A 144,179-nucleotide genomic window follows, 5' to 3' on the forward strand; every position below is an offset into this window, starting at 1 on the left:
AGGATTTTAGTCTAAGATGCAGACTATTTCCACTTACCCTCCACTAGTCTTTTGAGGCAGTAGGTAACTTGGTGAGAGACAAGTTCTTCACAGGTTTCATGCTTTGTGCATCACCCTAATAGGAAATATGGCCTGCCTTGTATGAATTTTTGGTCCTGGCTAATTCATCATTGGGTCCCTAAGACTGATATGAATAAGCAGCCCACTAAGAGGCTTTTTGAGTGTATAGTCAAAGCAACTCTAGATCTGGAAACACAGAAACCTGACATGGGATAAGATGGTGTCATAGCCGCTCACCCATTTTACTCGCCTAACTCAGTTTACATACTGAGAGGCCCTTGAACAAAATAGACTCAAATGGACCTGTATTAATTATGCTGGAGAAAGGAAAACATCCAGGCCTTTCAGGATTGTTGGCCTGGATCTGTATAATCTCTAATTTCTGGGGATCCGGAATCCCAATATACAACATTAGTTAGAATGGAAATTTACCAGAGTCAGAGGAGAAATGTAATTTAAACCTGGAATTTAAAAAAAAATGGTAACAGTAGAAGCTAATTTGAATGCAGGGAACCAACTAGCTTCCTGTACTATTTGTAGAAGTATATAGTTTTCTCACTTTCACATTTAAAAAATTGACAATGTGTATTAAATGCCTTTTAAAAAGTTTGTACCTTCTGAGCATTTAATTACGCTGGCTACAGTAGTGACTTAAAATCATAAGCTATAATAAAGTTTTGACTTGCATATATATTACTAAATCCAAAATCACTTGGAAATAGCATAAATGGTTAATGACCCAATGATAGTACATATATAAAACATCCTGTGATTCTAAAAGATAAATATAAAATATTTTAAAGTATATTATTCATTAAGTGGAAAAGTAGAGTATAAAATTATTTATGAATTTGGACCACAACAATATAAAAATATAAAAAACAGTGTTCAAAATTTTGGCAGTAGTTATCTTTAGTGTAACTATTAATAAATTATATATTATTAAAGGTAATAGCTTTTCCTTGTTTCCCTCTTTTTATACTTTGTAGAATTTCTGATTTATTTTTAAAAGTTTGAATTAAAATTTATTTCTAATGAGTAAAGAATCTTAGCAAGATATAAGATGATTCTAATGTATTTTATTAATACAAACACTTAAAATATGAAATAAGCCATATATTTTGATTAGCCAAATATGTTATTATATTCTGCAAATTTGTGATAATGTGTTGATTCACAGTAATCAATGCTTCAAGATTTCATAGCTGAATATAAGAGTCTACAGTTTTTCCCAGAGATGACAATGGTACCTAAAATATTTACAGACAGAAACATGAGTTTTGATGGCAATCACAAGAGGCATATACTCTGCACTTACTCATGTGGAAGTATACTATTAAAATAAAAGTCCATTGATGAAAATTCAGTGAAGCTGTTAAGAAGTAGTCATCTGAATGGTCATATAAATTGGTTTGATTGTTTTGGAAAACAACTTGATCATATACAACAAGAACTATAAAAATGTACTTCTGGACTTTGCTTCCAGTCCTGAGGAAGTAACAGAATTCTGACTTCTCACCATGAAAATACTAAAACACTGGAAAAATATGTGGAACAACTATTTGGGACAATAAGCAGGGAGTGCAGAACTAAGATTTCTGGAAAAACATATAAATTAAATGAGCTCTACGATCATCCTAGATTTCTGTGTAGAGGAAATTTTCAAATTCCACTTCAGGGGAGAGAAAAGCAAAGTCCAGTGATCCCTCTGAATTTAGAAGACTGAGACTGGGATTCAGGAATGTAAGCCAGCAGGAGGAAATGGTAGAACAGAGTATCTAGAAAAATGGGGAAAAAAGACTTTTAGGAATATGAAAGTGGGTCCCCTTGAGTCTTTGTCTGAAAACTAATCTGTATACAAATTGGGTGAAATTTAGCAAGGCAAAACAAAGAATAAAATCTGAAAAATGAATAATTACTAGGAATCTAGGAGCCAAAGAATTCCCAGAGATCACCCAAGGGAATCATGTGGCTCCCAAGTAGCCAGAGTGGAAATACAGGACCTTAGGTAGAGATTCAAGACAAATCTAAATTAGCTATAGAGAGAAAAGGTTACTGTAGATTTATCTTCAGAATGCTTTAAAACAAGCTTAGAAATAATCAAATTAATCTGCAAGCATGTTAATGTTAAGCCAGAACAAAGATCTTACTCTTTAAAGAAATACAATGAAATCTAGTACCCTTTAATAAAATTCACAATATCTAGCATCCAATTAAATATTACTCTACATGCCAAAAGCAGAAAAATAATGGTCAAATAAGGGGTAAAGTCAATTACTAGAAAAAAAAACTCAGAAAAGATTGAGATGATGGAATTAAAAGAAAAAAAAAACTTTAGGGGTACCTAGATGGCTCAGTTGGTTAAGCGCCCAACTCTTGATCTCTGCTCAGGTCATGATCTCATGGTTCATGAGTTCGAACCCCCACATCACACTCTGTGCTGACAGTGCAGAGCCTGCTTGGGATTCTCTCTCTCCCTCTATCTCTCTACCATTCCCCAACTTAATCTCTCTCTCAAAATAAACTTTTAAAAAATTAAAAATACCTTCTAAAAAAAACTTTAAAAGCTCTATGATAAACATGCCCAGTATCTCCAAGGATTAAGGCAAATAATGAGGAATGAGATGTGGAACATAAAAAAGCACCATATGGAAATTCTAGGAAAGAAAAACACAATATCTGAAATGAAAATTTTGCTAGATGCTATTAAGAGACAAATAGAACCTACAGAAGAAATGACTTGTAAACTTGAAGATACAGCAAGAAAAACAATGAAATAAACCATAAAGGGAAAATAGACTGAAAAAGTGCATAAGAGTTTAGTGATCCCTGAGATAACACCAAATAATCTAACCTATGTGTTAGGAGTCTGAGGAAGGGAAGGGGATATAGGATATTTGAAGGATTAGTGACTGAAAAATTTCCAAGTTTCATTAAAATAATAAGCATATAGATTATATAGATTCAAGAAGCTCAGTGAACCCAAAGCAGAATAAGGACAAAGAAAATCACAAGGGCTATCATAATCAAAGTGCTTTTAAAACACATTTTTAAAAAATATTTTTTATTTTTTATTTTTTTAATGTTTATTTGAGAGAAAAGGGGGGGTGGTGCAAAGAGAAATGGACACAGGCTCTGAAGCAGGCTCTGTGCTGATAGCCAAGAGCCCAATGTAGGGCTCAAACCCAGGAAACATGAGATCATGACCTGAGCCAAAGCTAAACTGACAAACCACCAGGCGCCCCTAAAAATATTTTTTAAAAATTATTTAAACTAGCCAGGAGAAAGACACATCACATACAATGGAGCACATATAAGAATTATAGCCATTGCCTTGGCAGAAACTGTACAATAAATAATTTGATGGAACAACATCCTTAAAATGACAAAGAAATAAGCTGTCATCCTAGAGTTCTAATTCCATCAAAATATGTTTTAGAAGTAAAGGTGAATGAATACTTTTTCAGAAAAATAAAGGCAAGAGGTTTCATCACCATCATATCTGTACTACAAAAAAAAAGATTAGAGAAACTTTTTCAAGCAGAAAGAAAATAAAACCAGGTGTATGTTGGTATCTGGGATTTACACAAAAGAATGATGACCTTGCAAGAATGTAAATAAGTATGAAAGGGGTGACATTGGTTAGCAGATCTCTAGAATTTATAATAACTGCACAATTGAGACTTTACACCTGTTGATTAGCAACTCCACATTTCCCCCACTCTCCACATTCCCTGGCTACTCTCTGATTTTATGAGTTCGATTCTTTTACATACCTAATGTAAGTGGAATCATGCCATATTTGTCCTTTTGTGATTGGCTTCTTTAGCTTAGGGTTATTCCTCAAGGTCCATCCACATTATTTATATGTCAGGGTACTGCAGAAGTTCCTTCTATATTTTGGATATTAATACCTTATCTGATATATGTCTTGCAAATACTCCAATCAAACAAGATGCTTTTTTTATCTGTTAATTTTTTCCTTTGTTGTACAGCTTTTTAGTTTGATATACATAGTCCCACTTGTCTCTTTTGCGTTTTCTTACCTCTGCTTTTGGTTTAATGTCCAAGAAAACAATGCCAAGAACAACATTATGAAGGTTTTTCCCTATTTTTTCTCCCGGGAATTTTACAAGTTTCAAGTCTTATGATTAAGTCTTTAATCCATTTTGAGTTATTTGTGTATAGAATAAAATAAGAGTTCAATTTCATTCTTCTGTATATGGATATACAGTTTTCCCAGCATCATTTGTTGAAGAAACTATCTTTTCCCCATTGTGTATTCTTGGCATACTGTGGTAGATCCACTGATTATACACACGTGAATTGATTTCTATGCTCTATACTTTTCCATTGGTCTATATATGTGTCTCTATGCCATTAATATATTGTTATAATTACTGTATCTTTGTAATATATTTTGAATTCAGAAAGTATGATACCTCCAGCTTTGTTCTTTTTCAAAATCATTTTGGCTATCTGGAGCCTTTCATGGTTGCATATAAATTTTAATTTTGTTTGTTCTATTTCTGTAAAAAATGCCAATGTGATTTTGATAGTGGTTGCATTGATTCTGTAGATCACTTTGGTTAGTGTGTACATTTTAAAAATATTAAGTCTTCCAATTCATGAACAGAGGACGTCTTTCCATTTATTTGTATCTTCTTTAATTTGTTTATCAGTGTTTTGTAGTTTTCAGTGTATTTTACCTCCTTAATTTTATTTATCAGTATTTTATTATTTTTGATGCTTTTGTAAATTTGATTGTTTTCCTAATTTCTTTTCCAAATAATTCATTATTAGTGTATAGAAACACAACTGATTTTTATATATTGATTTTTATCCTGTAACTTTACAGAATTCATTTATTTCTTCCAACAGTTTTTTATAAACTCTTTAGAGTTTTCTATTCCTGTGATCTAAAAGCAGGATTAATTTGTTTCTTCCTTTCCAATTTGGATGAACGTTATCTCTTTTTCTTGCACAATTGCTCACGCTAGAACTTCCAGTATTATGTTGAATAAAAGTAATGAGAATGGGCATCCTTGCCTTGTTCCTGATCTTTGCCACTGAGTATGATAGCTGTGGACTTTTAATTTTTTTTAACGTTTATTTATTTTTGAGACAGAGAGAGACAGAGCATGAACGGGGGAGGGGCAGAGAGAGAGGGAGACACAGAATCAGAAGCAGGCTCCAGGCTCTGAGCCATCAGCCCAGAGCCCAAGAGTGGCTCGAACTCATGGACCGCGAGATCGTCGTGACCTGAGCTGAAGTCGGACGCTTAACCCACTGAGCCACCCAGGCGCCCCAGCTATGAACTTTCAAACATGGCATTCTTTACATGGAGGAAATTTTCTTCTATTCCTAGTTTTACCTTGAAAGGATGATGAGTTTTGTCAAATGCTTTTTTGGTATCTACTGAGATGACCATGTGATTTTTATCCTCTGTTCTATTAATATATATCACATTAATTGATTTTCCTATGTTGAACCATATATACCTCCCAGATAAACCTCATTTGCTCTTGGCGTATAATCCTTCTAATGGTACTGAATTTGGTTTGCTAGCTTTTTTGTGTGTTTGTGGTTTGTGTTTGTTTGTTTGTTTTTTGGTGGTTTTTGTTTGGTTTTTAGGATTTTGGCATCTTTATTCATCAAGGATATTGGTCTGTAGTTTTCTTGTGGTGTTTCTGTTGGCCTTTGCTATCAGTGTTATGCTGGGCTCATAAAATGAGTTAAGAAGTGTTCCCTCTTATTTTTTTATAAACATTTAAAAAGGATTGGCATTAAGTCCTTCCTTAAATGTTTGATAGAATTAACAAGTGAATCTACCAGATCGGTCCTGAGCTTTTCTTTGTTAGGATGTTTTAATTACTGGCACAATTTCTTTATTATTTGTAGGTCTATTCAGTCTTTTTGTTTCTCCAGTATCCAATATGTGGTAGGTTGTATGTTTCTAGAAATTTATGAAATGTTTTCTAGTATATCCAGTTTGTTGGTATATACTTGTTCATAATAGTCATTTATAATCCTTTATATCTCTGTGGCAATAGTTGTGATGTCTCCTCTTTTCATTTTTTGATTTATTTATTTAAGTTTTCTTTTTTTTTTTTAATCTCACTGAAGGTTGGTCTATTCTGTTTATCCTTTCAAAAAACAAACTCTGGTATCATTGATTTTTCTATTATTCTCTATTTTGTTTCTGTTTCAATCTTTATTATTTTCTTATTTCCTTTTATCTGCCAAATTTGGGCTTAGTTTATTATTTTTCTTATTCTTTTTGGTGTAAAGTTAGGTTATTTATGTAAGATCTTTTTTTATTCATTTTTAACATTGGCATTTGTTGCTACAAACTTCCCTGTTGGTACTATATTTGCTGCATGCTATTCATTTTTTTATGTTGTATGTTCAGTTTCATTTGCCTCAAAATGTTTTTTAAAATTTTGTTTTTGACTTGTTCTTTGACTTAATTTCTACATATTTCTGAATTTTCCAAATTTTCTCCTCCTGTTATCAATCTCAAATTTAATTTCTTTGTGATTAGAAAAGATACTTGCTATGATTTCAATCTTCTTAAATATGTTAAAACTTGTTTTGTAACCTAAAACGTGATTTATCCTGGATAATGTTCACTGTGCACTTCAAAACAATGTGTATTCCGGTACTATTGGGTGAAATGCTTTGTACATCTGTTAGGTCTATTTTCTTAAATCGTGTTGTTCAAGTCCACTGTTTCCTGGTTGATTTTCCATATGGTTGTTCTATCCATTATTCAAAGTGAGATGTTGAAGAGTCCTACTATTATGGTCTGTTTTAGTCTATTGTGGTCTCTCCCTTCCAGTTCTGTCAATGTTTGCATTATATATTTAGGTGTTCTGATGTCAGATGCATGTAGATTTACAATTGCTTTATCTTCTTGTTGCATTAACCCTTTTATTATTATAGAATATTCTTCTTTGTCTCTTGTTTTTAACTTTACATATATTTCATCTGCTATAAGTATAGCTACTCCTGCTCTCTTTTGGTTGCCCTTTGCATGGAATATCTTCTTTTACCTCTTCACTCAGTCTGCATGTGTCTATAAATCTAAAGTGAATTTCTTTCAGACAGCAATAGTTGGATCTTGTTTTGTTATACCAATTTAGCCACTCTGTCCTTTAATTGGGGAGTTTAATCTATTTACACTTAAAGTAATTATTGATAGAAGAGGATTTACTATTGCTATTTTGTCAACTGTTTACTGTGTGCCTTGTAATTATTGTTTCCCTTATTCTCTTGATGTCTTTACTTCATTGATTTTGTTTAATTTTTGGTATTGATATGCTTTAATTACTTTTTTCTTTTGTGTAATTTCCATAAATATTTTCTTTGTAGACACAGTAAGGATTGTATAAAATACCTTATAGTTTGAATAGACAATTTTAAGCTAACTTCTTAACTTCAGTTGCATACACTCTACATTTTTACTACTCCGCCTCCTACATACACACTTTATGTTATTGATGTCACAGTTTACACCATGCATCCACTAACATTTTTAGCTATATTTATTTTAATACTTTTATTTTTTTGACTTTCATACTAGAATTGAAAGTGATTTACTAATAACCATTACAATAATATATTATTCTGCATTTGTCTATATATTTACCTTTATCAATGAGTTTTATACTTTCTTCTGCTATTATGGGCTATATAGCATCCTTTCATTTCAACTTGAAGAACTCCCTTTAACATTTCTTGTGAAGCAGTTCTAGCGATAATGACCTCCATCAGTTTTTGTCTGGGAAAGCCTTTACTTCTCCCCCCACCCCCCCTTTTTTTTAAAGAGAACACAGGTGGGGAGAGGAGCTGAGTGGGGAACAGAGAGAGAATCTGAAGCAGGCTCCACATTCAGCATGGAGCCTAAGATGGGGCTCAATCCACAACCCTGGGTTCATGACCTGAGCTGAAACCAAGAGTCAGACACTTGACCAACTATGCCACCCAGGTGCCCCCTCCTTCATTTTTGAAGGGAAGTTTTGCCCAGATTTAATATTATTAACTGGTATTTTTTTTTCCTTTCAACAGTTTGAATATATCATTAAACTTCCTTCTGGCCTTCAAGGCTTCTGCTGAAAATTCCACTACTGCATTATGGGGCTCAGTTGTGTGTGGTAAGTTGCTTTTTTCATGTTGCTTTCAAAATTCTGTTTTTGATTTTTAAAATTTCAATTATAACGTGTTTCCATGTGGATTTCTTTGGATTCATGATAGCCATGGGCTTCCTGAATCTGAATGAATGTCCTTTTCCTTCCCCAGATCTGAGAAATTATCAGCCCTTATTTCTTTGAATATGCTTTCTGGTCCCTTCCCTCTGTCTCCTTTGACTCTGCCACACTGTTATATTGGTCAGATTGATGGTGTCCTAGAAGTACCATTAGCTTTCTTCAATCTTTTTCATTCTATTTCCTTTTTGCTCCTCTAATCAAATAATTTCTAATGATCTGTGTTCAAGTTCACTGGTCTTTTCTTATGCTTGATCTTGTCTGTTTTTGAACCTCTTTAGTGAATTTGTACAGTTAAAATTTTCAGCTTCATGATTTCTCTTTTATACTTTAAAAAATATTTCTATGCCTTTATCAAAATTTTTACTTGGCTCATGCATTATTCTCTTGATCTTGGTGAGCACCTTTATGATGGTTATTTTGAATTCTCTGTCAGGTCAATCACATAATTGTCTTTCATTAGGATCAGTTTCTGGACATTTGTCTTGTTCCTTTGTTTGGAAGATATTTCCCTGTTTCTTCATTTTTCTTGACTCTTTGTTGGTATCTGTGTATTAGACATAGCAGTCACTTTTCCCAGTCTTCACAGACTGGCCTCCTACAGGAGAAAAACCACCAATCAGCTTGGCCAGAGGTTCTGGGAATGTCTTTAATCATAATGGCAGTCCAACTTATTTTCTTTGTTGTTAAATGCCCCAAGTGTCTCAAGTAAGCTAGGTCCCATTAGCTCTTCAAGATGAGGAAGACTGAATCTAATTCCTCAAGCAACTCAGGAAAACTGGATCATTAAATGCTTGATCCAATTCTATCCTTCATCCCAGGGAGAAACTGGGATATGGTGGGGGGTTTTTGTTTTTGTTTGTTTGTTTATCTGTTTGATTTTTTTACCTATTTGTTCTGTAGTGACCTAGAGGGAGGGGCTATGGTGAATAAGTTCATGATAGATGAAAGTGCTGTATCTGCTCTTAGTGGCCCCCAGGAGACTAGGCTATGCTAGGTTTTGTCAGGTCTCCCAGACCAGCTAGAAAAAAGGGAAATATTCTGGGTATCCCCTGGAAAAGTTGAATCATTAGACACATGGTCCAATTCTTTCCCTCCCAAGGGAACAACTGGGAGCTGGGGTTTTCTGTTTGTTCACTGTCTACTGAGCCAGCGGGAGGGATTCCAGCCCAAATGGAATTCTCCCTAGCCCCAGACAGCTAGATTATGCCAGGTCTCATTAACACTCCACAGTTGGTTAGACAGAAGCCAGTCCTCTGAGTATCTCCCAGAAAAGCTGAAGCATTGAACATGCAATCTCCCTTTTCCCCTCCACAGGGTAAGGCTGAGAGCTAAGGGGTTTCATCCTGGTCATATGGTCCTTGGAATAGAGCTGATGACAAAAGGGTCTTGAATTTCTCTACCAGTTCTGATATGGGCAGATTTACACTCACCAAGGTGTAGGAACCTCTCCCTGGGTTTCTTACAAAGGAAATTTGTCCACAGATTGTTAAATTGATATGTTATTGGAGTAAAGGAGGGGTGAGGATTTCCTGTACCGCCATCTTGCTAATATCACCTCACAGATTTTTATAAGTAGTATTTCCATTTTAATTCAATTAAAAAATTGAAATTAAAATTATGTAATTTCTATTTCATTTTTCCTTGAACCTTAAGTTTCTTAAAAGTACATGTTGTGATTTGTATTTATATAAGGATTTTCTAGTTATCTTTTGTTACTGATTTCCAACTTAATTCCTTTGTAGTTTCAGAATATTAACCCTTTGAAATTTATTGAAACTGGCTTTATGGAATAGCATATAATTAATTTTGATAAATATCCCATATGTATTTGAAAGTAATGTGTATTCTGAAGTTGTTGGGTATAATAATCCACGTATGTCGGTTCGTATTTTTATTTTTTTAATGTTTTTTAGAATTTTTTAAATGTTTATTATTTTTGAGAGAGAGAGTCAGAGCACAAGTTGGGGAGGGGCAGGAGAGAGGGAGACACAGGAACAGCAGACTCCAGGCCCTGAGCTGTCAGCACAGAGTCTGATGCAGGGCTCTAACCCACAACTATGAGATCATGACCTGAGCTGAAGTGGGAAGCTTAACTGACTGAGTCACCCAGTTGCCCCTGTCCGTTCATGTTTTTAAAAACTATGTTGTTAACAGAACAGATGAACATAAAGGAAGGGAAGCAAAAAGAATAGAAAAACAGGGAGGGGGACAAAACATAAGAGACTCTTAAATATGGAGAACAAACAGAGGGTTACTGGAGGGGGTGTGGGATGGGGGATGGGTTAATTGGGTAAGGGGCATTAGGGAACCTACTCCTGAAATCATTGTTGCACTATTTGCTAACTAATTTGGATGTAAATTAAAAAATAAAATTAATTAAAAAAATAATGTTGTTAAATCTTCTTTAGCCATAATGTGTTTTTTTTGTCTGTTTGTTTGTTTGTTTTGTTTTTGCTTTTTTGTTGTTTTGGTCAACATGTTCTGTTATTGGTAGAGGCACACCAAAATCTCACATAATTGTGAATTTGTCAATATTGCCTTTCATTCTCTGAACTTTGTTTTATAAAAAAAAAATAGGCTAAGCTGTTGCTACATATAAATTTAGACTAATTAATCTTCTTGGTATATTAAACTTTTCTTATGAAGTGTCTCCATTAGTCGTATGTTATTCTTATAAGTTTATTTATCTAATAATTGCATAGTTTCACCAACTTTCTCTTATTTGGTGATTGCATGATATATTTTCTCCATAATTTAAATTTCAACATTTATGTGTTATATTTTAGATGTGCCTTCTGTAAGTAGTCTATAATTGTGTTTCTTTTGTTTTGAATTTTAATCTAATATATAGACATTTTTATTGGATAATATAGCTATGCTATATTTAATGTAATTATTCTTACATTTGGGATCAATCTACCATATTACCATTTTCTTTGTATTTCTTCTACCTACTCACTCACTCTCCTTTTCTTCTTTTGAATTGATAATTTGATACAGCATTTTTATTATTTAATTTACCTTGGAGCTTGTAATGCACATTCTTTACTAATCAAAGACTAAGGTAAATAAATTGTTTTATTTCTTTCCAACTGAAATAAGGGCATTAGAATACTCCTCTTTACCCACTCCAGGCATATACATTTTTATCATGAGTTTTAACTCTATGTGCTTAAAATCTTGAAAGACATTATTATTATTGCTTTATATCATTAAAATTCATTTATACTTACATAGTTACATTTTTTTTCTTGCCATTCTTTCCTATTTCTCTGAGCTTCCTTTGGAGCCTCTTCTACCTAAAGAATACTCACTAATATTTCATTTACTATAGGTTTATTGGTGACAATGTCTCCATCATTTTTGGTTTGTCATTTTTACCCATCTTGCTATCTAATAGGTTTAATATAAGGGAAATGCCTGTATTTTATTGTATGAATTTTGATAGTATTATAAATGTATCTCTGCCCAATATACATAAATCCAAAAAACAACGGATATGATAGATTGTGAGTTGTCTAGCTCAAAAGTGTTTAATTCTTAATCATGTAAGACTATGTAAGTTTAAAAGAAAAGAATTGGCCATGGAATAATAAGCCAGTAGTAGAGGATTATGAAGTAATCATCATTTTCAAGATGCTATAAATACTATCTGGAAATTAATGATGTAATGTGTCAAGGTTTTTAGGCCCAGTACAGAATTCAACAATATCCGGCTAGTCTAGTTGAGCAACGATTTATCTCCATGCTTATGGATAAAAATTGGACTTCTCACTAAACAGTGTGCCAACCAAAATTTGGTTTCTGAGTACTGTGCGAGATACTCTTGGAAAATAATAGAATAGCAAGAGTCCACAATAGCTCTTTAGTATAAAATTAGAAGTCACCACTCCAAGCCTTCTAAGTCAAAGACAAATGTTAATGAGCATAATGTTGAGGCCAGACTGCAAGCCCGGCCTGACCTCATCAGTATAAATTGACTAAAACAAACATTATGAATATACCAATTCATAATTTGACATATTTTCTGTCTTTCATTTATACCTTACACCTTATTGCTGAAAAAGTATGGCATTTATGTACTTGGTATTTTATATCATTCACATATTTTTATGAAAAACATGAACCACCATTGCTCTGGGACTCTTGAAATCTCCTTGGCCATTCTTTATGTTGAATGAAGTATATGAAGCATAGAAACATCGTATCATTGAGAGTTATACGTAAAATTAGTCAAACCAAACATTTTTTTGCTAAATGCTCAAACTCACTTCCTTGCATTAAAGCTGTTTTCCTTTAATATATCAATGGCATAAAGAGTATCCATAATAGCACTGTAAAAAGGAGAAAAATGAAAACTAAAGAAAAGATTAAGGTTAAGTGTACCCAGAAAAATGTTACCTGAAGTTTGAAGTTAGAAATAAATGTTTACTGTGACCTGACAAGATTGGAACATTTATCTGGGGAAGAATCATGTGAATAAACTGTGCACAATGAACAGAGTGAAGAATTTGCCTGACATAACTATTCAGCAGAGGGTATCCACAGTGGCAGAGGCTCTTAACCAGGTATAAAACATGACCCATCCTTTACATAGATGTCAACTCTGTCCCCATCCATCCTAAAGTTTATGTTGCCCATTGCAGCAGGCATGGATGCTGGGCATGGTGCCAACAATATGAACTTCTCACAAAGGCTGATCTAGCACTTCTGGAATACCACAGCAATAAAGGCCAATGCCAGTTAAGTCCTTGATAGAACAGACTGACAGCATTGTTGGGGGCCAGGAGGGCAGTTTGGCCACCCAGTGGCCACTTGAATTGGATTTCTTTCAGATAGTCGTTGGCATTTTGTCCTAAGCATTTTACATGCATATATACACTCCTTGATTTCACTGTATCTATTATTGCAATCCATGACTTCAGCTCTCTCTAGACCTCAATGTCATTATTCTCTCTTTTTGCACCTTCAGGACTAGGGTTGGTAATGGCTTCTGATTGCTACCTGTCCTTTGCTGTTTTGCCATTCTTTATTGGTTCCTTTAACCTTCACAAAGCTTTTTAACTAGCTCCTATATTCCATTCTGTCTGGTTAGTTTGCTTATTGTTTCTCACTAAAGCTCTGACCAGTAATACTTGAGGTCATGAATGTACTTGTTCAGGTAGAAAATGTACCATAACATGAGAAGTAAACTGGGGAAAAATCCAGGGAACAGGAAAAACATACATTCATACATGGATGGGGAAAAATCAGATTGGTAGAAGGAAAAAGGAGGATAGACCAAAATATAACAATTTCACAACGAAGATAGTGACATTGATACAGTCAAGATAAAGAACAAGAGGAGGAGTTAAGATTGTGGAGTAGAATGGGGCTCCTGAGTTTGTCTCATCTCTGAAACGCTAGATCAACAGCAAACCATTTTGAACAAGGAGTTTGATCTGAAGATTAATGCAACAGTCTGCATAGTTTGAGCCAGAGAACTTGACAGGTACACAGTGTGGAGAGGTGAATTGGAGGAGAGAAAAACTGCAGAACCACGGAGCATAGGGAGCCCTTTATGCTGAGAGATGACACAGAAAGAGAAAGGGGGAGAGGGCGCATCAGGATTGCACAAGAAAAGCACTCTCCCCAAAAGTAGCTGGAGAGAAAGTGAGAGAGGAAGAGTGAAAATACTTGCAGGGAACTTGACAAGAAATCTGTTCCTCAAAACCATTGATGTGGAGGAAAGAGAGGGTTTCAAAATTACCAGGATCCTATAAACATTGGAGTGCAGAGTCTAAAGGTTGGGAGCTCAGTGCCTGGGAGTGCTCCGGTGAGGAAGTAGGACTAATCCCCAGGAGCAGGCAGAACAGTCTAAGGGGTTCATGTGCCACGTGGAGAGAAGTGGTTACCCTGATTGGAGTGCATTTGGTAGAGGCCATATGGCCAGCCCATGGGCAAAAGTCCCAGAGGACCCCAGAGAGAGGCAACATTTACTGAAATTGGAACAAAGAGGCCAGAGTGCAGCAAAATATAGCACCAGCTGTGTGGTGTGATATACCATAAACTCTGAGCCTCTGTTGTTGTGTGAGTGCATGAATGTTTACTGGGACAAGCTGGCACCCAGCCATTGCTTAGGGAGACCCTCCCCCAGAAAATTAGCATGGATCCAAGCTGTGGAGGTCTCTGATGTGTGGGATTTTGAAACACAGCTCTAACTGATGTAAAATTCTGGAGGGAGGCACCACCTGGCAGGCAGATAGCTGGGTCATGGACAGGGTAGAGGTGGAGAGAATGGAGACCTGAGATAAAGGAGGGATGCTTGATCATAGGTCAGTGAGGGCATAAAGTTCCTTCATGAGAGACTAGGAGCTGGGTGAAGCTATGTTCACCCTAGTGTGTACATACATGGATCTACCCCAGTAGACTACACAGTGCCACCAAGTGGGAACAGAGCTATTACACCAAGCACCACCCACCTGCACCCTGCAAGAACATCTCCCAGAAAACCAGCACAAATACCTTCCACCTGCCTTTTAGTCTATAGACTATAGTGTGCTCAAAGTTTCAATTCTAGGGAAAACTTGATGTAACTTCATTCGGGTTTCATTCTGTTTGCTGGTTTATTTGTTTGTTTTCTTCACTCCTGTTTTTGTTTATGTTATCTTTTTTTCTTCTTTTATTTTTCTTGGATACAGAAAGCAAAATCTTTTTTATTTTTTTATTTCTTTTTATTTTTTCTTTATTTGATTATACTTTATTATTAAAAATTGTTTAATATTTTTTAGCTTTTTTTCCTTTCTCTTTTTCTCTATTGTGTTAAGCTTCTCTCAACAAGCAGATTGAAAAATACCTGCGATGTAGCATCCTTTATTTGATTTTTTGTTTTTTTGTTAATTTTTAACTTTTTATTTTATGAATTTTTTCTTCCTCCAAAATGACAAGATGGAGGAATTCACCCCAAAAGGAAGAACAGGAAGAAATGATGGCCAGAGATTTAATAAACACAAATATAAGTAAGATATATGAACTAGAACTTAAAACTACGATTATAGGGGCACCCGGGTGTCTCAGTCAGTTGGGTGTCCAACTTCGGCTCAGGTCATGATCTCCCAGTCTCTGAATTTGGGCCCCACATCGGGCTCTGTGTGGACAGCTCAGAGCCTGGAGCCTGCTTCGGATTCTGTGTCTCCCTCTCTCTCTACCCCTGCCCTGCTCACACTCTGTCTCTTTTTTTCTCTGAAAAATGAATAAACCTTAAAAAATTTTTTAAATAAATAAAATAAAACCACGATTATGAGAACACTAGGTGGGGTTGAAAAAAGCATAGAAAACACTAGAGAATTGCTTCCTATGGAGATAAAAGAACTAAAATCTAGTCAGGCCGAAATTAAAAATGCTATGACTAAGATACAATCTCGAATGGATGCCAGAAGGCAAGCATGGACAAAGTAGAGCGGTGAATTAGTGATATGGATGATAAAATTATGGCAAATAATGAAGCAGAATAAAAGTGGGAAACAAAGGCAAAAGATCACAATACAAGACTTAGAGAACTCAATGTCTTATTAAAAAGGAATAACGTCTGAATCCTAGGAGTCCCAGAAATTGAAGAGAGGAAAAAAGGGCAGGTTTATGTGAGCTAATTATAACAGAAAATGTTCCTAATCTGGGAAAGGACACAGACATCAAAATCCAAGAAGCACAGAGAACTCTCATTAGATTCAATAAAAACTGACCATCACCAAGACATATCATAGCCAAATTCAGAAAATACACAGAAAAGGAAAGAATTATAAAAAGAGCAAGGGATAAAAGTCCTTAACCAGGGCTCCTGTGTGGCTCCATCAGTTAAGTGTCTGACTTCGGCTCAGGTCATGATCTCAGAGTTCATGAGCCCCAAGCCCCTTGTCAGGCTCTGTGCTGACAGCTCAGAGCCTGGAGCCTGCTTCAGATTCTGTGTTTCCTTCTCTCTCTGCCCTTCCCTGCTCACACTCTGTCTCTCTCTCTCTCTCTCTCTCTCATGGGAAAAAAAAAAACATTAAACATTTTTTAAAAATTAAAAAAAAAATGTCCTTAACCTACAAAGGAAGACAGATCGAGTTCGCAGCAGATCTCTCCACAGAAACTTGGCAGGCCAGAAAGGAGTGGCAGGCTATATTCAACATACTGAATTGGAAAAATATGCAGCCAAGAATTCTTTATCCAGCAGGGCTGTCATTCAAAATAGAAGGAGAGATAGATCTACAGGCAAACAAAAATGAAGAAGTTCATGACCCCTAATCTAGCCCTGCAATAAATTTTAAGGGGGGCCGTTTGAGTGGAGAAGAAAACAAAACAAATCAAAACAAATCAGACCAAAAGCAACAAAGACTAGAAAGGACTAGAGAACACCACCAGGAACACCAGCTCTACAGGCAACACAGTTGCACTAAATTGATATCTTTCAATAATCACTCTAAATGTAAATGGAGTAAATGCTTCAATCAAAAGACATAGGGTATCAGAATGGATAAAAAAACAAAACCCATCTGTATACTGCCTACAAGAGATTCATTTTAGACCTACAGACACTTGCAGATTAAAAGTAAGGGATGTAGAACCATCTATCATACTAATCTCAAAAGAAAGCTGGAGTACCCACACTTATATCAGACAAACTCGATTTTAAAACAAAAACTATAACAAGAGATGAAGAAAGGCATTATATCATAATTAAGGGTCTATCCACCAAGAAGATCTAACAATTGTAAATATTTATGACCTCAACTTTGTAGAACCCAAATATATAAATCAATTAATCACAAACATAAAGAAACTCATTGGTAATAATATCATAATAGTAGGGGACTTTAACATCACACTTAGAGCAATGAACAGATCATCTTAGCAGAAAATCAACAAGGAAACAATGTCTTTGAATGACACACTGACCAGATGGACTTAACAGATATATGCAGAACATTCCATCCTAAAGCAGCAGAATATACATTCTTCCTGAGTACACATGGAATATTCTCCAGAATAGATCACATACTGGGTCACAAATCAGCCCTCAAAAGGTGCAAAAAGATTAATATCATACTATGCATATATTCGGACCACAACACTATGAAACAAATAGCAAATAAAGCCCAAAAACAGCAGAACAAGGGAAATAATAAAGATTAGAGCAGAAATCAATGATATAAAAAAATGGTAGAACAGGTCAACAAAACCAGGATCTGGTTCTTTGAGAGAATTAAAAAATTGATAAATCCCTAGCCAGATTGACCAAAAAGAAAATGGAAAGGACCTAGATAATTACAATTGCGACTGAAAGAAGAGAGTTCACAATCAACACCACAGAAATACACACAATAATAAGAAAATGTGAGCAATTATATGCCAGCTAATTGTGCAATCTGGAGGAGATGAACAAATTCCTAGAAATATATAAACTACCAAAACTGAAACAGGAAAAAATAAATTTGGACACACTCATAAAAAGTAAAGAAATTGAATGAGTAATCAAAAATCTCCCAACAAACAAGAGTCCAGGGCCAGATGGCTTTCCAGGAGAATTCTACCAAACATTTAAAGAAGAGTTAGCACCTATTCTTTTGAAGCTGTTCCAAAAAATAGAAATGGAAGGAAACCTTCCAACTCATTCTATGAGGCCAGCATTACATTGATTCCAAAACTAGACAAAGACCCCACTAAAAAGGAGAACTACAGACCAATTTCTCTGATGAACGTGGATGCAAATTGTCAACAAGATACTATCAAACTGTATCCAACAATACATTAAAAGAATTATTCACCATGATCAAGTGGGACTTATTCCTGAGCTACAGGGATGGCTCAATATCCATTAATCAATCAATGTGCTACATCACATTAACAAAAGAAAGAATAAGAACCACATGATCCTCTCAAAAGATGCAGAAAAAGCATTTGACAAAATACAGAATCCTTTCTTGATAAAAACTCTCTGGAAAGTAGGGATAAAAGGAGCATACCTCAAGATCATAAAGACCATATACAAAAGACCCACCACGAATATCAACCTCAGTGGGGAAAAACTGAGAGCTTTACCCCTAAGGTCAGGAACATGATAGGGATGTCCACTCTCACCACTGTTGTTCAACACTGTTAGAAGTCCTAGTCTCAGCAATCAGAAGACAAAGAGAAACAAAAGCATCCAAATCACAAGGAAGAAGTCAGACTTTCACTCTTCACAGATGACATGATACTCTACATGGAAAACTCAGAAGGCTCCACCAAAAACAGCTAAAACTGACCCATGAATTCAGCAGAGTCACAGGATATAAAATCAATATTCAGAATAAATAATGAAGCAATAATGAAGCATCAGAGAAATCAAGGAATCTATCCCATTTATAATTACACCAAAAACCATAAAATATGTAGGAATAAACCTAACCAAAGAGGTAAAAGATCTGTACACTGAAAACTATAGAAAGTTTATAAGAAGAAGACACAAAAGAATGGAAAAACATTACTTGCTCATGGATAAGAGGAACAAATATTGTTAACATGTTGATACTCCCCAAAGTAATCTGCATATATAATGCAACACCTATCAAAATAATACCAGCATTCTTCCCAGAGCTAGAACAAACAATTCTAAAATTTGTATGGAACCAGAAAAGTCAAAGCAATCCTGAAAAAGAAAACCAAAGCTAGAGGCATCACAATTCTGGACTTCAAGCTGTATTGCAAAGCTGTAATCATCAAAACAGTATGGTACTGGCACAAAAACAGACACATAGATCAATGGAACAGAATAGGGAACCCAGAAATGGACCCATAAATGTATGGCCAACCAATCTTTGACAAAGCAGGAAAGAATATCTAACATAAAAAAGACAGTCTCTTGAGTTAATGGTGTTGGTAAAACTGGACAGCGACATGCTGAAGAATGGACCTGGACCACTTTCTTATACCATACATATAAATAAAGAAAATAGATGAAAGACGTGAATGTAAGACAGGAAGTCAGCAAAATCCTAGAGGAGAAAACAGGAAGCAACCTCTTTGATCTTGGCTGCAGCAATTTCTTATTAGACATGTCTCCAGAGGCAAGAGAAACAAAAGCAAAAATGAACTATTGGGACCTCATCAAGATATAAAGCTTCTGCGCAGTGATGGACACAATCAATAAAACTAAAAGACAACCAATAGAATGGGAAAAGATATTAGCAGATGACTTATTAGATAAAGGGTTAGTATCCAAAATCTATAAAGGACTTATCAAACTCAATACCCCAAAAAATAATCCAGTGAAGAAATGGGAAGAAGACACAAACATACAATTTTCCAAAGAATACATTGAGGTGGCTAACAGACATATCAAAACATGCTCAACATCACTCATCATCAGGGAAATACAAATCAAAATCACATTGATATACCACCTCACACTGGTCAGAGTGGCTAAAATTAACAACTCAAGAAAAAACAGATTTTGGTGAGGAGGCAGAGAAAGGAGAACACTTTTGCACTGCTGGTGACAATGCAAACTGATCAGCCACTCTGGAAAACAGTATGGAGATTTCTCAAAAAATTAAAAATAGAGCTACCTTATGACCCAGCAATTGCACTACTAAGTATTTATCCAAAGGATCCCAAAATGCTGATTCGAAGGGGTACATGCACCCCAATAATTATAGCAGCACTACCAACAATAGCCAAATTATGGGGAGAGTCCAAATGTCCATCGACTGACAAATGGATAAAGAAGATGTTGTATGCATACAATGGAATATTACTCAGTGATCAAAAAGAATGAAATCTTGCCACTTGCAGGAACATGAATGGAACTAGAATTTATTATGATAAATGAAATACATCAGTCAGAGAAAGATAAACATCATATTATTTCATTTATATGTGGATTTTAAGAAATAAAAGAGATGAACATAGGGGGAGGGAAAGAAAAATAAGATAAAAAGAGAGAGGGAGGCAAACCATAAGAGACTCTTAAATACACAGAACAAACTGAAAGTTGCTGGAGGGGTGTTGGGTGGGGGGGATGGGCTAAATGGGTGATGAGCATTAAGGAGGGCACTTGTTGGGATGAGCACTGGTGTTATATGTAAGTGATGAATAACTAAATTCTATTCCTTAAACCATTAATACACTATATGTTGACTAACTTGGATTTAAACAAAATTTTTAAAAAAGAACAATTTCATTATCACAAAGATACCTCCTATTGTCCTTTTGTAAATACAAACACTTATTTTCCACCCCCACGCCTCCTTAATTAATGATAACCACTATTTTCTATTTTTAGAAATTTGCCATTTTAAGAAGGTTATGTAAATGGAAAAATATAGCACATATAACCTTTATTATAAATATAAACCTTTCAGGATTAGATTTTATCACTCATGTAATTTTCTCAAGATTTATCCAAGTTGTTTTATGTAGAAATAGATTGCTAGTTTTTATTGTTCAGTAATATTCCAACAATTATAATTGTTGTTTAATTGTTTATCAATTCACCTTTGAAGGATATCTTAATTGATTCTGGTTTGGTGATAATAGAAATAAGGCTTCTATGAACACAGATTTTTATGTGAACATGAATTTTTATTTTTCTGGAATTAATGCCTAAGATTGTATTATGGTTCTGGGTTATTTGTAGCAGGATTTTTAGTGTCTTAAGAAGCTGCCAAACTCTTTCAAAATTGCTCTACCATTTTACATTCCAACCAAGAATGTATGAATAATTAAGCTTCATTACATCCTTGTCAGTAATTTGTGTTATTACTATTTTGTATTTTAGCCATTTTGATATATTTAATGATAATCTCACTGCAGTTTTAACTTGAGCTTCCTTAATGGCTAATAATGTTTAATATCTTTTCATGTACTTATTTGCTATCTGTATACCTGTTTCAGTGAAATGTTTGTCAATGCCTTTGCCCATTCTAATTGGGTGATTGTTTTTTACTGTTGAGTTTAGAGTGTTCTTTATATATTCTAGATATTAGTCCTTAATTAGATTAGTTGTTTGGAAATATTTTTCTCTCAGTCTGTAGCTTGTTTTTGTTTTGTTTTGTTTTATTTCATTTCATTTTTTAAGATTCTTCAAAGGGTTGGGGTGCCTGGGTGGTTCAGTTGGTTAAGTGTCTGAGTTTGACTCAGGTCATGATCTTGCAGTTTGTGAGTTTGAGCCCCATGTGGGGCTCTGTGCTGATAGCTCAGAGCCTGAAGCCCACTTCAGATTATGTGTCCTCCCTCCCTTTCTGCCCTCCCCCTCTTGTGCTGTGTGTCTCTCTTTCTCTCTCAAAAATAAATAAACGTTAATTTTTTTTAAAAAAAAGGTCTTTCATGGAGTAAAGTCTCTAAATGTTAATGATGGATAACATATAAGTTTTCCATTTTATAGATTGTGCTTTTGGTGTCAAGTCTGGGATCTCTTTGTCCAGCCCTAGATATTAAAGATTATCTATTTTTCTTTTAAAGTTTTATAATTTTACATTTCACATTTAAGTCCATGATATATTTTCAATTAATTTTTGTAAAAGGTGTGAGGTGTAGGTTAAGTTTCTTTCTTTCTTTCTTTCTTTTTTTTTTTTTGTCTTCTTTTCTCTTTTTGCATAGGGTGTCCAATTGCTCCAGTACCATTTGTTGAAAGTCCTTCCCACATTGAATTGCTCTTGTACTTGTGTCAAAAATCAGTGGGCTGAACTTGGATGGATCTATTTTGGGGATTTTTTTTATGTCCCATTTCTCCATGTCTGTCTCTCTACCAGTACCACATATTATTGATTACTGTAGATAGATAGGTCTTAAAATTGAATAGATTGATTCCTTTCAATCTTTTCTTCTTGTTTTAGTTATTCTAGTTCCTTTGTTTTTTTTTCATACAATATTAGGGTAATCTCTTTTATATTTACAATAAGTCTTGCTTGCATTTTGATAGAAATAATGTTAAGCTATACATCATTTTGAGGAAATTTGACATCTTTACTGTGTTTAAAACCTACTCTGTGAAAAACATTCTGGAAGGTCCTGTAAGCCTGCATAATCATTTATAAGTGACTTTATTTTCATCAGAAGTTGAACGCAGAGTCTAATCAAGGCAATGACACACCCAAATAAAAAGATAGAAAACAAGATAGGAGTTAATTAGTAACATGCCAGAATATTTCAAGAGGGCAAGGTGAGTTCCAGGTACTTGACACAGAAAATTAAGAGTCTCTGAAATTCAGCTCATTCCTCTTTGGTTTCACCGACTTCTCTTTTTCCATGAATATACCAGATTTTTCTCTACTTAGGGTATTTGCATTTGTCATTCCCTAAAAAACTCTCCTCCCAGTCTCTGTGTGGCTGTTTTTCTTGAATTTAGTTAATTCAAATGTCCCTTCTGCAGTGAGGTTCTCCCTGATTATAAAATCTAAGTGACCCTACCAGTCACCATACATGAACATATTTTATTTCTTTTATAGCACTTTCACTATCTCTTTTTAATAGTAGCACTATGTCCACTGTCACCCAAAATTACTCAGTAGACCATGATTCTTTGAGAGCAGGGGTCTTGTTGGTCTTGTTGGTCTTGTTCACTATGGTATCCTCTCTGTCTAGCACCGGGCCTTACATAGAGTGGTGTGTCATTTTTTTGTTGAATGAAATAAGTAGGTACTCTTTGTCTAGGCAGAAAAGACATAAGGCAATTCGAAGAGACTATATGGCTAAGTCAAATACTGGGTGGTGAAAATAATGTTTTGAGCGCCCATGATCAAGCAGTATAAGGAGGAAAAGGGATTTGTAGTGGGAACTTTATTCCCGGTTGTGGAGGGCTTTCAAACTCTAGACTGGTGATTTGACTTTCTCCTGAGGGTGATGGGGATGCTTTTAATAAGGTTAATATAACAATATGCTCTACTTTAAAAATTAAGAGGGAACAATACAACAAATTGGGCTAAGAACTGGGAGCTCACATAGAAGCACAACATCAGTTGGCAATAATAATTGTGATAATACTGGTGTGAGGTAAGAAGACCCAGAAGGTGGTGGTATCAGCCATCATGGAAAGAAGACTCACCTTAGAGAAAACTTGAAAAGTTTAGTTTTTTTCAGCTGGGCTTGCTTAACAGTCTCATCAGTTAAGAACCACGGTACTGATGAATTTGAGAGATAATTTGCTAACTCTTCAGGTCATCTTTTCTTTCATTTGTGTTTGCAAATATGTTCCTCTTGTCTCGAGATATTTTCACATGTAAAATGATTCTCCCTGACTGTTAATAAACCTGGTTCTTTCCGGTTTCATTGTATACAAAGTCATTTTCATGTTAGTAGGATTGTTTTTCCATTTTAGAACTGGCGAGAGTGTTTGTTGAATTGATCTCGAAAAGGCAATTTTTTCGAAATTGAAACAAATCATGTGAACTTTATTTACTTCTAAGCACTCCACTGTGTCCTATTGAGAATATTTTGTACAGTTTGTCCTTATTCTATTTTAGTACATCATTTGACTGAAAATGGGAAATAATGCTCACTGAGGTCCCTGATCTTCTGTCCCAGGAGGTTTTGTGGCTCATTGTTCATTTTGCTCAATTTGTGCCCCTGCAGTTGTCTATGGCAGTCTTACAATGTAGGGTCAGCTTAGGATAGCAACAAAAGACTTTTCTTATAAAGACCTGCTCCTATAGCTCTTCTGTTTTACTCACGCCCCAAACACAAATTCCAAAACCATCTACCGGCATTAGGATTTCTAGGCCAGAGTCTTTTTTGCTGCGAATAATTGCCATGATTTTCAAGGACTGTTCTGTATTCTTTTCAGTCAGTTCTTAAACCTGGCAGAACCCTGCTCTTTGATACTGACTACCAAGAAGCAGTTGCTGTAGGAAAACCAAATAGTCCTGACATCTCTACTTACCAGGTTTCACTTACAGTTCATTTCAGAGTGTGACAATTAGAAGGAACAAGGAAGGGCTTTATTTTGTTTTTCCAAACTCATTTCAAGGAACACTACACACAGCCTGCCTACAGGGTTGTTTGGTTAAAGAAAATGTTTCCACTCCTATTACAGTTGCATTGTAATGGAAAATTGCTCCGGGTGCCAAGCCAACCAAGAATGTTAACATCACCAGAGAAGACCCCTGCACTTGACTACTGTACGTTTTTACTTACTTCCAATATTTCAGCCACAAGTTATAAAATGTAGCAGGCCTCTGGAAGTAGAGCTGAAGCAGTCAAGATCAATTTATCCCCACTCTGTGTTGATAGGCAACAAGATGCTTTCTGAAATGTAAGGTAAATAGTTTCACATGGGGATGAAGCAAGGCAATCCTTTAAGAATTTGGCTCCCTGGCCTCAGATTCACACCTTTGCTCCGAGATTTGCTCTTGAGAGTATTTGTGATGCTTATTAAAGTTGACTTGGAAGGTTAAAAAGACCAACAGAGACACTGTCGCTTCTAGGGCTGTTTTGGCATCTCTTACTGGAGTCTCCTATAAGCTAGTATTAGAGATATAATTACTTGTACATATTGCTAGCCAAATTACAGTGTACCTCTCATTCACTTCCACACTGGAGAAAATTGAAAACTTCTGGCAAGGAAATTATTATATAAGAATTTGTGTGGTACAAACTAATCCAAGAAATGAATGATTCATCTTCAGTGTGCATGAAAGACACCATATTAGTAGTCTAATACAAAAGTAACAGAAATGATCTTGTACCTATATGTGGCTTTATCCAGATATATCAGCCCCTGGGATCATACATATGAATTCATAGGGATAATGTAATTATAAAACATTCATTATGGTTTTATTGTATGAAAGTGTAGAAATTACCTCCATAGTCAAAGTTTAAGGTAACCCCCCCCCCCATTCAAATAAAAAGGTTTGGCTTCTCCTTTTAGAGGGATTTACAGTACTCATCAGCGGTATAGTTCACATTAGCATCCAGTGACATTGCTTTGTCTGTATATATTTCTAGCTGTCAACAGAATGTCCTGAGGCAATTGCATCCTGATTCTATAGCTATCTTCTATTCTTTTATAATACACAAGGGTCTAATTTTCCATCAGCAAAGCATGAAATCATGTAAGAATGCCACATAACCGGCATGTGCAAACAAGTAGCACTTTTTCTACACATAAAAATGCTTCATAAAATAACAGATAAATTAAATCTTCTTGTTCAAGTAAGGAGCTTGGAAATCAAGACCTTTTCTACAAAATTAGAATTTTCTGTACAGAGCTGACAGTGTCATGTAATTCAACTAAATTTGTTCACCACCTTACATGTTAATATGTGTGACCATATCATTTTTCTTTGATTTACAGTGGAACTGTTTTATATCAGGAACGTTTTATGGTTACAGATAACAGGCATGTTAACTTCATTAAGATCGGTATTTAGCAATTATCAAATTAACAGAGTGATGACTGGAGGATATGACTTGTATCCAGCTATATTAGCTTTAACACTCATTCAGCACTGTGTAGTAAAAGGACATAGGAACCAAGTGTTCTTCTTTATTTATTCATATTTTGGGTACAGTGGGACAGGCAGTCAAAGTAAACATGAATCCTCAAAAATGACATTATAAAATATACTAAACGATGCATTCAGGATTCCTCTTCCCTCTCTGGAACGTATCTAAGTTTGACAAACTGTTTGAAATTATCAATTCAATGATGCCCTTAAAAGGGCTAGCTTTGGCGTATATTTAAAATACATTCAAGACATATGTCTCTTCTGCTGTAAGAACTACAGAAAGCTCGGTTTCACATCAGCGAGATGACTGAATCTGCTTAAATTATCATTCTCTATATGCATCTCATATTTCTACAACTTCAGGGTATTTTTAAACACTTTCTACATAATGTACAATTTACTTAGCACGTGGCATTCATATGTCTAGCTGTAAAATAACTTGTTGTAATTTAAGCAAACATGTTTTAAATAAAAGGTAGCTAAGGCTTCTAATCTCTGATGTATTGAGTGCATGAAAGCTTCCATTAAAACGGATTTCCCAGGCAGCCGAAGACTGTAAAGGTTCCCCTTAAGAAATATATTAATCCATGGTTTACCCTTGTGTGTTTCAACAAAATTCTAATAAATTAGCCACTGACCAGTGTCACCAATGACATGATGCTATTGACAAATTAGACTGTAAACAGAGGGCAGAAAAGAAAATTGTATCTACTTTTTCCTCCAAAACCCTTTTTGCTCACTTACGAGTTTCAAACATTAACAATCAGTGAATAGCGATGTTTCAAATGCTCTAAAAAAATAGATTTAGTGAGTTGTAATTGACGTGGAATATACCTATGTACTTAAAGGGCACAATTTGATAAATCTTGACATATGTGTACTTTGGTGAGATTATTTTCACAGTCAAGGTGATAAACATATTCATTACCCCCAAAGTTCCCTGGTGCCCCTTTGTAACTCCTCTCTGCTATCCCTTCCTGCAGCATCAGTGTGTTCTCAGGTGTCTGAGTACCAGAATGTTTCCCAAGTGTGCCTCTAAGATGGCATAAATAAAATGCTTTGTATAAACATTCGCTTTCTGTTGCTGTAAGTTAGTTTGCATTTTTTAAGAATTTTATATAAATCGAATCATACACTATATACTTTTTTGGCTGGCTTCTTTTTGCATATTTTTGAGATTTATTCATGTTATAGCATATATCACCAGTTTATTCTTTTTATTGCTGTGTAGTGTTCTATTTTATGGACAGGCCACAGTTTGTTTATCTCCTCATCTGTTGTTGGACGTTGGGTTGTTTCCAGTTTAGGGCTGCTAAACAAAACTGCTCTGCAAGTTTTGTATAGACATATGCTTTCATTTTCCTTGTGTAATTGCCTAAACATGGAGTAGCTGAATCATAGAGTAGGTGTGTGTTTAACTTGTAAAGAAACTGCCAAGATATTTTCCAAAGTTGTTAAAACATTTTATGTTCCTGCTAGAAGTGCATGAGATTTAATTCCTCTACTTCCTGACCAATACTTGGTACGGTCATCTTTTTAATTTTAGATATTCTCATAGTGGTATAGTGGTACCCCAGTGTGATTTTAATGTGCATTTTCCTAATGGCTACGCTGAACATTTTTTTTTATCTGCTTATTTGTTATCCATGTATCTCTTTGATGAAACATCTGTTTGAATCTTTTGTCCATTTTTTAATGGATCATTTTCTTAATTCTGAGTTTGAAGAGTTCTTTATATATTTTGGATACAAGTATTTTTATCAGTGTTGTGCCTTGTTAACATTTTGTCTCGGTTTGTGGTAATGAAGACAACTTTGGTCCAAAAGAGTCATGGATGTGACTTGGAAATGCTTTTGAGGATTAGTTCTTGGCAGGATACTAAACTCAACTTTCCTTTCAACGGTCATTCTAATTAGGCCAACAGGCACTTTCTGCTACCTTCATATCCTGGAAAGAGTCTTGAAATGGCAGATACTTTTTTCTTCACCTTTAATAAAGATGGTCAGCATCATACTTAGATCCATTTAAAAAACGGGCAAAAGATTCAAACAGATGTTTCATCAAAAAGATATATGGGTAACAAATAAACAGATAAAAAATGTTCAACATAGTCATTAGGGAAATGCACATTAAAATCACACTGGGGTACCACTATACCACCATAAGAATACTTAAAATTAAAACAATGATCATACCAAGGAGTCATAAGACTCTTTATTTTATTTTCCCACCAAATTTTACCTTTCTATTAAAAGCTTCAGTGTCATTGTAATTTGTTATTACCACATATGTGTCTACACTAGACTTGTGTTTTTCAGGCGGTGCCCTGATTTTTCTAACAAAACTGTGAATCTCCAGGATCCAACCTGCCACTAGCAGGTGCTCAACACGTTTGTAGTGAAAGAATTAAAAGGATCTCTTCTTGTCTTGCCAGTGCACGTGGCAGAAATCTGACACTTTCAACTTCCTATTTGTCCCTCCAAGCAGCAGCTAAGTGGCATCAGTCCTAGCCACTGAGTAGTAACCCAAGAAGAAAGTAGTTGTCTAAAGTCCAGAAGTGGCTGTTACTGTGATCCTCATCAATAAAGAAAATTCATGTCCAACTCTTAAAGAAGTACTGAATCAGAATATAAAGTGCTGTAAAATCTTTTGTACCCTGAATACCAGAATTGGGCTCATCTAAGGAAGAGGAAACAATGACATTTTTGTCCTGTGTTGAAAAGCAAGTTTCTGAAGATTGCGAACATTCTCTTCCATAAAGTCTAGGAATTCTGGCTATTATCTTCACCAGTAGCCAGATTTTCCACAGCCTTTGCTTTTAATTTTTTTTAGTTTTTACTATAGGATTTGTTCCATCAAATGGGCACCAACACAAATGCCTGGTGGCCTTTTTTTTTTTTAACCAAAGAAGGATGATATGAGTTGACTACTACATAGGTACCACTGCACCTGCAGTGTCCATTCTGTGGGTCGCAAATCCTCTTGAGTAGGGAGGAGTTGTGAAATGATTACAATGGATACAATGAGCCGAAGGTCTCCCAAACATGACCCACAGATAGCATAATAAAATAATTGTGGATGTATTCATGTTCTGTTATACACTATATCCCTCAGATATATGTAAATGCTGTTGTAATGATAAAATAAAGTTAGAAGTATCATTGAAATTGAAAGCCACTTTTTGTCACCATGTTTTTTAAACAATGCAAATGGAAGACACAACTACTATCTAATGTAAACCCTTGATTTTTTCCCTCTAAAAGAAAGCTTTGTCCTGAAAGTAGTTGATGATCATGCATGGACATATTAAAAAGCCCATTGTTGTCTTTATCAAATGTAAAGTTGTCTCCAGATTTTAGATAATGACAAATAGCAGTGTAGTAAAGGCACCTTTGATTGGAAAAAAATACATACTGAGCATTGTTAATGGAGCTCTGGCTAATCTGGTATAAACATCATGAGATATAGACCTTTTATCTCTAGGAAAAGAATATGGCGTTTAAAGAAATAGATTAGGGGAAAAGATTAGGCATTTTAAAGAGCTAATAATTGATTCATCAATTGATGAAATAATCAATATACTGGTCAAAAATGTTAATTTAGAAAACATTATAAACCTGGGACACCAAAAATAAAACCTTGGACATCTGCCATTGAGCTTCTCATCATTTATTACTGCCCTACTTTTTCCATACGTGGAGAAAAGTGTCAATGAAAAATATACTCAGGAATTATTGTAAAACCTTGGATTTTAAAGATATCAAGAATTTTAAGTTATTCTAAAAAGGGCAGAACATTTCATGAATAGGACAAAACTGAAACCCTTGAAGATATCCAAGAAAATTTCCTTCAAGTTAGATGAAGAAAATAATTAATAAACCCCTAAGATAAAAATAAAAGCCTAAACTATGGTGGCAACTATGCAAGCATAGTGGGGAAAAAAATCAAAGCCTTGTACTGGCTTTGAAATTTAGGCTTCTCTGGTAAGTAAGACCCAATTTCAAAAGAAGACACCCTGAAAATGTTTATAGTACATAAAGGCAACATTTCAGCAGGGTAAGTCGTGTCCATCTTACTATGTTTTCCATGAAATTCCATTAGTCAGGAAAGGTAAATCCACAATTTTTTTTTCAAAGCAGATTACTCCTATGAAGAGATTACTTCAGCTTGGATAGCAGGGGAAGTGGAATGAGAAAAAGGAAGAAATTGAAAAGGATAGTGAAGCAGGAAGAAAAGCATGAGCTCAAATTCAAATTTGTTAAAAAGGGCCTAAAATAAATGACTCTTTCTCTCTCTAATTTTGGGTCTTTGTGTTCTAGCACTTTCATGAATCCAAACTTGTTCTTCATGTTGGAGAACCATAGAACAAGAGATGCCCTATTTACAGCCTAACGGAGGAGGGGGGTCATCGAAGACACTAGATGAGCACAGCCTGATGGGAACCAAGTATTATATCATCAGCTACACTCCATCATTTCATTTAGACAAAGCAGAATAAAGGGATCAGTCCATTCTGAGGGCCCTTTGGACTCTTCCCCCAGTGCAATACTCACTGACCTGGTAAAGGAATCAAGGAGATTGTGACCACAGAAAAGCCATCTGCCCACTGACTGTCCAAGAGAGAAGGTTCCATCCAGGAGAGGATGGCTGTAGCATCATCCTAAGAAATCCTCAAATCCATGTGTACCCCAAGGTCATTCTGTAGCTGAATTAGTAAAACCACAACTTCAATCCTTGAAAAAGGGCACACAGCCTCAGAAAAATCAGTTGTTATTTACTTCATTAATTCATCCACACACATTGATGGAGAGCCTATTATATCACAAACCCTGTGCAGGCTCTGGGAACAAAAAGATGAATTGGACACAATTCCTGTCACTGGGATTCCCCAGATACATAAATTCTGTTGCTTGTGACTAAAGAAGAGTGATCTAATGATTGCTTTAAATAAAAGTAATCCAACCTGAAACTAATATAGCACTGTATGTTAACTATACTGGAACTAAAAGAATAAAATAAATAAATAAAGTAATCCAACAGCCCTTAGAAGCTTGCTCTTGGGAACGGAGACAAATCTTTCTTCTTGGCTTGTTATTTTTGCTTTCAGACAACCTCTTATTCCACAGAATTGTTGCTTTACAGAGGCATGATTTGAACTGCAGACCACCAAGTTCTTGTCACATGAACTTTGTTACATGAAAGCCTACTGACACACTGCTAAATATTAGCCTGTTCTTCTCCCTCCAGATAGGGTATCACTGGCAAATGAGAACCAATTTTACTTTCAAAAACTTCAATATAAGAAATTCCAAAATGACCCTGAGTAAACGTCTCTAATTCTAACCTAGACAGGAAATTTCTGGCAACCCTCATCTCATGTTTCAGTTAAGCCTTCTTCCTTCTGACCATATGGCCTTCAAATAGTAAATCATTCTCCATAATTTATTGTGTACTTAAAAACAATATTATTGTGGCTGCATAAAGTGGAGTATTTATTGTGCCCCATGCCAAATGCGATGATAACTAGCATCTCTCTACAATACTGAATAACCTGAGATTATCTCGGAATTCAAGTGTATTCCTTTACCAGTTGAGTATTTCAATTTCAGAGAAAGGGGATTTAGCCTTTTCATAATGAAAAAAAAAAAGAAGGAAAGAAAATAGAACTGAGCATTTCAAATGCCTAGGTAGCTTCCATAATTTCTAGAAGACATTTTTCAAAATTCTGTGTATAATGTTAGGATTAGCGAACAGAAATTTAATACTTTGTATTTGTGAATTTGATGTTAACTGTAATAAAAAAAATGGTTCAGTTTCACCCTACAGGTTCAAAAAGAATATTACAAAATGAGTTTGTTTCCTTTTTTACACCACTTGATAAATTTGCAGAAAGTATCAAAACAAACCCCCAGTCCTAAAGTTCAAAGAATTGACTCTAAAAACAATTCATGTGACTTAAAAATACATTGTTTCAAATAACTTGGGGTAGGGGTGATTCTGGTAAAAAAAAAAACCCTCACATTTATTATGTGAATTGTTATTTTTGAAAACCAAAAGTACTGTTATAAGTACAAATAATTCCCAGGAAAACTGTTTGCTCATATAAGTATCTTTTTAAAGTAACCTTAATGATTGCCTTGCAAAGTTGATTGTTATCGTCATTCCCAAGGAGTCTGACATTTTATCAATATCACAGCATTTTCAAGGAACATAGGAAATAGCAGCATGCCACTTCCAAGGATCTTTATTAAGCAGAGAATCAAACTGACAATTACATCAACAACGTAAGCAAGTGCTTGTATCTGATTCGGTCTGGTCAAACTGTTCTGAGTGTTTATAAACTGTAGATTCAGAACAGATGTATGCATATCTTCATAATTTACCATTTTAGAGATGTGATGCTCTTTCCCTTGTAACATTCTAAAATCTCATGACAAGGTTTTTATTATATGCAAATTAGTAGCATTTGATTAGGTCCTGAGGCAGCTTCACCTGGGTGTTCAGAGGAATAGCAATGGGAAGTGAGGAAGAATATTTCATCACTGAAGTGTGTTTTCCCTTGGGGGACACCACCATTTGATTTTGACATTTATTTGTCCTGTGCTATAAAGGACAAAACTACAATTACACTTTTTTTCTCTACTGTGCAGTGGGCACGGTGTCAGAAAAAATTAAATCAAAGATAGTATGTTTGCACACAAAACAAGCTCTAAAACCAAACTTATTGAACAAACCTCCAGTTACAATCATAGCGCATTAAAAAAACACTGGTGGACTAATGCACAATGCTGCGTGTGTACAGAAAACATCTGTGCGAACTCAACCCAAAGAAATAGATGGCATCAATTGCAGAACATTGTCTTGGCTCTTACAGTATAAAAACTATGGATTCAGTACTTGCTTACTGAGTTCCTGTTTGCCTTATTCGATTTTTAGAATCCTGAAACAAAGGTGTTGTCTGAAAGTTAATTTGGTTGCTATGTCAGTGAATAATGTCGGCCAAAATAAGTTTTGTTTCATTTTACATGGTTTGTAATTGATTTTAAATTTGAATTCTGTAGCACTTGGCTTTCCTCAGTCTTAAAATAATTTGTAACCACATGAATAGTTGCACTCACCTTTTCCACAGTCAGACTTGATCATATTGAAAGTTTTTGAAAATATATTTCCTTTGCCCATTGATCAAAATACAAATGCCTTTGCAAATGACTATTCTTCACAAGAAATACAAGGAAAATGGGTCACCTGGCTGGCTCAGTCGGTAGGGCATGCAACTCTTGATCTCAGGGTTGTGAATTCGAACACTACATTGGGCGTAGAAATTCCACAAAAATAAAATGTTTAAAAAAAAGAAAGAAATACATGAAAAGAAGCTGAGGATAGCCAATGACTATTGTAACTTATTCCTAAGGATGGAGTTAGTACTCATTCCCTCATTATTCTTATGTCTAGCAACTATAAACAATTCAGTAGAGTCAACAAATTAAAACTTCCCTGAGATGTTCTACATTTCATTTCTTCCCAAATCCATGTTTCTCTCTAATATGTCTCTTTAACCAAAGAAAATAGTTAGAAAGCATATTGTTCTTCAGACAGACAAGTAAAACTAAAATTACCCAGACCCCCCAAAATAATTAGAATCGATGCATTTCTATGAATTTCAAGAAATATTACCTTTTTCCTTCATGCTTTATATATCTGCATTGTGTGTTTTTCTAAACATCATAAATCCAAATATAAATAATTAGTATGTATCTGGCCCATGAAAAGATGGCTGTGATGCCCAGAGTGTCAAAAAGAAGACTGGAGCAGTAGTAAGTGCTAATAGTAAAAAGATGAGATAAAAATCCTCTCTAATTAAGGCAATCTTAAGTCATGAATGATGTAGCTATTATGAATTATTAAGGATGGTCCCAGTAATTTAACCAAAAATAATCCTCTTACTATATTCCCAAAAGCCAAGTATTCAAATAATTTAAAGCTTTGAAATCTTCCCTTTACTTTGAAGGGAAACAAAATTAAATTACCTTTTTAAAAGGCCAAATGTTGAACCATAAACTCCTTTTTTTTTATCCTGAAAAGGATCCCTTGTTTAGTTTTAATTGGAAATATTTGTAACAAAATTTAAAATCATTAATATGATTAAAAGGAACATTTTAGGTAATGAATTAAACAGGAAGCCAGGCAAGTCTTTATTTTTTATTTGATTTTCCCACTCCCGTGGAGTAAGCCACTCTGTCATGCATTTCCTAGAATGGTTCTGAAGAGGGAAAGCCAAAAAGTAGGAATTAAAGGATACCTGGTCCAGATATTTACCAATTAATTTCTAGATGGATGATCAAAGATTTTTTAGATTAACTCCTGAAGTCCAAGTACAGTTCTCACACAACTGCTGTCCCACAAAAGAGCCGGCCCTCTCTTTACTAAGGAAGCTTTGTGTTTTTGTTGTTGTTTTTAGGACCACGTGGTTCATCTTACTTCTCGATAGGCTTAATGCATTTGGAAATTGACTTCAGCTAATGAGGCAGAAGAGTAAGTGGCCAGCGAGTCAGCAGTGCTCTATGGGATTACGAATATGACAAAGCTGCATGAAGAGGCAAGTACAGTACCAATGAAAGATGCTTTTATTCTAAATTTAAGAGATCTAAAAGATGTTGAGGAGAGGTTGGGAGTCAAGAGGGAATCAAATCCATGCCACGTAAGGTGGTGAATATGCATAATTTGAACTTTATCTCTCCTGTGAGGCCATAAACTTCTCATGAGCGGAGAAACATCTTACACTCCCTGCAGTGTTTTAGAGCATGCATGGCGGTGATAACCGATCCATGGCCCGGGGCCACTCAGAGCGCTTCAGAACATCATGCTTATGAGACCCTTGAAATGAGCTTAAAGAAAGAAAGAAAAAAAAAAACTAATTGTCATTAAAAATTATATTGATGTTATGACTAGAATCTCAGTAATATCTTCTCCCTTGGGAAGCTGAGAAATAGGATGATGCAGGGAAACACACGCCCACATGTAACAAAGTAGCGGGATGGACAAAAAGGAACTGAAACCAGCATTAATATCTTAAAGAAAATACAACCGTGGCCCTTTTCTCAACGCTGCCTTTCTTACTCATTTTACCTTTGATCAGATTCACCACAGGTGACACGGGAGGCACTTGCTGACTTCCAGCTGAGGAGAATTGATCAAGCACACAAATGCCCTTTATTCCTGACCAGGTGCTACTTAAAGTGTTTACTTAAGAATCAGACAATTTCCTTAAGGAAATCATGCACATTCCATACTAATCCTGGTTCCTGCCCCAGTTGGGCTGGGGGACACGGCCCAGACTTGCAGAGGAAAAAGCCATTGCAACAGTGGCCCTGTGTGAACACTAAGTGGGTGCCTGTGCCCACAAGGTACGTGGTGCTACACCAACCACAGGAGCATTCAACCAAGTTGGAGGTTAGGGGAAGGTCTGTGCCTGTGTTAGATGTCATCCCTAACTATACCTGTAGAAGAGTAAGCATACAATCTGCATACCCAACTGAAGACTTGTGGAAAGAATTAGAAGTGCATTCCACTAAAAGTACACAACCCACTGAGAGCCAGGTAAATTGTCTTACAAGCTTCAAATGATTTGCCTTTTCAAAAACATCAAAACACCGATTGACTTTTTAAGCAAACCATTCTGTTGTGAATTTACAAATAGTGTCTCAATTTCACCATTCCATTCACTAGTTCCATATGTCTCAAGAAAACATAACCCATTGGGGCACCAGGGTGGCTCAGTCGGTTAAGTGTCCATCTCTTGATTTCAGCTCAGGTCATGATATCATGTTTCATGAGATAGAGCCCCACATTGGGCTCTGTGCGAACAGCATGGAGCCTGCTTGGGATTCTTTCCCTCTCTGTCTGCCCCTCCCCCACTCACTCTCTCTTCCTCTTCCTCTCTCTCTCTCTCTCTCTCTCAAAAATAAAAAAGAAAAGAAAACATAATCTGTCAATTATGACAAAAATATGTTACCCAGGTAACTAAAAGTTTCTTAAATGATAAACTGTTCTCATATTAAAACAAGCACAGAAACTTAAAGGGGGTCTTTTCCTCCATGTTTTTCTTTAGATACCTTATATAATACAAGCATGTACAGAGACACCTGAGTGGCTCAGTCGGTTAAGCGTCCAATTTGGCTCAGGTCATGATCTCGCGGTTCATGAGTTTGAGCCCCATGTCGGGCTCTGTGCTAACACCTCAGAGTCTGGAGCCTGCCTCAGATTGTGTGTGTCCCTCTCCTTCTCTGCCCCTCCCCCACTCACACTCTGTCTCTCAAAAATAAATAAACATTAAAAATATTTTAATATAGGCATGCACAGAAAAATGAAGAGAACTGGTTAATCAGCTTAAAAATAAAATGTGAATGGCTCTTCCTTATTTTTTAAGTCTTTAGCAATAAAAACCGTTCAAAGATATCATGTATTGGTTTGCTCTGAAAGGCATTATGATGAAAAGATTGGAACAATGTTAGATATTGCAGATGGGGATTTTGTAAAATAAAAGAGAAAAACTTGGTGTAAATTTATTAAATATTTGTTGAGCTACAGTAATACGGTGGGCATTGTGGAACATTTAAATGTGGTTCCTGGCCTTGTTTTCGTATTATCTTCTTTGGGTTTTTTTGTTAACAGATCTGACTAGCTCCTGCAGCTTTGAAAAAGAATTTAAAGCCCATAAATTTCACAAATCCTAAGCAAGAAGCATATATTAGTTCTTCAAAGCATATTGGTATATTTTTTAACTGCGGATTTTAGCTTTCATGTGGTAAAAGTTTTAGTGATTTCCTTACCATGTCTTGTTAAGGCTTAAGTTCCTCATTTACATATTTGATGTCTCTCAGGAGACAGACAAGCTTCAAGTTAATTATCTATGTAGCTGTAAGAACTCTTGTTTCCTGGTTAAGAACTCTCCAAAAGAAAACTAATAGTTATTAAATGTTACACTGAGTCACCAAAAGTAATCAGGATACACAATGAGAGGCACTAAACAGACACTTAAATTTAATAAAAACCTCAACTTTTTATAAGATAAATGAAATATAAATCAATTAAATCTCTTACGGTAATTTTCAGAGAAAACAGCCAGCAGACACCAAACAGCTGAAATCTCTGCTCTAGAAAGTGATTAGGCACTGCTGGAGGCTTGAGGAAATTACTGTAAAATTCTGCATATAGACCCAGTGAACTCAGATTTGTAATAGAATTGTAATTAAAGAAATGCCATATCAAAAGAAATTTTAGTGTTTCCTCCACTGAATGGTGTTTGTTTGCATGTATGTGCATTCACATGTACATGCATGCATGTAGATATATGTACATGTTCCATATGTACATGTATGCTTTATACTGTTCATAAACATATGCTTTATTGTATATAATGACTAAATAATATATGTACACAGAAATGATAATCTTTGAATCTGAACGTCTATTAAGGAGCAGTTTCATGGAATGATAACAAGTAAGAGAAGAAAGAAGGGCAAGCATAAGATAGACTTGAGTTGCAGTTGGGAAATTGGAACCACAGCTATCAGGTGAGTTAATTAATCTGGGTATCGTTCAGTAAATGAAAGTGTGCCATCTATTTCACAAGGGCCCATTGTGTCTTGCATGTGAAACAAATTTACCCTGTTTGATTAAGGATTACTGATTGCCTCCAATTTATTATATGTATCCTATAATTAAGTCACAATGAGTTCGAATGAAATGGGGATGGTCTCCTCCACAAAGAAGACAACAAGCTCATTCTAGGAAGACCTTGGGGGTCATTCAAGAAGCAATTAAATGTTCTCCAGGGTGCATTAGAGGGAAAAGAGCCTGGTGGGCTGAACGGCCTCTCCTTATATTCCAGCCTTCTCAATATTCTCCTGCTTTTATGGAGACAAATGAAACTATGTCATAAAATAACTCAAGGCACTATCAGCAAGAAAAACAATGCTGTCTGCTCTTATATTAAGAAAAACATTGCCAAGAAAATATACTACAAAGAAGAAAAGAAAGGTGTGTGAGCCAAAGTGACACCCAATGTCAGAATCTGTTTAAGGGGGGAGGGGGAGGTCTAAACAAATCAATGCACTCTGGAATAGTGTGAGTGATCTTTGAGAAATATACATCAATTATTTTTTGTGTGCAGGTAGCAAATACCTAGTATAAAATCTTTTTGGCAAGTGAGATTCAATGAAAAGGGCCAAGATCAGTATGTGTTGTGCCTACAGATATATTTCTCCATATTTTAGAAATGTTCTTAACAGTGGACACTACAAAAGAGAAAACAGTGGACACTACAATACAGGAGACTTGTTAAAAATGGCAATGGAGACATTATTCAAGATACTGCATTATTATATTTCTGGGAGATTTACATCTCAAAGGGCAGAGAAAGAATTTACAATTGCAAGGTTTTTTGTTTTTGTTTTTGTTTTTTAAGCAAATGCTCTAAGAGAAGAGAAATCAGCAAGAAATCTAGCTAAAGTCCAGGCAAGCTTGAGACCATTCCAGTCAGTAAACTATTCTGAAATTAGGATGAGAAGATCTCACACAGAATTGGAAGCATCCCTGCTTGAACCACCCCCTTCATAAATGTGTCTCTTTGGGAAACACATGCACTAAAACATGATAGCCTGCAAAGAGTTAATATGAAAATTTAGACTACTGTAGGAACTAAAATATAATTAGAAAATTAGTTTTCACACATTAAAACAGTTGATTCTGTTTACATATAAATCAAATTTGAAAATCTTACCAACTAATAAGTGACCCAGGAGTTACAAAGACTTTTCTGTTTTCAGCATAGACCCAGAATGGGCACACTTGTACATAGAAACCACATGTTGTAATGGAAAACTAAGTTGCAAATGGAATCTGAAGAACTCAGCCCAAATCTCAGCCACATAAGTCATTTGTTCCATAGACCTGGGAAGATTGTTTATCCTCTCTGAGCTTTATTTTTCTCATCTTCAAGGAAAGATAGAAGCCGCCCTGCTTCCCACACTGTAGATGAAAGAATGCCTGAAAACATGTAAAATGTGGAATCAAAAGGGATACCAGAGAGAAAAGTAGAGGTCAGGTTAGAATGGACCTAAAAGATGTATTTAGGAATTTTTTCATAAAACCTAAAAGCAATAGGAAACCATTGGAAGATTATCAAGCAAGAAAAGTGGCACAGTATCATCTTCATTTGCAAACAGACTATTGGCTGTGTGGAGAATGGTTTAGCTGAGCATAATACCAGGGACAACAGAGTATTTCGGTCTGGGGGGCAGACCCAAGGGTGGTAAGTACTAAAGCTGAAGCAATTTGGAAGTTCTCTTTAAGACAAAGAATACAATATTCCAAGACCAGGGCATTTACAAAGCCTGTGATAGAACAAAACCCTGATGTTGAAGCGTCATTAGCTTAGCAGTAAATTGGCCTCTCTGAAGGCTCTTGAAATAACAATATGGACTTGATAGTGGTAAACTGATCCAAGATTCTTAAAGTGAAGATGAGGATATTGGGCAGATTCAACAGACGGAAAGGGGCAGAATTAGTAGGACATGATGCCCAATTATGTCAAGAGTAAGAGAGAAGGAGTCAAGATGCCTGGGTTTCTGGCTGAGCGGATTCAGACTTGTAGGTGACGGGATCGGCCTCAGGAAGAAGAGATCACCTCTTCTCTTACACCAGAAGGGGAAAAGGAAGCTTAAGTGTGGATGTACGGATGAGGATTTTGTTGGCATGTTAAAGGGTTCCCAAACCTGAGGGTGAAGCAAGTTGCAGTACAAGAGGGCACATTGTCAGAAAAGAAGGAGAAAGCAGCATTGTCAGTGCTGCAGAGAAGACAAGGAAGGGGAGGGCTTACAAATGTCTTTTGGAATGAACAACTCTGTGAAAGAGCAGATTCACAAGGCAGTAGGAGTGAAAGGGGGATGACAGAAGGTGTGGATGAGGAAGTGAATACAACATAGAATGGGAACACGCAACTCTCTGGAGAATTCTGGTGGGGCAAAGAAGAGTGACAGAGCCACAGTTAGAGAGGAATGTGGGGTTGAGGAGGCATAGACCGGAGGAAGTGATGATAACTAGGTGAGCAGGTGGGAGACTGAAGATACAGGAGAGACTAGTCATCTGAAGAGCAGCTTCATATGAAAGGATGAGACTCAAAGCACCATGAACAGGGTAGTTCTCAAGTAAAAAGTGTATCTCTTCTGATACAACAGGAGATAAAGAGGAAATAATGGTTTGCTGGCTTGGGAAAGAAAGGTAAGAGAGTTCCTTTTCTTTTTAAAGTTTATTTTGAAAGAGAACACGTGCGCATGCACACAAGTCGGAGAGGGACAGAGAGAGGGAGAGAGAGAATCCCAAGCAGGCTCCACGCTGTCAGGGCAGAGACTGACATGGGGCTCAAACTGACAAACTGTGACATCATGTCCTGAGCTGATGCCAAGAGTTGGCACTTAACCAACTGAGCCACCCAGGTGCCCCCCTTTTTATTTTTTCTTTCTCTTTTCCTATGAAGCTAGAAGCAAACTCATCTGCCAAAAGTGAGAATATGGAAGTGAGGGTGGGGTCAACAGAAGTCAGAAGCTAGTGGAGAAGATTTGAAATAGGCACCATGGGAAATAGAGGGAAGCTAAACAGGGGCACCAGAAGAAATGCTGGCAGCATTGATGACTAAGGGACATTAGGAAACATGAATTTTGGTGGCAACAGTCCATGAAGTTGTGTGTGTGTGTGTGTGTGTGTGTGTGTGTGTGTGTGTGTTTCTAACAGTTCACCAATTAATGTGCCATTATGAAGAAAGTACCTGACTGTATTGATCCAGGGTTGGAATTTTACCAGGTAGATGAGACAAAAAGACAATGGGTTAAGGATTCTAGAGATACAGACAGCAGTGTAGTTAAAATAATGGACTAGGGTATCCAGTCAGGATGGGGAAGAAGGTAAAGGGAAGTGTGGGCTGATACCAGGGAAACTAATAGAGCAGTGAAAAGATTGGATGTCCCTAAGCAAGTAAAAGTCGAGAAAAGCATTAATAATTGGATGAAGAGTTAGAAGGGCAGTCAAGTTGTAATTAAAGGTGGAGTGTTTTAATGTGTTCTTTCAGAGGAGTCATTGCAAGTGATTCCAGTGCCCAGAATGCAGTCATAAATTGTGTATCTGAAATAAACTGGACAAAAAGGCCAGTGGAATGAAGACATAGAGAAAATGATATAATTGTTGGGTTAAACATTAATATGAACAGCAAAGTCATGGTGGATGATGGAAGGAGCTGGATTAAGAAGGGAAAGTTGTAGTTAGGGCGCCTGGGTGGCTTAGTCGGTTGAGTGTCCGACTTTGGCTCAGGTCATGATCTCACAGTTTGTGAGTTTGAGCCCCGCGTCGGGCTCTGTGCTGACAGCTCAGAGCCTGGAGCCTGCTTCGGATTCTGTGTCTCCCTCTCTCTCTGCCCCTAACCCACTCACATTCTGTCTCTGTCTCTCTCAAAAATAAATAGACATTTAAAAAAAAGAAGAAGAAGAAGAAGGGAAAGTAGTAAATCAGGTCGAAACACCTGACTGGCTGGTCATCTTAGGTTGGTAGAGGAAATAAAGAACTTCAAAGGACTGAGGGTTTTTATTTGAGAAAAAAAGATCCAAAAGGGGTACTGGGCAGGGAGGAGGGTGTTACCCAACCCTAAGGTATGTAGTGTATGAGGGAATGAGAAATCTCAGTGTTATGAGCCAGCTTGGAAACAGTATCTGTAACACACTTCTAGGTCTCTTGTGATCAGGAAGGAAAAAAAAAAAAGTTATATGAAGGGTTTGAGGATGCAGGGAGTAACTGAGGACTCAGGTGGCACACTGAAAAGTCCAGAAGGATGCTGCAGTGGAAAGCAGTAAGGCAAGGTGAGGCACAAAGCAGTCTGGGATGAAGATTCCAGAGACAGAGAAAAGGGTTTCAATTTAAGAGAATCTAGTGACAGCAGGGAGACGAGGCATGGCGTGTTTCTTTTTGCCCCAATTTTTCTGATAAAAAACTCCATGGGCGGGCAGACAATGGGCTAATCCCAAAGGCATTTACACAGATCATCTCCAGTAGAAGGGACAGAAAACAGAGAAATAAATCGGGTTCCTGGAAAAGGGGGGTGACAGGGAATCAAGGGTGGATTTTATGTGTTCACAGTTTTGCCTAGGAGGGGCCCTGCTTGTCATCTCTACACAGCTTTGTTAAGTCTTTCTGTGGCTCAAATAATAAACAGAATGACTCTCTTTGATTTATGTGTATTTTAAAAATCAGGCTTTCATACGTTAGATCTAAAATAGAAAACAAGAAATGTCCAGTTATTTGACCTTGTTATGCAAGCTTTGGTCTTCAGCAGCACACTCACTGTCGGGAACCTCTTACATGAACTCACCCATTCAAGTCACCCTGGCCTGGCCTGTTTCCAGAGCACATTATTAACTTTTGTGCCTCTGTTTCTTTGTTCCTTGTCTAGAATATTCCTTATCTTCTCTCTCTTTACCCAAGCCCTACCTTCCATCTGGGTCAGGCGTTAGCACCTACTCATCCAAAAACACTTTTCCGAGGACCAGCCCTTGGAGATTTTTCCAAACTCCGAAGATGTGATGATTTATACACTTGTGATTGATACAAACAGATGTAATGATCCACACAGATGTTCCTTTGTCTTGTTATTTTATCATCAGTAAGTGTTCACCGCCTCTCCAGACTGTAAGCGCCCCGAGGGCAAGGACCTTACTTAACCTGTGCTGATTTGCATCCTTGCTTCCCAGCAAGACGCTTTCCCACTACAGAGCTGCAATTAGATGACTGTGTTGCAAGACAACCTCTACTTGTGAATTTAGTCAGAAAAGCCTGAACTAAATAAAGGAGACCTCTCCGGGAGGAATTTCAGGTTTCATTACAAGCTGGTGAAACATTTATGAACAGAGTAGCTTTTCTACACCCCTTAAATTATACAAGTTAGGTATAGGACCAGCCCTGGCAGAAGAGGGGTTATTAAAAATATACATTTAAACATAAGAATAGTTATGGGATATTATTCTTTTTAAAAAAAAGTCTTGGGAACAGAACCCCTATTAAGAAAATAACCAGGTTAGTAGTGAAGGATTTGTTTGAGTGATGCCGTGTATGTTTACGAGACTAATGACGTCTGAAGAATTGATCCTAATAACGGAATAGAATTTGCTTTTTATCCTGAGATGTCCTTTGAACAGCTGTCTCACATCAGAGTGCACATCTGTGCTTACAAAAGGGGAAAAAAATCAAAGAGCAGACAAGTAAAGAGGCCACCAGTGTGGTCATGAGCACTTTCTGTTAGGCAGCTGCGGCTGGACCTCTCTCCCTGGAAGGTAAGGAGGGGGTTGCGCGGCTAGCTTGGGAGGTCACTGTATCAGCTCCCTATTCCTCTCCGGGACTCTCCTACCTGGTCTCTAGCTATTTCAGGAATGACAGGTGCACGAAAGAAGCAAACTCCCCAGAAGACAGAGGTCACGTGAGCTGTGCAGATTTTTTTTTTTCCTCTACATCCTCTGTACCTTTCTTCAGGGCATAGTCTAATGCTCCCGATAAATGCTCCGCCCAGACCTTACACCCAAGGTGACATGTAGGATCAAAAATAAATAAATATGTAAGAATCCAAGAAATTTAGCAGTGAATTAGCATCTAAAATTGGGAAATAGGTTGTTTCCTCTGGGGCCGTATCCTCTGAGTTTTTTGACACAAATTTCAGGCAATAAAAAAATAAATGGAACTGAATAGGGCTCAATTTATAAATTAGGTTAATTTAAGAACCAAAAGAGACAACAAATGCACAAAAAATTGAAATGTAGAGCAAAAAAAAAATGCTTGGGGTTTCTATGAAGCCACAACTTTAATACTGCAACAATTCTGAAATGTTACTTGTTTTACTATTTGAAAGACACAAAAAGAAAGGGGCTAGGAAGGAATGGAAAAATTTTGAAAATAATAATGCTATTCACACAACAGGGAATGCACTTAAACTCCTGCACTGTAACAAGATTGCTATGATCCAAGCAAATACACACACTTCCCCTAAGAATTTTGCTCTGAGGCTGTCTGTCTGAATGTACTACACAGTGTCTTCTCCTCTCTGGCTACTGTCACAGAATCAGATCAAGAATTATGAACATTTCTCAAAAGTTATTTTCCTTCCTCTTTCAAGAAAGCAGAAGCATCTTTAAAAATCTTGCTCACATTTCAGTTCCGTAAATCTAAATTCAAGTTAAAATTGAAAAAATAAAAAGTTTTACTGACACTGGGGTATGCTTTTTGTCCAAAGGCTGAATTTGGTTTACTACATCATGGAAGTGTCCAGATCTCTCTCACTTGAAGAAAGGCTGTAGCATCTACTGAAGTTCAATAAGATCATGTTGTCTTGTGAAAAACTGGTGGAGAAAATGTAAGGTCTGTAAAAGAGATTGTAAGTGAAAATCTTTGTGACTTTGGAATGAGAAAGTGCTTCTTAATCAAGGTCCAAAAAGGTCAGCAAGATGAAGACTAAACCAAAATTTGGGATTTCTGTTCATCAGTTACCATAGACTAATGGTTGAAAGGACCAGGAAAGTTGAAAGTTTTCAAAAACAAAACTTGACTGGGGATTAATATCTACATTCTAAAAGAAACTTCCATAAAAGACAAGGAAAAGACAGGAAACCTGACAGCAAAACGAAGGAGCAAAAGACAGGAAGAGGAATTCATGGATGGGAACATAAACAGCTAACAAGTATTTGTAAAGATGCTCTATCTGACTAATTACCAGAAAACAAATGCAAATTAAAGTACCACTTCACATTTGGCAGATTTATAAAAGCTTAGAAGTTGAGTAATACCATGAGTTAGCCAAAATGTGGAAAGAAAACTAGTACAGTCATTCTGAAGAACAATCTGGCAGTGCTGAGTGAAAATTGAGTGGTATAGCCAATGACCCAGCAATCCTTCTCCAGGCACACCCCTGGAGAACCTCTCACACAATTGCTTAAGGGGACATTTAGAAGAACATGTGACATTAGTGGTGGTGGCAGAGTTTGAATCAAATAAGATCACTAACAGACTAGATACATAAAACATGGTGAATGCACACTGAAAAATGTTATGCCTTGCTTAGAAGCAATGAACTAGAAATGCAAATAGCAAACATGGATAGATCTTTGAAACATAGTGCTGAGAACAGAGAAACAATATAAGATCTTCAGTATCATGCTGCCTATGCTAGTTAAGAAATGCATAAATACATAGAATATAGTGTGCAAAAGAGAAAAAGAAAAGTCTATGGGGATGAACAAGGGGCTTTTAAAAATTCAGAACTTAAATGTTGTAAGTTATAATTAGAGTTAGGTCCATGTTTAATCTTAAAACAACATAGTGATCATTATAGTGAATAACATTCCCTACTTTGTAGTTATGGGTGGAAAATTAAACTATCCGTTCCCAGAGTGCATTCTATATCAAAGGAGGATCCACAGCTCTGTAGACCAGGATTCCTTGGGTCTCACCCTTCTCAATTATGCTGCAAGAAAACACAGACCAGGGGTGATCTGAATCAGGGACAAGATGCTATGGGTTGGATGGAAGATTTTACCCCAGTGTCCACCCAAAATTTATCATCCCAAATTTTTTTTGATAAAATTAGTAAAACTTGCTAATACCCATCATAAATAAAGTCTGTAATGTAAGAGTCATATCATGTTATAAAAAATATCTCCGTAGTGGAAAAGCTTTTCACATCTGATAACTAATCATATAACAAAATTTATTAAAACGTATTAAACTTTTGTAAACATAAGCCAACATAGTCTATATTGTCAACAGACATGCCATGAAGTAGAAAGAGGTTCTGCCCTTGAGAATTTCAAAATGCAATAAGAAAAATTAAGCACATAAAAGGATAAGAGAGAGATCACATATGAGAAAGCATTTAAATAAATACAATATAATCCTGTAGTGCATATTATGTTGACTACAATACAATGAAATTCCTTCTATAAATCAATCAGCTACATAGAAATAGAGCTGCTTTTATGATTCTGTCCCATACTTTATGTACTTTATGTATTCCAAAGAGATACTTGAGTTTAAGAAAGAAGTCTGAAGCAGCATTCAAGTTCATTCATACAAAGTGAGGTAAAAGTTGATATAAATTTGGAAAATAAGAGGTATAATAAAATTTAATAAGAAATTTCCCTTGAACATTAGTGCTTAAGGTAAATTAAATTAAAATTTTAATTATAAGAGGAAGAGAAAGTAGAAGGTGTCATTATAGATTCTGAAGAGGATTCAAGATATTTTAAGGTGGATGCCGTTGCTTCCTGATATTGTCTAATCTCACTACAAAAGATAAAACTTTCATTGTATTTAATGAAGATATTTCATTAGCTCTATTCTTGTACTTGCTTGACTTGACCGGGGGATCATATGGGATTCCCAGCTAGCAAAAAGAAGAGAGAATCAAAGTAAGAGAGATGAAGTTTTTCAATGGCAATAACTGAGAAAAATCCAAAGGAAAAAGAAATGAAGACATTGCAAGTGGTAGGAGGCAGAGGAGTTTTAGAGAGTAATTCTCTGAGTCAAAGGTCCTGAGTCAAGCCCTTGCTTTCTGGTGGGTAGAACTCGGGCAAGGTATTTACGGCTCCACCTCGTCCCCAGTCCTATAGTGGATATTTCTAGAAGATGAGACGGGGATAAAGACTTTCTTTTTTACTTCATCCTTGTTTGTACCTCTGTACTGTTATTTTATATGTATGCAGTGTTACTTGATATTTATAGGTACGTATACTTATATCAGATAGAATGAGCATGGGCCATTTTATGTCAAAAATAACTTACTTTAAAATACATTTATTTGCTTTAAAATCAAGAAGAAACAATAAATAATACGCAAATTAGAATTAGAAAGTAAGTAGAACTTAATTATGAAATAGTTGACAAATATACAGAATTGACATGAAAGGACTTTCAGAAACTAGGTTGTAACTAGTGTGGTTTTTTTTGTTTGTTTTTGTTTTGTTTTGTTTTTTGCTTTTTTGGTTGGTGTTGGTGGTGGTCACAGTTTTTGCATGAGGAAGGAAAACATGGTTAAACAGTTTGTGTACTGCACAAAAACTCTCAGCCAAGGCAACAGGGCAGCTGGATCCAGCCCAGATTCCCCTGGCCAGTCTGAATATATCCCCTATCTTTAATGGAGTACATTTTCTAATTCATTCATAAGTAGCCCAGAGTGCCATTATGGTGCACTGATCCTGTTTCCCACTTAAGTTTCAGAAGAGGTTTTAAAAATCCTCTTTTTTTCCTAAAGAGCCAAGAACCACTTAGCCAGAAAAATACCCTCCCTTGCTAAAGAGCAGACGTTGAATCTGGTGATACGAACAAAGGGATAGTTTCTTCCATACTGTGGTTCGTGGGGGAAAAAATGACATGAAATTGGCTGGGCTTGTGGATGCTTCAGTACATCACCTCTGTGACATCTCAGCCTCAGTTTCACTGTTGACCACAGGTTATTGAATTATACCTTAGATTCTTACTCTGTGGGTAGGGACAGCAACCACTTTCACCTGTTGGAAGATGTGACTGTCAGTGAACTAATATTCCAAAACAAGATTCCCTGCCAATCCCAGTTGCCAGTACTGTTCTCAAAAGTAACTGATAACACTAGAAAGTAACAACTAGTAAGTTGTCACTAGTAAGTAACACTCTTTGACGGATGATACCATTTGTCAAAATGAATTTATAATTTTGTCCTCTCAGTGTTTTAAATATTTGTTGGACCTTGGTTCTAAGTATGAACTCTGAATCCCGCTTCCTCTTGATCAGAACAGTGACCCTGGGCTCAGTGGTAAATTTTGAATTCATCTAAAGTAAATGATAAAGTTCCATTCTTTCCATATTGGTGTATTATTGAGTATTTCTATATTATATTTACATATCTCCAATGTAGAGTATATATAATTATTTGAAACAGAATATTTAATCAATCCAGATAGGACACTCCCTCATAGAGCATGAGTTAATATATTGGTATTTGCTTTATTTTTCCTAAAAGCTCCTGGTCATTAAGAACTAGGGGCATCTGGGTGGCTCCGTTGGTTAAGCATCCAGTTTCGGCTCAGGTCATGATCTCGTGGGTCACAGGTTCAAGCCCCATGTCAGGCTCTCTGCTCTCAGCATGGAGCCTGCTTCAGATCCTCTATCCCCCTCTCTGTCTGCCCATTCCCCACTTGTGCGCTCTCGCTCTCTCTCTCTCTCTCTCTCTCTCTCTCAAAAACAAACATTAAAAAAAAACCCTTATTTTGCCCTGGGGCACCTGGGTGGCTCAATTGGTTGAGCATCAGACTTGATTTTGGTTCAGGTCATGATCCCAGGATTATGGGATCAAGCCCTGTGTCAGGCTCCGTGCTGAGCATAGAACCTGCTTGAGATTCTCTTTTCCCTCTGTCCCTCTTCCCTGCTCACGTGTTCTCTCTTTCTCTCTCTAAAAAAAATATTTTAAAAGAGAATTTATTTTGCCCTAACTAATTCTTCTTAGGTATAGTCACAGTATGAAATACTCTACAAATCAGTAAATAACAGTATAATGAGGGGTTCCTGGGTGGCTCAGTCAGTTAAGCGTCCGAGTTCGGCTCGGGTTCGGCTCAGGGCACGATCTCATGGTTCATGGGTTCGAGGGCCGTGTCAGGCTTTGTGCTGACAGCTCAGAGCCTGGAGCCTGTTTCAGATTCTGTGTCTCCCTCTGTCTCTGCCCCTTGCCTGCTCACATTCTGTCTCTGTCTCAAAAATAAAAAAACATTAAAAAAATAATAATAACAGTATAATGGTTAATAATGGTTAACGGCAATAGAGGCCTTGGACCCAGAGAAATCTATGTACATACTGCAGATGGAAACTTAACTGACTTAAATAAACAAGTTAATCAACTTTCATAAACCTCAATTTTCCTTTTTCTAAAATGGAACAGATATACTGTAAGGGCTGTCAGACAAAAGAGGCCTTTGCATAGTTGGTGGCTATTTTGCCACCAGAGGCAAAGACCTGCCCAGGGGCAAAGGTGATGACAAAGGGCAGTGGCAGAAGTAGGAGCAGTGGTGGAACCAAAATTTGTTTTTAATCCTCAATAACTTGGAGAATAGGTCATTCAGTAAATTGATGTTTAGCAAATTAGCTTTAGGCAAATTGGTCATTTGGCAAATTGGCTTTCAGCAAAAGAATTCTCAGTTCATTGGCTTTCTGTGATTTATTTTATGTAAATTGTTTCTCTAAAGTAATGTTTGAAATTGGACATGTCTTCTCACAAAAGGAATAATCAATGGCCTCAAGAAGAATAAGATTTAATAAAAATAATACATGTCAATAGTGATAGCTCTCTGTCACAAAAGAAGCAAGAAGTGTTGTCTGTTTCTTTTGGTTAGCAGCAACAAGTTTTAGGGGGAAATTTCTCTCCCTTGTGCCTGAGTGCTTGACCGGAATGGGAAAGTATCCCACCTGAAGATTTCTTTCCCCCCAGATTAACTTAAAAGGAGCATAAACTATGCCACATGGGAGAGCTGGGTCATAGCATGGTTACCCTCTGTATTTTGGCCACTTTCTTACTCAATAATGACATCTACCATCAAATGAGTCATTACTGATCTATCACAATTATTAAGAAGTCAAAATCAACTATTCCTTTCACTTCTCCCAATCTAAATAGCCAGTCTACTGTCCATTGTCATTCATGTACTGTGGTTCTATTATGTTGCCAAACTATTTGAGCAGTTAATTTCTGAGGTTGAAATGTTAAGGTAGGATTGAGGGGGACATTAATATTCAGGTTAAGAAATATTCAGTTGGCATTCTAGTGAATTTTTGTTTTGCTTTCTGAAAAGACGCCCCATCTCATTCCCTGTGGACTTTTCTGAAAGATACATCTTAAAACCAAATTTTCTCTATTTTCTAAAAAAAACACGTATTCGCAGTTGTCCTTTTGTAACTTTCATAAGGAAAACTGAAATATACATATACCACCACCATCAGGAGAGAAACTTGAGGTTCAGAAAGAAAATACTGATAAAAGCAGCATCAATTCACCTTTGCAGACAGAAGCAGACCCTACTCCATGTCTTTGGGGCTGGATTCCAAAAATGATTACTATAAGACGTGAGCCCGTGACAGAAGCAAAGCCACCAGTTCTGTCTTAGAATATGTAAATGGATGCTGAGGGAAATCAATTTTTTCTCCAACAGAGCTGGAAGAGACTATATAGAATGCAATCAATCAGAGAGACTAACAGAAATGAGAGACTAACAGCTATAAGGTTAGGCCAGATAGCATTATATCTGAGTCCAGTCCTTCTTGAATATTCTTTGAAAGAGCTAACTACCCCAATATTTTTCACAGCTACATAAACCAATGAATTTCCTTTTTCTTAATCTGGTTAAATTAGACGTCTATAAATTGCAATCAAAAGAGACCTGATTAATACACGCGTATTACCTGTATCTAAGGAATCAGAACTCATCTGCTCCCCTCCAGCCACCAAAACTGGTAGAAACCTGGTCACACCAAAAGCTCTATCTACCATGAGGCAGGGATTGGAGGAAGCACACTTACCAGAGAGTAAGACCTTAAAGAAGGAGAAAGTTGTTATGAAGTATCAACCACCATGATCTGGAAGGGACCAGAAATAAGTATGTTGCATAGCTGTATAAATATTTTTGTCAATATTTTTAGCTGATCAGCCTTTTGTGGAGGCCCCACCCAAATAAATAAAATGAAATGAAATGAAATTTAAATTAAATTAAATTAAAAAAGGATGTTTTCCCCTCATTAAGGCAAAATCTGTCCCTTCTTTGCCAGAGGATAGCAAGGAATTCAGGTACTTCACTGTGGGATAGAAAGAAAGGGCTTTCCCTCATGGGTTAAAAACACAAAGCAAGTGTCTTCTTTTGCATAAGTGCACATTTTGTGTCATTGCTAAGGGGAGGGATGATATATTGTTAAACCACAGGCTGTCCCTGTGGAGGCCTTGAGCCAAGGGCCTGCTTCTATGGGCATATGAGGTCTCTCCTGAGGTCTGTCAGCCAAGCACTCACAGAAGAGTGATTTCTTTAGATCAGAAATGTGAAAGAAAGAAAAAGAGAGAGAGAGACACACAACTGTATTTCTGTCTCTCCATCTTCCTATTGACTTTGAGACTTCTAGATGTTTTTGAAGGTGTTTCCAAGGGGTAGTGGTCAGATAAGACTTCTGTCATGTAAGAACAGGCCACTGGGACCCAGAAAAGTGCTATCATATTCTGGTAGTAAAATTCTAGCTGAAATTAAGTTCTGCCTAATAAGCCAAACAGTCCAGTTTATCTACTTTTGTAATTTATTTACATTTGGCTATTCTTTAATAAAGTCCTGTCTGAATCCCTTACGTAAGCTACACTGAAGGTTATAAATGAAAAGACTACATAGTCATAGTTGGGTCAAAATGGAATAACCAGAAAAGCACTAAACCCTCTTCTCAGAATCAAATTAGGAGCAGGGTTAGAGTTACAAGTACAGTAGGGGAAAGTGTGTAAAAACCCCAGAAAGAGGACCGTAAAAATCCTGCCCCTTATTCTACATCTAACTCAGCTTTCTTATATCAACCTTGGAAAATCTTGATTTTATTTTACATAAAAGAAAAAAAAACCTATTAATTCTAGGGACACAATACCATGCAAGTTTGAAGTTATAGAAAGTTTCTTAAACAGAACCATCAGGGCACTATAATTCAATGTATTTGCAGTTTATTTGGACACATACAGTGACATAATTGAAGCAACAACTCCACTACTATTTGTTAGTCTGTAAAGAACTAAGGAAAATAATGGCTAAAATTTTGTTTAAAACAAGTTAATTATTTTAACTATTGTAAAATAACAAATAAAAAGCTTTTTAATGAGTTCATCATGTTTGGGGGTATGTTAAATGTTATTTTTCAATTATATGATTAGAATAAAAAGTCAAGTTTCAATGCAGTTATTCCATTATTATAAATGAGAGCTAAAGTTACCATTGGCTTTGGCCAAGTTCTCTTAAAAAAATAATCTTCTAATGCATTATAAATTACTATAAATTCCTCTATAATTAATACTTGAGGATGCAAAATTGTATGCATTCATTATTTTCAAGTAAATTAGGGCATATTATATATAAATTCCCTTTTCTGTTATTGTTTTTGAAAAGGAAGAAAAAACAGCTGAAGTCTTGCTACACTGGGTTTTTAACTCTACCTGCTATGCAAACATGCACAGATATTTTTTTAAAAACTGAAATGAAAACAAAACAGGCATTTTCTGGTCTAATGAGCTATTTCCATCAAAATAAATTCCCCAAATGGAAGCATTACAGGGCTCATGCTAAGCATAACAATAATGCTTTATGTATTTTCGGAGGCACTGCAATATCTCGGTAACATAGGAACTGTGAAAGCCAAGCATACAGCTGCAGCAAACGTTCTAACAACTGTATTCTTCACTTCTAATCAGAGCAGCACCCGGGAGCCCTCAAAACAAGCAACATGAATAAAGGCTGGAGGGGAAGGGGAAGTTCTCCAGCACTGGAGTCTCCTACTGCTTGAAATAATAGGCCCTTTCAGTGGGTCGGGTTCTATTATCTGTTATATAACGTCTCAAGTTTAGTTATTTCAGTGGGATAGGAAGATTTTCAGGTGGATTTTATTCAGGTTCTTCACAAAATATACTGCCCAAATTATGGAATACCATGATGAAGGCAATGAAGGATGGCATTGAATAAATAAAGTAGTATTCTTTGATTGACTACCCAGCCCCACCGACCTCTCGGTGTTGTAAGGATCCCCTGAGATAGAATATATTCAAACACTTAGCAAACATTCTAGACGTGTGGTCAAAATCAGGGCTGGTTAGATGTCAGTTAGTGTGATTTGGGGGTGAGTGGTCACTGGAAAGTATACTCATGAGTCTCTGGGTGCTCATAACATAACTTCTTACTTTTGATGCTGATTACATGGACATGTTTAGTTTGTAAAAATTCAGTGAGAAATACACAGATATGTGCATGTTTTATGTATATTATTTTTCAATAAATTTTTTCTTCACAATATAGTTAATGGCATGACTCAAATGGCTACGGGAGGCTAGTCAAAGCATGTAAGTACAAGTGCAGGATGGGCTGGCTTCCTTTGAATGGATGAGGGAATGTCCCATATGAAGGGACATATTGCCCAGTGCCATCAATGGTGGGGGCATGAGATTCACAGGCCCTGTGGTTCCAGGCTCTTAGGAAAGGACAAACATTTAGCTTCTGCATGTAGAAAAATCACTATTTTAAAATGTAAGCAAACATTCAAATACATAAAGCTCTGTGAGCTCTCAGGGGCAAGGAGATTAGCTGTTCTCGACCACAGTGAGAGTCAGCCCCTGGCATGCAAGCCATCAGATGTGATGTGGCAAAAAGAGGGAGTTATAGGAAATACCCTTCACTGATAAGTTATACAACGAGTGAACTCCTGGAGAATACTTCCCAATATCTTCACCAGTGGCTCTGGCAATATTGTAACTGGAAAAACGTTCCACCTAGGCTTATGGGCTACTTCTGGACAAAAACACATGACAGATAACACTAGATGGCATCCCCTCCTACCCACAAAGTGGTATATTTTTAACTTGGTTTCCTTGTGAATCTTGTATCATTTGGAAATATCATGCAAAGGGATATTGTGCAAATGGATACTGTGGAATGTGACATCATTGCCTCAACCATCCCTTCATTCTTTTTTTAAAGTTTATTTATTTATTTTAAGAGAGAGAGTGAGTTGGGGAGGGGCAGAGAGAGAGAGAGAGAGAGAGAGAGAGAGAATCCCAAGCAGGCTCTGCACTGACAGTGCAGAGCCCTACACGGGACTGGATCCCATGAATTGTGAGATCATGACCTGAGCTGAAATCAAGAGTTGGACACTTAACTGATAGAGCCACCCAGGTACCCAGATAAGGATGTGGTTTAAAAACTGAAAGAAAGCAAGAAAGATGGAAGGAAGGAAGGATGGAAGGAAGGAAGGAAGGAAGGAAGAAAGGAAGGAAGGAAGGAAGACTGAAAAAAGAAGAAAAAAAAGTTGAGTCTGACATGTTCAGGGCTTAGTAATGACAAAGGGGGTTAGTGGAATTCTAGGAGGACTTGGGAACATGTCTGAAGAAACTAGTAAAACAGATGTTTGCCACCCCTTGTGGAAATCAGAAAGAGGTATTTTTCTGTAGCTGTTGATGTCAGAGTTCTACCCTTTCCTGCCCTACCTCTCCTAGACCCTCTTGTGTGTGGTTCAAGATGATGGAAATTTCTGCATTCAATGTCAATATTTGGTTAGATTAGTTTTTCATAAAACCATTGTGTACCAACCAGTAATTTCAGTGTTTTATTTAAGCTATAAGAGTTTGAACTTTCACAACCATTAAAGCAATCCTTTGAAGATAAGCCCAAATTGAAAAAAAAAAAAAAAGGAAGGCATGCAGGCCAAATAAAATAAATCACAGTCATCTTTGAGAAGTTGCAAATATTCCAGACTCTCTTCTCCCATACTACATTTCCCCTTTCCCTTCCCTTAATAAGGTGGAGATGGCTGAAAGAGGACTCTAGCCAGGTCATTCGAGTTACATTCATTCCCTACCTAACTTAAGACTAAAGTGACTTTTACTGTGTTTCACAAATATACACCTACTACTGAGTAAAAACATTCTGCATATTTATGACAATAGCAAATAGAAATGTTTTATTTATGACATTTCTCCTACTGTCTTGCCTCTAGGAAAAAGTTTTTTTAATGAATTTATTTGAATTTGTCTATATTTTCAAACCACAACTAATGCATCATGAAGAGTTGAACATAGAGGATATAAGGCATATTGCTATAAATTTTTGATGTGTAGCCGAATTTTTTTAAGAGAGAGATCAAGAGTGGGGGAGAGGGGCAGAGGGAGAGAAGAGAGAGAGAAGGCTTTTTAAATTTTAGCCAAAGTGCACTTACAATATGGATGAATGAGAAGCATCCAACAGGCACAATGTTCCTGGTTCTTGAGGGCAGCTGATTTTGGTGATTCTGTTCAATAGCAGCTCTTTCCAGCTACAAATGGAAGATTTCCGGAGGGAGGTGTGGTTGACAATTTCTCCTATTCTGTACAGTCATGAAAAGAAGGTTATGTCAGTCACTGGAGCCTGTGTGAATACCAAATGGACATTTGGCCATGAGAAAGCCAAAGTGGTTAAGTGTGTGAAGAAGTACCTACTATGGGATCTTGTTAGAAAAGAGCAGAAACAATTTTAAGTGCAAAAAAGCAAAAGACATTAGACAATGGTGAAACATGAGTGTGTAGGCTTTTGTAGTAAGATCAGTACATCCTAGTAATAACAGGAACAACAAGCAGACACTGAGTTACTGCTAAAGACAATATGTAAACCTCTGAAACAGGCAAAGCAACAGGGACTGAACTAGTCCCAGGAGAAGCAGCATCTAAGTTAGACTAAGCAACATAGACAGTATGGGGCAGTTTAGAAGAAAATGCAAAAGCACGGGCAAAACGATGCTACAGTTTGACAGAGGCACACATTGAGCAAAACCAGGAAAACACTGTAAGCACATCCTCATCAGTAAGAAGATACTGATAAAAAAATTTATTTTTACAGTTACTAGTCACCAGCCTCCTATTTCCAAAAGGATTTGGTGCCACTAAAATTCAACACACCTATAGATTATACTGTGATCATTTGTAATTTGTTGTATATTTTAAATTGAGCTGAAAATCTGGTGAAAATACTCATATACATTGATATGGTTGTTGATAATTCATTTCTATTTAAGGACTCAGAAATTGTCAGAAGATGATACATCCATAGTGAACAGACTCACTGAGCATTACTTTGGCTGAGACAGAATAAATGAAGATAGTGTGGTCATATGCAGTGGGTATAGACAATGGCATTAAAGGATCTAGCTAAAAATCTTGACTTGGTTAGTAACAAACTACTTCTGAGACTTTGTTTTTTAACCATCAAAGAAGATAAAGGAATCTTTACTTATCTCATGGTTGTGTTTCAGGATCAAATAAAATAATAGACATTAAAAACACAAAATGCTATATAAGAGGTATTATACCCATTAATATAAATGTTACATATTTAATGTCCATATTTATTGGATCCCCATCGTGACTCAATTACTTGCAGTGTAGATTACTGGGAACATATTGTTACCAGACATTATTCTGTGCTCCTTACATGTGCTAATCTATTTTTTCATGACTATATCCTGAGATAGATGCTATTACTATTTATCCTAATTGGAGGAAAATATAAGACAGAGAAAAGTAAGATAACTTTACCCAGCTCATAGTTAAGAGAACCAGGAAACAAAGTCAGTCTTCCCTACACTTATCTCAGTAAACCATTTGTATTCTGCTTATAATATTATAAATGTTCAATGAATACTTATACAATATTTTTTAAGAAACTTTTTTAATATGAGATGTAGTTGGCATACAATGTTATATTAGTCTCAGGTGTATAACATACGGATTTGACAATTCTATAAGTTACTCAGTGCTCACCACAATAAATGTAGTCATCACCCGTCACCCCATATAAAATTATTAAGATAATATTGCCCATATTCCTTCTGCTGTACTTTTCATCTCAGTGATTTATCTATTTTATAACTGGGATCTTGTACCTCTTAATCCCCTTTATTTATTTTTCCCTTCCCCCAACCTCCCTCCCCTCTGGCAACCACCTGTTCTCTATATTCAAGAGTCTGTTTTCATTTGTTTGTTTTGTTTTTTAGATTCTACATGTAAGTGAAATCATACATGTTTCTCTTTTTCTGTTTGACTCATTTCACTTAGCATACTACACCCTGGGTCCATTAATATTGTCACAAATGGCAAAAACTCATTTTTTTATGCCTGAGTAATATTCTATTGCATGTACATACCACATCTTTGTTATCAATTTGTCTACCAATGGACATTTGTGTCGGTTCTGTATCTTGGCTATTGTAAGTAATGCTGCAATAAACATAGAGGTGCATATATCTTTTTGAATTAGTGTATTTGTTGTGCTAGGTATTTACACTACCCAGTAGTAGAGTTGCTGGATAAAATGGTATTTCTATTTTTAACTTTTTGAGGAACTGTTTTCCAGTGTGGCTGCACCAATTTACATTCCTACCAACAGTTCACAAGGGTTTCCTTATTTCCACATCTTTGCCAATACACTATTCCTTATCTTTTTGATACTAGCCATTCACACCTCTGGTGTGAGGAGATATTTGATTTTCATTTCCCTGAGATTTGGTGATGTTGAGTATCTTTTCATGTGTTTGTTGGCCATCTGTATGTCTTCTTTGGGAAAATGTCTATTTACGTCCTCTACCTATTTTAAAAAATCAGAATTATTTTTGGTGTTGAGTTGTATTAAGTTCTTTATATATTTTGGATATTAACCTCTCATTGGATATATTGCAAATATCTTCTCCCATTCAGTATGTTGCCTTTTCATTTTGTTGATGGTTTCCTTTGTTGTCCAAAGCTTTTTATTTTGGTGTAGTCCCAAGAGTTTATTTTTGCTTTTGTTTTCCTTGCCTGAGGAGAAATATCCATAAATATGTTGCTAATGCTGATTTCTATAAGATTATTTCCTGTGTTTTCTTTTAGGAGTTTTATGGTTTCAGGTCTTACATTTAGGTCTTTAATTCATTTTGAGTTTGTTTTTATGTTTGGTATAAGAAAGTGGTCTGATTTCATTCCTTTGCATGTAGCTATCCAGTTTTCTCAATACCATTTGTTGAAGACTGTCTTTTCCCCATTGCATATTCTTGCCTCCTTTGTCATATATTAACTTACTATAGAGATGTGATTTTCTATCCTGTTTCATTGATCTGTGTGTCTATTTTTGTGCCAGTACCATACTGTTTGATTATTATAGCCCTACAAGGATATATCTTGAAATTTGGGATTGTGATATCTTGACTTTTGTTCTTTCTCAAGACTGTTGTGACTGTTTCAGGTCTTTTGTGGTTCCATACAAATTTTAGGATTATTTGTTCTAGTTCTGTGAAAAATATTATTGGTATTTTGATGGGGATTGTATTGAATCCATAGATTGCTCTGGGTAGTATAGATATTTCAATGATATTAATTATTCTAACCATGAACATGGTATATCTTTCCATTTCTTTCTGTTGTCTTCATTTTTTTTCATCAGTGTCTTAGTGTTTTCAGACCTATAGTATAGATCTTCCACCCCCTTGATTAAATTTATTCCTAGCTATTTTATCTTTTGGGTGCAATTGTAAATGGGATTGTTACCTTAATTTCTCTTTCTGCTCCTTCCTTTTTGATGTGTAGAAATGCAACGGATTTCTATATGCTGATTTTGTGTCCTGAAATTTTACTGAATCCATTTACCAGTTCTAATAGTTTTTTTGGTGGAGTCTTTAGCATTTTCTATATATAGTATTATGTCACCTGCAAATAGTGACAGTTTTACTTCTCCCTACCAATTTGGATACTTTTATTTCTTTTTCTTTATGATTGCTGTGACTAGGGCTTCCAGTACTATGTTAACTACAAGGGTGAAAATGGACATCCTTGTTTTGTTCCTGATTTTAAACAAAAAGCTTTCCATTTTTCACCATTTAGTATGATGTCAGCTATGGGTCTTTCATATATGACTTTTATTATGTGAAGGTATGTTTCCTCTAAACATATTTTTATCATGAACAGATAATATTTTTTGTCAAATCCTTTTTCTGCATCTATTGAAATATTTGTATGTCTTTTTTCCTTCCTCCTTAATGTGATATTTCACATTAATTGACTTATGAAAATTGAGCTACCCTTGCATCCTTGGAATAAATCCCACCTAATTGTGGTAAATAATCCTTTTAATGTATTGTTGAATTCAGTTTGCTAATATTTTGTTGAGGACTTTTACAAATCAAAAATATTTACCTCTAGTTTCCTTCCCTTCCCTTCTTTCTTTCTTTCTTTCTTTCTTTCTTTCTTTCTTTCTTTCTTTCTTTCCTTCTTTCATTGCGTATTTGTGTCTTTGTCTGATTTTGGTACAACAAAAATGCTGGCCTTGTAGGATGAATTTGGAAGTTTTCCTACCTCTTCCATTTTTTAGAAAGTTTGAGAAGAATAGAGATGAACTCTTCTTTGGATGTTAGATAGAATTCATCTGTGAAGTCATCTCATCTTGGACTTTTGTTTGTTGGGAGTCTTTTGATTCCTGATTTAATTTCATTATCAATCAGTCTGTTCAAAATTTCTACTTCTTCCTGATTCAGTTTTGGAAGATTCCATATTTCTATAGATTTATCTTTCTTCTAGGTTGTGCAATTTGTTAGCATATGATTTTTCATAATATTCTCATAATTATTTATCTTTCTGTGGTGTTGGTTGTTATTTCTCCTCCTTTATTTCTGATTTTATTTATTTGAGTCCCTTCTTTTTCTTCATGAGTCTAGCTAAAGATTTATCAATTTAATTTATATTTTCAAAGACTAGTTCTGGTTTTATTTATCTTTTCTATTTTTTTTTAGTTTAAATTTCATTTATTTTTACTCTAATCTTTATTTTCTTCCTTGTATTTTTTGGGCTTTGTTTGTTTTTTTTTCTTTTTCTGGGTCCTGTAGGTGTGAAGTGAGGTGTTTCTTTTTTTTTCTTTTTCCTGTGCTTTGAGGCTTGTGTTGCTATAAAATTTCCCCTTACAACTGCTTTTACCATGCCCAAAGATTTTGATGATTGTGTTTTCATTTTAATTTATCTTCATGTATTTTTTTTCTTCCTTTTCTGAATTCTTTGTTAACCCATTTGTTATTTAGTAGCATGTTGTTTAGCCTCCATATGTTTGTGTTTTTCCAGTTTTTATTTATAATTGCTTTCAGTTTCATACCCTTATGGTTGAGAAAGATGTTTGATATTTAAGTCCTCTTAAATTTATTGAGACTTGTTTTGTGACCTAATTGGTGATCAATCCTGAAGAATTATTCTTCTATTTCTTTAAATAAGTTTTCTATCTCCTTCTTTCTCTCTCTCTCCTCCTTCTGGGATCTCTATAATATGAATGTTATTAAGTTTGATAATGTCACAGTGTTCCCTTTACCTATTCTAATTTTTTATTATTCTTTTTCCTTTTTGCTGTTCTTCTTGGTTGCTGACCATTACCCTGTTTTCCAGTTCAATGATCTTTTCTTCTGCATCCTCTAATCTGCCATTGATTCCCTGTAGTTTATTTTTTTCCCTGTAGTTTATTTTTTATTTCAGTTATTGAATCATTTATCTCTGACTCATTCTTTTTTACATTTCTATCTCTTTGTAATGTTCTCACTGAGTTTATTCACTCTTTTTCTCAAGTCCAGTGAGTATATTTATGACCATTACTCTGAATTTTTTATCAGGTATACTGCTTATCTCCATTATACGTAGTTCTTTTACTGTGATTTTTGTCTTGTTATTTCATTTGAGATACATTCTTCCGTCTCCTCATTTTGTCTAACTCTCATGTTTGTTTCTATACATTAGGTAGGCCAGTTACATCTTCTTGTCTTGAAAATAGTGGCCTTGTGTAGAAGAGGTCCCTTGGTGTCTATAGCACAATCCCCCTGGTCACCCGAATCAGGTGCTTCAGAAGTATCCCCTGTGTGGGCTGCATGTGCCTTCCTGTTGCAACTGAATCATGATTGCCTTCAGCCCAGCTGGCTGCAAAAACCTGCTTTGCCTGCTGTGGGCATACTGGACAAGATTTTTTCCCCATGCGGTTGAGAGGCATGTTTGCAGCCTCTGCTGACTCACTGGTGGGTGGGGCTGGAAGTCAGCCTATCTGCAATTACCCTTTCTCTCACAGCTGTAGATGCCCCAAAGGGCAAGGCTTGCTCCATGCCCAGCCAGCTAAGAGGCCCAACTGCCAGTGGGTGCACTGGTATATGAGGTTATCCTTCCTCTTCTTAGGCCAGAAGTCACTTTGGGGTGGTGCCAGTCCTGGCCTGGGTTGCCTGCTCAGCATAGCAGGGCAGGAACCTCTTTGAATGGACACCTGCCAAAGTGGGTGGGTTTGATCAAGTAGGTCTACAGGGGAACATGGGGGGCCCTCCCCTGAAAATCTTACAGGTTAGCTGTTTGGAGAGACATGTAAACAAATAATTACAGCCCAGTGTGATTCCTACCATAGCAGAAACAGGCCATGGGGACACTGAAGGGACAGCAGCAGCACATAGCAGCACAGCCCAATGGATGTAGTTAGCAAAGCCTTCACAGAGAATGCTATACCTGAGCTGGGCTCTAAAAGAGACAAAACTTGCCACATTGAGAGAGAGAGAAAGATGTATCAGAAAGGGGGATTTGCATGAACAATAGCAAGAAATAAACACAGGTTGTGTTTTAGGAAAATAGTAGATGGTAAGTGAAAGTTTTCCAGTTTTCTGTATGTATCACAAGCTGATGGGATTTGGGAAAGTTTCACAGAGGTGAAGGGAAGCATGACATGTGGGCATTGACATTTGGGCCAATTCAATGCTTTTGTTGTTTCTACATCTGAATGTATAGTAGGAATTGATATATTATATGCTTGTGCTTATCCATCCCAAAGGTGTTGGTGGGATTCTTCTGATAAGGAAAAGCTACATGTAGAAAAGTGCTGATATATTTGGAGCCTGACAGATCTTATGACCTCTTTGTGCTTAAATCTCTATGACTGATGATTTGACCAATGGGAGTCTCTGGCAAAGGGTGGCGACCTTCTGACATGACTAGCAAGTCCATCTGGTTGAAAATCAGATATTGCTTGCTGCTAGGTTCCTATTGAAACTGAACACCTGACCCAAAGAGGTCTTGTAACCTTCTGTTCTGATTTTAGTGTTTTAGGGTAGGTCAGCTTAGTTTCAAGACTAACAAGATGGGAAAGATCCAACAGGCCTTCCTCATCAGACAGAAATGGTATAGCCAAGAACAGGACAATCTGGCCACAGCATCTCAGTTTTATATGAAACAGTGGCAGCTCTCCCTGTGGGAGAAACTTCTTCTCCACTCTGTCACCTGAATCAAAGCTGTGGACTCAAAGGAGCTCTTGCTTGAAAGAAATCACCCTAGATACCTAGGCCTGGTTCACCGATAGTTCAGCTAAACTGCATCTTGATGTTGTTTATTTAGCTGCTGTGGTTGTTCAACTCAACAAGACCAAAATATATTTGGTAGTTCTGCTCAGTGGGTGCAACGCAAAGCTGTTCTCATTGCTGCTCCCCTTGATGAATCTTGTTATATTTTTACTAATGCTTAGGCTGTCGCCAGTTTTTGGTCTACCTCTTGGAAAACTATAGACTATCAGATTAAAGATACTTTTTTTGAAGCTGTAAACTGTGGAAACAGATTGTGGCTTTTGATCAAACTGTCTGGGTCACTTGTGTAGATGCCTTCAGTATCTACAGTTCTTTAATGAGACAGAATGGAATCGAGCTGCTGATAGACCCAAAACCACCTAGATTGCCATGATTACAATGGATCCTTCATCTTAATGAAAATGGAAACATCCACAGTCATAGGTCAGCGCAAAATAAAAGACCATGTTTAGACACAGATGCTTCTACGGCATGCCAGACTGTGGCTTCTGCCAAATTTGACCTATTTGTCACACACAGGGAGGAGACACATTACAAGGGGCATTGCTTCCTCTCACGCGTAGCAGATTAACTCTGTCATTGCTGACACTTTTTTAGGCATGAAGTTGTGCTAGTCAGGTCAGTTTATTCTGGTTCCACCATTATGGACCTTAAAATGATCTATGTTGTATTTTGGCTTCTCAAAAAGTTTACATCCTTATGATGCTTTACTTTTTATTGAAAAAGCCACTCAACAGTGGGTTTATATTCCAGATATTCTATAGACCTTCCAGGCATACACAGGATCTGATTTTATTGAACACTAGGAAGGCTTCCTTAAATGTCAAGTCAAAAATATTTCTGACTCTACCTCCCTTACCTCTTCCTAGTCCATAATGTTAGCAAGTCAGTTTGGTCACTGAAGTTGGTTGTCTCAGAAAGGGATGCTTTTTTCTGACCTGCTTCATGAGCAATGAATGGGTAAAAAAAGCTGGGGCATTATGTGGATCTATTTTGAAAATTTGACATTCTGCCCTGACTATTCTTGAATATGATACATCTTTCTTTCCCTTGACAGTAACCCCAGGTAAGCTGGTTGCTATAACCTCTGGGCACCAGCCTGGTTAAAAGGGGACTCAAATGTAATTGTGGTTCCAGCTCCCAGATTCTCTTACTAGATTACTGTGATCCTAGATTATAAGAATAATGAATACTCATTTAAGCATGCTGCTCACCAAGTCCCCAACAATGGCCCACATGGGCCAAAGTGGGTGGCATAATGTGTCTCTGTAAGTTTTATAAAATGCACTTGTCCCTCTTATATTTGATGTTTCCAGATGAAAGATTAGGATGTAAATAGCAGATGATTGGAAAGAATATGGCACTATAGCTACAGGTGTGGGACAGACTGATTGCATTGCAGTGAAGGGGGAACAAAAACCCTGATATCTGGGTGGGGATAAGAAAATGGGAAATAAATGAGAACCTTAGCAGAGAGGCAGTGACATTAAAATCTATGGATTGTGAGCCCTCAGGAGGCTTCCTCATGAACAAAAACACCCTGGTACAGTTTCCCCAAACTGTTGCAAGTCTTATGTTTAATAAGACTGCTACTACCATTATTTGATCACCATTCCCCTCAGCTTTACAGGGGAAATGAGATAGAGGTAGTGCCTCTCTCCAGATCAAAAGACAGGCATACTTATTATCCAGTAAAATAAAGATTAATATTTCCCTCCAGAGCCAAAACTGCCATGCCTACTGCCCATTATAAAATACTAATTACCCTAAGCTCAGAGTTTTTCTCCTGTAATTCAACACCTTTGCATGTGCAAGTATCACCCAGCCCTGTAAGTCACTATGTGGGAATTCGGGCTGTGGAAGTCAGTGCAGAAAATACTGATCTCTTAGGCACTGCTATTGCTATGAGTAATAAAGTCCTGTGTTGCTGACCTAAGAATCTCTTGTCTTCTGATAAAACTCATGAAACTATTGCAATAAACTTGCCTCCTTATGAATAAGGTAAAATCCCAGAATTTCAAGTGTCTTGCCAATACATAAATCTGGATGGACGGAAGCATTACTGTTCAGGAACAAAGTAGCAAGGCATGAAGCTGGTAAAATAGATTAGGGCTTGATCGTGAAAGACCTTGTTCACTATGCCGTGGGATTTTGAATTATTCTGTAAGAGGGAGCCATGGATGAGTATTAATTAGTATAGTTGTAGTTAGGAGGAGAGATTGGGTAAAGGAAGATTTACTCAGAAACTGTGTTAGCAAGCATCTGACGTCCAGGTAAGAGATGACTATGATGTTTCCCAGGTTATTAGATATGGGAATGAAAAAGAGCATAAGATTTCAAGAACTATTTTAGAAGTAGGCTCATGTAACCTGGATTATATCTGAATGTGAGGAACAAAGAAAGGAAGGATTCTAGTATAACTGTGTAGTTTTAGTTATCTGTCTAGATGTACAGATAAGTTTGATTAACAATGCATGTCAATCAAAGAACAAAAATTAATCCTCTCACAAAAATGATTGATAACAAGAGTTACTCCACATAGTTTCCCTAAATTTCAAAGACATGAACCTTTTGGACCATTGATTTAACTGTATTAATGTCCCACCCTACACGGTTCCTTTAAGCAGTCACATACTTACCTGTTAATTACAGGCACTGCATAAAAGGAAAAGTCTGCTCTTGTTATATTCAGGGCAGTGGGAAAGGAATGGATTGGAGTCTGTCAGTCATTGGCTTAAATATAACATCCCTTATTAGTCCTAATTACTTTGCTTCTGAGTCCATTCCTTCTTTACAAAATAGGAATGTTTATTCCTAACTAACAAGATTGTTGGGTGAGTAGCACAAAGCACACTTATAAAGTTCCCAGCACATGGTAGGACCTGGTCATGTTAATTAATCTTTGCTCACCTTCCTTCCTCACCAAGAGTACTACTGCCTCCTGAGATCTAAATTGCTCACCCAAGCTTTTCTCCCACAGCTTTCTCCCAGTCTTGATACTTTTCTTATTTCCCATTCAGACTTGACAGTTAGCTCTGTCTTCATGGCTCTGTATCCACCCCCTTTGAATGTCTACCTCATGCTGGGCTTCCTTGGTCTGCCCTGTGTAGTTGACTCTGGAGCTCCTGTCTCTCTTCACACTTTGGGTATTTGCTTCTGAGTCCAACTTCTCTCATTGGAAACCAAATATAATTCCCGAGAGAGGAAAATCAGTAACATTAAGACTGAGATCTTGAAATTTTCTTTTTTTTTTTTTAATTTTTAATACTTATTTATTTTTTTGAGAGACAGAGTGTGAGAGGGGGAGGGGCAGAGAGACACACACAGAATCCCAAGCAGGCTCCAGGGTCTGAGCTGTCAGCACAGAGCCCCACACAGGGCTTGAACTTGCGGACCATGAGATCATGACCTGAGCCAAAGTTGGATACTTAACTTACTGAGCCACCCAGGTGCCCCTGACAATTTTTTTCTTAGGACTTTTATTTTCTATTTGATTGGGTAGCATTGTAATGGAGACGGTTTTCTAGCAAATCTTCCTGCAAAGAGAATGATGGCTACAAGAAATAACTAAATATTAAACCCCCATGCTGTTCCCATAAAGCCCACAGTTTAGATCTCAGGTAGGAAAGATCACAACACCAAAGTATTATTCTGTGGGAACCAGGTCCCTAGTCACCATGGTTTAAAGAGATACAGTCTAGTGTTGTGATTAAAATCAGGCTTTGAGTTCATGGAAGACCAAGGTTCTATTACTAGCTCTGTTATTTACAAACTCTGTAACCTTGGGCCAATTACTTAATCTCTTTAAGCCTCAATTTCCTAATTTATAAAGAAAAAAATGGTAAAAGTACCCATGCCATGCATGGCTCATTCATTCAATTGAATAAATTATATAAAACATAATGGCTGACAGTTGTAAGTGCTCAACAATGTTTAGGTATTCTTATATCTTATGTATAGGTGGAAAGCAAAGACTGGGTACAAATCCAGACATGATTCAATTTTTATATTTAAAAATCCCATGTAAAATGATCCTAACTAGGAAGTGATTTGTTTTTGTTATTTATTTATTTATTTATTTATTTATTTATTTATTTATTTAGAGAAAGCACACATGCAGGGGAGGGGTAGAGAGAAAGAGAGAGAGAATCCCAAGCTGGCCCCAAGCTGTCAGCATAGAGCCCAACATGGCTGACACAGGGCTCTATCTGATCCCACAGCTGCGAGATCATGACCTGAGGAGAAATCAAGAGTTGGACGCTTAACCGACTCAGCTACCCAGACACTCCAGGAAGTAATTTATTTGTTTGATGATGGTTGTTGTAAGCACAGTATGTCGTAATAGATGTGAAAGCACAACATTAAAAGTGCTATGCAAATATGACATTATTGTTATTAAACACAGAAGTAAACAAATACCAGATGTAGTTATTAATCTCAGACCAAAAAACTTTTATTATTCAAAGCAGTTTCAGAAAACATAGTTATATAAAAAGAAAAAATTGCTAGGCAAGTGAGAAATTATGTATCTTTAAAAGGTTCCATTCTAATAGCACTACTTAGATGACAAATCATAAGATTTCATAGCTATTACACTAATAAAAACAGTCTCATTCACAATGTAATCTTTCAGGACATATGTTATTTACCAAATACTTAGAATTTAATCTCATCTGAGAGTATTAATTTTTAAAATGAATATTACAAGGACCCTAAACAATAATTATCAAGTAGATAGCAACAACCAAAGTACCTGTAATAAAAGTCACATAAACTTCTGCGGTACAGATTGGGTTAGTATTTTATATACTCTACAGGCAGTAAATGCTGTATTTTATCATGTAAATTCATTTCTAGCTACTCCTTATAAATCAGAGATCTGATACAATATATCATAACAGTCTGTCCTATAAATGCTTTTTGAGTCATGCTTTGTTGACCTTACCATCATATTTGTTTATCAAACACATTCACAAAACCTACACTGTAAAATAAATATTTATGAGGTCTTATTGCCACAATTTAAATGTGGTCAGCACTTTCTAAAAGTGTCAGGTATCCCCACATAATCTATGTCCATATAAAGTCATGTAGTCCGAGAATGAAACCATTCACAAGCAAATGTAATCTCCCTCAGCCTTCTTAACACTTGATTTCTCCCCAACTGATTTGAAAAAATTCCAGTGTGGTGGTGACTGGACTGGAAAACATCAGTTTAATAATGTTTCTGTGTTGCAGGGACAAAAAAACTGTGGAAAGAGTGGGATGTAGAGCAACTCATGATTACTAGAGTGTCCTTTAAAAGTGATACTCTTTAAATATTTGTTCACCATGTATTTAGAGGAGAGGTTGAGAATTTCATAAGGGAACGAGGCAGAGACCATCACTCTGGGGAGACTGAGACTCAGTGTCTCCTCTTAGTCCAGATGAGTCAGTTTAGTCCCTCGGGTCATGACGCTTCATTCAGCAACCCAAAGCCCCAGGAGAACCCTACCTACTGCCTACAAGAATCCATCATGTTTTATTCTACTCTCCAGTTCCTAGCAAATATTCTTCACACCTAGTAGGACATTCTCCCTGGGAGAAAATATGGAAATACCAGTTAAACCATCTTGTTATGTTTGCAGAGATATTTGGGTGCCCTAGTAACATTTAAATACTTAGAGATTAGTTCTCTAGCCAGTTTCCTAACCCAGCTCTCCTTCATTCTGCTCTAGGTACTAAAAATTCAATGATGAAAACGTGATGTCTCCCATTCATTGAGATAATATGTTAGTGATTTCTTCATGGCAATTACATTATATGGAAATTTAGCAGAAATTTTGGTTTCTTAATTCAGTACTTTTTTTACTTCAGTAGTTTTTCTTTTATTCTTTTACTAAGTCTAGCAGTTTTTCCTTTTTTTTTTCAATTTTTTTGGTTATGAGTTATTTCCTTCTAATCCTTATCAATATTTGGAAATTAACATTATTTATGTAATCCACCAAATGGGTACATTTAGATTGTTCCAACGGTTCGCCTTAGCCTGAACCACTGTACAAAATGCTATAGGCTCAGTAATATCAGCAACAGGAATTTATTTCTCACAGATCTGGAGGCTAGAAGTCTGAAATCAGGGTGCCAGCATGGTTGGTTCTGGTAAGAGTCCTCTTCCTGGCTTGCAGTTGGCTAACTTCTTGCTGTGTCCTCAAATGGTAGAGACAAAAAGAACAAGCACATTCTCTGGTTTCTCTTTTTTTCCCATGTTTATTTATTAATTTTTAGAGACAGTGTGCATGTATGTGTGAGTGGGGAGCTGTAGGAAGGAAGAAAGAGAATCCCAAGCAGGCACCACACCGTGTATCAGCATAGAGCCCAGTGTGGTGCTTGATCTCAGGAACCACAAAATCATGACCTGAGCTCAAATCAAGAGTCAGATGCTTAACTGACTGAGTCACTCAGGAGCCCCTCTGGTGTGTCTTCTTATTAAGGGCACTAACTGCATAATGAAAGCCCCACCCTCATGACTTCATCCAAACCTAATCTCCTCCCAGGAGCTCCATCTCCAAATATTATCATGTTGGGGGCTGGGATATCAACACATGAATTTTTGGGGGATATAATTAAATCCATAGCATCCTGTTACTGAACATTGAGATTTAGCTGATTTTGAATGCTATAAATAACCCAGAGAAATAAATAGTGAAAAAGTAATTAGAAATTAAAACAGGAAAAATTTTTTCTGGAAAAATAAAAAGAATCATAAAGGGTTATAACTGCTCTCTATCAGGGCACCAAAATCACCAATCCCTGAATAACCAGATACTGTGGATATTCATTTTTTATAATAATAGTCTTTATATCAAATTTGAGAGCCAACCAAATTGCTTTTGATTCCATTTTTTTTTTTGAATACACTGCTTTTTACAAAATTATTTTCAGTCAAATCGTGTGTGCAATTTTTTTCTTGTTGGTAATAGTGTAACCTATATAGACTGATGACAAGTGAAATGAGGATTGGAGATATATTTCCAGGAAATGGTGGCTTTGGTAGCCTAAACTATTTCTCTGGCTGAAATGATGTATATGAAGCATAGAATCCATTAAAATTTAAAAACGACTCCACTGGGCCCGGTCTATAATATATGTACTAAACACTTGTTGATTTGTTGTGTAGCATAGACAAGACATGAGATTAGAAAGAAATGACACTGTTGCCAGCCATCGACAAAAGCTTTGCTACATCCTGCAAGAAACACTGGCACTCAAGTTAGCGAAGGACAGCATGCAACCTCCCTACCACACACAATCAACAGATTCAAGAAGTTCTAGGTGTTCTTATTGTGGTCAGACTTATCAATAGGAGGCTGACAATAATATTACTGCTATTTACATATTGGTACCACACTGGCATGGATTTGCATAATGTATTGAGGCTCTATGCTCTAGAGAGTTGCATTGTAACATATTGGTGCTTAATGAACTCTGAAAAAATTGATTTTCCACAGAGTAAATTAAGGAATGCATTATAGCTGTTAAAGCAATCTTATGGGAAATCCGAAGCTTCCACTGCAGCACCATGCTTAGTAAGTAATAAATTACATGTTATACTTATTTGCCTTAATTCATGCTAATTTTGTCCAATTAATGTATCACAGTAATTCAGAAGCCTGTCACAGGAGAGCTAATTATTTATTGGATTTTTGTGTTCAGCTCCCTAGGAGTCTACTAGCAAACAAACTTGCGACTGTCTTTCTCTTAGGTCCACAGTGGCATTCTTATGTCTTACTGTGGGGAAGTGAGGTTTGTGCTTCCATCTCAAGTTTCTGAAATGAATTGTGGAGCACCTGAGTCATATTCTTGTTTTTTGATCGGTGAAATAGTTTGACAGCCTGCTACTCAGTTACAACAAGACCCACTAGCTTCCTTATCGAAGCATCTCTGCTTAGGAGTCTGCATATTTCAGAGCTATCATTAAGAAAAAAGATATTTTTTAAGTTGTATCCACATGAAAAGATTTCTACTTATTGTATGTGTATCTATCTATACACCCAAAGTGTATTTTAAAAGTGATGTAATTATCTGGACAACTCACACTGGAAATTCCTACTTAATTGCCTCGATTCTCTTTATATTTTAGAGCATTCTGATGGGTTACCACACACTCTGCTATTTTCACCTTACTCTGCACAATCTTGGTTCTAAACCTCACAAAGCCACATGTGCTGGTCTCGAAGTATTGTTTGAAACAGAAATAGTATCTAATGACAGTCAACATCAGCTTTGCAGGAATAAATTTTTATTTTACTGTGGTATACTCTTAATTCACAGCCCCAACGTGAATTATTTACGAGATTAAATTGTACAATTCATACCTATACACAATGCGGCAGTTGCTAAATAATTTGCACACCACGATGAGATGCGACACCAGAGTCAAAGAGGCTTCACCAGTTCCAGAGTGTTCACTCTCTTCTGGAATCCTGACAGAGCCCTGCATTTGCAGACAGTTATTTGCAGAGAGTAAGAAGCATTTGATCTCTTTTGCTCCCTCCTGTGAGTATCAGGAGAGCACTTGTCTGTTGATTACCATCTTCCAACTCTCTCCTTAAATACATAATACAGCATGATGTTTACCAGCGAGTTCTAGCACAGTGCTCCAACTTGAGGGCAGGTGAGATATACCACCCTTTATGTTACAGAAATTTAAAAAAAAATTACCTTTATAGCCTTCTTTAATTTGATGGGAGAAAATGATGACATCTTTTCATTCAGCCAGTTTATTCTAACCTGTTTGCCCTTACCCAATTGTGTATCTGAAAATCAATAAACTTCTCTAAACCTCATACACTTTTACACCTTAGTATATGATTACTTTTGTCACCTACAGTATAATGTTATTTTCCCCTCCTGTCAGTTGTTTTTATCACCTATTCAAAACAGGAAATAAATTTCTGTCTCCTGGTTTTGTTGTTGTTGTTGTTGTTTTGTTTTGTTTTGTTTTGCTGTCTTTTCCATATGGCATTAAGGTTTCAAACACCTTTTCTTTTTCTCTCTCTTTTTTTTGGCTAATTATAGTTTAGAAATTAAACTTTGGGTCACCTCCTTGCTTCTTGGGAAAGTGAATTTGCAATTGGAGTGTTAGCCTTTGTTAACTCTGACCAGATTAATAGAACAGAGTAGAGTAGAATAGAATAAGAGTGGGATAGAGTAAAAATACCTGGTTTATTGCTGAATATATTTCTCCAAGGAAAATGTAGATGCTGTGTTAGTTATATCATACGTATTCCTCTTCCTTCTAAGGTCTAAACTGTCCCAACATACACCACCTCCCTGCTCAGTATTGAGGAATTGCACTGTTTTAAAAGTCTTTTTAAAAAAATGTTTTAATGTTTTAATTATTTTTGAAAGAAAGAGCACCAGCAGGGGAGGGGCAGAGAGAGAGAGAGCGAGGGAGACCGAGGATCCAAAGTGGCCTCTGCACTGACAGCAGCCAACCTGATGCAGGGCTCGGACGCATGAACGGTGATATCATGACCTGAGCCAAAGTTGGTCACTCAACTGAGGTCGGACTCTCAACCGACTGAACCACCCGGGCACCCCTAAATGTCTTTTTTTTAATGAAAGGTTTAAACCTTTGCCGTCCTGACTCTGTCTTTGTATACGCTTGCTTTACATCAATTTTTGACAGGACTAGGATACTAAAATCCTGAGTCCTGACTAAATGCTAAGAGAGATCATTAAAATTCAACCTCATAGGCTCTGCGTTTTAGATGAGTTACTTTCTGGGTTCCTAAAAATCTTAGGACATTAGTAAGCTAGGCTAAGCCACATCGTGGGTCTGTTTTTTTGCTCACCCTTGAGGTAGCAAAGCATGGCATACAGGAACTTCTCACTCCCTGTCTCTAGAACTCAGATAACAGCGTTTGTTCTGCACTCACAGGTTCCCTCTTTGCACAGTGTTTTGACTTGGCCCTGCTAGACTGGGTTAGGAGACAAATCTGACATGGTTGACGTGGGAATGCAGTCTGTGGGCAGTGGGCTTAGCTGGAACCGCCCTCAGACTCTATTTGATCTTAGCATTTCCCTGACCTGATCTGCTTCACCTTCAAAACGTAGTTGGTCAGAGTAAATCACCAAGCCTTCAGGTGTGATGTTTGTTTTTCTCTGAGTTCAGTCTAAAAGCACCGGTGATGACACAGCTCAGGGGGCACAGCCAAACTCAGTTTGTCCCAGGGAGTCCAGCCCAAGCCCCAGAAATGAAGACAAAAGTCCTGAAGGGCATTTCTCTCTCTTAACCTTCTTAAATATGGGGGGAAGTCCCATCAGTTTTATTTGACAAATTTAACTACGCTTTGTTCTTCCTTTGATCAAACGGCCCAAGGTCCTGAGTTTATCATCTGTTCCATTTTTGGCAGCATATGGGGGTTTTGGAGTTGAAAGACTTTTGTGCCCCGAGTATAAGATTATAGTGACATATTCCCTTTGTCCACTTCCTCCTCCACCAGCAGGACTGACAGCTCTGTGCCTCTAGGAGTCTGGACAAGGTAGTCACATCCAAATTGAACATCAGCTTCATCCTCGGAGTCTCAGACAGTGGCACTGGTGCTGAAAGCCTTTCTCTCTCCCTCTCTCCCTCTCTCCCTCTCTCCCTCTCTCTCTCTACCTCTCTCCCCCCCTCCCTCATTATCGTTCACGCACACTCCACAAAGGAAAACCAACTAGGAGTCACAGAGAAGTCAAAGTCATCTAACTTTATTTTTGAGTGAAAACCTGAGAACATTCTAGGGAAACTTTAATACATCTACTTTATGAAGGACCATTTGCTTGTTGTTCTTTCCTGTAAACCTGAGCTTTTCATACTATGATATGTTGTCAGTATTTTTCTGTCTCATTACATCTGCTGTGAAAACAGTAACATTTTAAGGATATTTAAATCATTTTCAGTCTCTCCCTATTACAGACAATGCTTTAATTACCATTCCTAAAAGGTAGTTGTAATGAGAATTGAAGACTCTTAGATGACTTGGTCCCACTTATATCAATGCAGTCTCTGAGTAGGCCTGCATCTGTAATATTTAAAAGTGTCCCCAGGTAATTCTAGTGGAGAATCTTAGGGTTAGGGTAGAGAATCTGTGAGTTAGGTAAAACAGAGGCAATGAAAGACTGCTGATTTTGACGTTAGGTTTAGATTCTTTAAATGGTCAGGGACATACAATACTTTTTTTTTTTTTAAAGATTTTAATCTTTTTTACTTAGAAATAAAATTAAATCTCTTCTGTGTATGAGAATACTGACATTTCTCTCTTCAGCATTCTTCTTATCAGCCATTTGAATATCAGATTCAGGATGAAGGAGATGCTTTTATATGTGCACCTCTTTGGTGTCTGCTTTCCCCTTTTCTAGAAGAATCTTCGAGGCATTCCTGGGGGGTTGGAATAAATGAGAAGGGTTATCTGTTGTTTTTCATACAGCCTTTTACTACTAAGAACTAAATGATTAATACAACCTATTTGCTATAGTATAAAACATAGATACCTTTAAGAGACAACTGGACAGTTGGTAGTCAGAATGTTAATATTTGTCCATTCTCCTTCTAGGATGGGGTAGCAGGATCCTTTGATGGCTCCTCTTTATAGTATGCAAAAACAAAAACCTTAAAACAAGCGAAATTAAGAAATACTAGTTAGTTCAGCAATAATCCATTCATTTATGCTTTAATTAAAATATTATTGAAGAATATTGAGAATCACATATTCTTCAACTCTTAAATACAGAGAATAAACTGAGGGTTGATGGGGGGAGACAGGTGGAGGGGGGAAATGGGTGATGGGCATTGAGGAGGGCACTTGTTGGGATAAGCACTGGGTGTTGTATGTAAGGGATGAATCATGGGGATCTACTCCCGAAGCCAAGAACACACTGTATACACTGCATGTTAGTTAACTTGACAATAAATTATATTAAAAAAAAAAAAAAGAATCACATAGTCTTCTATGTGCTGAAGCTACCATGGTAAATGAGTCAGCCAAGGCCCATGCTGTCATGGACCTCACAGTCTAGTGCAGGAAGTTGAATGAACAGAAGAGAGAGAAGGAGGCATGGAGAGAGGTAAGACATGTCAGTAGTGGTGGGTCCTATGCTAAAAATTAAAATAAAAAGATATTATAGAGACCCTAGATGTTTTCTTTTAATTTTTTAAATTATTTTTAGTGGTACTATAGTTAATACACAGTGCTATGTTAGTTTCATGTGTACAATATAGTGATTCGGCAGTTCCATACATCACTCAGTGCTCATCAAGACAAGTGCTTACCTAATCCCCTTCACCTGTTTCATCCATCCCCCCACCCACCTCCCCTCTGGTAACCATCTGTTTGTTCTCTATAGTTAAGAGTCTGTTTTTTTGGTCTTCCTCTCTCTTTCCCCGCCCCCCCCCCTTTTTTCATTTGCTTTATATCTTAAATTCTACATATGAGTGAAGTCATATGGTATTTGTCTTTCTCTGACTGACTTATTTCATGTAACATTATACTCCCTAGATCCATCCATGTCATTGCAAATGACAATATTTCATTCTTTTTATGGCTAAATAATATTCCATTGTGTATAACACATCTTTATCCATTCATCTGTCAATGGACACTTGGGTTGCTTCAGCAGTTTGGTTATTATAAATAATGCTGCAATACACATAGGGGTACATGCATCCCTTCAAATTAGTGTTTTTATATTCTTTGGGTAGATACCTAGTAGTGTAACTTCTGGATTATAGGGTAGTTCTACTTTTAATTTTTTGAGGAACCTCTGCACTATCTTCCACATTGGCTACACCAGTTTGCATCCCCATCGATAGTGCACAAGGATTCCTTCTTGTCCACATCCGTGTTAACCTTGGTTGTTTTTTTGGTTTTGATTTTAGCCATTCTGACAGGTATGAGGTGATATCTCTTTGTGGTTTTGATTTGCATTTCCTTGATGAGCAATGTTGAGCAATCTTTTCATTTTTTGTTAATCTAGATGGCTTCTTTAGATTGTATAGTCAGGGGAAGTTCTTTGTAGAAGTCACATTTTAGGTAAGATTTGAATGGCAGTTATGAATGTCACTCATTCAAGGGATGACAAGGTACTAAGAACAATTCTAGATAAAGGAAAAACCTAGAGCGAAATATTCTAAGATGAAAATGAGCAAAAGAAAAACTGAAGGAAGGATAATCTATACAAAAGATCATAACTACCCTAATGTTTCACATAAATCAGTAGCTCACAGTTACTAACCAATCCTTCATGTCCTGTATAATCACCATGTTCCTTAAGAGCAAGTCACAAGTGACAGCTGATATTTACATCATTATTGGGGTCCATCCTTAACAACTCCATTGGTCCTAAACTGTTGGTGCTCAGTCTTCTCTCCCAGACCCAAACTCTGGGTTCCATGCCCCAGTTTTGCACCTGCTCGTCTTTCACCTCTAGTCTTTCTGATTTCCTGATGGGCAGCTTGTGTCTTAATCTCCCTGCTTAGATTTTGGCTTTGCCAATTACCCAGGGCTAATTAGGCAAATCTTTTGCTCAGGTAAACTTTTTGCCTTCACCTCAGCCTTGAACATGATTCTCCCACTCCTTTTGCTGACATTTCAAAGCAGTCTACCTACTCTTCACCCTACCCCCACCCTCCTCCTGCAGCAAGATTCAAATAAATGTATATTAAAATTTAAGGAGATTGTAAGGTGTTATTTGGGCTGCCCCAAGTACAATTCGTCTCCTTGAAACATGTATAGAACCCAGAAAGATTTTATCTGTAACAATGTCTCCACTTAGTGAATAGCAGAAAAGAAAGGTAAGAATGCATAAATTGCATAATACTTCAGCCACTTGTTTTGTTTGCCTGAATGTTTAGTAGGCATAGTATGACAGTTACAACTGAAATTGAGAATGCTTTTCTTGTCTCTGCTCTTAGGAAGTTCATATCTTACTGGATGTCATGATGGTAGTAAAAACAATTCCCACTTGTAGTTCTAGGAGAGTGTTAGGCTGTGCAGAACTAGAGTCTGCTTTCTGGAGTCCCAATGAACTGCTGAACCAGATGTCTCTGGGTTTTAGGCCTGGTTTGTCTACCATAGTTGAAGCCGAAGTGGCAGACTCACATCAGCTGCACTAATGACAAGGGATAAATGACATTTTCATGATGAGGAGAACCCACATCTGAGCTCGTGTATTTAGCATGTAAGGGTTAGGTCTCTAAGCTTCCTTTATAGCTATATGACCATGTGTTTTCATTTAATGAAGTTCATTGAGTGTACCCACATCAGGAGTAACTATAAAATCCAGATCTTTCTTTTTTCAGTGCAATTGTCAAGAGGGCACAAACTGGCACTTTTCACACAAAAGTGCTGTGTATTTAAATTGCTTCCTCCTGGTGTGGAGAAATGAGTACTGGATTTGGAGTACTGGGTTTGACTATGACTTCAATTTTTTTTTCTCCTGCACTGATCTTGCTCCTGATCTAGAGCCTTACATGTTAATCTATTTAAATTTGGTTATTCCTTTAGGTAACTTACACCTAGCTTGTCTAAAAGAGAAGCCAGTATCTCTCCTTATTGTACACACATAAATATTCATACGGACGTCAGCTATTAAGACTCTTTACTGCAGTTACTGAATACATCTCAAGGTCTTTTCCCTTGCTGTTTTCATTTCCTGGAATGCTCTCCTCCCAGATATGTACCTGGCTCACTCTCTCATCCTCCCTGCTTTGATCTCTTCTAAGTGAGACCCTTCCTGGCTACCTATTTGAAAATGGAATCCACTAGCAGCATTCCTTATCCTCCTTCCCTCATGTATTTCTTTCAATATTCCTAACACTACCTGACATAATATACATTTTTTCTTATCATTTATTTTTGTCAAATAACTACTCTTTAGGGAAGAAATATTTTTGTCTGCTTTATTTACTCTTACACTCCCAGGACTTAGGACAGTGGTGTCTGGAATACAGTACTCACTCATTGTTTGTTGAATGAATGGGTGAATCATTTTCTTCAACTTCCAAGCTAGAATCCTCAATTCAGTCCTGACTGTTCTCCTTCAAAATCCATACGGGACTGGTTATCAAATCCTAATTGAAAATAACTGGACGATTATTTTTAGATATCACCATTATTCTTTCTTCCTGTAATCACTACCTAATCACTATGTCTTCCCTTCAACTATTGGAATAATCTTCTACTTTTCATGTTCCTCCAACTCCGGCATATCTTATACACAGTTGCCAGACCTAACTTTCTAAAATTAAAGCTAATCTTGTAATTATCTTGTAATTACATAGGTTTGTAAAAATCTTGTAATTAAATAGGTTTGAGACATTGTTGGTTCACCATTACCTATGGGGTAAAGCCCACCACAGTGTCTGTCAAACTCCTATTCTTCCTCTAAGACCCAGTGTCTTCTCAGAAAAACTCCTAGCTTCTCCAGAGGGTGTTATATCATCGGGCTCCTAATTCTTCAACCATGTCTCTATTATGGCAAGTTAATTCTTCCCTCAAATGGGCTCTTATTATTTCATTATTTATCATTTTATTTTATTGTTTTATTATTTATTTTATTACATGTCAGGTGTTTTAATCACTGCCAAAGAGGAAAAGGGTGAAAAAGAGAAACTTATGATTTAATGGAGTAGATAGACGACACCAAACCACCCAAATACCAACATAATATTCAAAAGAAAAGATAGCATGTCTTTCCCGAAACATATTCTGTGAGATGCTAATAGACATTTTGTGGAGATGACATTGTTGGTGTTGCTGATGTACCAGAATAAATAGCACTGCTGATGCACTAAATTTCAGGTGGTGCTAAGGTAAATGGGGAAGCAATACCTGCCTTCTCTTTAAACTCTGTTTAAATAGTGCCAGATGGATCATCCAGCTTTAGGTAATGGTATAGAAGTTTAGTGAGACTAATCCTTCCACAGATAACAACTTAATACTTAGACAAAACATTAGAAAGAAAGTTCCATCCCTCTCTCTTTTTTTTTTCCTTCTCATATGTTCATCTGTTTTGTTTCTTAAATTCCACATATGAATGAAATCATATGATATTTGTCTTTCTCTGACTGACTTATTTCATTTAGCATAATATACTCTAGCTCCATCCACGTCATTGCAAATGGAAGGAAAGGAACCATAAGAGATTCTTAACAATAGAGAACAAACTGAGGGTTGTTGGAGGTGGTGGGTGGGGAGTGGACTAAATGGATGATGGATATTAAGGGAGACACTTGTTATGAGCACTGGATGTTATATGTTAAGTGATGAATCACTAAATTCTATTCTTAAAACCAATATTACACTATATGTTAACTAACTAGAATTTAAATTAAAATTTGAAGAAGAAAAAAAATCCAGTTGAAGACATTGGGAAATGGCCAAAATGAGGTAAAAGCTAGAGAGTAGTCAATCCTTGAAAGACCAAGTAAGATTTAACTTAACTGCCCCGGATAAGATTTACACGTTCGTGGCTTTGTGCCTAAAGGCACTCACCAGTGCACAGTACTGATGGCAGCAAAAAAATTCAGTAAGCCTCAGTCTTACCTGTTTGGGGTTGTAGAATACAGAATTTGGGATGGATAGAGCAACTGGAAAGTTGAAAAGGGAAATACTGAAAAAGATGGAACCCCAGAGAGAGTAATCCACAAAATTGTGCTATATGCCTGACCTCTGAACTATACATTTGTAAAGAGACTCCAAAAGGCATGATAGAAAGCAACAACCAGAGCTGAAAGAACACAGCAATATTTTAGCTATTACTTAGTGAAGCACAGATAGAACCCAAAGGACTCCCGCCAAGTTAACTGTTGGCTAGAACAAAGTAAACACACTTCAGAAAATATAGGCAGATCAAGTTTTTTTTTTTTTAATTTACATTTATTTATTTATTTTTGAGAGACAGAGAGAGACAGAGCACAAGTGGGGGATGGGCACAGACAGAAGGAGACACAGAATCCGAATCAGGCTCCAGGCTCTGAGCTGTCAGCACAGAGCCTGACACGGGGCTCCAACTCACAAACCGTGAGATCGTGACCTGAGCCGAAGTCAGAGGCTCAACTGACTGAGCCACCCAGGCACCCCACAGATCAAGTATTTTTATAACGTATTATATAAATGTCCAGCACACAATCAAAAACTGGTAGACATATAAGAAATAGAAAGAAGTGATTTATATTCAGGAAAAAGAGTTGTGAGTAGAAACTGAACCAAAGATGACCCATATTTGGAATTAACAGGCAAGCAATTAGTATAAATATGTCCAGTACTTAACTAATATTATAGCCAAAATAAATGAACTGGTGGGAAATCTCAGCATAAAAAAAAGGGAAATATAAAGAAAACCCCAAGTTGGAACAGAGAAAGTATCATAACTGAAATAAAAATATATACTGATTTGATTCAACAGCAGCTTGATAATGGCAGATGAGTCAGTAAACTTAAAGATAGATCAACAGAAATTATTTATTCTGAAGAACATAGAGAAAAAAATTGAAGAGAAATTAATAGAATATTAACGAATTGAAGATAAAATCAAGCAGTGAGTTTAAAATCAAGACTCCATGGTATTGGAGTCCCAGAAAGAGAGGAGAGATAGAATGGAGTAGAAAAAAAGCTGTTTGAAGAAATAATGACCAAAAATGTCCTGAGTTTGATGAAAAACATCAATTTATAGATTCAAGAATCTCAGCAGATTCATGAAGGGTAAACACCAAGAAAATCACACTGAGTATACATATAGTCAAACTGCTGAAATCTAAAGATAAACAGAAATTTTTGAAAGCATCCAGAGAAATACATTACATACATGAAGCCAATGTTACAGATAGTATCTGTCTTCTATCCAGAAAACAAACAATAAGAACAACAAAACAGAGCCCAGAAGATAATTGAATGTCATCTTTAATATAATGAAAATAAAGTAAAAATTTATGAACCTAGAATTTTCTTTCCAGTGAAAATATCTCTCAAAAATTAAAGGTAAATGAAGAAATTTTGAGAAACTTTCAGATCATATTTAAGATAATGGAGAGAATCTAAAACGAGCAGATCTGCACTATGAAAAATGTTAAAGTTCTTCAGACAGAAGGGCGAGGACACCAGATGGAAGTTCTAGTCCTCAGGAAGTAATCAAGAACTCCAGAAATGGTATATATGTAGGAAATTATAAAAGATTATATTTATTTTTATTCTCTCAGTTTAAACATCATATGACTATTTAAAGGAAGCATAACTTATGTTATAAGGTTTATATGTATGTAGATATATAGGACACTAGCACGAAGGGCAGAAGGTAAGTGAAACTAAGCTTTCCAAGTTTCCTATAATTTATGAGAAGTAGTAGAATATTAATTCTAAATAGACTGTGATAAGTTAATGATGCATAATGTAATCCCTAGAGCAACCATTTAAAAATGCATAGAGATATAGCTAAAAGACAGAATTAAAGAGGAATTAAAATTGAATATGAAAAAAAAAAGATTCTATCGACTCAAAAGAAGGTAGGAAAGAAGGAACAGAGGAACAAATATGAGATGAGACAAAGTAAAGGTTGCCAAATGGCAGTGGTTGTTGGTGCTTGACAGATTTTGCAGAATTTCTACTTAAATGATATTTTTTTCCTGGAACTTATAGAACAGTCCAAAGGAAAAGGGGCCAAAGACAAATCTGAGAGATAGAAAATAAGCTGCATTCCTTCTGCTAACAAATAAGTCTTTGTTAGGGAATCAAGTCTGGGAGTCTGACTTCCTTTATGACTTCCTTTATGACTCTCATACTTTCAAGAGGTGCCTGTGTCTCTCCCACAAATAGACTTTTGGTGAATTACTTGTCTATAAGACAATCATGGGCTTGTCTTAAAACCAAATATGGGTACAGTTTAGGCTCAAATAAAACCACTGGCTTTACTAACAAACTAGAAGTCATTCTTGACTAATTTCTTACTGCATACATTTAATAAACAGTAAATCACCAGGTCTTATACATATTTTCCTCCAAGGAAGATAGTTCTTTAAATATATACGTTTTGGGGGCACCTGGGTAGCTTAGTCAGTTAAGCATCTGACTCTTGATCTCAGCATCGTCATGATCTCACAGTTCATGAGTTTGAGCCCTGCGTCAGGCTCTGCGCTGACAGCACAGAGCCTTCTTGGAATTCTCTCTCCCTCTCTCTGCCTGTACTCTGCTTGTTTGCTCTGTCTCCCACTCTCTCTCTCTCTCTCTGTGTCAAAATAAATAAATAAACTTTAAAAATTTTTAATATATACATATATATTTTTTTATTTTAGAAAGAGAGAGAACACGAGTAGGGGAGATGGGCAGACTGAGAGAGAGAAAGACAGAGAGAATCTTAAGCAGGCTCCACTCTCACTGTGGAGTTCTTTGTGGGGCTCAATCCCACGACCTTGGGATCATGACCTGAGCCAGAATCAAGAGTTGCATGTTCAACTGACTAAACCACCCAGGTGTCCTTCCAAGAAATAAAGTTCTTAAAGAGAAGTCCTTCATCCTTAAAACTACCCCATTAGTCTTTACAATCCTCTACCTTTACTACTTCAATATCTTCTCATCCATTGTTTTTCTCCAAAAGTTTACCAAATGAGGTCAGAATGTAGGTTGGTGGGATTTATGTGAAAAATTTTTTGGCAGTTACTTAAATAGTTAAACCTATATCTATCATAAGACCCAAACATTTCACTCCTAAATATTTACCCTAGAGAAATGAAAACATGTTTTCACAAACACTTGTGAACAAATATTTATAGCTAACTGCTTTATTTACAATAGCCAACAACTGGAAATACCCAAAAAGTCCTTCACCACATGAATAGACAAACAAAATGTGTTATGGTCACACAATGGACTGCTACCTGGTAATTAAAAAGGGCATGACACTGATGCAGGGACAACGTGGATGAGTTTTGATAACATTATGCTGAGTGAACGAAGCCAGACATATTGTATGATTGAATTTTTATAAAATGCCAAAGCAGAACAGTGATTACCTGGAACCAGGGTTGGAGGAAGGGATAGACTTCAAGGGGACAAGAGCCATCTTTTTGGAGTGAAGGAAATCTTTCTTGTTTTGATTGCAGTAGTGGTTTTACAGATACATACAACTTTCAAAATACATTGATTTGAACAAAATACATTGATTTGTTCAATTAAGGGGGTACAGTCTTTTGTACTTGAATTACTCCTCAGTAACACTGATGACAAAAATCTGGCACACATGGGGGTGTGAAGAGCATCTTGTGAAAGAGGTAAATTATCAGAAGTAACATTTCTGTTTTATGCATAAGGAAACTAATTTCAGAAGGTTGTGGTACTTGCAAATAAGTAGCAGAGTGAAAATTTTAAGTCTAATGCTTTATCTCAACATCCTGTGAGGTTCCTATCACCTTTGATCCTCCCATTGTAGATGATGGAAGTTGGAGGAATAGGGTGGCTAAGTGTTTCAGTGTGTAGGCTCTGGAATCACGTAGTCCTGCGTTAGAATCCTGGCTTCACCATTTATGAGCAGTGTAATGTCAAGCAAATTTTCAGACAGCCCACTTTCTTATCTGCAAAATGCCAATAATAATAATTGTACCTACCTCATGGGATGTTTATGAACATTAAATAGATAATACAGTGGAGGAGTCTGGGTGGCTAAGTCAGTTAAGCATCAATTCTTTTTTTTTAATTCTTTTTTAAATGTTTTATTTATTTTTGATAGAGACAGAGTACTAGCGGGGAAGAGGCAGAGAGGGAGGGAGACCCAGAATCCAAAGCAGGCTCCAGGCTCTGAGCCGTCAGCACAGAGCCTGACACTGGGCTCAAACTTGTGAACTGTGTGATCATGACCTGAGCCGAAGTCGGACGCTCAACAGACTGAGCCATCCAGGTGCCCTCGGCATCCAATTCATCTCAGCTCAGGTCTTGATCTCCAGGTCATGAGTTCAAGCTCTGCTTTGGGCTCCTGGGCATGAAACATACTTAAAATTAAAAAAAGAAAAATGAAAGTACAGTGTATTCAAAAGACTGAGACTGATGCCTGACACATAGTCCAACAAACCTTAGCTAGTATGTTTCATTTTCTTCATTTGTAACATGGATATAATAATACTATCTACCTAGTGTATTCAATGGTGGCTTGGAAGATATGCCCACATCTTAATTCCTGGAACCTATGAATGTTACTTTAATTTGGGAAAGGGTCTTTGCAAATGTAATTAAGGTAAAGATCTTGATGTGAGGGGATTGTCTGGAATATACAGGTGAACCCTAAATCAGTGACAACTATCCATATAAGAGACACACAGAGAGAACACAGGCAGGAGAGGAGGCAATATAATCATGCGGACAGAGACTGGAGTAGTACAGCCATAAGTCAGGGAATGCCAACAGCCACCACAAGCTGGAAGAGCCAATGAATGGATTCTTCACAAGAGGCTCCAGATGTAGTGCATCTTTGCTGAATTTTGGGCTTCTAGCTTCCAGATTTGTGAGAGAATAAATTTCTGTTGTTTTAAATCTACAATTTTGTTGCAATTTGTTACAGCAGTGTAAGGAAACTAATACACTACCTCAAAGGAACATGGTGAGGATACAACTTAATGTATCTAAGCACTTAGGGCCTATACATAATGTATTATATGAAGACCAGTTATGTTGTGGTTGCTATTCTAACTCAGTTATAAATCTTTAGTCACTGGCCTCTGACTTGGAAGACATTGTGAAATGAAATAAAGAAAGCCCCCATGGTTAATTTCTTCAATCTAAACTTTAAGCTGATTTGTTTTGTTTCCATTTGTCTACAATAATTCCTTTAGGAAATCTGCTTTGATGCTAATTTTAACTGTATTCAGTGTTAAGTGCTCTCGGATTGCAGAACAAAGGGCACAGTAGCTATGTGAGAATGCATTGTTCTCTCTTTTATTCCAAAGGGATGTGTTAATGACAGAGTTTTAAGCTAAACTCATAATTTCTGGCATTTTGTTGTTTTAAATTTTTAATCGCTCTGCTCTTAAAAGAACCGATTTTATTCCAAACTTAAATATGGTTCCACAGTGTAATACTTTAGAAATATTCCATTTAAACCTTTGCTCACATAGTACATCTGAGTGATAAATTAAAAGCAGAAATGTCCAAATAGCATCCTATCTGTGCAACAGCGGAGCCAGACTACATTAGATTTGTATTTTCCAGGATGTATACAGACCATGACACTGCTCTACATTTTTCTGTAAATATGTTATACAAATCCTATTGTATCCTGTTAGTTCAGGGCTTTGGCTTGCCATTTTAGCTGACAACCCAATTAATTCATTAAAAAGAACAAATCGTTTCTCTGACTAATCTGACAGGTCAGCCATAATGGTTGGACTGCAGGTATGGACACACCTAGAGAAAAGCATGGGATGAACATCTGTTTCCATTCCCCAGTCACGAGGCACCAATATCCTGTTTCCACCCAATAGGCCCAGATCTGGAGAAGAAATACAGAAAGGGAGAGACAGAGCAAATAACTGGCTCTCCAATTTCCCAAGAGTCTAGGATTACAATAAGAGAGAAAATCAATCAGGGTGTTTCTTTATTTCCTTATTTGAAAGGGACCACACAGAGTGAGCATCAGTAACAAAATACAACTGTGAAAACAAGATTTTGGCAGGCAAGAGAGGTGTGAGGAGGAAGGTGAGAAGGGCATATTTGGAAGTATTCCACCTCATTTTTCCTGGAAATAGCGGGTGAGCCAATAACATAAATCAAGAAAATGCCTAAAAACCTCCACTATCTTTGAAGATCATTTGTTACGCATATACAAGGTCCGCCTGGTACTCTGTGAAAGAGCCAGCGTGTGTATAACAATTGCTTGAATGGTCAAGAAATGAAATAACATGTTTCTTTTTTTTTCCCAAAAAAAGAAAAAAAAAGCTACTGTTGAGTAATATATCTCAAAACTCATTTGAGTAAAGAAAATTCCAGGTGTTTGTTCTTCCTTGAGTGCTTTAAAACCAAGAATGGGAAAATATCATTTCTGAATATATTACTAAACTGTCTTTAGAAAACAAAACTTACTTTCTTTAAAAAAAATAACATTCTTCTAATAGTATAGAATTTTCCACGTGTCTATAATAATGCATGGTACTTTAAACACATGCTACAATGGTTTGAAAATAATTTATTTCTTATTAATATATCCCAGTGATTTGTTCCATAATCACATTTCATACAGAAACCAGTGAAAATAATGATGGTGAATATCTATGTAACATGGGCAAGATGTTGCTCCTAAGGTATGTAGGGAAGGACAGTTTTTTACTCTACCCTTCTAGGTTCTTTTGGTTAATCTGTTAATTAAGCTGACATAGGGACAGATTAACAGGAAAAAAACAAATTTTGCACGTATAGGAGCCCTGCAAAGACTTGAGAAACTCATAGGCAATTGAAGTTTATGTGCCATCCTGAGCTAATGAGAAGTAGGTAGGGTCTGAGGTTTCAAAGGGAAGGAAGATAATTCACAGGAAGGTGGGAAGAGCAAATGTTTGGTAAACAAACATCTGTCATGCCATGCAGACACACTGCTTTACAGAGAGAATTTTGAGCAAACAGGCCAGCCTCCCCCAGCTTATCACACCTAACCCATACTCTTTGTAGTTGTCTTTGGTGATAGCTCTCTTCCTGGACCAGACCCTTTATCTAAATTCTTTTAGGCAGTTGAGGAGGTGATGAAAACCTCTTCCTGAGTCTTTTGGGCCTTGATTGTCTTCAGCCCAAAATAATTTGCATGCTTAAGTGGCACATTCCCTGGTGTCATATTTTGCTCCCCTTCAAGTGGTAAATGAAAAATTCTAAAATATCAGCCTTCAGATGAAAATCATGTCTATTAGGAAAGGTAAACATTAGCTTTGGAAGAACAAATGGAATATTTCTTAACAGGTTTGGCAAGATGCATGGAAAATATTTCTCATACACATTTTTTTTTCCTGAGCAAGGGAAAATTTGTGAAGGGATAACTTAGTGTAGGAAAACAAATTGGGATAGATTGTAAGCAACAGTTTAATGAGTAAACCATCTACCGATTCCCAGAAACTATTAGGCACTGAGAGGGCTTTGTCACTAAATATATGGTAGTGATTACCTTGAAAACCTCGTTCAACTCAGAAACATACAGTTCATTATCCCTAATATGATTTTTCTGAGTATTTTTGCATGTGTACAAAATTCACCCAAAGCCTGGAGACTGTAATTTTCCTTCCTTAAATACACGGATTATCAGTGTATTTGGTTTTGACAAACATTGGTAGGCAGACATAATTCAGAAAGATACATTTTTATGGTAGAAATATTTAATTATGGGGCAGAATGAATGATAATAAGAACTTAAACATTTATTATATGCCTGACATTAGGCTAGAGAGAAATATTGAGAAATATGACTATGGCTGCCGTTTTCAAGAAGCCCATTTTGTTGAAGAATTAAAAATAACACACAAGAAATAAGTAATAAATAAATTTGTGTCACTTATAAGTGCCATAGGAGTTCAAAGAAGGAAAACAGTGAAAGATGACATTTAGAGAAGGTTAAGATCATGGCGGCATGAGAGGAGTATGGGACTTAACTGTATTTGTGATTTCCAAAACGAAGGAGAATATAACTCCTTTGAAGTGGAGAGGAAGGGTGTTATTTGAGAAATACATATTCAATATGACAAGAATTTCACATTTTTAAAGAGATCAGTGAGATTTGGTTTCATAATATAAATCCAGGGAGGTACAACTTTATAGACCCCTAGCTGGTAAGATAAACAAAAACCATAATTTTTAATGGGGTGAAGGAATGAGGGGCATATCACAGTCTCTGGGAGCAACAAATTTTGGTTGACCACAGCTGAGAAATAGGGGGGACGGGAGCAAGGTGGATGAGGATGCCCTCTGGGTGGTGATGAAGTAGGATGGGGAAGAAGTGGAGAAATGTCTTGAAATGTGTGGAATAATATGAAGATATGGATATGAAGAAGGGTACAGGTGGATAGGGAAACCATTGGAAGATGAAGTACCAAGCTAAGTGACTGGACTCGATTTGATGGGCAACAAAGAGCCATCTTGGCTTCTCAAGCATGAGAGTGTTAAGATAAGTGGAATTTAGGAAACCTAATCTATTTGATATTAACACATAGGATGCAAAAAGAAGATTAAGAGAGGAGAAAATGGGAGACGATAGGTGAGTTAGAAATATATTGGGAAATTTGGCCATGATGAGCCAGGTTTGGGGATAAAGTGAGGTTAGTAGACTTTCTTCTGTCCCAAAGGAACAGGAAAATATATGACCTCAAGTCTGGAAAACTAGAAAGATTTATTGTAACCATTCACGTAGGTATGCTCTTCTCATGCAACTAGAAGGACAGTTAGTTGGCAAACATGCTTACTAGTTTACGGTAGGACCTAATTTCAAGGGCTCAGTATATTTCATACCATGGTGTAATTACTTCCTCTGGGTTGGCTTCCCCCTTGTTTTATATTAATAAAAATAGTGCTCAGTTATAGAAACAAAATTCAATATCTCCTTCCAGTTATATGTGTGATGGTCAGGTAAGCTCAAAAATTGTGAAATAAAGTGGTTTTGCCTACAGGTATATGGAATACAAATAAGTAAGTGTCTTTTCACTTTTCATTTGTGTGCTTCTTCCAGCATATGGCCTTCCTTGGCTGTAGTTAAGTGAGAGTTATACTTCACAATTTCAAGTCAAATGGTATTGAATCGCCCCTTCCCACTTGTACATTCCCACTTTAGCTCTTAAAGTCGTCCAAAAATCTGTGTTGCTTGGCATGTGGAGAAGTTACCAATTGTGGATCCCAAACTGTCTACTTGAAGGGGGCATAAAGTGAAGCAAGAATATTTTATACCTGCCCAGCCCATAGACTGAGTGGCTGTACCCTATGGAGTTAGCATGAGAGAACTAGATAGAAGTACTTAAAAATGTATGGTTTTGATCTTATCTGTTTCTCACAGTATTCTTAATCAAAGTCAGATCTGTTGTCCCAAGTTATTTTTACCATGGCATGGTGGGGTATGATTTTAAGTGCCAGTAATATGATTGTTTCCACAGTACCATGACATTTATTTTCTTTAAAAATTTTAAAAACACATGTGGGCCACCCCAAGGACTCTGTACTGTCACTGTCACTTTTAGTGGTGTCAGTAAAGCCACTGCCAGTTTTGACAAGACAAGTCTACAAATATAATCACCACTGCTGCGCAGGTCACCAGAGAATATGGCGTTTGGAAGAGCTAGAAGTAAATTATTTAGTACTTGGTGTGCCTTTGTGTTCCACATGCCACCACCCAGATAAAATGGTTTCACTCTATAGAAAGAAGCAGTTAATGAGAAAACACACATATGCACACCTAGACACACATAAATGAATAGTACCAGCCACCACTGATTTCATTGGATGTGCATAGTTTCAGCTGGACTATAGTATTTTAAAGAAAGCAGTGACGAACAGGAGAAAACTAGAGATGAAGAAAAGAGAGGAGGAGCAAAGAATAGGATGCGGGGTAGGGTGACAATATTTGCTGATGTCTTTGACAACTTAGTTTCCACACCCCTCAAAATAAGATCAGAAAAAGGAAAAGTCAACCCCTCTGGTACAGTACTCTGTATATACTAACCCTTACCATAAATTGCTAAGGTTAACAACCCGTAACAACTAACAGTTCATATGTAACTCGTAGGACTTGGAGAAGAACAGAGCTTGCTAACATTAAACATTTTCCCCAAAGACTTGAATAAAATAACTTAAAGAACAATGGTCAAGTCTCATCAACAGCAGGAGAAGGAAACTGTGATCCTTTGGGCAGAGCCAGTACCAGGATTTAGAAGCATAGCAGAGAAAGGGTAAATTAAATCCAGTTCATGGGGGCAGGAAATGATCCAACCTTTCCGCAGGTCAAGTCCTGACCAGATTGCTAAGGGCAAGTTTACAAGGTAATCTGTGCACCTGCGGTCCAAGGAGAGGAGGCAGAGGAAATGTCTGAGAACGAAGCGACAGGACCATCTTGCACAGCTCCCGCCAGTTCTGGGGAAAGAGAGGATAATGGCGTGGCAATGAATGTGAGATTTAAGTTTGAGACTTAAAGGGCCAATTCTTGAACAGCAAAATTGGACTATACTAAGGGCCAAAAATTATAGAAAAGTTATGGAATCTGGCTAAGATGCTGTTAAGAACAGAGAAGAGAGAGGAAACTCAATATAGAATAGCTGATATTTATTTTAAAAGATCATTTTTTTTCATGTTTATTGAGACTCCTCACTAAAGTAGTGCTATGGACTGAATACATTCTCCTAAAAGTCATCTGTGGAAATCCTATCCCCTCAAAGGGGTGGGATTAGGAGATGAGACCTTTGAGAGATGAATAGGTCATGAGGAGACAGCCCTCATGATGAAATTAGTACATAAATAAAAGACATTCCAGACAGTTCCCTACCCCCTTCAGTCATGTGAGGACACAGCAAGAATCTATGAACCAGAAAGCAGGCTTCACCAGACATTGAATCTATCCACACCTAGACCTTAGACTTCTCGGCCTCTAGAACGGTGCAAAATAAATGTGTGTTGTTTATCAGCCATCCAGTCTACAGTGTTTTTCTTTTGTTTTTTCTTTGTTTTAGATTTTTTAATGTTTATTTTTGAGAGAGAGATAGAATGTGAGCAGGGGAAGGATGGAGAGAGAGGGAGACACAATCCGAAGCAGGCTCCAGGCGTTGAGTACAGTGTTTTTCTTATAGCAACCTAAAGAGACTAAGAAAAACAGTATATCTTTGCTAGTGAAGAGGTATCTTCTTACATCTCCTTGTCAGTTACTAATAGGATACTCTGCCTTCGGTGTCTATTTGATCCTGATGTCTCACACAGATGTCAGTGGACCCCATTCCTGAAACCTGCTCTCCATGTCTACATCCACTACAACTCCATCCTTAACTAGAATTTTTTGGCAGCTTTATTGGGATACAATTCACATACCGTACAATTCACCAAAAACATATTATTCAGTGGTTCTTAGCATAACAGAGCTGTGCAACCATCTGCTCTATCAAGTTTATAACATTTTTATCACCCCAAAGAGAAATGCCACACTCTTTATTCGTAATTGCCCATCCACTTCACCGCCCTCAGTCCTAAGCAACCACTAGTCTACTTTCTGTCTCCGTAGATTTACCTGTTATGAACATTTTATATAAATGAAATCATGCTGTATGTTATCCTTCCTAACTTTTTCATTTAGTGTCATGGTTAATGGTTCATCCCTGTTGTAGCAAGAATCAATACTTCATTCCGTTTTATTGCCAAATGATATTGTGCTATAAGGATATACCACACTTTATTTATCTATTTATCAAAGCATTGACATTTGAGTTGTTTCCACTTTGGGCTTTTATGAATAGTGCTGCTATGAACATTGATGTGCAAGTTATTGTACAGGCATAGTTTTCATTTCTTTCAGGTGTATACCTAGGAGCAGAATTGTTGGGTCATGTGGTAACTTGATCTTTAACCTTTTGAGGAACTGGAAACGATTTTCCAATGTGATTGCGCCATTTAACTTCCTTCACTTAATGTGTAAGAGTTCCAGTTTCTCCATATCCTTATCAACACTCATTACTTCTCTCTTTTTTTCTTTATCATAGTCATTCTAGTTCATGTGAGTGGCATCTGATAATATTGATTTCCATTTCCTTGATGGCTAATTCCGTGAGTATTTTTTTCAAGTGACTATTGGACACTTGTATCTTCTCATTGTAGAAATGTCTATTCAGAGCCTTTGTCCATATCTTAATTGAGGTATTTGTCTTTTTATTATTGAATTGTAATCATTTTCTATATATTCTAGATACCAGTTCCTTATCAGATATATGATTTGAGAAGGTTTTTTTAATCCATTCTATGTGTTATCTTTTCACTTTCTGATGGCATCCTTTAAACCATTAAACATTTTTAATTTTGATCCAAAAAGCTTTAATTTTGATCCATTTATCTTTTTTGTTGTCATTGTTGCTTGTGCTTTCTATCATAGTTAAGAGAAAATTGCTTAATCCAGGGTCCTAAAGATTTGTGCCTATGATTTTCTTCTAAGAATTTAAAGTCTCAGCCCTTATATTGAAGTCTTTGATCCATTTGAGTTAATGCTTATACATTGTGTGGTGTACAGGTCCATCTTTACTCTTTTGGATGTATATATTCAGTTATCCCAGAACCATTTGTTGAAAAGACTACTCTTTCCCTCAGTAAATTGTCTTGGTACCAGCTAATTTATTTTAGTGGAAGTATAGTTGACATATATTGTTAGTTTCAGGTGTACAACATAGTGATTTGACAACTATATATATTATAAAATGCTCACCATGATAAGTATAGTTACCATCTGTCACCAAATGAAGTTATTACAATATTATTGACTATATTCCCTATGCATATTTTTCATTGTTGTGACTTATTTATTTTACAACTCAAAGTTTGTGTCTCACAATCTACTTCACCTATTTATCCCATCCCCCTACCCTTCTCCTTTCTTGGCAACCACTAGTTTGTTCTCTATATTTATGAGTTTGTTTTTCTCCTTATTGTTATTATTTTTTGTTTGTTTGTTTTGTTTCTTAGATTCCACATGTAAGTGAAATCATATAGTATTTGTCTTTCTCTGAGGGACTTATTTCACTTACCATAATACCCTCTAGGTCCATCCCTGTTGTCGTGAATGGCAACATTTCATTCTTTTTGATGACTGAGTAGTATTCCATTGTGTATATAAACCTCACCTTCTTTTCTTTTTTTATTTTTTTTTATATTTATTTATTTTTGAGAGACAGAGTGAGACAAAGTGAGACTGGGGGAGGGGCAGAGAGAGAGGGAGACACAGGATTGGAAACAGGCTCCAGGCTCTGAGCTGTCAGCACAGAGCCCAACGCGGGGCTCAAGCCCACAGACTGTGAGATCATGACCTGAGCCGAAGTCGGAGGCTCAACCAACTGAGCCACCCAGGCGCCCCAAACCTCACCTTCTTTATGCATTCATCTGTCAATGGACATTTAGGTTTCTTTTATCTCTTGACTATTGTTAATAATGCTGCAGTAAAATGGGGTGCTTATATCTTTTTGAATTATTGCTTTTTTTTTGGGTGGTAAATACTGAGAAGTGGAATTACCAGATTATGTGGTAATTCTAGTTTCAGTTTTTGGAGGAAATTCCATACAGAGTGGCTGCAATTTACATTCCTACCAACAGCACATAAAGTTTCCTTTTTCTCCACATCTTCACCAACATTTGTTATTTCTTGTCTTTTTTTATACTAACCATCTGACTGGTGTGAGGTGATATCTCCCTGTGGTTTTGATTCGCATTTCCCTCATGATGAGTGCTGTTGAACATCTTTTCACATGTCTGTTGGCCATCTAGATATCTTTTTTAGAAAACTGTCTATTCAGATTCTCTGCCCATTTTTCCAATCTGAATATTTATTTTTTAGGAATTTGAGTTGTATGAGCTCTTTGTATATTTTGGATAGTAACCCTTACCAGATATATCATTTGCAAATATTTTCTCCCATTTAGTAGGTTGCTTTTTGTTTTGTTAATCATTTCCTTTACTGTGAAAAAGCATTTTACTTTGATAGAGTCCCAATTGCTTATTTTTGCTTTTGTTTCCCTTGCCTGAGGAGACAGATCCGAAACAATATTACTAAAGTAGAAATTCATAAGTTTACTGTCTATATTTTCTTTAAGGAGTTTATGGTTTTAGGTCTTACATTTAGGTCTTTAATCCATTTTAAGTTTATTTCTTGTGTATAGTGTAAGATAGTGATCCAGTTTCCTTCTTTTGCATGTAGCTATACAGTTTTCCCAACACCATTTCCTGCATTGTATATTCTTGTCTACATTGTTGTAGATTATTAATTGACCATATAAGTGTAGGTTTATTTCTGGGCTCTCAATTCTGGTTATTGATCTATGTGTCTATTTTTGTGGGGCACCACACTGTTTTGTTTACTGTAGTTTTGTAGTATAGTTTGAAATTTGGGATTGTGACACTCCAGTTTTGTTCTTCTTTCTCAAGATTGTTTTGGTTACACAGGGTCTCCTGTGGTTCTATACAGATTTTAGGATATTTTGTTCCAGTTCTTTGAAAAATACTATTGGTATTCTGATAAGGATTGCATTGCATCTGTAGATTGCTCTGGTTAGTATGGACATTTTTTTTTCATTTATTTATTTTTGAGAGACAGAGAGAGCACAAGTGGGGAGGGTCAGAGAGAGAAGGAGACAGAATCCAAAACAGGCTCCTGGCTCTGAGCTATCAGCACAGAGCCTGACGTGGGGCTCGAACTCACAAACTGTGAGATCATGAACTGAGCTGAAGTCAGACGTTTAACCGACTGAGCCACCCAGGCGCCCCCTGGACATTTTAACAATACTAAATCTTCCAATTCATAAGCATGGAATATTGGCACCAACTGATTTTAATCTGACTTTTCTACTGATTTTTTTTTCTTCATGTTATGCTTTTGGCTTTGGCTCCAAATTCTTGTAGCCTACATTATTTCTTGCTATGAAATTTAGCCCTTGAAGTTTTCTGGGTAAATTGTTCTCTTCCTTGACTGGCCTGTAAACTTTAGCTACTGGATGGCAGTGGCTGCTTCCTCCTGAGTCCTCAAACATGGCTTACAGAAGCCATCATAGTTCTGCTATGGTGAAATTTCTAAGCTATAGATGAACTCAGTTCTGGCCCAGGCCACAGTTAAAGATTAATAATCCAGCTTCTTTGTAAGTTACCCATATAAAAATTATTCTCATATGTACGCCTCTAACTTTAGACCCTCTCTTAAGCTGTCAACCTAAATTTATAACTCTCTGCTGGGCATCTTTACATGGATATTTCATCTCTACTGCAAACTCAAATATATAAAACATTGTGTTGCCTATAAAACTTGTTTTGACTCTAGTGTTATATTTTCTAGTAAAGAAAATCATCATCCTCCCAATTTAGAGGCCTGAAACCTCAAAGTCATTTCTGACATTCTTCGCTACTTTGTCTTCTGGCCTAGCTAGTTTTTTGTTTGTTTGTTTGTTTGTTTATGTGATCAGTGGACAATTCAGAAGTACCTTCCTGGGAATTTGAATCTTAAGCAAAGACTGTATTAGCTTGGTAGGGCTGCTCTAACAAAGTACCATGTACTGGGAGGTTGAACAGCAGACATTTATTGTCTCAGGGTTATGAAAGCTAAAAGTCTAAGATCAAGATGACAGCAGAGTTAGCTCCTTCAGGGACTATGGGGGGGGAAAAAATCTGTTCCATGGCTCACTCGTAGCTTTTGGTAGTTTACTGTCAATCTTTGGTATTCCTTGGCTTCTGCTGTATCATCCTGATCTCTACACTCATCTTCAAATGACATTCTGTATGTATATGAATCAAAGAGAGAGAGAGACAGACAGACAGACAGAAAGAGAGAGAAAGTTTCCAAATTTCCTATTTATATAGGAAAACCAGTCATACCAGATTAGGGGTCCACCCTACTGCAGCATGACCTTGTCTTAACTAATTACACTTGCAATGACTCTATTTCCAATATGGTCCCATTCTGAGGTCCAGGGGTTGGGAGTTCAACATACAAATTCTAAGGAATCACAATTCAACCTATAACAAAGACACTGAAGACGAAAGGAGGTTAGAGAGCCCTAAATACACAATCCCTGATTTCCTACTGTTGAAAACATCAGAGCCCATATGATTACTACACTTTCCAAACTTTTTTATTTTCATAAGTCAGGGTTTCTCAGGAAACAGACTCTGAGACTAAGATATGCATCTGGGAAGGTCAAGGAATTGCAAAGATTTCCCATGTATAGATAGTTAAGAGACTCACAGATTCCACAGAATGTACTCAAGTCTTTTATTTAAACACAAAGATACAGTATCATAAGAGAGAGGCAAGCATTGGGGCAAAAAAGACATCCAGTTGCCAGCTCCCAAGTGCTCCTATGTATACAAGGACTGTGCTTTGTATCTGGATTGAACCAAGATTTGTGTGAGAAATCTTGTCTTTGGGAGAACTCAGAGCAGAAGTTCCAGGTAAGATTTTTATGTACCTCTGGTAATGCAGTGAAACCAGGCTGTTCAACCAGTTAAGCCATTTGGAAACTATCAGCAAAAACCCGACATTGAGTATTGTCAGGGAAGTCTCAAACTTTTAACAGTAAATCCCACTGTCCTTATTTTGGCCAAGAGTTGAAGTCAGACATTCAAGTATCACTCAAGGTAAAAATACAGTTTTTTCAAAAAAGCTGTAAATCGAGTATATCCTCCACAAGATTGTCCTTGGGATCGATGCCTACCTGTAAGGGAGTCAAATGAAGCTGATGATGAAGAAACAGGGACTGGGATGCAATGCAACAGTCTTCAGCCAAGTAGACAGAGAATCCTAGAATTACAATAGCACTAGAGCGAAGGGCGTCCCAAACTGAGGCACAGAGGCAAAGATATATTCCCCCATCGCGCTGTCATGGGATGAGAACTGAAACTGTCCAAAGATAGTAGCCTTTGTTCCTGGGAAGGTGACTATTTTCTGCCAAGTTCAGTTCCCAGAGAGGAAGTCAGTTGAGAGCTGTCAGCTTCCAACACTTAGCAGCCAAGGATTGAGGGCCAGATCCCCAAAAGGCCAGAGGCTGGGAGATTACAGGTATATATAGCTCTTCCTTCAGTTCTACATGCTACTCCAATATCCTTCCAAAAAGTTAGTTTTCACTTAAAGTGTCAAAGTTAATTCATGTTTCATACCATCGGTGAAATTTAACTGATACAAGGCCTCTATAAAATCAGTTCCCAACTTTTTTCACTATCTTCATTTTGGTTCTCTTGACTGGAGTGACATGATTGTCATGAGTCCTGATTCCAGTCTAATTCATCCTACCACAAACAAATCCAAATATCTCTTTATTCTAAATGATGTCTACCATACTCTTGTAATCAGAGACTGTCCTCAGTAAAATTTGTCACTCTGGTGAACAGAATGATGATCCTCTCAAGGCTACCTAAGTCATATATGGACATGAGAGAGAGTATAATTAATATAAACTTGCTCATAAAAAATGGGTAAGAATCAAGAAATAACTATCTAAAGAGTGTCTTATTCCACAAATATAGTTATAAAAGTTTCAAAGATCCAGAAGCATGGAAGCATGTGCCAACTTTAAAAAAATAGTCAACATAAGGGTGTGTGAGTGTCTTAGTTCGTTGAGGGTCATGATCCCGGGGTCAGGGGATCCACCCTGGTGTCAGGCTCTGTGCTGAGTGTGGAGCCTGCTTAAGATTCTCTCCCTGTGTCAGGATGCCTGAGTGGCTCAGTTGGTAGGCATCTGACTCTTGATCTCAGCTCAGATCATGATCTCACAGTTTGTGAGTTTGAGCCCCACAGTGGGCTCTGTGCTGAACATGTGGAGGTTGCTTGGAATTCTCTCTCCCTTTCTCTCTCTCTCAAAAAAAAAAAATTCTTTCTCCATCTGCCCCTCTCCCCCACTCACTCTCTCTAACTAAGATAAATAAAATGAAGGAAAAAAAAAAAAGAAAAAAGAAAAAGGAAGTAGTCAGCATAATGGATCCTATATGTGACAGCAGAGTTCCAGCAAGTTTATAGAGTACCATAACAACAGAAATTGGGATGTGCAGTGCTCCTCAGGCATGTAACTGGTCAGAGGGCACAGGCCTCAGCCTCTTGGTTGTCATTTAAATACAAAATTCTAGGGGCGCCTGGTGGCTCAATTGGTTAAGTGTTGGACTCTTGATTTCAGCTCAATTCATGATCTCTTGGTAGGTGAGATCGAGCCCCACATCTGGCTCTGTGCTGATAGCAGATTCTCTCTCCTTCTCTCTCTGCCCCTCCCCTATGTGTGTGTGCACTCTCTCTTTCTCTCTCAAAATAAACAAACTATAAATAAATAAATACATAAACAAACAAACAAACACATAAACAAATACAGAGTCCTAGTGCAAGAGCCAGAGACTATTGAGTTTAAGGAAAAGTGCCAAGCTCTTAGGCTGAATTCCTGGCACGTTTCTGGCATGAACATAAAGGCTAATGGCCAATATAAAGAGTAAAGGTCAAAGCGAACACTCAGTGCTAATGGATTAAGCCAACATTGTAGAGTTGGGTAAAAATCAAGACTTGGAAGCAATCTAAGTGTCTAGTCATTGAGCTTGAAGAAACCAGATCTTGGAGAGATCAGTGAGAGACTTTTAACAGCACATGGTAAATCCAGTACAATGCGAAACCATAGCTAAAACTGTAGGGTTTGCCCAGAATACTCCTGGTTTAGCCTATTATCCAAGTCCCATTTCATTTATCATTTATCCCAGATACAATATCCAAATTGGATGATACATTATATGACCACCCTACTAGTCACATGGTTTGGAGAGTAGGAAGGCCAATTACTAATGACTTTATTTTTACCTGACTCTGCCAGGTTTAGCTTGGAAACTATGGTTGAAAGCAGAGGGAAGGAAAAACCAGCAGAGGTGCATAGATTAGGGCTGAATGAGGCAAAAAGGAAAATATGATCAAAGACCACCTACACAGACAGAGATACAAATGCTCTCTGATATCCAAATACAGCTTTCTTTTTTAAAAAAACAACACTAACACTGATGCTTTTGTTAACTATATAACGCTTCCCCCCTCCCACTTTTTTGTTTTCTCATTGGAAACAACTCTTGTATCCCAAATCAATCAGTGATTGGGTTGGATTAATTTAATCGAAACAACTGCTCTCATGATTCAAAAATGTTGCCTATCAAGTTAATGTAATGACAATGATTGTGTGGCTGTGTGTAAAGAAAGCATGCAATTACATATAAGTAAATTTCTGCTGAAACAAAATGATATAAATCCAGTAAAATCATACATTTTACTAATTTGCTTTAATTCAAATGAATTCTATAGCTTAAATTTGACGTTCCCACTCTTGGGAGGCCAAATTCTTTAGAGATTGAACATCTTAAATCCTTAGGCCAAGATAGAGCCTTTAATTGAAAAATAATTTTATTCTTTCTTTCTTGTTTTAAAGGGTAAAAAAATTAAAATCACTGTATTTTTTTTTCTTTTCTAGTCCTAAGAGAGGTTTCCCCATTCATGACATAATTGAAAGTTTTCAAACCTAAAACAGTTTTAAAACAGGAACAAATCAAGACTAAATAGGATCCCTCTCTATGCTTTTTGGAGAACAGGTTCCAGGAAGCTCTCAGAGGGCTCAAAGTAGGACAGTGTAGCAAGAAATGAGGCTAGAAATAAGGGCAAGGGACCAATGGGGAAAAAAGCCTTAGCAAATAATTGCCTAAGAAAACATTTACCAAATTTGAAAACCTTAGAACCAGAGTGGCCACCCAATAATGTTAGAATTTATCTCAGTTGATATATGAATAAGTGACTAAAGAGAAATATTTTTAATATAAAATTTTCTATATTTAATGAGTTTCAAGGCAGTACTGTGCAGAAGTTAAAAGTGTAAGCTTGAAAATCAGACTCCCCTGGACCCAGCTCTTAGCTCTACCTCCTACAAGGTGTGTGACCCCAGATACATCACCTAACCTCTAATTCTCAGTTTCAGCATCAGTACAATGGGACTGGCTCTCACAGTATGTCGTACAGTTATGAGAATGTGTCCAATTAATGTAGCCTCTAAAAATACTTAAAATTATTTTCTCTGATGCTATTTTTCATTCTGTCAGCCAAAGTCAGAAAGAATTTTAATAATTCCTCATCTGGGAACTGGATATTTAAGGTTTCCCACTGACTGAGATGCTTTTATTCATTCATGCTTCTCTATACAATTGCCTCTGGAACTCCTTTTCAACTCTCCCTGGTCCAAATACTTGTTGACTTTTTCACATGTGGAGCTATTTATCCAGATAGTCTGGACAACAGATTTACTTTAGAAGACCGGTGCTTCTGTTCTGTTTCTAATGTGGTTTTAGAATCCAAAGCATATTCTTCATCTCAAGGCAGAGTCACACACTGCACAGCTTGTAACAAATAATGTGATTGAAGCCACCTGTGACGTATACTGAAGCTAAAGTGATAGAAGAAGGAGTGTAGTCAGCACTTTAATGGCTAAGTCTTAGAATCAATTTTAGCCTTTTTGTACTTATGCCAAGGATAAAAACAGGGAAGACTCCGTTAGTATTATTTGAAATATTGAAATCCATTGAATTACAGGGCCACCTTGGAAGTGAGTTGGAGGTCTTATTGTAAGTAACTTTCCCCTTCACCTCTTTATGTGCAGGTGCTCCTAAAGATATCAATTCTAATATTTGTCCATGAGGACACGATTACTATACCAAAAGAAAGAAGTTTTAATAGCTTCCTTAACTGGTCTACACTTGCATCCTCATGGGAATCAAATGGGTGTAATTTGGCCTAACTTCTGTAGTAGTAACGAGGATTAAATAAAATAATGCACATGAAGTATATATAGCATGGTGCCGGACACATTGCAAATGCTCGATAAATCACGTAGATCAACTCAGAAATCATTTTCCCTGTTAGTATTTTAGAGTATATTTGACATTATGTACAAATTCTTAAATTTATAATCCTAGAAGTCAGGGTGTTAGAAAAATAACTAGTATAGATTAGCTACTGATTAAAAACCATTGTATTTTGTTCTGGGAATTTGAAATATTCCTTATTCCTTTCCAATTTTTTTTCTCTTTAATCACCTTTCAAGTTTCTATTCAAGTTGAGCAAAATTCAAAGCTAAAAAATAAAAACACTCCCTAATGAGGCTACGATGTTATCTCAGAAAATGTGTGCTTTAATTTCTGTGAAATTTAGTAAGATTTTCCATTTGCTTCTTTTGACTTGAGTAACAGTTTTTGAAATAATTTAAAACACATAGTTACAAATATATATGTTCAAAAAGAAAATGTCAATAAGAAAAAAAAGAAAAGAAAAATTATTTGTGCTAATTATCAGCTCCAGCTAGAACAGAGGAATTGAATTGGTACGAAACTTGTTCTGCCAGGAAAAAACAAAAAACAAGGTAAAAAAAAAAGAGCGAGAGAAATAAACTGGTCAAAATACATGAAGCAACTCTTTTAAGCATTGGATAGTAGATGACACAAGAGTACAATCTCTGAAAGAAAGAAGAGAAATTCACAAGGTGAAACACATGTTTGTTACAGTTCTCTGCCTAGGGGTAATTTCTGAATTTCCCAGCATAGGGAGCTGGAGTCCAAGCAGAGCAGAGTGGTCCTCCTGAGTGAGATAAGGAGTCTGAGGTCTGAGTTTCAGGCAGCTAAAGTGACCAGAATAAAGATGATATATAACACATTATATTATGTTAATATTATTATAATATTCATATTATATAAATGAATACATGATATATACCTTTTAATGAATAAATATTTATATATATTTATTGATTTTCTTTGACATGCAGTGGTTCGTGATAGTCATATCTTTATTCTGAATTCTACTCTTTAAAGTTTATTTATTTTTGAGAGAGGAGAGGCAGAGAGAGACACACACGCAGTGAGAGAGAGAGAGAAAGAGAGAGAGAGAGAGAGAGAGAGAGAGAGTCTCAAGCAGGCTCCACACTGTTAGCATAGAGCCTGACTCAGGGACTCAAACTCATGAACCATGAGATCATGACCTGAGCCAAAATCAAGAGTCGGAAGCTCAACTTACTGAGCCACTCAGATGCCCCTTAAATTTTACTCTTTAGAAGTTAAAGTGAGGGGCACCTGGGTGGCTCAGTTGGTTAAGCGCCCAACTTCAGCTCAGGTCACGATCTCACGGTCCGCGAGTTCGAGCCCCGCATCGGGCTCTGGGCTGATGGCTCAGAGCCTGGAGCTTGCTTCCGATTCTGTGTCTCCCTCTCTCTCTGCCCCTCCCCCGTTCATGCTGTGTCTCTCTCTGTCTCAAAAATAAATAAATGTTAAAAAAAAAAATTAAAAAAAAAAAAGAAGTTAAAGTGAATCTTTGTTCCATTTAACATATACTTTCAGGGGCAGAGTTGGTTGAGTGTCTGGCACTCCTGATTTCAGCTCAGGTCATGATCCCAGAATAGTGGGATTGAGCCTGTGTCAGGCTCTGCACTGAGTGTGAGCCTGCTTGAGATTCTCTCTCCCTCTGTCCCTCTCCCATCTCTCTCTCTAAAATAAACAAAAATTTATAAATAAATAAACAAAAAAATAAACATAAACTTTCAAAGTACAGTAAAACTTTGGATTGTGAGTACCTTGTTCTGCGAGTGTTCCCTCAGACGAACAAACGTTTTTTTTTTTTTATTTAAAAAATTTTATTTAATGTTTATTTATTTTTGATAGAGCATGAGCAGGGGACGGGCAGAGAGAGAGGGAGACTCAGAATCCAAAGCTGGCTCCAGGGTCTGAGCTGTCAGCACAGATCCCGACTCGGGGCTCAACCAGTGATCATGACCTGAGCCAAAGTTGGATGCTCAACCGACTGAGCCACCCAGGCGCCCCATGAGCAAACATTTCTAATAAATTTTAACTTGATAAACGAACGATGTCTTGCAATATGAGTAGTATTGGCATGAGTAGTATGACATGACACCAAATGTCACATGATCACAACTGAGCCAGTTGTTCTTGAAATTCGCTTTGATAATACAAGTGCTTTGGATTACAAGCATGTGTCCAAACGAATTATGCTCTCAAACCAAGGATTTACTATAGTATCAATATATGCTCTGTTTTTAATTACATTTGCTTGACATAATTTGACTAATACGCTATTTCGGATTTTTGTGTGTGTGTTTTTAGAATGTCTTTTTTTTTTTAATTTTTTTTCAACGTTTTTTATTTATTTTTGGGACAGAGAGAGACAGAGCATGAACGGGGGAGGGGCAGAGAGAGAGGGAGACACAGAATCAGAAACAGGCTCCAGGCTCTGAGCCATCAGCCCAGAGCCTGACGCGGGGCTCGAACTCACGGACCGCGAGATCGTGACCTGGCTGAAGTCGGACGCTTAACCGACTGCACCACCCAGGCGCCCCTAGAATGTCTTAAAGACAACATGTAGTTGAATTTAATTTTTAAAATTAAATCTTGAAAATCAATTTGATAACTCCAGTCCAATTTTATTTGTAATTTAGAGTGATATACGTTGACTTAGGTTAACGTTTTATATTTTTAATTTGTAAATCTACTTATTTCTTATTATTTCTCTCATTTTATATGAGGGCTTTTTTTCTTTTGTTTTTCTTTTAATTTTCTCCAATGCTCTAGAAAATGTATCCGATTTTAATCCTTCTAGAAAGATGTCAAAGTTCTCAAAAGCATTTTAAAACTTATTTATTTAATTGACATCATCAAAAATATGCTTGGGGTGCCTGGGTGGCTCAGTTGGTTAAGAGTCACACTTTCGCTCAGGTCATGATCTCACAGTTCGTCAGTTCAAGCCTCACATCAGGGTCTGTGATGACAGCTCAGAGCCTGGAGCCTGTTTTGGATTCTGTGTCTCCTTCTTTCTCTGCCCCTCCCCTATTTATGCTCTCTCTCTCTCTCTCTCTCTCTCTCTCTCTCTCTCTCTCTCTCAAAAATAAATAAGCATTAAAAAATGTTTTAAGTATGCTTAAGTCTTCTTTAATTAGGAAAATTTTACTCCCTTCCTAATATCTCCCTATGCATATATAATACTCAGAGATTTGATGATATTACTGGAATTTCTGATCATTATAAGTATTACATATTTTCAAATAATACAGATTTTCATTTAAGAGTAATTACTATATTACATTTATTTTTAAACCCAGAGTTATACAATCTAATCATTTTAACACTTAATTGCTATTAATGCTCATTACTATTGCCCACCTCTAGTCAATACCATTGCTGTGCACCTTGGTGAAAAACATTTCTTCATTTGAAGCTAAGATCTCTAATCAGCAGAGGTCAAAATTGGAAAAAAGGAAGGAAAAATTCAATGAGTGTGTTATTAGATGTAATAATGAAAGGCTTCATGAGGTGCCTGAGTGGCTCAGTCATTTGAGTGTCCAGCTCTTGATTTCTGCTCAGGTCATGATTTCACAGTTCATGGGATCAAGCCCCATGTCAGGGATTCTCTCCCTCCATCTTTCTCTGCCCTGTACAATGCGCATGCTCTCTCTCTCTCTCTCTCAAAATAATAAATAAACATTAAATATATCATTATTAAAAAAAATAAGGAAAGGCTTTATTTACACTGACATCCCTGGATTCCTAGATTTACATACTGTGACTTTGAGACAAACAATGATATTGGTCTTTGTTTCTAAGAGAGAAACAATGATATTGGTCTTTGTTTCTAAGTATATATGGATACTATAAGATTGATCTCCCAATTAACCCTTATTGGGAGCGTTATGATCACCTCACTAGTGCCATAACTTGATTTTTGGGAACTATTCCATTATACTAGCCAGGTACTTTTGGATTATGGGGCTCATGGTAATGCTAGTGAATTCCATATATGTGAGTCATTGCCACATTTATTTTTCTATGAAATGAGTTCATTGGCCAGAAGTAATGTTGCTTGTGCCATGGTAATGAATAAGGGATTCATAAATCCATGTACAATGTTGCTTATAGAAGCTTTGTGGGCAAGGAAAAAAGTCCATTTTCAAAACAAGTATGTATTCTAATGATGACAGATCTCTTCCCCATCTAAGATGGCAGGAGCACAATGTAATCAACCTGCAATAAGATGTCTGACTCATCTCTGTTGTAAGAATCAATATTAGTCTCTGAGAAGCTCTGCTCCAGGCCTAAATCTTGTGTGTGATCTTTTAGGCCCAACCATAGACAAATGCAAAGGCTCTGTCTGTCTGCCAGATAGAGGAGGGGGAGCATCCTGGCTAAGGCACTTTTCTTCACTCTGACTCAATATTTTCCTATTATTAGCTTTTCGCTTCTCCTTACTATTGTCCCCTTTCCCAGCTCCCCAGGTATATAAGATAACAGGAACTTTTCTTCAAAGTTCCTTGGCAGTGTGACAATTCCCCCTGCCTGTGCTGCATGTCGTTTGACCCTCTCCTGGGACAAACTTAAAGGAAGATTTGTGACATATGCTTATGGCATTGTTTCTGGAGACCCTGTCTACTCTTTGGTCTTGGGATTCTGGTGCTGTAAACACAATTGGCTCTGGAACCCAGATGAAAGGCTATGACTTTTCCTGTGGTGAGTTAAATCAGATTTTTGACTACCTGGTCTGGAATTTGTTCTTCCACAGATTTAGATCAAATGGTATTTTAGTAAAGTGCCTATCTATTTCATTCTTAGGGATACTGTAATCAATTAGCTGCTACCAAATATACTTTCAGGCTAAAATATTCTCATTTCTACTTCATGACTGCTCCCCCTTCTTTCTAGTAGTTAAGTGCTGCCACCTGACCTCTAATATGAGAGCCTATCATCCCCTTTGAAATCACAGAGACTTTCAAGGATACTAAGTCCCATCTCCCCCCCATACCAATATCTTCCTCAATTCCTTAGTGAAGGGAGTATGCTCAGTGCCTTCTCAGGGGATGTGGTAGAGATGGGTAGTCAAGTCATACATGATAAGTTTACTCCAACATTCCTATATCCCTAAGTATTTAGATTCCTTCATTTACATTATGCCAAGGAAGTTCATCTCATTCTCATTAAATGTAGGCCAGTACTGAATCCAAGGTTTGGTCATCTAAACAAGTGCATTATTAAAGCTATTTTCAGCTGCATAAGCTAACCCATTAAATTCAGAATTGCCAGTAAATGCACCCATATCAATAAATTCAGTCCAATCCAGCATTATATTACTTCTTCCATTTCATCCAAGATCCTTAAAATCCATTCCCATATATATTCCCAAGGTATTCCCAAGGTTTCCACTGATGATATATGTGTGTGTGTGTGTGTGTGTGTGTGTGTGTGTGTGTGTGTGTGTATGCAAAATCTTATAATCCTTTTGAAGTATAAGCTATTTACTCCCAGGTTAGGCTTTGCATTTATCCCCCTGGAGTATACCAAGATCTGATTCTAGTTATATATCTAGAAACAACAAAGAGGGATGGAATGGATCTTGAGAAAATTAGGATTTCTCTTGCAAAGCAGCTGCCCCACAGGAACTTATTACTAGGTCTTCAAGCAACAAAAGGCTAGTATCTTTAGGTACAGGAAGACAGATAGCTTCTACTGATAAGGGAAACCCAGAGAGCCCTGGGGAGTTCAAGATTCTCAGCTTCCTCTGAGACCATCAGATATCCGCATTCCAAATATCAGGGTTTTATTCATTACGAATCATTGCCCAAACTTTTGCATAAAAAGCTTAACAAGTCTGAATTCATCTTATATTGTCATTATGCAGCATGCCCAATTAGATCTTGAGTCTGATTTTCAATAAGGTTGATCCTGTAACTATAAGAAATAAAGCTTCTCTTAGGGTCATCACAGAAGTTTTCTGGTTGTCTGACCTTGGCTAGAACTGAAAATTGAAAGCTCTGGGATTGTCATTTCCTTCTGCAAAATCTCCAATATGGAAAATGGAGCTCTCAAACTCCATCCTACAGCCATCATTATTTCCATAGCACTCAAGTTCAGAAGCAATTTGTTTCCCCCCACCAAATACTTTCTCAGCGAGCATTCTGTTACCATCAGTAATAAGTGATAATGTGATTAATTGCAATACACTGTAAATGCATATCAGTGCAAACTGGCAAGGAGCACTGAATTCAAGATCAAGGCCAATTGATTCATAACAAGCCAATCCCATTTGAATGTTATACCAACTACCATATATGTCTGAGTTCAGGCAGGAACCTAGAAATTACACTGGTTATTTTAACTGAGAGAATGGACACAGGAAAAGTACTTTAACAGGCACTGGAGGACTTAAAAAAACACGAATACTGAGACAAGTTGAGTTAGTGACAGCATGAAACAACCAACCCTAAGTTGGGGCAAAAGAAAGATGTTGGAAATATCTAAACCTGTAGAGTGAACACCCTCCTGGCTGCCGCTAATGCTCCATTTGCTCAGAGGAAGGATCCCACCAAAGATGGGTTCAGAACTCTGAGGAAAGTCTGTGGCACACTGTGGCTGGTGTGGGGTGAAAAGAAGTTGGCCACTGGAGCCAACCACCCTTTCTGAGGTGAAGAGATGTTTCTCAGAGGTGTTGACTGGTGGGAACAATAAATAAGCAGGAAGAAGCAAGTCCCTTCTCTCCGCTCCCACCTCCCAATCTCCCTCTAGCGCCCCTATTGGTATTATCAATTGGGAAAACACCTGGCAAAGGAGAATGGAAGTTTGCAGAATCCCAGCGCAGGACCACAAAGCCGATTATAGAAAGCTGGGTTTGGATCTAAGAGACAAGCTTAATAATTGGCACACAGTGTCCTCACAGTTCTTAAGCTCTTAATTTTGATTCATCTCTTGATCAATTGGAATGACTCTTTATGTAATTTCCATATTATACTATTCGTGCATTTGAGATTCAAGAATATTATTGTCTTGCCTTTGCTAATAAATTACAACTTTATTGTTTACAAGAATCTTGGGTTATGATTGTCTTTCTACTAAAGTTTCTACTAAAAATCCAGGAACTTAGTGTTGTAGAGAACAGGTTGAATGCTAAATTGTTTTCTTTGTAGGTAATCTAGTTTCCTCTTGAATTGTGATTGTTTTATTCTTATTGATGAAAGCATTTACTGGAACATGTATAGGTATCTCTGAATTCACTTGGTTTGGAATGCAGTAACCCTCTTTTGATCTGTGTCACAGTTTCTCTTTAACTTGGAGGGTTGCTCTCTAATTTTATCATCAATTGTTCTAGTTTCATCATTTTCATTTGTTCTAGTTTTTCTTCAGACAGAGAAATTATCTATACGTTGGCTTTCCAGGGTTTCTTTTTTTTTAATTTTTTTTTAACGTTTGTTTATTTTTGAGACACAGAGAGACAGAGCATGAACGGGGGAGGGTCAGAGAGAGAGGGAGACACAGAATCCGAAACAGGCTCCAGGCTCTGAGCAGTCAGCACAGAGCCCGACGCGCTGCTCGAACTCATGGACCGCGAGATGATGACCTGAGCCCGAGTCGGACGCCTAACAGACTGAGCCACCCAGGCGCTCCCCAGGGTTTATTTTAGATACCTGTCATTTTATTTCTTATTATTTTGTGCAGTTTTCCTTTCTCTTTGATGACCAGAAGACCTGTTAATATATATTCTGTATCACAGATTGTAGTATCACTTCTGCCCAGGACTGCAATTGTATTTTAATTTCCTGGCAATCCTTTCTCGCTAAATCTTGTTGTCTTTCCCTCTTATCCTGTTGCCTTTTAATATTACTCAGTTTTCTCTTTATGAATTTCAACTCCTGTTTCAATAAATGCCATGCTTCCTTGCAATATGTTGCACATGCCAAGCCTTTTACTGAAAGTTTCATCTGGACCCCTTACTAGATAATCTTCAGAGATATCTTTTGCTGCCAAGTCTTATACATACCATTCTCATTACCTTGTTCCTCAGTTCAATCCCCAGATAGTGGTATTTTTTTTCTTTTAAGGTATCTCCCCAAATAGTGTGTTATATTCAAATTCCAAATCTCCTAGCAGACGTACTATATGAATCGTTCCGTGCCTTTTTTCTTCCTCTGTGACAAATATCCTTCTCTAAGCTTACGTCTCAAAGACAAAGTTATTCGTTCAGCTTCCAGTCTATTTCTCAGCTTCCAAAAAAGATTTCTACTAGTTGTCTTTTAAGAGGAAATGCTTTAGTATGCCTACTTCCTAATATCTGTCATCCGGACAATAAAGTGTATGTGAAAACTTAGAGTTTCCAGCCTGCATGTTCTTCTATCAGAATTACTCATGTTTCCCCTTCCAACTTGATAGTTTCACTTGTGGTGATTATTCCACTTTTAATCCAGGGTGCTATTGGCAGTACCTCTCACCCTCCTACCTCCTTCCACATTAGCTCAGGTGTTTTCAGGGATTTGTTCTCTCTCTCTCGTTCTCTTCCTCAGTAAGATGTACAGTCAGAGGAGATAGATACCAATTCTAGTTGACTCACATGTAAGCAGGACACTTGCCCCCCTATCCTGTTAATGTAGTTCCTGAATATTTGAATCTGAATATAGACATTCATTTTATTCAATTGAGAAAAAAATGCTTCACAATATGAAGCCCAAAGTATCACATTAGGAGTGTCTGAATGTGTTTTTCTTAATCTAGCTTCATGTGTATTTCATCCCAGATTTCCCTGAATTCAGAGCCCAAGACAAGGGTTATTTGAGTTGCAGGAACCCAGGACAGCAAGAGGGAATTATAAGGAAAAGGGGGTGATTAAAGATTCAAAGCAGTGCAAAATCAGGGATCACTTCACTGACCACTACTTCACAGCAATGCCTCTGCTGGGCATGTCGAATGTCTCAGGAGAGCTATATGGAAACACATTCTCAGAGCAGTCCATGTGAAGCAGGGAGAAGGTGGGACTTTATTTGCATGCTCTTTCTAGTCTCTCGCTTCCCAATGGGCAAAGTTTGATCTCCAGGGAGGTAACTCCCACACTTCCAGGTTGAATCATGTGGATCCTTTAGCAGCTGTTCCAGGTGCCAGATATGATGGCAGGAATGGCAGGATTAACCAAAAAGTCTGGGCACGTAAGACTGATCACCCTGGTTGCACTGAACTGGCCAAGAGGGAGGGTCTGACACCCCCAAAGCTTTTTGGCTGTCCCAGATGGAGTCAACCTGGTACAGGAAGGAGGGCTAAGGCAATCTGGGGTGACAAATACGATTTATGTGATATGATGTGCCTTATAGTTAATCACACACTTTTGTAGACTTTGGCAGTAGGGCACCCATCAGATCTTACTTTCATTATTTTTTATTGCTTTTTCAACTGGGCTCAGGTTTTTTTGGTGAATATTTTTAGTGAAAGTGGAATAGGAAGTCGTCAATAGCTGATGTCCAGATGTGAGAATAAATTTGAGATGTGCCTGAATGCTTCAAACAAAACTTAAGTTTTACCTTAACACATCCCTGATAGTTATTAGTATGTCAATTTATAAAATGATTCAAGCTGATTTATTTCTAATGAAAGGCGAACTCCAATTTATTAGCTGGCATTGTTTAATTCCTTGTTCCAAGTTAAAAAGGATTCATTCTCTGCCTGAATGTTTAGTATTTGACATGTCACATTTTCTGCTTATATTTTCTTTTGAAGGAGTTGGCCGATTTTGATAAAATACAGAAAACTAATAAGAGGTATCGTTATAAACTCTAAAATTACTTTGTGGTTCTGGCTGTAGTTTTGAAAAAAAAAAGAATGAGAAATTTTTATGTCAACATGTAAAATTGTACAGATCATGATTTAGAATTTAAAGAACTAGAAAACCAAACTAAAATATGTCCTCTATTAAAAATATTTTAATATATAATGGTAATAAGTTTTTACCATTTGGAAGAATATTGGAAAAGAAAAGTAAGTATATAATTTTCTCTCTTTAAGGATTGTATGTCATCTTGCAAGAAAAGGTAGTGATAGTGATCCACCAAAACAGGAAAATGGTTCTGAGAGATCTTTCTAGCACTGATAGAAAGTGAATTTTGCAAATTAAGTTGGACACTATGATTACAGCTGCAATCATTTGAAACATGTATTTATAATTTAAAAAAAAGTCAGGATTCTTTGTTCAGTATTCCAGTGGAGCGATATAAACCTAGATACATGCATCCTGCTCCAAATATATACTTTGACCAGTTCACTTCTCTATTCAAGACAGTGGAGGTACTTGAGCTGCTTAGAAAAGTTTGTGTCGTGTAGAAAAATATGAAATAAACTTTTCCCTAACTGGTTTTAACCTTGCTTTTGTTTATGTAGTTGGTAGGGGGGAAAGGGAAGGAAAAGAGTATAAACGATGGAAAAAAGAGTAGAGAGAACTCATGGCCAAGGGTAATTGAGAAAGGTACACTAAATTTGTCTGTCAGGGGTTGGAAATCAGTATTAAAAATGTAAAGCACCAGAACGAGAGCGTCATTACCTGCCCCAAACATAGAGAAGCATTTCATTTCATTATTGTTCATTTAACTATTCAAAATGTTCAGGGTGCCTGGGTGGCTCTGTTGATGAGGGTCCAACTCTTGATGTCAGCTCAGGTCATGCTCTCACAATTCATGAGATGGGGCCTCGTGTTGGACTCTGCACTGACAGCACGGAGAGAGCGGATTCTCTCCCTCTCTCTTTGTCCCCCCCACCCCGTTTGCACATGCATGCACATTCTCTCTCTCAAAATAAACATTAAAAAAAGTAAACGTACAAAAAATTCAAAATATTCAAAAGGCATTTTCCCCCCAAAGAGCCAGTACTTCATATTTTAATACTCATCAAATTAAGTAATGCATATATCCTATGTTCCTGGACTACTGTATTTTTCATTATAAGGAAAGGCAATTTTTACCAAAGATTTTTTTTTTACCTAAGTGATAGAATATCATGTTCTACTTTGTGAAAACTGAGAATATGTGGAGAAGTTATTCTGTACATTTCCTCTCAGGATCTGACTGTAAAATGTGACCTTTACTGAAAGCTGGCATTATGTACAGATATTTTGATATCTCAATTGCATGAAAACATACCTTAACAAATTGAAAGCAGTGACCTGTCTCTACTCTCAAATATATAAAGAGAGGGTAGAATCTTTCAAGCTATAGGGGAAAAGGTGGGGAAAGGGTCATCAAATACTGGTAGAGTAGCTCTACTGAAAAGCAGTGCAGGAGTGAAGCAATAAACCATTCTCGTTCTGTAATGAAGGCTTTTAATAGATAAGAAAAAAATAATAAATAGATTTGTTTCTTAAATTTGGGTTTTTGCTTTAAAAATGTGCTTTAAAAAATAAAAATATGCTTTAGCTGCACTTCATTTCGCACACCTGAGTCATCATAAATTTCCTCATGTAGCAATATTTGCCTTCTAGCATCAGCTTTTAGGAAATCTACCAGGACAGCTCACGTGAAAAATGTATATTCCTACAAAAAAAACTTAAAAAACAAACAAACAAAACAAATGATTTGTTTCACTTGTTAAAAAACACAACTGACATAGGTTTCTCCAATTTTTAATATTTCTGGTGGTAGAAAGAGGTTTCCAGTTGCGACAGAGACACCTTAACTCACACTGCAATTCTCTCAGGCAATGCGTGCGCCTTGTGTGTCCTTTCACAGTGCAGTTCACTTGGAGACAAAAGCAAGAAGAATTTGTTTCACTTGAGCTACTCCCTTTTAACATATGCTTTCCAGCTGACTAAAGTTATCTTTCAAATTGCAGCAGTCAAAAGGGCATCAGCCATAACCATCAAAACTGTTATGGATTTTTTTTAGCACTATCATGCTCAATAAACGGATGAGAAACTTGTTCTAATTTGTTCGTTAATGTTCTGGTTTTCATAATTTACCATGTACATATGCAGCCCTACAATTACTACAAATTAACTATATTAAAAGATACCTGATTCTAAAATATCATGTTCAAAAACTACCTCCTGTAAAATATGACCACTGGAGAAAAAAGAATTCTTATGTTGCCATTCTAAATAAGAATATCTCATTGGCCTTGCTGTTAAAAGAACAATAGAAGACTAATTAGCTCAACTATGTATTAGTCCCAGTGAGGGAACCCCAAAGCCCACAGTAATTTTGACACAGATGTATGCCACATGATACCTTTATTATATGCTAATGATATTTGACCAGGAAACATAATCAAAACTTTTTTAAAAAATCAATTAGAACTATTTCATTATAATAAAAAGAAAAGATCTACATTCACTGTAAGTTCTTTCAACAATTTTTGCTAATTCAATTATTTTCTGTGCATCTTTAATAGATCAACTTCGTGTATTTTCCATCTGAAATAATCATTTTAACATCTCTAAATGACCACGTATAATATTTTGGAGGCTATAGAGCCATAGACAGTCAGCTAACAAAAGATTCAGGTTTGCATCAGTCATTTTCCCATGATTGTTGCTGCATCAAGTAAAGGTACATCCATGCCTTCCCTTCCCCAGATTTTCACCAGGAGGTACAAATTTATTTAATGTATTAGCCGTTAGAGTTTTGTAGGTGGTTGTGCTGATTGGTTTCAGTCACCATCAGGAATACACCTAGGAAATTTTTAAATATATATCTCGGTTCACAGGTCTTGAAAATTAGCTAGCAAAATCCTATAGTCCTCTCTATGTGTTTTTCCATTCTTCTAGACTTAAAGTTGCGTGTGGTCAGAAGCTATTTCTACTGTGTTTGTTACTGTATGTTCATCAGCTAGCACCACATCTAGATTTTAGTCAATATTTACTGAATGTTTATTCTTGCATACAGGAAGAAATGAATGCTAAAATTCTAGATTACAAGGAGCTACAAAGCAGGCATCCATTTTAAGTTTTCCTTGGGTGGCATCTACCTTTATGCCTTGCCCAATCAAACATCAAATAAAACTTATGTGCTAATGATGATGGAAAATGAGGATAATGATGATTATTATAAAGCATTGTTCTCTGCCTTGGCTTTACATCAGACTCATATGAGAGTGTTGAAAACACCATTGCCTGGGTTCAACCTCGATTTTATAATTGGTCTGGGGTGTGGCCTGGGCATTAGGGTGTTAAAGCCTCTCCAGGTAGTTCTAGTGCACAGCTAAGATTGAGAACCACTTAGGTATGATGACGTCATGATGCCTATGATGAAGGGAAATTTCAGAACATCCACCTTATAATTTTACTTTATGAAAAATAAAAGGACCTTGTTTAAAATAAAAAGCCAAGTTTAGGAAATATAACAAATCCATTGCATTTCTCCTTGATACACTGGTGCGCGCGCGCACACACACACACACACACACGTGCACAAATACAAACTTCAACACTTTCCTTTGTTCTTTTCCTTACAGTCCAAAGAGAAAAAATTATTTAAAAAAAGACTTAACAAGAGCTACGTTTGACCTGCTCCTTAAATAGTAACGACAGAAATATGTATAAAATTAAGAAGCTTGGGGAAGGCGAAAAGAAAGTGGAGAGAGAGGCTACTGATTCTAAACCTACAAAGGCACCTATTTTCCATAATAACAAAAATGAGAAGATGCTCACATTCAGACTGCCTGAGCAGGTGCTTTCTCTCAACTGTCTGCTCACTTGCCTGACCCTTTCCATTCTGTTTTAAACTAAGAATACTTAACTCCAAGGTAACTGTTCAACCAAAGACTCTGAAACCAATCTTGTCACAAATTAAGAAATATTTAAGAAGCTTGAACATATAACTCAGAAGCTCAGCCTGGTGTTATTATACTGTGACTTTGGGCTCTGCTTTCATAAACAGATTTCTGCCTTGTCCCCACATAGATAAATCCTTGCTTTTACACATTTTTCAAATTAATTAATTAATTAATTAATTAATTAATATTTATTGAGATATAATTGACATTATATAAGTTTAAGGCATTGCATGTGTTGATTTGTTACATTTATGCATTGCAATATAATTGCCACTATGACATCACTTATATGAGGAATCTCAAAAAGCTGCGAAACACTCTTAACCTTCCTTATGCACTAGTCCTGTGACAAGAGTTCTTGCTTGGTTTCTCTCACTTCTCAGGAACCAGAATTCTGCTCTTTCTCCTCTCCAGAAACTCTTTACTATTTTCAGAAAAACTATAACTTTGGGGCCAAGGTCACCAAGCAGCTGAGTTGATAGACATCTGCGAAGTGTAATTTATAATTACAAATATCCCACGTGAAACACATCCCAAGATATCTGCTAAAGTATCTCTGCTAGAGATGGGTTTACTTCTGTTCAGCGAATTCTCTGAGTATGCTAGGGCTATTGTTATGGAAGGTGGATTTTCCAAACTAAAAATTGGATATACCCTGAGAATGTCTAGCAATAGGAGAGAATACTTGATGCCAAACTCAATAAATCCAAAGTTAACTAAAACAATTTTTCCTAAAATACTCTTTTGGTCATAGAATAGGTCACTACTCCTTATGCAAAAATTTTTACTACATCTCAGAACAGAGAAGAACTATTGAACTTCGAATGCCAGAACTGTTTAGAAAAAAATGAAAACAAAAGGTATATAAAAACAGTTCATGAACAGAGCAGTAGTTAAAACACGGTATTTAATCTGTAACATTTCTATTTATTGATTGCATGAAAATTGGAAAAACGTTTTTCTCTACAGAATTTTCTTGTGTATAAATGAGAGAATAATGCACCCAGGCTGGTGGCCAAAGAAGCAAGTATTAAAACGTAGTTCCTAGAATAATAATGAATATTACTGCCAAGAATAGAAATTACCTTCCGTGTGCTTCGAAAGTGCGTAAACACTTATTTTGCTCCTTTAGTTTACAAAGACGCTTATTTGTGAAGTCAGAAGTTGTCCATCAGTAGTTAAGTGTTGGTGGAAATGCAGATTACCTCACAGCTAATCCACTCACAAGAATTATAATAAGAAACTTTACTTTCTGAAAAAGAAAGGAGAGCTAACCAGGAGATGCTGTCACCTATTTTAAGCGAATTTTTAAAATACTTACATTCCACAGCAGGGTTGTTTCACTTCCAATAGCTCTTCATAGGCAACTATCAACCAGGTTAGGAATTTAGTGCATAGTTATTGTGACATGAGTTTTTGATGAAAGCAATCAGCTATTGTTAGCAAGTGAAAGTTGAAAAGATTGCATTGGTCAAACAAAAGCACTTTTAGGCTGCAAATGCGATTGAGAAAAGGCAACAGTCAAAACACTGCCAAAGTGATTCGTGACATCGGAATGTTATCTGGATTAGGTCAGAGGAAATGTTGAAGTGGTGTCATGATGTACAGATCAACTCTCAATTTAGATTTTGATAATCTAAGATTTTACAGAACGTTCGCAAGCATGGTCATAATGGAGTAATAACCACAAAATGTTGTTGAATATGTATCATTTAGAAAAGAGAATGTAGCAAAGGTACATGATAGTTTTGCTTAAAATCCTGTCTTGTCAAAAGTAAGTTCTATACGTGTATTATTGTCAAATGATTTTTTTTGCTTCAATTTTGATGTCCTGAAGTTTTTTGTTGTGCCTTTATTATTATTTGTTTATATTTGGCAATCTCAAGCTCTCACTGAAAGTAATTGGCTTGTGATGACAAGTAGGTGATTTATTTGGAGCTATGGGGAACTTACTAATATATAATGTAACCACAGCATTTAAAGAAATTAGCAAACCCAGCAGCAGGTGATACCTATTAAAAGAAGAAAGTAGCTTATCAAGTGGCTACGATCCTTGGATTATAGAAGAGACTGCTGACTGGGTCCATGCTAAGAGGAAAGGGAACAGAAGGCATTAGACAGTGGTTCCTTCACTTAATTCTATCAGGGTAGTGTGATTGTCTATGACTTTGAGAAAAATTAGGTTGGAAAATCAGAAAAGCTAACTATAAGAGTGTTTTCCATAAGCTGTTCTGAAGCACTAGAACTGATCAACACCATTTATTCATCTCATGAGTGTATATTAACTGCTTGCTAAGTAACACACACATGAGTAGGAAGTCAGAGGGAGATCACGTTAATGACTTACTTGCATTAGAAGCATTTTTGACAACATTTTTACTGAGTTTCAAGGATGAGTAGGAGTATAACAAAAATATGACACAGAGATTAGTAGATATTCTAAACAGGAAACTAAGGCTGTGAAGATTGGAACCAGGATGTGAAAAAGATGGAGGTTAGGAAGGAGAGGTAGATGGGGTCTAAAAGGATGGAGGAGCAAGCAATGGCTCTTAGATTCCTTTTTATTTGTTTTTAATGTTTCTTTACTTTGAGAGTGGCGGGGAGGGGCAGAGAGAGAGGAAGACAGAATCCCAAGCAGGCTCTGTGTTAGCAGCATAGAGCCTGACATGGGGCTCAATCTCAGGAACCAAACTGTGAGATCATAACTTGAGCAGAAATCAAGAGTCAGACGCTTAACTGATTGAGCCACCCAGGCACCCCTTAGATCCCGAATCCAAAACCACAGCGATTCAGATTTAGGGTGCCTAAACTGTGGGGCCATGGGGATTTCATTGGCTTATTTTTTAAACAATGGCCAAGCAATTCTGATATAGGTGGTTATAAACCCCAGGTTCATATACCCTATGCTGGGTGATGAGGAGACTATGAAGAATTTAAAGCAAGTTTAAGTGCAAGAATTTAAAGTAAGGTTTAAAGTGGGAAAGAAAAGGAGGGGAAATATCCATGATAAAAATTTCTGGCTAGGGTGACTGGAGCACCCTAGTGGGTGGGGCTATTAACCTAGACCAGGAATATATCCTGAGAAAACTTCTAATTCTAAAGTAAAAGATTCAGTTTATGTTTAAAGTTGTCTACTCAATCCTGGAAGAAATCAGAGTTCAATTATGTCATAATTTGTAAACACTAGAATGCATAAGATAGCTAATTTACCGAGGCTCATTAATTCATTGAAGAAAAGTTCATTGAACCAGGCACTATGAGGGGTGTCTACTCTTACCTTCAACAAAAGATATTCAAGGTAATATCTGGCCTTTCTGTCAGATGGAGTCACCTCTGCTACTTTTGGCCTTTGGGTCTTCAAGTTCACGTAGATAACCAATAGTGACTGAGCTATGCACTCAAAGTGATGTGGAAATGTTGCGGTCTGGAGTGAAAGATCAAGAAAGAATTTTTGAGACATTTTCAGTGCAAAAAGGTGGTTTTATTAAGACATAGGGTCAGGACTTGTGGGCAGAAAGAGCTGCACTTGGGTTGTGAAGGGTGACTGAATATACACTTTCAAGTTGGGAAGAGGTTAGGGATAGCGTAAATTTCTAAGGAATTTGGAAATTTTCCAGGACCTTGAGGGGAGTAGCTATTGTTAGGAAAAGGTCATTTATTATTGTCTAGTAAAACTTAGTCATGAGACCCTTCAGATGTGTATCAGTGGACCATATGCTTGGAGGATGATTGCTAACATACATCTAGGGGGGTAGAGATAAAGGAAGTTTCCAGAGGAATTTTTATATGTTAAAGGAGACTTACAGGATCCTGGAGGTTGGGATAATGTTAAGCTAAGATCGCCTTTTGCTGTGAGCAAAGAATTAACATTGAGGCAGTTGAGTTCCTAGAGGAAGGTCACTCTGCCTGTCTCAAGGACCTGTAAATGGGTAGTATGTTATAAGGAAATTTAATTTTTTTTCTTTGGCCTCTGTTCCCCATATCAGTAGGAGTGAGGCCATGTCTAACTCACCTGTTTCTAATCGGACATTACTTTACCCAAGTGAATCCTGCTGAACCAAGTTTTCAGGATCAACCACTGATCTAGTAGAATAATACAAGTTTGTTTATAGTGGGGCAGAGTAAAACTTACCAGATAAGGTATGGGAGTCATTTCTGGTCTTGCAGGATAAAGACTAGAGCCTTCTAGAAGAGACTGACAAGCTCTCTTTGTCAGTCATGGCTGCTTGCCTCAATCCCTTTGCATAGTCTCCTCTTTCAACCCAGCCCACCCCACAATCCAGTACCCCCTCCTTACCCTTCCCTAAAAACAAAGACAGTGCCACACCCCACCTTAATTGTGGTTTGCAAATTGAAGAACTCAAGCTTTATCTGGAAGCTCTAAGAGGTTCTCTTGGGATAGAGAATTGATTATTGCATAGGAGAATAGGTACTGGTTCACTCTCTCTACCAGTTAAATTTCTCACTAGTTACCTAGGAAACATACAAGGTCAACACACAAAGTTGTGCAAGTCATACAGGCTGTTGTCTCTACAAATACCCAGCTGAAAGAGCAGGTGGCCCCAGCCTGCACTTGACTCCTCTAGTGTGAGCCTTGTAACAGGGCTACATCCACCAAGAGGGGTGCCTCTTTTTTATTTGCTCAAAGGCACTACTATCTGGTCCAGAGGGACCCTAAAGCAAATTCTACCAACGTGAGTCTTAGTTTACTGTAGAGGGTGTGACTCATTCCAGACCCTAACCTACATCAAAACAATTATGATAACTATAAATTACATTCCTTTAGTCTTCTGGGATGTATGGCATCAGTTTCTGTTAGATCCAACAATTTGAGGGATGGGGAACAGCAATTTAGTATTTCCTGCTATAGATTAATAAAATACGATTCTGTCCATAAAGGAGTCTATAAGCTAACAGATCAGAAAACATATACACAAATACTTAGTTATTTGTGTGCTAATTAATACACAACTTAAGACAGTGAAAAAGAAGCACGGTCTTTTGTAAGTTTAGGGAGGGGAATTTCTTCTGACAGAGGAAACTGAAGTTTTCCAGGAGACTGTAACAATCACAGGCCATTGAGAGGTAGACAGAGTTTTAACAGCAAATGAGAAAGCACTATATATAAATACAACCCAAAGGCAAGGTGAAAGGAAAACTTGAAGATATGACAAAACTATACTGCTTTCAGGGAGAATGCAAATATTTCAAGAAGAATAAGAAAAAGTAATGCTAGTTTTTTAAAGTTTATTTTGAGAGAGAGAACACGCATGCAAGCACATGCGCAGGGGGAGGGGGAGTGGCAGGGAGAGAGGGAAAGAGAATCCTAAGCAATCTCACTGTCAACGTGGAGCCAGATGCAGGGCTTGATCTCACCAACCATGAGATCATGACCTGAGCCAAAATCAAGAGTCAGACGCTTAACCTGACTGTCGCCCAGCTGCTCCAATAATGCTAATTAATACTGTAAAAGTATACTCAGAAGAGAGAGACTGGAGGACTCATGTCAACCAGTCTGGATTTTAAACCTTGCAGCCCAGAACTGCCCGTATGACCACTCTTCTGTGGTCCAGAAGAGCTCCACATTTATCTATTATACATACCAGTGTCACAAGGTAAAAAGAAAACAAACAAGGGGCGCCTGGGTGACTCAGTCAGTTGGGCATCCAACGGGCTCAGATCATGATCTCAGGGTTTGTGGGTTCAGGTCCTGCAATGCGCTCTGTGCTGACAGCTCAGAGCCTGGATCCTGTTTTGGATTCTGTGTCTCCCTCTCTCTCTACCCCTCCCCCACTTGCCATGCTGTCTCTCTGTCTTAAAAGTAAAGAAAACGTTAAAGAAAATTTTTAAAAAGAAAACAAACAAAACAACCACTAGTCGAGCCTGGCTTCATTTTTTAGATGGGAAACTGGTGCTAAGAAAGATACAGGAGGGGTGCCTGGGTGGCTCAGTCGGTTAAGTGTCAGACTTTGTTTCAGTTCAGGTCATGATCACCTGGCTAGTTGGGTTAGGCAGTGCAGAGCCTGCTTGGAATTCTCTCTCTCTCTCTCTCTCTCTCTCTCTCTCTCTCTCCTCCCCCTTCCTCCCTCCCCATCTCATTGCCCCTCCCCAACTTGTGCTGTCTCTGTCTCTCACAAAATAAATAAACTTAAAAGAAAAAAAGAAAGAAAGATAAAAGAAGCCTGACCCACTCACTGCATGTAACTGGTTAATGGCAGGCCAGGACTAGAACTTGAGGCTTTTTCTCTTTCCACTTCTCAGCTTCTCATCCTGGAATGTTAATATCCTCTGGTGCATAGGACAGAGCATTAGAAAATCAGCTGAGCTATGAGTTAAGATGACACATTCTAGGAAATATGGATTTAATTCTGAACATTTCGAAAGCATTCTGGTGTAATGAGGGTAGAAAAGTAGATTGTTGTCAACTCTTGGAGGTTCTTAAACATGAATCCAAGCAGTGGTGGATTCAGTTCACGAGGCAGTGCATAACCACTAAACTTTTAAAACTGTGGAATGTAATTATTGGACTTAATGTGTTTTAATTGCCTTACTTTAAAGTCTCTATTGCTTATGTCTTTTCAGTAAGAAATGAGGTTTGTCTTTACCTTTGTGGTCATGGTTGTTGAACCGGAGCCAAATTGTCAGTTTGGTTAGCTGAGTTTTGGTTTTTATGTTCTCTTTCTTTCTTTCTTTTTCATTCTGTTTTGTTTTTCCTAATTTATATGTTCTTTGAACTTCTTTTAGATTTGATCTGAGACTTGAGAATAGTTGAGAATCGCACAGCTCCTGTAAAGATTTCTCTCTGCTGTGTGTGAAGAAACTAAAAAAAAAAAAAAAAAAAAAGTGACTGCCGAGGGTACCCTCCTATTGAACAGGCTAAGAGTCTAGCTCTGATATTAGGGAGGCTTACGGAGTCGAGAGTTCTTGAGAGTCGATGCTCTGGACTCGTGGTGGAAGGTTTGATCATGGTATGCTGGAACTTCTACTCCACTGCCCAGCACCGTGGGCATGCTTTGGAATTTAAATTTAGTGATCTTTTATTCTCTGCAGCTATGTCTGGGGAATCTTCCAAATCAACAGTCTGCTTTATTTCAAAGCCTAGACAAAAATATTACAAAACATAGTTCAGTCTTTCCTTTGTAAGTTGTATAAAGTAAAAATGCACGAAAGCTCTGAGAAGTCAAGTGAAATTCAAAGCTGGCCCTATTACAGTGCAGAGGTCCTTCAACCTACCAGATGATCTATCTGGTTATGTTTTCTAGGAAACAAGGATATGATCAAGAAACTCTGGTTGGGGCACCGGGTGGCTCAGTCAGTTGAGCGTCTGACTCTTGGTTTCAGCTCAGGTCATGGTCTCACAGTTTCGTGAGTTCGAGCCCTGAGTCTGGCTCTGCCCTGGCAACACGGAGCCTACTTGGGATGTTCTCTCTCTACCTCTCTCTCTGACCCTCCCCTGCTCATGTTGTCTTTGTCTCTCCCAAAATAAATAAATGCACTTAAAAAATTAAAGAAGAAACTGTAGTTGGAATTGAAATTGGTTTTTCTTTATTTAAAAAAAATTATAATATTTTAGTACAATGCTATAATTATATTAGCTAGGACTTTCAATAGGAATAAGTAACTTTTATGGTTTGATTGATGTTTACTATTAAAATAATAGTATTGTTTGACTGAAATGGTATATAAATGTAACTTACCATATAAAATCAGCTTCTGAAATTGTTACTATCTCGAAGCTTAAAATTTGTGAAAGTCCAAATAAGTGCAATCCAAGGGTAATAATTACAGTGTGAAAATCCAAGAAGTTTTTGTTTTTGTTTTTGTTTTTGTTTTTGTTTTTTTGCTCTCATGAATTGTTCCTAAAAGATAGAATTCAATATCAGCCTCATGTGAGATGTTCTGTTGCATTACTCAGGGTAACTTTCAACCAATGGATGTATTTTAACTTTATTAAAAAATTCTGAATTCTTGTTTCTCTTACCTTTCAAATGTCATACACTTTGTGGTGCTTTCTTATTAATGGTATTGTTTTTAAATGAGACCCAGAGACTCCTGATCTCAGCAAATATCTTGGTGAATACACTTTTGCTTTGGGGCAAGTACAACTTAATATTCATAACTCTTGGAATGCAGAAGCAAAACGTGAAGAGAATCATTGTGATTCCCAAGCTTTAGGTATTGGGGCTAAATAGCTGATGTGAACAACTTATCAGGGGATTGGCAACATTATTAAAGTATCATGTAAAAGCCAAAATCACTCTGAGTTTCAAAAATCCAGGGAAAGGAAAACTCTACTACTAGTCGACATTTCAATAAAATATGGCTAAGAAGAAAATGCCTTGTAGCAGGAGATCTCAATGGGCTAGCTATGAGCAAAACAATAAAGCAGAGACAAAGCAGTAAAATAAAAATACATCCCAGTAATAACACTTGAAATCTGCAAATCAATTAAGGCAATTTTGAATAACCCAGAATTAAGTCGTTTGAGATGTTCAAATGAGAACCAAGTAAGTGAGGTGCCTGTGTGTATTAGTACTTTTGCCTCCAGAGGTCTATTGCTCTCTACCCTGCAACGGTCACCAAAATCATTGAAAATGCCAAGGAGTTCCCAAGTTCATGTTTACTATTGCATGAAATTACTGTTATGTAGTATGCATCACAGTGCATGGAACAAGCAAGAACTGAAAAGTATTCTCAGAGTTTTAAGGATCTGGGTAAAAAAATTTGGGCGGGGGGAGTAAACACCTTACTTTTAAGTAAGAATACTTCGTTGCAAATTGAGAGGTATCAAATGATATCACATGTATATTTATGTATATTTCTGTCTCTGTTCATCAGTTTTCTTTTCTGGTAATATTGTACCCTATGGCCATGTACTATTTTATATACTTAGTAAGATCATACACCATTTATAAATTCATATATTGAGAATGGGACAAATAAATAGACTGGTTATGCTGGAAAAGAGAACATTGGAATAGGTTTATCAGTGTTGAGAGAAAAAAGATAACTTTAGTATCCCTAAGATTATTCCCTAATATTATATATCCCATTTCTCCATTCTGGAGAAATTTGAACTAAGAATGAATAGGCAGACTTACCCCAGTTTCCCTAAATTAGTGACCCTAAAGTAGGGACATCAACAAGGGCAAAAAGAAAGATTTTGAAATACAATCAGGCAAAATAAGGAAGAATTGAATTGCAGATCCCAAGGATGCATGATAGTCTAGGACAGTTTTCTATAGAAATCTACACTAAAAAAATCCTGATAAAGTTTTAAACTTTGGAGGTAAATAAAGAATTCTTTGGTCAAAAAAATTTATGTGTGTATGTGCATGTGCATGTATATGTGTGTATAAATAATAAAAGGTGAAATGTCAGACTGTTTTTAGACTTCTACTAAACCTAATCTAGTGTCAGAAGGTACCAGAAGACAAGGGCAAAAATGTTAGCAACAATTTAATGGCAAAGAGTGTAACTAAGGATTGTATACAAGGGTGCCTGGGTGGCTAAGTTAAGTGTCTGATTCTTGGTTTCGGCTCAGGTCATGATTTCATGGTTCCTGAGATTGAGCCCCATGTTGGGCTCTGCACTGACAGTGTGGAGACTACTTGGGATTCTCTCCTCCTCCCTCTCTTCCTCTGTCTCTGTCTCTCTCTCAAAATAAGTAAACATAACAAAAATATTGCATATAAATAGGTTGTCAAACTAGGGCAAGAGGAATACATTTTATAAATAAAAAACAGCAACAACCAAAAAATACTCAGAGAAGATACAACTCATGAGCCCTTCCTGAAGAAACAGAAAGATTACTTGATGTTAAATACCTAACCAACGGTGTGGGTGAGGATGTGGAGAAAGGGGAACCTCTTGCACTGTTGGTAGGTATGCAAACTGATGCAGCTACCTGAAAAACAGTACAGAGATTCCTCAAAAAGTTAAAAATAGAACTTCCCTACCATCCAGTGATTGCACTATTAAGTATTTATCCAAAGAATACAAAAATACTAATTCGAAGGGATACGTGCACCCAATGTTTACAGCAACATTATCTAAAATAGCCAAATTATGGAAAAAGTCCAAGTGTCCATCAAATGATGAATGATAAAGAGGATGTCGTATATATACATAATGGAATATTATTCAGCCATAAAAAGAATGAAATATTGCCATTGGCAATGACATGATGGAGCTAGAGAGTATAATGTTAAGAGAAATAAGTCAGAGAAAGACAAATACCATATGATTTTTCTCATATGAGGAATATAAGAAAAAAAGAACAAGCAAAGGGGAAAAATGAGAGAGAGAGAGAGAGAGAGAGAGAGAGAGAGAGAGAAATCAAGAAACAGAAGAAACAGACTCTTGGGACACCTGGGTGGCTCAGTCGGTTAAGCATCTGACTTCAGCTCAGGTCATGATCTTGTGGTTTGTGGGTTCAAGTCCCGCATCAGGCTCTGTGCTGACAGCTCGGAGCCTGGAGCCTGCTTCGGATTCTGTGTCTCCTTCTCTCTCTGCCCCTCCCCCACTTGTGCTCTGTCTCTCTCTATCAAAAATAAATAAATGTAAAAAAAATTTTTTTTAAAAAGAAACAGACTCTCAATTATAGTGAACAAACTGATGGTTACCAGGGGAGAGGGGGATGGGGAGATAGGTTAAATAGGTGATGAGGATTAAGGAGTGCACTTGTGATGAGTACTGGGTGATGTATGGAAGCGTTGAATCACCATATTATACACCTGAAACTAATATAACACGGATGTTAACTGGAATTAAAATAAAAACTCTAAAAAAAGAAATACAAATTTCCAGGTATAAAATAAATAAGTCCTACGGAATAAAGCATAGGGAATATACTCAATAATATTGTACTAACTTTGTAAGATGACAGATGGTAACTAGAGTTATTGTAATGACAATTTTGCAATGTATACAAATGTCAAATCACTACGTTGTATATCTAAAACCAATACACTATTGTAGGCCAATGATACCTCAATAGCCAAACACAAGATTTTTAACACAGAAAAAATAATCTAACCAACTGAAGATGGCTTGATCAGAGATGCTGGGATAAAGGAAGAGAGGTATCTGTCAACGCCCAAAGATAGTAAAGCAATAATTACAAAGCTGTGAGATAAAGAAAGCATGAGTCAAAAATGTATACTCAACCACGTTATAATGCAACTATAAAGGAAACAGAGATTAAGATTCATGAAGGAAATGCTGCAGGTAATGAACCTTATGAAGAAAAAATCAAGGTCAAGCAAAAGAAATAAAAAAAAACTATGTGATGAAACCCTGTCCCAAGAGATGGATTTTTTTTAAGTTCAGAACTGAGAAACAATGAAATTGACAGAAGACAAAGGATGGTGAGTTTTGCATTCACTTAATTATAAAACAAAGAGTTAAAAATGTAGAAATCACAGAAAATTCATATTATTAACTTGGAATATATATATATATATATATATATATATATATATATATATATATATATATATATCCCAGTATGGCATCCACAATTTGGGAGGAATTGATGCTCTGGAAAATAGCTCTTTAGCCAACCTGAAAATTAGTTACAGTTATTGTGTGAATTTTCCCTTACCACTCCTCCAAAATATTCTCCTATATAGAGGTCATGAAGGCTGTGTTATTAAGTTCGGTAGTTCCTAGTTCTTAGCAATTTGGATCAGGAGAGGAAAGCATCGCAGCACGTTTGAGTGGGTTTTGTTTGTTTGTTTGTTTTGTTTTTTTCTCATCTTTCAGCAGAACACACTCCATAAGAGAAAGGAATTAAAACTTTAAATTTTTTTCCATACTCAATGATTTTTTTTTTGGCTTTTGTTTTTGTCAACCCTAGATCATTTGGGAAATTTTACCACCAGTGATGCTAAATTTTTATCTAGAGTGCAGAAATTCCATCAGTTCTGCTTCAGTTTTCAAATTCTGTTAAATGTCATCAAAATTGAAATTGATATTTTTATATTAAAAATAGCATAGTATTGTTATCAAATCATCTATCTACCCATCCTTCTACACATATAAATATGCACCACATTGTATAATCAATTTTATGAATGACTACTTCAGATGGCCAGGTTTTGGTTGAGTGGGGTTTTTCTATTTTTTCTATTTTTAATACATAATTTACAATTAAAATATGTCATATTTATAAGAATTTTTTTTTGCTGTTGTTGGTTCACAGCAAAAATGAAGGTAAGGTATAGAGGCACCTGGGTGGCTCAGTCGTTTAAGTGTCTGACTCTTGATTTTGGCTCAGGTCATGATCTCATGGTTCATGAGAATGAGCCCTGAGGTGAGCTTGAGCTGACAGCTTAGAACTTGTTTAGGATTCTCTCTCCCTCTCTCTCTCTGCCCCTCCGCCTCTCTGTCTTCCTCTCTCTCTCTCTCTCTCTCTCTCTCTCTTTCTCAAAAATAAAGAAACAAACTTTAAAAAAAGATTGAGGGTAAGGTACAGATATATCCTCTGCCCACACTCATGCACAGCCTCCATTATTATCCCTGACCAGAGGGGTACATTTGTTACAACTGATGAATCGACACATGGTCACATCATAATCACCCAAAGTCCACAGTTTACATCACAGTTCGCTCTTGGTTTTGTACATTCTATGTGTTTGGACAAATGTATAATGATGCGTATTTCTTAGTAGGATATTATACAGAGTATTTCCACTGTCTTAAAAATCCTCAATGTTCTGCATATTGATTCCATCCCCCTCCCCAACCCCTGGCCACCACTGATCTTTTTACTGTCTATATAATTTTGCCTTTCCCAGAATGTCATATAACAGCAATAATACAGTATGTAGCCTTTTCAGATTCGTTTCCTTCACTTAGTAAATACGTTTAAGTTTCATCAATGTCTTTTCATAGCTTGAGAGAGTCTTTCATTTTTGAAGGAAAATTTTGCAGGGTGTTAGGTTCTAGGTTGGTGGTCTTTCTCTCAACATTTGAAATATTTCACTCCAGTTTTCTCGCTTGCATGGTTTCTGAGAAGCTGGATATGCCTGTTATCTTTGTGCCTCTATAGTTAGGGTATTTTTCCCCCTGGCTTCTTTCAGGAATTTTTCTGTATCTTCAGTGTTCTATAGTTTGAAAATGTATGCCTAGGTATTTTTTGTTTGTTTTCATTGCTGTAGGCTTTTTATTTTTCTTTTTTTTCTTGCATTTATCCTGCTAGATGTTCTCTGAACTTCCTGGATATGTGATTTGGTGTCAGAAATTAATTGGGGGGGGGGGGAATTCTCCACCATTTTGTTCCAAATATTTCTTCTGTTCCTTTCTCTTCTCTCATCATCTATTTTTCCTATTAAGCATATTTTACACCTTTTGTAACTATTCCACAGTTCTTGGATATTCTGGTTTTGATTTATGGGTTTTTGTTTTTTGGGTTTTTTTTTTAGATTTTGTTCTCTTTGCTTTTTGATTTTCCAGGGCTCTACTGATATGTCCTCAAGCCCAGAGATTTTTTTTTCCTCAGCACCATTCAATCTATTAATGAGCCCATCAAAAGCATTCTTCATTTCTGTTACAGTATTTTTTATCTCAAATATCTCCTTTTGGTTTCTTCTTAGGATTTCCATATTTCTGCTTACATTCCTTATCAGTTCTGGCATGCAGTCTTATTTATCCATTAGGGCCCTTGCCATAGTAAATATAGTTGTTTTAAATTTCCAGTATGATCATTCCAACATCTCTGCCGTGTCTGGTTCTGGTGTTTGCTCTTTCTTTTAAAATCGTGTTTTTTGCCTTTTGGCATGACTTGTAATCTTTCCTTGATAGCCATACATGATGTGCCTAGTAAAAGGAACAGCTGTAAATAGGCCTTTAGTAATGGGTGGTGTGGTGTAGGGGGAGGGGAAGTGTTGTTTAGTCTTATGAGTAGATCTCCGTCTTTCAGTGAGCCTGTGCCTCTGGACTATTGACTGAAGTGTTTCTCAGGGTTTTGGTTTGTTTGTTTGTTTTGTTTTCTTCTCTCTCTTTTGGTGGGACCATATGGCTAGTGTTGGCTGGACTTGGATATTTCCCTTTTCCCTTGTGGAAGGCTAAAGCTGTCTTGAATGAGGTATTTCCCTACCCCTAGGTCAGTTAGGCTCTGATAATGCCCAGCTGGTTAGGCCCTGGTTTATTAGGTTCCCCTGAGAGAAGGCTTTATAAAGAACAGCTATGTTCTGGTCTACTTCAAAATGGTTGCTTTTCTCCTCCCCTTGCTGGAAGCAGGAGACAATGTTTTCTCCGTATTTACTGTGGGAGCCAAGTCAAGCTTTTGGAGGTAAATCTCATTAACATAGTGGTGGTCCCCCTCTATGACTGGGTGGCCCTGGAGTTTTTAACTCCTATGCTTGCCCACGCTAAGCCATCAGCAATTTCTCAAATGCATTTCAGGTCTTCCTTCCCTGGCACTGATTCCTGTGGAGGTGTCGGCTCTTGAGTCTCTGCTCAGGTAAGTCGTGACTCCCTGAATTGATAAGGTGTCTCTCCAGTCTTGGGGGCAGTGATTTGCCTTGTGTCCTCCCTTCTCTTAAGAACTTGAGAACAGTTGTTGACTTCTCAGCTTTTTATTATTTTTTAATTTTGGCTAATTATTTTATTTTATTTTCTTTATATTATTTTTATTTTTATATAGTTTATTGTCAAGTTAGCTAACATGCAGTGTATACGGTGTACTCTTGGCTTCAGGAGTAGATTCCTGTGATTCATCACTTATATGCAACACCTTGTGCTTATCCTAACAAGTGCCCTCCTCAATGCTTATCACCCATTTTCCCCGCCCCCACGCCCCCACCCCACCCTCATCAACCCTCAGTTTGTTCTCTGTATTTAAGAGTCTCTTACAGTTTGCCTCCCTCTCTGTAACTATTTTTTTCCCTTCTCTTCCCCCATGGTCTTCTGTTAAGTTTCTCAAATTGCACATATGAGTGAAAACATGTTATCTTTCTCTGACAGACTTAGTTTGCTTAGCATAATACCCTCCAGTTCCATCCACGTTGTTGCAAATGGCAAGATATCATTCTTTTTTATTGCCGAGTAGTACTTCATTGTGTGTGTGTGTGTATACACACACACACGCACACACACACCACATCTTTATCCATTCATCAGTGAATGGACATTTGGACTCTTTCCATAATTTGATTGTTGTTGATGACACTGCTGTAAACATTGGGGTACATGTGCTCCTATCAATCAACACTCCTGTATCCTTTGGATAAATTCCTAATAGTGCTATTGGTGGGTCATAGGGTAATTCTATTTTTAATTTTTTGAGGATCTTGTACACTTCCCTACCCCACCCCCTGGCTACTTTGTTCATGTTTTTACTTGTTAGAATGAAGTGGCAACTTCCAAGCTCTTTGCATGCAGAAATGAAAATCAATATTATTTTAAAAAGTAATTTTGAAACAAAGTAAAAACTAGTGAAGATTAAAATATAAGTGGATAACATTATAATTAATACCATAGTGTACAAGGCCATAATTTTTAATCTATAAAAATTTTTTCCTTGCAAATGGTTACACTTGTATTCTTAAAATGTCTACATTGAGACATTTTTGGTTTCCTACAAGTTGCCACTTATACCTAGGATTTTAAGATCTCAATCAGGAATAAAATTTGATATTTGAGTCCAAAGTATCATATTTAAAAGTCTTTCAGACATTAATTTCACTTGCCTGACACCAAATTCTTACTGCATTAATTTATTCAAGACTATTCTCATCACTTCATGTTGACCTGAAATCTCCTATTTTCAGCCTGGCAATTGAAAAATTAACAAATGATGTTTCTAACATAAGAATAGTATCTTCTTAGGGCTTAGAAGCCCTAAGCCCTAAGCCTGAGTGGCTTAGTTGGTTAAGAGTCTGACTTCAACTCAGGTCATGGTCTCACAGTTTATGGGTTCAAGCCCTGCATCAGGCTCTGTGCTGACAGCTCAGAGCCTAGAGACTGCTTCAGATTCTGTCTCTCTCTCTCTCTCTCTCTCTCTCTCTCTGCCCTCCCTGCTTGTGTTCTGTTTCTCTCTGTCTCTCAAAAATAAATTTTTAAAAATTTGTTTAAAGAATAGTATCTTTTTTTCCTTCTTTCTTTTTTGACCAAGACTTACCCAGAATAAGGATGTTCTTGGCAGTTAAACCATGCTTTGCAATGTGCCTGAAATTCCCTATTATTACTTTGCCTGTGTCAAGTTCATTTTTTAAAACATCTATTTATTTTTGAGAGAGAGAGAATGTGTGTGTGAGCAAGCAGGGGAGGGGCAGAGAGAGGGAGACAGGATCCGAAGCAGGCTCTGCGCGCTGTGAACACAGAGCCCAATGAGGGGCTCGAACCCATGACTATGAGATCATGACCTGATGTGAAATCAAGAGTTGGCCACTCAGCCTACTGAGCCGCCCAGGCACCCTGTCTATGTCAAGTTCTTAAACATTCCTCAAACCATTGCACAGTCTACCCCATACCAATTACCGTGTGAAGAACAATTAGACAAGAAGATCATGGACTGTGGAGGGAAGCTGGATGAGTTTGAACCCTGGCTTCCTTACTCATCAGCTGTGCGACCTTGAGATAATTATTTAACTTTTATATCCCTCAGTCTTCTCACCTCTATAATGAGAACAATAAAAATGCCTATGTTATAGGTTGTTGTGAGGATTAAAGAAGTTAAAATAAGTCAAACATTTAGGTATTTCCTGGTACACAGTAAACACGATGTGTTAGCTTTTATCTTGATAACAAATATCCAACTATAAATTATTCTTTTTAAGATCTGAGTGCATACATGACAAATAAGATTATTAGAAATACCATGTGTTAATATAAAAACTAATTTAAAATATTGAAACAGGCTTTGTAGAAAAAAATTCAGTAGGCTGACCGTACAATTTGCATTACCTAGGGCAATCTCAGTTAATGCTCGTTGTCTTGGCATCCATTTTTTTTTTGAGATAGAACTGATAAATAGCAGGGTGTAAGTTTAAGGTGTACCACATGTCGATTTGATACGTTTAGATATTGCAAGATGAGCCATGCCTGGGTGGTTCAGTTAGTTGAGTGACCGACTTTGGCTCAGGTCATGACCTTGCAGTTTGTGGGTTTGAGCCCCAAGTCGCGCTCTGTGCTGACAGCTCAGAGCCTGGAGTATGGTACAGATTCTGTGTCTCCCTCTCTCTCTCTATGCCCCTCCCCTGCTTGTGCTCTCTCTCTCAAAAATAAGTAAATAAACTTAAACAAATATATATTGCAATATGACTATCACCATAGTATTAGCTAACACCTGTATCATGTAATTATTTCTTTTCTGAGATGAGAACAATTAATATCTGCTTTCTTAGTAACTTTGAAGTTGATAATATAGTATTGGTGACTATAATCACTACGCTGTGTGTTAAATCTCCAGAACTTACTTATCTACTAGTTGCAAGTTTATCCCCCTAAACATCTCCCCAATTCCCTCACATGCCACTCCTTGGTAACCACCATTCTACTTTTTGTTTCTATGAGTTCAACTTTTTTAGTTTCCACATAAAAGTGATACACAGTATTTGTGTTTCTCTGACTTACCTCACTTCGTATAATGCCCTCAGGCCCCATCCATGTTGTCACAAATGGCCGGATTTCCATCTTTCTTGTGGCTGAATAATATTCCACTGTATATATATACTTGCCGTCTCTTCTCTATTCTTTTATATATTGACAGACCCTTATGTTGTTTCAGTATGTTGGCAATTGTGAACAAAGCTGCAATGGAGATGGGAGTACAGATGTATTCTCAATACCCTGTTTTCATTTTATTTAGTCATATACTCAGATGTATGATTACTGGATAATAGGTCAGTTCTATTTTGAATTTTTTGAGGAAACTCCATACTGTTTTCCATAGTGGCTGCACCAATATACATCCCCACCAACAACGTTGGAGGGTTCCCTTTTCTCCTCATCCCCAACAATACTTGTTATCTCCTGTTTTCTTGATAATAGCCTTTCTAACAGGTGTGAGATGATGATCTCCTTGCAGTTTTGATTTGCATTTCCCTTGATTAGTGATGTTGAGCATATTTTCATGTACATGTTGGCTATTTGGATGTCTTACTTGGAAAAATGTCTGTTCAGTTCTAATGTGTCTCTTTGACTCTCACAAGTAAACCAGTTTGGATGATAAATGTTAAGAATACTTTATAATTAAGGCAAAAAATGCATCGCTGGAAGGACATGGTTAAGATTAGAACTAAAACATATTTTTTTTGTAAATTAATGTTGACTGATGAGTTGAAATAAAATGTTTTAGGGGCGCCTGGGTGGTTTGGTCGGTTAAGCGTCCGACTTCGGCTCAGGTCATGATCTCACGGTCCGTGAGTTCGAGCCCCGCGTCGGGCTCTGTGCTGACAGCTCAGAGCCTGGAGCCTGTTTCAGATTCTGTGTCTCCCTCTCTCTCTGCCCCTCCCCTGTTCATGCTCTGTCTCTCTCTGTCTCTCTCTGTCTCAAAAATAAATAAACGTTAAACAAAAATTAAAAAAAATGTTTTAGGTTTAAACACCTGTTAACAACCAGTAATTAATTGACTAGTTCATTTAACAAATGTTTATGTAGTGGCTGTTTTGAGGATAAATCTTTGAACAAGACAGAAAAGCTCCCTGTCCATGGAGTTGACCTTTTGTGAAAAACATAGATATTAATAAGTAAACAAATACCTAGAATGATGCATGGTAGGCATGAATAAATGCTTTTTAATTGTTTCCAAAATAAACAAGATATGATTGATCTTGACAAATGCTTTGAAGAAAATGAAATTATACGAGGAGAGTATTCAGATGATATACAAAGGGCAGGACCCACTGGAAATGACCTGGATGTTCAATCTGAATTGCCTGGCTTTGGACAAAATAGTTGGGACCGGCCCTACTCCCACCTCTGGGAGAAATCAAGTGTTTTTCTCCACCTGGGCCCCAGGGTCTCCATATGCTGTCAGCTGAAGTCCATGAACAATTTTAATTCCCATAACACTTCACCTCTCATATCCAGACTCTCTGGCATCCAGGAAGGGTGATGTCCTTCATTAATAATGTTGCTCTAATGCCTGACCTGTTAAAAGGAAGAGAGGAAACAGCGTTCCTCCATTATAAAATAGACTGAAACTACATACTTAGTGTTGCTCCTTGGCCTGGCTTCTCTCTCTGGGCCCTGGAAGAATCAGGTGTATTCTTACCTTCTGTCTCGATGATGTTAACCTTAAAGGTTTTGTATTTTATTTTCAAAGTAATGTGAAATCATTGAAAAGTTTAAAGCCAGGGAATGACATGATCTCACTTAAGAAAATTATTCTGATAGCCGTGTTGGTAATGGATTGGAGAGGACTAAGAATGAATGTAGGAAGGTCAGTTCAGAAGCTCTTGAGATAGTGTGGTTTGTACAATGCTTCTGGTGGCATGAGTGGAAGAAATAGAACAACCTTAAATAGGTTTTCCAAGATTTGTCAACGAATTACATGTCAGAGGTAGGAAAATGGAAGAGTCAAAAATAACTTGGTGTGTGGTGGTGTTTTCTTGGAGACACTGGATGGTGACTTGGGAATCTAGTTAACTTCCAGGGAACTCTCAGTGGTGTACTGGTCTGGAAGGGGAATGCCCAGAGTGTCTGGTGACCTTACTCTAGATCACCATTCAGTGGTAGTCATTAACCCATAAAAACATACATGACAACTCTCTTCGTAGTCCTGGCATCAAGGAAACTGATTATATAAATGATAATATGAATACGGATGGCAGGATTCCTTACAAGAAGTAACCTTTTCAAGAGGGGCTAATAGAGGCCCTCCCATAAAGGGATCTGGGTATAGATCATAGTATCTATTTATTCCAGTGTTCCTTTTGTCCTTATTTAATCATAGCTTTTCTAGTTCAGTTTTCACATTCATCTCTTTCCTAAGAAAATTTCAACATAACAATTGCTTGGATTTAAGAACATAGTGTTAGAAATACAGGGTTCCTAGTAAGCAAAATAGCCTTGCAAGTTCCGAATAAGATGCAATTTTGGCAAAATATGTTGAAGTACCTGAAGAAGAAAGGGGGAATGGGAATTAGCCTGAGTTTTTTTTCAGCTTTTTAAAATTTATTTATTTGGGGACAGAGAAAGAGTACATGCATGCACATGAGTGGGGGAGGGGCAGAAAGCGAGGGAGAGAGAATCCCAAGCAGGTTCTAAACCTTTAGTGAAGAGCCCAATGCGGGGCTCAAACCCAGGAACTGCAAGATCATGACATGAACCAAGATAAAAAGTTGGGCGCTTAACTGACTGAGCCACCCAGGCGCCCCAGGAATTAACGTGATTAATAAGTCTATTTTCCCCCCACTCTCCGTCTCTGTATTGCACCAAACTTGGTATTACTAAATGTAACATTTCGCCTATCATGCTTTAAGTTTTCTTCAGGGAAAAGAAAAATAAAGCAGTTTTTCTCTTTAGGAGTAAAGAACCAATATTATGTTGTTATGGCAACCAAAGTTGCAAAACATTTAAGAGAAGGCTGGTTCTTCAAAAGTTGCTATAACTTGGTAATCATGCATGAACAATGGCATTTGTTTGAAATGCACTCATTATTACCTGATTATAATTGTCCCCAGGATGTTCCAAAGAATTTCTGGAAGAATTACCTCCTCAAAGCCTTTTAAAAAATTAACAAGCCAACTATTTATTACTTTATTAAGAAAATTATTCCAAACATTTCACTGGGTCTAGTATATTTAAATCTATTTTCCTGTAATTTATGCATATCTAGAAACTTTTATATTGACTAAAAGTATGCATCACCTATAGCTAGGCAGAAGTCTGTAAATTATTTATCAGCCATACTTACAGCTATTAATTGGGTTTTGAATGGAGGGCAATATCAATATTTTAGATGATTTTTATTCTTTACTGACTACTTGGTTATAAATACATGATTTTCATGTATAAAATGGAATGATCACGTAATATATATGAGATTGTGTGTCAATATTTGTCAACAAGTTCATTCTGTTTCCAAAAGGATTCTAGTCTTAAATTCCTTAGCTTGGTATTTCTTCAGTATGTGTGAAAATTGTATTAACTACAAAATGTATATAATATCACTACATTACTTACAAGTTTAACAGAAACAATTTTAGCAGCAAAACACAATGGAAATGTCCCCAAGTCTAATACAGTGATTTTCAGCTGTGTGCATGGATGTTTTGTAAGCACAAATTTCAGGTCCATATTCCTGGACAATAGGCTTGGGTTGGTTCTTTTATACCTCTGTTTCATAGGTGATTCTATGTAGCATCATCACTGTTTGAGAGCCTTTGGACTGTTTTAAACAGGAAGCATCTTTTTAAGTATTGTGAACATCGCTAAGAGTTCTATAATGGGAACATGCAAGATCATTCTAAATACTATACTGAAACTTTATTTCTAAAATTGACCAATTCTTCCAAATAAGCCTGAAAAGGATGTTCCTGGACAATATTCTCTACAGAGTTTGTCAGTAATTCATAGCTGGAAGAATACTGTGGGGTCAGAGAGACAGGTGGTCCTGATGCTAGGTGGGGCCTGCAGCCTTGCTGTTGAAGCTTGCACAGTGTATTTTAATTGTTTTAGTTGAACTGACCATGTGTAAACTGTATTTGAAGTTGAACCATTTAGTTTTTAGTTTCTCTTGGAGAATCAGAAGTACTCACAGCATGGGCCTGCTTTCCCACTGAGGCTAGACTGTGTTCTCCCTTCACATGCTTCTGGTTTCTCCAGGTTGCCCCCAGTCCCTGCCTCCTAACCTGTGTGTGTGTGTGTGTGTGTGTGTGTGTGTGTGTGTGTGTGTATTTGTATGTATCCCCCTTTGCCAGGGAAATCTTGGGCTTTCAGCCTCTGCGCTTCCTCTGGACCCTGCACATGAGGTAGCTGGATGTAGCCCCTCATTCAGATCTATAACCTGCCTGTCTCCCTTAGCAATGGGGTTTGCACTCTGGTGCCCACCATTGTCTTTTTCAAGTAATGAGTTCTTTTGTCACTTGGAAGATTCAGCTCAAGTATTTTCCTCTAGGAAACTTTATCAGAATTTCCAGACTAACTTAAGTGCCCCTTCTCTGGGCTCCCAGAGCACGCTGTGTATTTCTGGACCCTTAATACATTATTACATTGGAAAGATTTGTGCTTCTTGCACTAAGACCAAGGATGGAAGGTGGGCATTGCACACAATTGGGGCACCAGGGTGGCTCAGTTGGTTTAGTGTCAGATTTTGGCTCTGGTCATGACCTCAAGCTCTGTGGGTTCAAGCCCCACATAGGGTTGTGCACTAACATCTCAGAACCTACTTCAGATTCCGTGTCTCCCTCTATCTGTCCCTCCCCCCTCTGTGTTCTTTCTCTCTCTCTCTCAAAAAAATAATACAACAAAAAATATCCCTCAACAGTAACAACAGCAACAAAAAATAAGCATCAGAGGAAAGCTTAGCAGTTGAAGGCAGGGTAAAAGTTGAGTCACAGGATGAGGAAAGTCTTCTAAACCTCTCCAAGAAATACATGTTGAGTTGAGTTGTTCTTGGTTAAGATCACTATGAAAAACCTGCAGCTTTATTCTCTAGGAAGAAAGACAAATCTTGTCATATGAAGCTTATTTTTTTCTTTTTCATTTTTGGGTCTTGGAATGAAATGGGAAGAAAAAGGAATGAAGCAAAACATGGGATAAACAGAAGTTTACCTGGAGCAATAAATGTCTAAATAGAGCCAATTTTTATTTTAAAGCTCTCTGTCCATGTGATAGACACTAAAACCCCTTCAGGGATAAATTGGTGTTTTGGGGCTAATAGTCAACAATGTTAGTTGCGGTGATCTCCCTCCAGGGACTGGGAGAGTCTAGGTGCTCACAGTTTGGAATACTTTGTTATTAGATGAAATATTTTCACACCTCAGTTCATTTTACAAAGAGATACTCCAGTTATTAGTTGTTACCCTTAAATGCTGGAAAATAAGAAAGCAAGCAAAATCAAAAATTTAAATTTTAACATGTATTTTTTAAAGCATACTCCATAGAAAAAGTATAGCCAAAAGAAGAAAACACGGAAAAGTAAATGTTAATTCCCTTGTCCTTTCATTTACATTTTGGTGTTTGTTTTTCTATATTTTAGTGACCTGGGTTTTAAAAGCATTTTTCCTTGGGGTGCCTGGGTGGCTCAGTTGGTTAAGTGGCCAACTTCAGCTCAGGTCATGATCTCACAGTTTGGGAGTTAAAGCCCTGCATCAGGCTCTATGCTGACAGCTCAGAGCCTGGAGCCTGCTTTGGATTCTGTGTGTGTGTGTGTGTGTGTGTGTGTGTGTGTGTGTGTGTGTGTGTCTGCCCCTCTCCTACTTGTGCTCTGTCTCTGTCAAAAAAAAAAATGAATAAATGTTAAAAAATATTAAAAAAATATTTCCCTTGCTAAAAGGTATTTTTAAATATCAACAACCTAAGATACACGGTGTTGCATTTTTTTAAATTGAAATGATTTACTTAACCAGTCCCCTACTCTTAAACTTTTGGCTGCTGTACATTTATCATGAATGTAACTAATCCTGTGATATGCATCCTTCTCTCTGTAAGATTTATGTGCAACTCTGAATATTTTGGGGGAATAATTTCAAAAGAAGACTTTTTTCTGGGCTCAGTCCAGTGTTTTCAATTGTCCTTCAGAAAAGTATGGATGGATATACACTCCACATTTGGAATGAGAGGGCTTCTATATACATACTCAACCCAGTATCGAAGAGTGTCCTTTTCACTTGGCAGCAAACATATACCTTCTTCGTATAGAACAGACTTCTAAATTTGTGATTTTATCCCCATCTCATCCTTACAGTGTGTGTGGCTAATTTAATGTATATTTGGTTTAGACTGCTTTTTGTTTCAAGAGATGAAAAACAACTCAAATTGGCTTTAGCACAAGTGGCAATTCATTGATTTGCTTTGCTAAATACTCATTTAGATCTTACTCCAGGATTACTAAATACAGAGGCTCAAAATATTTTACAAAAAAAAATCCCCTTTCCTATGTACTGCCTCTGTTTTGACAGTCTCAGATAAGCTCTTCCTTATATTACGAAATGGTAGCCAGTATCTCCCAAGATTGGATATTTCCAGTTTCTAATAAGGCACAAAAGAACAAGTGCTTTTGCATCAGCAAATATCCTTAAGTCATTCTCCTGGGACCAACACTGGCCATGTGGACATAAAGTATCTAGGTACTGTAGGCAATGCTGATTGGCTTGGGTCCACGATACTGACTTCTCCTCTGGTCCAATAGTAGCTAATGAACTGAAGTGGGGGAAGGAAGCTCATTAAGTGAAAAGGCTAATGCCAGAAGGAAGTGTTGAGGTAAATTACAAATAGTCGCTATAACATTGTCTCTCTCTATGTGTGTTTTACTTATTTTTTTATAAGACTGGATTGATGGCTTATCTGTGTTACTGGTTTTTCAAAGAGTATGTGCCTGGATTTACTTGAAAAACTGTTTTCTAAAAAGCAAATCTCTACCTGTACCCTAACAATCGTTTCCATCTGCTTTCTTTTAATTTCTTGGTGTCTTTCTAACTTCCTGATTTGAATACTATGAATTGGCTATTTATTTAAGTTAAGGTAAAACCAGTTGGGCAAAAGCATGAAAACTGAATAGTTTTAAAGAATGGATTCAGTAGTGCAGAAATCTGAGGATCTTATTTACGCCAATTCAACTTCTCCTTGCTGAGAAATTTCCAATTGTCACATGACACAATGATACCAATGAACAAGGATTTCATCATATTCAAGTAGAAGGATATTAGTTTCCTGTGAAAGATGATGCGTGTAAAAAAAAAAAAGTGGCATCTGAAGGGAGTCAATTTGGAACCTCTCTAAAGGTGATAGGTGCAGTTGGGAATCGAGGGCCTTTTTGGCACAGCAGGAGATAGCTACAAAGTAAGACAAAGGGGTATAATAGATATATATGAAGTTTCTTCATTGCAATAAGGGCAGACCACAATGAGTCTAATGGGAATTATTTATGGAAATGTACATTAAGCTATTAATGTCCATTTTATAAACTCGAGTTCCACACTAGTATATCAGCCCTTGTGTTAGTTATGGAACTTCTTTAATTGACTGGTGCTAACTACCTTTTTGCTACTCCTTAGAAAATAATAAATTGTTTAATATTAAGATGAGCCACCTTGGGCTTGGATGAGACATAATGAAGTGAAGCAGTTCTAAATCTTTTACTCAGGCATTTAACTAACAATGATGAAGCCTTTTGTGTCTGAGACAACATACATTTTCAGGGAAATAACCACGCAAAAGCTTTATAGACCTACACTTGCTAAATACCCCTGACCCATTTCTCACTGAATATTTTTTGAGCAGTTTCTTTAAGTTATGCTGTCAAACATCACTAGATCCTGTTGTATTTTTGTACCCCACAGTCTATACAACCACATTTCAGTCTCAGGAATAAAATGTTTTAGATGAGTGTTTGTTAAATTATAGTCAAGAAGCCAGCCACTGAGGGCCCAGATGGCATTGCCTGTGAGTAAATGAGGAAGATCCAAGATGACAAACCTTTCACTTCCCAGTGCAGTCTGACTAGAGCACAACCAAGGTTAATTTACAAAACAGCATGGTAGTTGACCCTGACGATGCTTCAACACATTAATCTTGGATCTTAGTGGCAGGCTGTGTGAAAGACCCTGCCTCATCCACCTCATGAAATACTGTATGTAAAAGAAACACGAAGTGAAATTCATAAATTATATTTAAATATGACTTCTTGTATAGTGCTTACAAACAGAGCCGGTAGAGCCAAATTTCTAGGGTTCAAGTCTTGTTTCTGCCTTAAGTGGCTCTGTGACCTTAAATACTTCATCTCTTGATGCCTCAGTTTCCACATTTGTAAAATTAGACTAATAGAAACCTACTTCATAAGCTTATTAAAAGGATCGAATGAGTTATTATATCAAAAGCTCTTCCAACAGTGACTGCTCTAGAGAAAGTGCTACTATTTGCATTTCTGTTTTAGTGGGGCTGCCCACACATGTCCTTTGCCTTTGTCTCTTGTTTTGGGCCCCTATACAGTTGTGATGAATAATGCCTAGGTATTTGAAGCGTTGACACTTGTGAACTTAAAGGGACATTGACATGGTGAATCAAAAAAACAAACAGGTGGTAGGTTTTCTGTGACTTGGCAGCAGGAGAGGCTCAGAGATTTGATGCCTGGTTCCCCCATAGATGAGGTCTCCACAGACTTGTCCAGCTGGAGGAGGTGACCCCCAAGAAACAGCAGGAAGAAGGAATGAGGACGCAGTAACCCATGCGGGACCAGTCTGGTAGAGCAGGTAGACCTCAGTTTCTGCTCCGTGTCGGAGCCACACACCCTCTACAGGGCTTTCAGCACAAGTACCTTGAGGGCTGTTCTCTCCTGACTTCTCCGAGGCCACATCCCGTAACTCTGCTGCCTCATCCCCTCAGTGCCAGGCCCTGACCCTGCTATCTGGCTTCAGGGCAGCAGAACTAATCAGCCTAGGCTTGCTGTTTTCCTGCCTATAATGTTTGACAACGCTGAGACTGTGTAACCCCCATAAGGCCTGCCGCATAATCAGAGACATGAAATTCTTCAGGCGAAACCCTGAGAGCAGGAGGGCTGTTAGTCTTCCAAAAACACACAGAGAACGCATTGAAGAATGCACCTGCTCTCTTTAGATATTACTTCCCTGCCAAAGCAATTGGTTATAAAGAGCTTTTTTTAAAGTCACAGTTGCACTTAGCCTTCAGGTTAGAGACAGGCAGAGCAGAGGCCAGAGGATTAAGGTCTTAGCCTAGTGCCAGACAGGTGACAAGTCTTGTATAAATGCTAGTTGCAGTTTATTACTATGCTATTATTGTGGCTGAAGAGATAGGGTGACCATTTACAAGGACAGAGAAATTAACCAGAGGGAAAAATTGTAAGAGCTTTGGAGAAATCAAATCTTAACAATAGCATCGAAAAAAGTTAGTACTTAAAGTGAATTGGACCACTGCAGTGAAATTGGACCACTTTAGATAAAAGTAAAAATGTTCACTGCCTAGGCATTGCCTTCGACTCTGAGAAGCATCTCCACTTTCAGCCTCAATCTGCTTGCTCCTTGACTTGTGGGATTCTTCCAGATGGCAAGCAAATCATGGTTCCAGACTCAATTGGCTCAGAATCTTGGCTCATGTTTCTTATTCCATTTGGACTTGTTAACAAGGATCCAGATTGTCTAATTCATGGATAGCTTATAAAGTACAAGATACCCTAACACTAAGAATTGTCCCCACTATTGCCTCTCTCAGCCCTAAGTAGGGTCCTTAGAATTCCCACCATAAGGGTTCAGAAAAGATGGCCCCAGGAAAAGAAAGTGGCATCTCAGCAATGTCAGTGTAGGCAAACAACTGATTACTAATATCTGGACAACTTATAAGTTTGAAATTTCATGTTTGCTCAGATACTTTGTTCCAGGAACAATGGACTCAGTTTTTCTCAATCCCCAGGAAAGGAGTAATTTTATTATAGCCCCACTGTACAGTAAAACAATTGAGTTCGATCATCCCAAACCAATTTTTTGTTACCTTCAAAGAGTCTAAAGAGTAGATTTTACCTATTTCATCAAAACATGGATGTTTAAAGTGGGGGAAGCAATGAAGCAGAATGCTGCCAATCAAAAAATTTCAGTCTCTACAATGCTACACATTAGATATGAAGCCCTCAGGAGTCTGCTGTTTGCTTTTATTGGTGTGGTCTACTTTGTTGATTCTTTACAAAACTGAGATTGGGATTATCTAGTATCTGACAAATGTAACTTCTGACTATTTTTATTTTTTTACTTTTATTTTTTTTTTAAACAGAAAGTCTGATTTATTTTTTATTTTTTTAAATGTTTTTTTTTAATTTAATTTTGAGACAGAGAGAGACAGAGCATGAGCGGGGAAGGGGCAGAGAGAGAGGGAGGCACAGAATCTGAAGCAGGCTCCAGGCTCCGAGCTGTCAGCACAGAGCCTGACGTGGGGCTCGAACTCAACAGACTGCGAGATCATGACCTGAGCTGAAGTTGGACACTCAACCGACTGAGCCACCCAGGCGCCCCAAGACTATTGTTTTTATTATAGTGACCATCCCTTCCTCAAGTTTTTTTTTTTCATTTTATCAGTGATTTCTTTCATAGTTTTTATGGTAATTTCTGATTATTTTATTTTTTAACTATCTCTTAGGCTTTATGAAGTTGGTTAGAATGGAGACTTTGTTTTTCTTGTTCACTGCTAAATTCTCAGTTTCAAATAGAGTCAAGTACACAAGTGCCATGTTCATGTTAAATATATTAACTTGGCCTTACTCCTTCATGTTGCATTTACAGATAAGGAAATGAAATTTAGTAGAATGCATTTGATACATTGGAGATCTTTTGTTCAAGGCAAAATCCAGAAGTGAGCACCAGTCTGTTGATTCTTAGGAGTTATTTTCCCTTTTACAACAAGTTGCCTCTTTTCGTACATTAAAAAAAAAAAAAAAAAAAGTTCTTAGTCCCAAAGTACTTAACATAATCACCTAGGGAGCTTTATAAAATCTCAAAGCCCACACACCACTCCTCACCAATGACTTAGAATCAGTATGTTTGAAGCTCTGTGGAAGGGTCCAATGAGCATTCAAGTTGAGAATCTGTGCACACAGGTGTGCAAGGGCAGGCTCAGAGTTGGGATTTCATGTAGGAGCCAGTGAAGGGTTATACAAGCATTGCCCAATGTATTTAATTTAGCATGCACCTATATAAGGTTGCATTTGGAACTTTGGTTCAATTTAAGAAAAGCTCCAGCTGTCTCTTGATGAAGTCTGAATCCCAACTGTTGGTTGCCTGTATTGTTTATTTCCTCCCTGGGTGATTTTTCAAGTCTCCATGTCTTGGGAAGGCTTATATGACCACTACATAGGCCAGTTTGGGTTAGAGGTAGAATGACAGCAGAATAACCAATTCCTATACTAATGAAGTTCTCTAAACAAGAGTAGGAAAGACCTGAACTCAGGTGGTAATAGTAGCAATACATTGGAGGGAGTAGGGAATATATGTGAGACATTGTGGAAATAGCTCTATGAGATTTGGCAACTGAATGAATGTGAGCACTACGGGGGGTGGAGGCCAGGAACTTCAGAGAGCCTTGACAATTGTGCCTAGCCTGATTTCAGAAGTAATTTGTTACCCACATGTGGTAAATTAATACTTTGAGTGACAGTGTACCAATTTGCAAATTACTTCTTTCAGGGCATTAATGACTGAAGAGCATAATCACCATGGCATTATTTTTATTAGCATTAGCATTAATAAATATTTCATGAGCAACCAAAAATTACAGTGCCTATACTTTGAAGAATAGGTATTCCTCCAAAATATGAAATAGAAACCTCGGGCTCTCACCAGTGCCAAAATTCTGTAAATATTTATAAATAACAATTCATTTGAGTAGAAGGTTAATTGAGATGAGTTGCAATTATGCTTAATGTTAAGTAGTTTTCTTTATGTCATTATAAATTGGAGGGCTTGAAGAATTGAGCAGCATGAATTCCAGTAACAATTTAACTGTGACATTGGAAGAGTTTTACAAACTCTCTACATCTCAGTTGGCTTATCTGTAACCTGACGAAAATAATTTTTTGTCCACCTGACAGCAACAGTCTGAGCCAGATTTTTCCATTTACTGGAGGTCTTAAAAAGTTTTTTTTTAAAGCTATGGAGGTTGATATAGTATGGAGAGGGCACTAAATAAGGAATCTAATGTTTTGTGATCAAGTCTCTTCATTTCAAATGATGCAAGAATTAGACAAATAATCGCTTCTTTTGAGCTCTAAAATCCAAAATTCAATATCATGGAAACATACTACTTAAAGGAGGATGAGTATAGCAAGATAATCAGGGAAAGCTAGCATAATTTCTAGAGAGACAGGGAAGCACAGTGGTCTGGGTCTAAGAAGAAAAGAGGAGTCCTAGGATTGTTCTTGAGACTTCCTTCATCCATGATTGTATGAAAGTCTCAGAGGCAAGTGATGACAATGCAAGGTCTTTCTATAATATTTTTGAATTTTTTTCTAATAGAAGTGCTGTTGTTGCCATTTTAAAATTTAGGGAGACGGGCTTCTTTTAATGGGGAAATTTAAGAGAATTTGCAAAAGAAGTCTTCTGCTCTATACAAATGCCAGGAATGCAATAAAGAAGGCACTTTATTTTGTGGCATTTTTGCAGATTCCTTTTCACCATGCTTGTGTAGGCATGTAAGTAAAATAAATTAATGATTTAGCAGGATTGAGTTGATGAAGTGCAGCAATAAAGACTGCCAGGTACAGGAATAATTCAGTCTTTTATTTTAAGCCACTTGAAAGCTATAACACCAGAGGGAGATAGTCACACCATCAGCAAGCCCATAGAAAATGCTTTCACACCATTGGGAAAGGCTCTGCCAAATTTCTCAAGAAATTATGAAGTGAACGAGACAAAATAAGCCAAGCCATCAAACATCAACAAGACAGGTGTGAGTGGCTGGTAAGCACCATTTCCCTGACACATGTCATTTAGACAAGCAGGCCAGAGGATTATATAAAATGCAAATACGAAATGATAATATCTAGCATTGGGACCACTGCTTCAATAAGATTACTTTGAGGGGGGGAAAAAGTTAAAAATAGAATTCTTAAGAGTATGGTACCGAGATCTGATATAAATGACAAAGTTGACTTAACAGGAAATGTAGAAAGTACTGAAATTAGTCATTTTTGAGGATTTATTTATTGAAGACCTATGTGCCAGACGTAAAGCTTAGGTACTTCAGATGCATTGGTGGAGTTTACATTCTAGAGAAAGAAAAACAGGCAGTAACCATAGTAAATTAGATAGTAT

At 37.1% G+C, this 144,179-nt stretch overlaps 1 long non-coding RNA gene across 1 annotated transcript; it reads right to left on the reverse strand.

The window, feature by feature from the left end:
- Window positions 1-72,728: 72,728 nt before the first annotated feature.
- LOC128314625 (uncharacterized) lies at window positions 72,729-114,751 on the reverse strand. The gene is made up of 3 exons (XR_008296488.1): window positions 114,578-114,751; window positions 73,475-73,592; window positions 72,729-73,361 (listed from the first exon to the last, which is right to left on the reverse strand). It is a non-coding gene; the product is annotated as an uncharacterized LOC128314625 (long non-coding RNA).
- Window positions 114,752-144,179: the final 29,428 nt, after the last annotated feature.

Source organism: Acinonyx jubatus, chromosome A2 (genome assembly GCF_027475565.1).
Source record: "Acinonyx jubatus isolate Ajub_Pintada_27869175 chromosome A2, VMU_Ajub_asm_v1.0, whole genome shotgun sequence".
Classification (NCBI taxonomy): domain Eukaryota; kingdom Metazoa; phylum Chordata; class Mammalia; order Carnivora; family Felidae; genus Acinonyx; species Acinonyx jubatus.